This window comes from Canis lupus, chromosome 31 (assembly GCF_003254725.2).
Source record: "Canis lupus dingo isolate Sandy chromosome 31, ASM325472v2, whole genome shotgun sequence".
Classification (NCBI taxonomy): Eukaryota; Metazoa; Chordata; class Mammalia; order Carnivora; family Canidae; genus Canis; species Canis lupus.
Genome location: NC_064273.1, coordinates 21,325,292 through 21,448,714, shown reverse-complemented (window position 1 = coordinate 21,448,714; position 123,423 = coordinate 21,325,292). Strand labels below are relative to the sequence as shown.

The following is a 123,423-nucleotide window of genomic DNA, read 5'->3' as shown; positions in this document are numbered from 1 at the left end:
GAAGAATTGCTATTTTAGTTAAAGTCTGAAGGCAGGAAAATAACAGTACCTTGGGTCAAGGCAATCAGGTGGGAGGCCAGCCCTTTTACTCAAGTCTTCAACTAATTGGATGAGACCCACCCACATTATGGAGAACAATCTACTTTACTTAGTCTACTAATTCAAATGTGAATCTGAATTTAAACCACCCTCACAGACATACCTAGCATAATGTTTGACCAAATATCTGGGCAACCTGTGGCCCAGTCAAGATGAGACATAAAACTAATCACCACAGTGTTTTTACTGTTGAAATAATAAGCTGTTGAACTAAAAAAAAAAAAAAAAATCCTGTTGTAAATCAAAACTTGTCTTTAGAATGTTTATTTTCCTGAGCTTAATAATTCTCCTTTAGGGAATCTGTCATTTCCTCTCAGTTCTAGAATTTACTTTAGGTTTTCTTCAAAATTACAAGTAGTCCTAAAAGTTATTGACCAGTGTCCTGCTTTAGAATCCTCCTAAAGTTTGTTTATTTAACTATTATTAAAATATTTAAATATATATCCTGCCTTAGGAAGGAACAAATGTTACTTCAACTTTCTTAAATTCATCAACATTTTTGAGGACTATGACATATAAGAGAACATTTGTTTTATATTACATATGTCCTCAGTAGATATTTCAAACTTTCCTGTGTGCAGAACTTCCACTGGAATGATGATCTCTATTCAACTGCCATAAAACAACTCCCACACCAGAAAGCTGCCTTGGATTTTTATATATTTTTAAGCAGGTTCATAAAAAATAGGTCCCTTGCCCTTTTGTAGAGAGGAAAGAGCAATAAATATATTTAATATCATTCAAAGAAGTGCGATCATAAAGTGAACTTCATGCATCCTGATTCTAATTGCAAATCATTCTCGCTCTTTTATGGTCACATCACATATAATCAGATTCAGTCAGAGGTTACCTTTAAAAACAAATCCTTGGCCCAACCTACTTGTTTTCTCCCAACTCCTGGTCTCCCATCCTCAGTTCCTCTGGGTCCTTTGTTCTCACTGTTAAATTCTAGTCTTCACATAGGCTCTTGCTGTGGCTCTTGGTTTAGAATCACTCATACTTAAGTATACAGTGATATCTCAAGATGATAGGAAATAACCATGACTCCAACTGAATTATGCCTTCAGTGAGAATGTGTGTTAACCTCTATGCCCTTTCATTTATGCTCTTCAACCAGTTAACAGTGACAAATTTAAATCAGGCAAAAAAAGATTGTTAAAGTTTGCTTTATATTCAAATAGGCAATGAACCATACCCCCCCAAAAAAAAACTTTTTTTTTTTTTTTAATCCTTTGCTTCAAGGCTGGCCCTAACTAGAGCTAGAATAGTTAACTCAATATATGTGGTGTTACTTGGAATGATGTCCCATGTGCTGCTCACCATATTTTTCCTGTGTTCTAACCTGTTAATAATAATAAACACTTACACGGTACTTACCACATGCCAAGAATTGTTCTCCACACCCCTTCTACCAAAAAGCTTTGGTACCCTGGGATAAACCCTCAGTTTTCATGTGGTGCCACTCACCACCCACACCCTGCATTCTCTAGGTGGGAGTGTTTTCATTATCATTTCTCCACTGACTTCTTTTCCCTGGTCAAGTATCTACCATTCAAAAATCCCACCAGAGGTCACAAATTCTATTCTGGAACAAATCTTTCTAAATTTCATTAGAGAATGCTTCCTTTCCCTATGCTTTAGTCCAGTTAACACCTTAATTAATGAATTTTTCATTTCAATTATTAGAAATCTTATATCTTTATTTTATATCTCTAGGGCTTGACCACTAGATTTCCTTCATAAATAAATTCCATCTTCCCACAAGACAGGCATCTAATGGCTTATAGCTAGTTGAATTTTATTTTGAAGGCTATTAGTTAAGACTAGTTTGTGTAGAGTAAAAAATTGATTCCATGAAATCAGATATTAGATTAAAACGCTTTTAGAGCATTTTAATATAATTATAAGATGATTAAACTTAAATTCAGAAACTGAAGGGATAATTTTTTTTAATGGAACACTTATTCTAAGTAAGACTATTAAAAGATTACATTGCGTAAACAGTCTGAAATTTCAAATATAAGTAATAACATAGATTGGAAGTTCTTCCAGTGGAGATTTTTAGACATCCTAATTTTCTGAAACTGGTATATATTATAGAAGTAATTAATTGCAGATTTCTAAAGTTTTAAAAAGAATCCATTTAATCTATCTCTTGTGTATTGTAATGTAGAATGTATTCATGTCCAGATTATTTCTTTAGGTGAACTGCTTGCCTTGAATGAAAGAATATAACCGAATAACTGCATTGACTGAAAAGGTTGAATATTTTTGGCATTTGAAATGACCTTTGGCTTTCTATAACATTTATGATTTTCTTTTTGGTTTTGCAGCAGTACTTGTGTAGTTTTTGTGTATCGCTCATATTAGCTTTCTGGAATTGAGAGATGAGGTAAAGCCTGGAAAACTCCCCCAACAAGGTCAGGTTCCTGTTGACTAATTCTGTGATCACCAAGAACAGTCCCTGAGTCCTTGAGGCCAAAGGCTGTGGCACAGACTCTGCTTGGAGCTGAGTGTGGTTTCTGAGAGGCTTCGGCTCTGTGGATGAGGAGAGGCTCCAGGAAGTCTTCAGTCACACATTCACAAACAAGTGTGAGTAGAGGGTCTGTGGGTGTGATGAATGCCTGAATGACTCATGGGGGAGGGGAGGGGAGGGGAGTGTTAACAGGACTCTCCATCTGATGCCATTTGTTGTAACTTTCCTACGATATGTTTGGAAAGCCCCCCTTACGGAGGAAAGATAGGTCGATGTTTGTCTCTTTCAAAAGTGTCTGGTAGAGACCAGCATTTTCATTTTCAGAAGCCCTGAGAATCCCTTAAAGGCTATTTAACCAGTCAATGTACTGGAGCCTGTTCCCTCACCCAAAATATTGTTTATTCTCCCTCTTGGAGACTTGCACTTCCTCCAACTGCAGCTTAAATCATGGGAGGTCCAAACTGGGGTTGGCTCCTTATTTCTTCTCTCAACTGTGTCCTAGCTACCCAAGGTTAACCTCTCCATCTGGGTTCTTTATTTTAGATTTTAAATATTATTTTAAAAAGTAAATGCAGGACTTGCTTCCCCCAACCCTCTGCCATGATAAAGGTAAAAACTTCTCCTTATAGGAATGCTGGCAAAGTCAAAAGAAAACAAAATTATTTATGGCTCCACTCAACCAAAGTAAACCATCACTAATTGTTACTGTTTATTTTTTAATCCAAATCCCTCAGCTAGTACTCTTTGCCCCATGTACAGCTGTCTTATACCTTTCAGTGTGAGGTTTCATCACATGTTTATAAATCTTTTAAGAGTTATATGCATGTCCACTTTAGATAATTTGGTAAATGAAAAAAATGTATATAGAAGAAAAAATATCCATCACCAACATTAACATTTTAGCATATTTCTCTACCAATCACAGTTCACTGTCAGCGTGAAAGGTTTCCTTTGTAACCAAAAACTTCGTAAACATTACTTTCAAAGGCTGAATAAGAGAGGACATTTTAGGGATCTATCAAAACTTTTTAAAAACAATGTCTTGAGAGTATTTCCAGTATATTCCTTGGTGAGGAAACAAAGCATATGGACCATCATGGAGGAGCCTGCATCCCAGAGTGACTTCCTATGCACAATCCTGCTTCTTCCCCCTTCCTTTCATAGACTTTTGTCCCTGATAAACATCTTGTACCCACCACATCTCCAGGTCTGCTTCTCAACATCCCTATCTATGACACTCGAAAGATACTAGGAAACTTTTGTCTCTTTTTAATCTTTTCCTCCAAAGTCCTGCAAATACAGATGGTTACTGAAAATGTACCAAGATTTACCAGAAGAAATGGTAACTTGTATTCTTTTAGTCTTTTTATGTACTTCTTACCAGCTTTGTTTTATCTGTGTCTTTACAGACATTTTTATTTATTTGTAGTTCACATTGAATATTTCAAAACACAAATATTTCAAAATGATGATTATTTTTTCACCTAATAAAGAATATTGAGTACCTTACTGAAGGCAAGGCACATTTTAGATGCATTTCTTGTTATTGCAAGAAATAAGATTAAATGAATAAATTCTATTTATGTTATAGCAGCATACAGATGAAAAACTCCTAACCCTTCTCTGGAGTATAAGTTTTAAATTCAGAATCCGGAGAAACTCATAATTGTATCATAGAGCACACCTGGAAAGGTTAGGCAAACAAAGATCCCAACTTCTACTAGCGTTTTGGGAGAATTGCAAATGTGCTGAATTTCAAACTTAGGATTTTTGAGTTAGAAAGCTTTGATTTAATGTTCCAAATAACCCTGCATTTGCCCTAGATTTATTAACAAAAATTTACATAAAGGAAAATTCTAGTAGTTTTTCTCTAGCCATGATCAATGCAGACAAAATCATTTGCTGTTTTGATGACACAGGAAAAATTACAAATTATGATTAATTGATTTAATTTTTTATGGGATTAATAAAGCATTCTGCTTAGTATTAATGTGTGATTAGAGATGTGGCTTATTTTTTAATATAGAAAAATCCCCAAGGGGGTGATTTTATATTGTATTTCTACTTTTCTCAGTTGAATATATTTTTATTTATTTATTTATTTATTTATTTATTTATTTATTTATTTATTTATTTATGATAGTCACAGAGAGAGAGAGAGAGGCAGAGACACAGGCAGAGGGAGAAGCAGGCTCCATGCACCAGGAGCCCGACGTGGGATTCGATCCCAGGACTCCAGGATCGCGCCCTGGGCCAAAGGCAGGCGCCAAACCGCTGCGCCACCCAGGGATCCCTGAATATATTTTTGAGACGTCTTTTTGTTGAAGTATCACAGAGGTAAAAATGTGCACAAATCCTAAGGATAGAGTTAGATGAATTTTCACAAAGGGAATACACTCAATGGCTTGATCCAGAATTAGAAACTTGGAGGATGCCTGGGTGGCTCAGTGGTTGGGCATCTGCCTTTAGCTCAGAGTGTGATCCTGGATTCCCGGGATTGAGTCCCACATCGGGTTCCTTGTATGGGGCCTGCTTCTCCCTCTGCCTGTGTCTCTGCCTCTCTCTTTCTCTCTCTCTGTGTCTCTCATGCATAAATAAATCAAATCTTTGGAAAAAAAAAAAAGAATTAGAAACTTGGTTGCACCCCACAAGCTTCTTGTGCCTCTTCTCATTTTGTCCTCTCCTTTCTTCTTCCTCTTCTTTTCCTTCTCCTTCTTCCTCTCCATCATCATCCCCTCCTCTTCCTCCTCTTCCTCCTCCTCCTCCTTCTTTCTTCTTCTTTCTTCTTCTTCTTCTTCTTCTTCTTCTTCTTCTTCTTCTTCTTCTTCTTCTTCTTCTTCTTCTTCTTCTTCTTCTTCTTCTTCTTCTTCTTCTTCTTCTTCTTCTTCTCCTTCTCCTTCTTCTTCTTTCTTTCTTTCTTTCTTTCTTTCTTTCTTTCTTTCTTTCTTTCTTTCTTCCTCTTCCTCTCTCCCTCCTTCTTCTCCTCCTTCATCTTCATCTTTGTCGTCTTTTATTATAATTACCTAGCGCTCATTATGACAGTGTACTCTTTAATTCCTATCCCCCATTTCACTCATCCCCCACCACTCCCCTCTAGAGATGTGAATTTTTATTTTCCTCTCCTTCCTTCCCTCTCACTCCCTACTTCCCTTCTGCCCTTCTTCTCTTTCTCCTTCCCTCTCTCCTTCCCTCTCTCTTTCTTCTCCCATTCTCTATTTTGTTCTACAGAATTTTAAAGAGAACTTTCAAAGTATAATATCAATATATGCAATGAAAGAGTTTTCATTAAATTGTTGAGGTATTACATATTGAATTACCATTTGATGCACCATTTCCCGGATTTAAAAGAGTATGTCCATTGTTTTAACCAGACTTAAATGAGTATGTTCATGTTTTTATATAAGTTTGTTTTCCATTAAATATATCCTTGTGTAATTATTGAATACTGTTTAAAAACTTATTCACAAGAGAGTATATGTAAAAATCAGCAACCTCTCATTCATGCTTATGAGCTTTCTGAGTCCTTATCATTGAACTAGAGGTGTGAGGAAATGGTGTATTGCCAAGATATAAGTTCTGGCAGTTTTAGATATTCTCTCTGAGGAGATGTGATGACTGAGTATTATTTCTCCCAGAACTGAGCTTCTTTTTTTCCAGGTGGGCACTTTGATGAATAACATGATCAACTATATACCCTCTATATTCTCTCCAATTTGATTCTGTTTACACCAGTGAGTAGAGATAAAGACATTAATGAAATGAAGCAATTTGGACTTCGACTAGTGAGCAACGTGAGGGAGAAATACATCGAATGGTTTCAGTTACAGCGTTGGTGTAAAACAGAGAGAGTTTTACAATGAGCAGCTGGAGGGCTTGATCTCAGAATCAATAGCTCTTGCTTAAGGGACACATAGTAGAGGGTCCCACAATTCTTTGCCTGTGAAACACCAATGTTTTTCAGGCAGCTTAAATCTTTGTAGAAAAGAAAAGATGGCAGTTTGCCAATATAGGAATTTGCATCAGGGCCAAAATAGTGTCCAGAGAACAATTTGGTCTCTTTTGTAGCAATCTGGGGCCATTTTTCAGTTTCAATGTCTGACATAAGGAATGGTGAGTTGTCACCTGCTTGTTTAGATTTGCATGGAACAGGGTCATGAATGGGCTTATGAATGTAAGTTAGAACTCCTCTGGTCTGAGAGGTCTGACAATTCAAGGACTTTATATTATTCATGGCCATTCTATCACCTTTGTTAATATGCATTGACACAACTGTGTAAAAGACTGTTTTAGGGTGCGGCAATTCTTACGTACTGCCATTGATTGAAATTGTCCTTTTGAAAATATGAAGCAAAAGGATCAAGAGCTCTAATATCCTCCTTTTGACTTCTTTTTTTTTTTCTTTTTTTTAAAGTAAACTCTTCCCTCAATGTGGGGTCTGAACTCATGATTCCAAGATCAAGAGTTGCATGCTCTACCAACTGAGCCATCCAAATGCCCTGATAACTCCCATTGGGAGTTCTGGAATGTTAGTTATGGGTAGAGAAATATGAAAGATAGGACCCAAAGGTAGTTTTGAGGGAAGATCCTGGAGAAGCTTAATTCAAAGTTAGAGAGTTTTGATTTTATTTCTTGGCGGAGGGGCACCCATAAGAATAAGAAGGGGAGTGACTCTGTATCTAAGAATAAGAAAGGGAGTGACTCTGTATCTATGAAAGAGGACATTTAATCGGACAGAAGTCTACAGGACACAACGGAGACAGAAACTTAGGGAAGGGGCAGTCAAGGTGTTAGCCCAAAGTCCAACTTCCAGAAAACTGTTACCAGCCCTAGAAAAGGCTGGGCCTGAGAGAAATCATTAAACTCTGGAAGCAAATGACATTTACTCAGACCTGGAGGACATGCCCTTAAACTGCATCTTCAGTCCAACTAGAAGATACCAGGAACCATCTTGTACAAATGAGAACAAATCTGTTAGCATAGGACAAAGTACAGCCAAGGGAGACAGAACTGGCAGTGTAGGTACCTGGGCAGGGAAGTGTTGAGGGTCCCCACAAAAAAGCCACAGCCAGCCTCTTCTCAGAGCACTGAGACCCACTAGCAGACACCCCAGTGGTATCTCAGACCAGGATGTGATGCCATCCGGTATAGTCTGGCCACAACACCGGTCACAACTCCTCTTCCGACTGACTTGGTTTTGATTCCGTTTTTTAATCATTTTGACCTACCTGATCCTGTCATGGGTGTTCATGCGTGATCAAGCCACAGCTGCCTTTTTACCAGTGACAGTGGCCCCATTGCTCCCTGACAGAGTCTCTCACTCTCATAGCTAAAGGAATCCAGGAGATATGGATATGCTATAAGTAAGTCAATGGCAGTGGGAAGGCAGAAATAGGTTTGCATTAGAGAGATCTGGAAGGTTGAATGGACAGAATTTGGTAATACATTGGGTGCAGCCATTACAGAAGAGAGAAGAGGCACAGCTGAGCCTAAGTCATGGTGATCAAACTCTTTTGAGTTCTAACGCTCAGCATATTGTCCCCAGAGAAAAGATCCATGTATGAACCTTTTGTCTATAATATCAGGAGGCTAAGAGATGTTAGCTAAAGGTTCAGAGATCTTAGCCAAAGGATAAGAACCCCTTTTGTAGAGGAAAGTCCTGAAGGTAGGACTGGATGACTTAAAGGATTCTCTCTGCTTCCTTAATATTTGAGTAGTTATAGAACTTAAATACTGCTATACTGTTGGGGCCATTGATAGTTATAAGGAAGTCAGGAGGATGAGCTGCTGTTTGCTTATGCGAGACACTAGGGAGTATAAGGGGGCAATGCATTTTGTCTTAGACTTGATCAATCTTTTTTTTTATTGTTTTTTTAAAGATTTTATTTATTTATTCATGAGAGACACAGAGAGAGAGAGGCAGGCAGAGACACAGGCAGAGGGGGAAGCAGGCTCCATGCAGGGAGCCGGACGTGGGACTCGATCCCGGGTCTCCAGGATCATGCCCTGGGCCAAAGGCAGATGCTCAACCGCAGAGCCACCCAGGTGTCTCAGACCTGATCAATCTTAAATGCTGGTAGGACATTCATAAGGGGATATTGAACAGATTATTAAAGACACACTTTGGTAAAGTGTTTAGTGCATTAGATTGGCACTGTCTAATATGGCAGCCATTTACCAAATGTGACCAGTAAGGACTTGAAAGAAGCATTTGCTAAGCTTCATTGAGATGTTCTGTAAGTGGAAAGTAAACATTCATTTTGAAGACAGTCCACAAAATAAGACAAAAGAAGATGAATATCTCACTTTTAAAATATTGATTACACCTGATGTGATGAGCACTGGGTGTTATATGCAACTGATAAATCATTGAACACTACAAAAAATAAAATACTGATTATATGTTGAAATCATAATATTTTGGATATCTTGGGTTCAGTAATATATATGTTATTATTTATTAGTTTCAGAGGTAGAATTTAGTGATTCATCAGTTGTATATAACACCTAGTGGTCATTACATCAAGTGCCCTCCTTAATGCCCATCACCCAATTATCCCCTCCTCTCATTTACCTCCTCTCCAGCAACCCTCAGTTTGTTTCCTAGAGTTCAGAGTCTCTTATGGTTTGCCTCCCTTTCAATTTTCATCTTATCTCTCTAATATATATTATGAAATATATACTCACTTCTTTTAAAATGTGTCTACTAGAAAATTTCACAGTACATATGTGGCTGATATTTGTGGCTTGCATTATATTTCTATTGGACAGTGCTTTTCTAAATAATGCTTGTGGGTAGTTACTGGTGACAATGTGGGAAGGATGGAGGTCTCTGTGGGGAGGGTATAGAAAGGGAAGTGTGAAAGAATGAGGACATAATTGTGGAAAATGTCCACATTCATAGGCCTAAAAAGAGAAGGGGGCTGGGAAGGAGCTGGAGAATGAACAGAAAGGGTGAAGAAGGTGCTGTCACAGGAAGGAGAGGAAGAGGGAGCTCTAGGGAGAGGGTCTAGAGAATAGGATTGCCCTAATTTGGCAATAATTCTCCAGCTGCAATAATTCTATTGTTGTTGGAAAGCATATGGATGTTTTTACACCAGAAAGTGAAATAATAGAATATTAATTTTAGGAAGATGATTTTGGCAACAAAATAAAGCATTGAGTTAAGAGAAAAGTTGAAGTCCAGGTGGTCAGTTAGAAAGTTAGGTAATAAGAGCAACCCTGAAACCCTTAAGCATCTATAAAGCTGAACAGCAAAGAATCATTTTCACTTAGAAAGAACTTTCTATTTTATTTTCTTGCAGTGAAAAATGAGGTGAGTAAGATTTTGGTAATTTAAAGCATGTTTCTTCTGTTTATAGAATCCAGGAAAATGGGTTGCAATGAAAATCGATGCCATAGATGATTAAAGATAGTTTGTGTGAGAAAAATGTAAAGAAACTAAGGACACACAAAATATGGGATTTCTAAGAAACAATGCTTGTCTTTTTGTATAATTGTCCCACGTAGGAAAAAAGAGAAAGGAACATTATTCCCCATCCTTGAGAACATGACAGCAGAAAAGAATGGTTTCCAAAGAGATTTTATGGAGACTCTGGCTCTGTAACTTATGACCATTTCAGATACTTGTGTTTACAAATTGAACCTACTGCATCCTAGGATGTCCATTAAGCAGACATTTTGGTACATGAAATGATTTATTGGGAGCTCCGTTAGGGCAAAGAATAGATGGAAGTCTATAAAAGTACAAAATTCAGGGTTATCAAGTAAAATGGGCTGAACATTCCTATTTCAACTTGCATTATAAAAGGAAAAAAGGAAAAAGTGGTGGTAAAAGAAAATGAGTGGAAGTGGTCATATGAGGAAATGAAACAAAAGAGAAGTGGTGGATCCATTAAAGACATTTGGAAAATAGGTCAAATGGAGCATATGAATCAGACGCTGTGCTAGAGAGTTAGGATAAAAGCCGTATCTGTTGCAGATTATTACTCATAATAATAAATAGCAGTAGTTAACATTTATTAAGCATATATTATTTACCATCTAGTGTTTGTTATAAGTTTTCACCTACTTATTTATCACAATAACCTCACACTATGTATTATCTCAACGTCATAGATGAAGCACTATGAGATTAGGTAATTTGCCCAAGGTCACACATCTAGCTCACTATATCCCACTGCCTCCCGAAATGTCAGGAGGACATAAGTTGTATCAGGAAGCATTGCCAGGGTTATGCTACAGTAACAAATGGCTCCAAAAATCCTGGTGGTATCTAGCAATAAGGATTGTTTCTTTCTTTTTTAACTTCATTATGGGACACTTAGTCTACTTCATTTGTGGCTTTTGTCCCAAGAAGCAATCCCTCCCCAAGGTGCTGTTTCGAGGTCTTTAGGCAGAGGAAATATAAAGCAACGAAAGAAACAACCACGTGATGACTCTTACAGCTCCTCGTGGAAATGGAACATAGCACTTTTTCTCACATTTCTTTGGCTTTAGTAAGTCATGTGACGAGCCTGTCAATGGTGTGAGAAGTACAATATTTTGGAGTTAGAGGGCCTTTCGACTAAGAGGACCCACAAGGAGAGATTTTTGCCTTTTTGTTGTTGTTGTTGTTATATGAATTTTTAGCTTTGTAAGGATGCAAATAAAGGAATAGTTGATCTGACTTTGTTTCGCACCAAGGAGTTAATGTTATTACCCTGAAAATAATTCCTGGCTGTCAGTATTGAATGGGGAGTGACAGAGTACTGGAGAGTGATGCAAATGGAGGGCTATGAAATTGAGAGTAGCTACCTCTCATCAGGACCAGGAAGGGCAGTGAGGCTACAGCCTAAATCCCTGCTGAGCAAGGCACGTGGGAGGGAGACCGAATTTCAACAATATATAAATTCTCACATGACCAAAGGGAAGGACTGACTGGGTTAGGAGCTGGTAGGGAAGGTTAGGTCAAGCAAGGAGATGGCAATCTCAGGATTTGGTGAAGGCTGAAGGCTTAGTTCAAGGGGGAAGGGCATGCCTTGAGTTCCTTTGTCTGAAAACCTCTCCCCTTCATGAATTCCTGGGGAGTGTACTATTAATTAATGGAAATGTATGCAAAAGAGGAACATTTATAGGTAGTTTTATTTATTAAAATGTAGAGAGATAATGGGCCCAACCAAATCTATAAGAACCAAGCAATTAGAACGTGAACCCATGCAGACAGTTAGGTAGAGAGCAGACACATGAGAAAAGGGGAAGGACAATTTAATTCTTGAATTAATGTTAAATTCAGCCTGATTTTTTGGGCAAATTGCTCATTTTTATGCAAATAAATCTGTTTTAAAAGACTAAAAATATTTCCACAAAGATGTAAATTGTTCTTGATGAATACAATAAAAGCAAGTAATGATCACTTTTTAGAACTTAGAATAAATTCACATCAGGTGAGGGTATAACATTTAGAAATAAGACAATTTTCCTTTCCAATGTTAAAGAATTCTAAAGTCTACAGCAGTAAATTGGAACATTTGGGGAATGGAGACAGAAATAAGATTTAATGTCATCACTCATATATGCGAAAAGTTCTAATTTTTGTACATTCTTTATAGCATTTTCCCACATACATAAAAAAGCTGTGTAATTACAGATTCCATTTTCCACAAACAATTTTCCATGTTGAAGCACTGTCTTTATGATTATAATGGTTGCAAAATAGTCCACTGCATAGATTTAACATCATTCACTTAGTTTCTTTCAGTTTCATCCTTATTAATAATACTGAGGGGATCCCTGGGTGGCTCTGTGGTTTAGCACCTGCCTTTGGCCTAGGGCATGATCCTGGAGTCCCGGGATCGAGTCCCATGTCGGGCTCCCTGCATGGAGCCTACTTCTTCTGCCTGTGTCTCTGCCTCTCTCTCGGTGTGTCTTTCATGAATAAATACATAAAAATCTTAAAAAAAAATACTGCAAAATCTCAGGGTTATGAAATCCAGCCCCCAGTTGGGCTCTGTTCTCAGCGTGGAGTCTGCTTACATTTCTCTCTCTCCCACTCCATCTGCCCCTCCACCTGGCTCTGTCTGTCTCTGTCTCTCTCAAATAAATAGATCTTTAAAAAAATTAAAAGTACCACAGTAGATGGCTATGCAGAGTATATGTATTAAATTTCTTTTTGGTGGTTGTTGTGGAAACATTCCAAAACTGGGGTTACCGGGCTAGAGGTTATAAACACTTTATGTCTACGTGTAAATTGATTTAAAAAATTGCTACATCAATTTAACTAAAATGTGAATATAATTTACTACACCCTCTCTGTGTTCAGGAATTATATTGAAAGGCCATATAAATTGAAAAACCAATGGAAAAATATAATACTTCATGTTAATTTGTATGTTTGGATACTTGCGAGGCTGAATAGTATTTCCTGTGTTTATTTAACAGCCTGGATCATCATTCATCCATTCAACCCTCCTTTCACTCAGTCACCGCATGAGTCTTTTTTTGAGCACCCACAATATATGTGTCACAATGTATGTGCCAGGCACTGTCTTCGTTTCTGAGCACAGGACAATGGAGAAAACAGAAATCCCTGTCCTTATGGATTTTGTATTCTAAGATAAAGAAGACAATAAACGTAACAAGTATTAAAATTGTGTAGTATGTTGGGGGTCGTATGTGGCTCGGTGGTTGAGAGTCTGCCTTTGGCTCAGGTCCTGATCCTGGGGTCCTGGGATGGAGCCTGCTTCTCCCTATGCCTATGTCTCTGTGTCTCTCATGAATAAATAAAATCTTTAAAAAAAATTGTGTAGTATGTTGAATATTGTAACTACTAGAGAAAAAATAAAGCAGGATAGTAAGAATAAGAAATGTGTTGTGAAGAAGTTGCATTTGTAAGTAGGGGTAGCAGGGAGAAATAATGTTTGAACAAAGACTTGAAGGAGACTGGGGCAGGTCCCACGGAGGTATTTGGGGAAAATGTTGAACCGGAAGCCTGAGGTTGTCCTAATCTGGGAGGAGAGGCCTGTCTGACGTGTTGGAGAAGCAGGAGGGCCAGTTCCTCACGGGTGGGTGAGACCTTGGCTTTTACTCTCATGATGTTCATTTGTTTGCCCAGTAGAAGGAGAACAAGGAGAGAAAATATAAAGAAACCCAGCGGAAGAAAAAGTTTCAAGAGAGAGGTTGCCAACAAAACCAAAATTAGCCAACATATCCAGGGAGAAGAAAATGGAACTAAGACAACCACGTTCAATAAAGATGAAGGTGGCCAGAGCTCAGTCACATGGTCACACTCCCCTAAAGAGAGGCGCTAAATGGAGTTTAGCGGGGACCCCGGAATGAAGAGAATACTAATTGCTTATAAAAAGCTTGCCAGCTTTGATACATGCAATGTGGAATCAACGGCGTCATTATCAACTGGGATGACTGGGAAACTATACCAGGCCCTTCCCCAAAATGCAAGATCAAAATATCAAGGGATGGGTCCCCTGAATATGTTTTCTGGGTGACTGTGTTGGGCACCCAGATGATTTGGAAACCACTGAATGAGTAATCTATCCTTTGGAACTAAAAATATATCAAAAAACAGTTCTTAAAAAAAAAAAAAAAAAAAAGGAATAAAGTGGCTCTTGCTATAACACAGAACAACCACAAGGTGGCAGAAGAGCTCCATCCGTAAGCCCCTTGGCTGCTTGCTTACTTCACTTCTTTTTTCTCCAGCTCTAACCCCTCTTTTTTTTCTTTTGTAGTCTGTTGGCTTGAAATATACGGAAATTAAGTTCCTTTAAAGGATTGATGCTAATATCCTACATAGATCTCCATATTTAAAAAAATGTATCGAGAAAAGTACTAGAGTATTAAATTAAATTAGTGAACTGTTCAGAATGAATGCCATTTAATATAGCTTTTTGTTTTATGTTGAAGCAAAACATATTAACTGAATAAAACTGGATAATGGGAGGTCAAATAACCATAAGAAACTTTTTTTACTGCTTAGTAGGTAAGTTTTGAGGCACAGATTTTATAGACATTATTAATATGTATTATATATGCCAAATTTATTCTCAAGAAAAACCTAAATTTTTACTTTGTAAAGCTAAAACCTCTAATGGTATTTTTTTTTTTTAAATACTGAATTCCAACAAGAAATGTACTGGATTCTGAAGAGTCAAAGGCTACTGGATTCAAACAGTTACAGATCCTGTATGAATCCAGGTTCTATCTCTTTGGAGATTGACCTTGAGCAAATTTCTTAGCACTGCTCTGCTTCTGTTATAAAATGATGTAATAATGCCCAGACTATAAGGTTGCAGTGAAGAGTCGATGTCACAGGCAAGTGCATCCTATGACATTTATGCATCCCAAATTAGGAAAATAAATTAGAAAATTCCTTCCTCTTTCCAATTTTTCCAAACAGCATTGTTATTTGTGTCTTAAGGAGAGGGAGAAGGCTGAAACACACATAATCTAGTTCAGATGTTCACAAACATCATGCTGCTAAAAGATTTCAGAGGTGAAAACCTGTGTTCACTGTTCTGAAATATCGCTCTACTTCCTGTTAGAAAACACAATATCCTTTGAGATGCATTTTTTTTTTTTTTTTGGCTGTACGTGCTGTAATTATACGTTTGTTATATAAAGGATATAATGACTTATGCTCTACGGTGTTATTCAATATGTCATAGGAAAAGGAGAATGAAGAAGAATGTGTCTTATCAGCAGGCAAGGATTGTCCTCTTTATCCTTTATCCTCTTTATCCTTGCATGTAATTTACTAAAGAGCTGACAAAGTCACAGCACAGGTGACCTCTCACTGGATTATTCTGCAGACAGGGAAGAAACTGAAACTGAGCCCACTGAGCCTATGCTTTCCAACTTGGGTCCACGTAAGAAATTCGATGGGGTTATTCATATTCTTCATTTCCATGCTGTGAAAGAAAAGGGTTGCTTATAAGAAGAAGACGTTAAGGCCAGTGTTCTAGGCAAGGCTACCGGCAAAGATGCCATGAGGATGCTTGGCGACCCAATATGTAAACACTGAAATGGCTTCAGATCCATCTTTCATGTGGCTGTAGGGAAGGAGGTCATTGAAACACAGACAGAAGAACGGTCTGGAAAATAATGAGGCAGTGGGAAAATATAGGGAGTTTGTGTTGCGGAGGAAAGGGCTTTTTATGTGAAATACATCTAGCAATATATATATATTTTTAAAGATTTTACCTATTTATCTGAAAGAGAGAGACACACACACAGAGCATTCATGTGCATGAGGGGTGGGGGCAGGAGAGGAAGTCTCAAACCGATTCCCTGCTGAGCAGAGAGCCTGACTTGGGGCTCCATCCCAGAACCCTGAGACCATGACCTGAGCCAAAGGCAGGTGCTTAACCGATTGAGCCACACAAGTGTCCTTAGTAATATTTTGATATATATGATTTAATTGTAAGTAAATTTTGTAATAACCATCTTTAATTCTAAGGATTGAAAATGTTAAGAGGATTTTAAATTTATAGTTAATTTTGTTACAGTAGCTTGATGGACTTGGACATTATGTTTCTTAAGTCCATTTGGTGACCTTGAGGAGCAGAGGGGAATACTTTAGAAGAACTTGATTGGGAGTAGGGGAGACCCTGGATTTCAAGGAGCACCTCTTTATTCTTAACTATCAAATATTGCCTGTAGTGCCTGATGTCTACTTCTCAGCTAGTTAGCAATCCTAAATATGGAAATTGCCTTAGTAAAGTGTTCAGAGCATGTTCTAAATGTAATTGTGTAAAGAAGATTTTAAGATTCCCAAGGCAGAGGAGCCAATGTCTTGCTTCTTCAATTGGAAAGCCTGGAATAATCTTAGCCTCCACTGTGGAAATTCTTCTTGTTCTCAAGGTCTCTATAATGAGATATTTCCATCCTATTTTTCCAGACTATATGAGTTAAAACACTTTTTCCTTTCTCTGTGTCCACATATTCATTAGTTTATCAAGTGGTATCCAGAAACACAGCTGCTTCTTACAACTTCTGACATTGGCATATAGTTATTTGTCTGGCATTTTTCTCAACTGCTAATACCAAAGAAAATCCAGAATGGTTTCTCTCTCTCTCTCTCTGCTCTTTCTCTCTTTTTGTCTGTCTTTATTGTGGCAAAATAGCATGTAAAATTGATCATTTTCAACATTTAAGTATATGATTCATAACATTAAGTATATTTTTACATTTTTGTACAACCATCACCACTCTAGATTTTTTTGTGTGTGTGTGGATGTTTTACATATAAAATCATATCATCTGTAAATAGAGATAAATTTACTTCTTCATCTCCAATTTGGACGCCTTTTATTTCTTTTTCTTGCCTAATTGCTCTGGCCAGAACTTCCACTACTGTGTTGAATTGAAGCCAGAAACAAAAGAACAAATATTATAAGATTCCATTTATTTGAAGATATAGAATAGTCAAATTCACAGAGATAGAAAGTAGAAGAGTGTCTAGGGGCTCTGGGGAGGAAATAATGAGTTATTATTCAACAAGTATGGAGTATCTGTTGTAGATGATGAAAAGGTTTGGACATGGTATACAAGCTTTTTGCTCAGGCTTTACTTTTAGAGGAAAACAGTCAATATATGATGTCATTTTGTTATGATTATAGAACAGGAATCTGGGGACCAAGCGTTAGAACTAGGATTAGCTCTTTAACCATCACTCCCAATGACTCACTTGGGGAGCAGATTTGTCCTCACAATCTTAGGCTGTTCCAGAATAGGACCCAGTGAGCCTTCCACTGGATGAAGCTGTACTACTCCTAATCACTCTTTGATCCTCATATTGGGGGATCAGCAGGTAAAAACAAGAATTATTATACTGGTGGGGCACTTGAGTCTGATTAACCCAACGAAGCAGCACTGTTGCTATACAATGGGACCAGAGAGGAGTAGCTTTGGATTTTGGGAATTCACTGAGTTGCCGTCGATGCTTCCATGTCCAGTGACAGCTGTGAATAGGCCATTGAGTAATCTTGGCCAAGTCAAAAAAAAAACAAGATTCAGATTTCTAAAGGATATGGGTCTAGATTATCTGACCAGAAAAGCAACCAAGAGCTGCCAAAAGACTGCCCAAGATTGAGGGAACTTGAAAATTGTTGATATAGATTGATGGTGGATATATCAGTCCTAGCCTCAGGCCAACTGCAATACCCAGGATTGTTACGTCAATCCACTGTATTAGGTCTTCTTAGCTTGAAGGGTACTCAAACATTTTGGACGTTAAAGAAGGCACTCCAGGAACCATGTAATGCTAGAGGAGGGCTATATTGGACATAATACCATCTTTTAGTTCATCTACTTCTGTGACCTCTAGTTCTGTGCAGGACTTGACTAGACCTGCACAGATGCCACTCAACAGAATCTTCCCCTTGTGCTTTTGCTATGTTCCTCTAACTTCCTGCTAAGGGTTTCTCCAGTGCCTTGCCTTGAGATTGGGCTTTTTAGAGAACCTGCTTAGAGTCCTTAGAAGGTCCTGGGAGACAGAGCTTTAAGCATCAACTTGATAAAGTACTCTTTTATTAAATTTCCCTCATTCCTTGTTTTATTTCCCTCATCCTTCATTCCTACTCCCTAGGAGAATCACTTCCCAAACAAAGTACTGCACCCAAGACTTTGTCTCAGGATTTCTTTTCAGGGGAACCCAGGGTAAGACATAGTTGAAATGTCCTCTGAGCTAATAGATGGAGGAAAAACCCCACTGGAGATAGGATGGCAGAGGTAATATCCATCATGATGGGCTTACTCAATTAAGTGAGATATGAAAATTAAGAGGCTCTTCTCTTAAGTTTCAATGTTTCCCAACAAACTCCCATAACGCAGTTAATTTCCTTCATTTGGAAATTTCATCATTAGTCCAGGTATTGATTGAGTGGAATTAAGTATAATAATTATACTGAAGAAGTACAGGGTATATTTTGAGTTTATTAATTGGCATCCCAAGAATGAGAGGGTGTAGTTCTGCCTTCTAGAACTTCTTCCTGCTGGATCTCCCTGATAAGGAGAATGACAAACTCAAGGATTAATAGCCAAAGGAGAAGTAGAATACCATTTCATCAAGAGTGAAATGTTGATTTATTAAATCTCTCTGAATACAGGCTTATCAGTTAAGTCAAAGCAAGATTCCTTCTTTTCCCCTGAATTTAATATTGTTCAATTACATGCGGAGAGAATGAGTGAGTGAGTGTGAGTGGCAGGCCATGCCGGGGTCTGCTTACTGTGCAAATCTGGAAAGTAGGAGGAAAAGGCAGAGAGCTTTCACCAATACTCTTTAAGGACAGTTTAATATTTATGGTACCTAGTGCAATGTGCCTATGAACATCTCCATTTCTGACAATTAGCTACTTCTCTCTAGTGAAGAGTTAATAAGTGTGGGTGGAGGAGCAGAAGTGGGGGGGGGGGACTGGAAGGGAGAGGACCAGAATCACACTCTCCACCCCAAGGCACAGTTGTGAGGGTGTATGGAGAGGAGGAGGAGGTGTTTTCCTTGCTTCAAATGTTAGCACTAGCTGCATTCCCCTTTGTGTTTGGGGGATTTTACCTCATTCCCCCAATGCTTGCTGTCCTGCTTAAGCTCTTCGTACCTGGTGTGTTAAGCAATTTTCTGAGTCTGGAAGATGTATGTAAGGCAGCTAATCAAATGTACAGTAAGGGATTCTCAGCTGAGGGCAGAGAAGCCTGTAGTTCACTTATATAAGGACTTTGCTGGACCATAATGAAACAAGGTAAACAAGATCCTCTGAGATTTACCTGAGACTGCAGAGCACATAATTCTTCACTTGAACCTGTTCCTATGTTAGTCACAGAAGTGATGAAGTTTACATGAACTATAAGAAAAAAATGAATCTAATCTGGCTTTTTTTTTTTTTTTTTAGGAAGGAGGGCTATATCTATAGAATCTTTTAACTGTAGATTATTTAAAATTACTTAGAACAAATGCCATTATGTACTAAGTAAAATCTCAACTGTGTGCCACAACTCCTCTGTGAAAATGTCTGTTTCAGACCAAAGTTCAGAACATAGGTCCAGGGCAACTCAACCAAATAGGACTAAAGCATATCCAGATCAGCCCCTGATCCTCCAGAACTGTTTGCCTTGGCAGCTGTCTGATGGAATTGGCTAAATTAAAGCCAGGAGTCAGTGGTGACCATACGAAAAAGAGAATCTCCTGTGGTTAGTGACTGGCAATAAATAATAAGTTCACACCCACAGAGTGCCTTTGAGGTGAATATGGTGAGGGAAGTTTATTCAAATCAGATTATGCAGATTGACTCTGGAAATCTGAATTTGCCTTGGATGTGTCTCTCTTTCTCTTAAGGACTCTGCTAACCCTAGAGTCATATTGCAATGTAGAGAAATACTGCCATTTTGGAAGCAATTTGGGATTTGGAATTAGAAAAATGTTATGGTCTGAATGTCTCTGTCACCTCCAAAATTCTTGTGTTGAAATCCTAATGCCCAATGTGATGGAATTAGGAGGGGGTTTCTGGGAGGTGCTTAGGTTGTGAGAATGGATCCTCAGGGAGGAGATTAATGGCCTTATACAAGGGCCTCAGGGAGCTGGTTTGTCTCTTTCCCCATATGAGGATGCAGTGAGAAGGCACCAACCTTCCTAATCAGGAAGAAAATCCTTACCAGAAACCAACCATGTTCATGCCTTGATCTTGGGTGCCCACCCTTCAGAAATAAGGGAAGCAAATTTCTGTTGTTAATAAGCCACCCGGTCTGTAGTATTGTGTTATAGCAGCTCAGACGGACTAAGACAAAAAAATTGATATCCAGTCCCTGCTATGGGTTGGTCAACTGTGTAACTTTGGGGGACTGATATAACCATATTGTGCTTCTACTTCCTCATCTTTAAAATAAGGATTCTAACAATACCTATGCTATAGTGTAGAATATTGAGTGATGTATTTGAAGTTATTTATAAACAGAAAGGGGCTGTCTACCTCCGAGTCCCAGACTTTCTTCTCTTTTTGGGAAAAGCTTGGGGATGTCCACAACATGAAATGGATGCCACACATTGGAACATGTACCTCTTCTTATGCCCGTCCTTTTGTCTGCCTTATTCTTTGTCCTATTTGGAGGGCATGATGCCATCCAACTGTGTGTGGTTCTACACCTCAATAACAACTCCGCAGAAATTGAACTTAATGTATGCCGCAATACGTGTCTGAAAATAAATGAGCTGTGAGAAGGGAAATGCCAGTTCTGCTTCACTCCCAGTGAAATCAAGATGAGACAGCTGTGCCCATAAATGAAGCCATTTGAAGAGTTAACATGGAAGACAGCCCCGTGTAATTGTGAACTTCTGTGGAACTACTCACAGACCATGCTCTAGAAATTAATAAAAGTACCGAAGAAGATGGGAAGGGTATACAAAATGAGAGCCAAATGGATAAATTAGTTTTCCCGTCTGGTTCAGCAGCACTGAATCCAAAGACTGCCAGACTCTGCTGGTCTATGGCTTAAGTGGTATTTTGAATGATTTACACCAAGGCTATGTAGGAAATCAAAGCAAAGCAGGATAAAAATAAAGGATGATTACACTTGTGTTTCTGGTGGGTAAAAACACACTGGAAAAAAAGAAATAAACTGGTAATTAAAAATAAAGAATCCCTTATGTTTGTCAATAACTTGAAAGAGAACACATCATGCCTGTCAACATTTCCAGCATTTATATAATTTCAAAAGAGCTTCTCATCTACCCAAATGTTTGTTTGTTCAATCACCCATTCATCTAAAAAAAATTTACAGTTCCTTCTATGTACCAGAAAGCAGACTCAGAGCTTAAATATGCTCCTCATTTAATTCTCAAAACCATTATTTTCAACAGGCATTATTATTATTCCAAGTTTTTAGTCAAGGAAATTGAGATACTGAGCTGTTAGTAGTATGTCAATATGATCAATTCAGCCAGAAATGGAACTGAGATTCTAATCCAGTTTTTTCCCTTTAGCATCCAATACCCATTTTACTATAATACCTGTTATGCAATCAATTGGTATGTTAAAGTGAGTTGAAGTTTCTTGAATTAAAAAAATGTAAAGTGTTTTTAGCAATTTCTTAATGGCATCTGAAAATTGGAGGCAATGCAATCAGGCATTTACAGTTACCTAGAGTGCAGCTGGAGTGAGAGAGGGTGGTAAAAGTCTGCCTTCCTGTTTGTGTCACTGAGCTGTATTTTACTGCTTTAATATATCATGGTTCATTCCGCCAGATAGAAGATAATTTCTTATTTATTTCACAGTTACCACCTAAGCCACGATTTTTCATCAGAAACCTACACTGTAATCACCTGGCAAGTTTTAAAAATGCAGATTTGTATGTTTCATCCCTGCATTCTTGAATCAGAATTTCTGTTTTTTTTAATAATAAATTTATTTTTTATTGGTGTTCAATTTTTCTGGGGTTGGGCCAGGGAAGTGCATTTTTAACAAGCAGATCCGTTCATTCTAAAACATGCCGAAGTTTTTGAGAACCACTGTTTAGAAGATCCTCTATCCAGAGCCCCTCCACAATGGTAGGTGGCAAAATGCTGACTCTCTTGGAGTCTGATTCAGCTTGTAACTTCCAGGCCACCTCTTCTGGGCCTACCACTGAGCCAGGCCCTTCTCCCTACACTGCATCACATGAAATGGTGTCATTTCAAAGCCCATATGGCAGGATGATTCCTATTTCACCCAAGTCTGACTGTGATTTCAGAGTTGGCCTCCATAGACACTAGAAGCTCTTGCACATTTCCTATCACAGCCTCAGTCTGGGCTGTGGTCTCCCCTTCCTGCCTTCAATGTCCTGAGCTATGATCCTGATGTGATACCTGAGTGCTTTTCTGGTCAACATAGGCTTTTAGTTCTACAGAAGAAATCTCTCACCACCAAGTAAGTAAAATAATTTTTGTCTGGTTGATTTAGGTATTGAAATTAAAGATGTAAAAATGTTTATTTACACAGTTAATGATAAATTAGCATCTTGTAGGAGTCATGATTAATCAATCATGCTCTACCTGGAAGCAAGTGCCAGAATGACTCTGCTAACAGAATCTATCTACTGCTGAAATAAATGATTGCACCAAAGGCCGTTTTATTGTAAGTTCCTTATTTTATATTCTAGTTGCATATTGACATTCTCTAATAAAAATTGTTTGGATTTCTCTTTGAAACATTTGGGGTGAGTCTCGAGGAGATAATTTGCGTTAGCTAAACACTGAATCATAAAATTATTTCCATTATTCTGGCAAGGCAAAACATCTTTTATTCTAAGAGATTTAAGCACTCATTTAAAATGGGAATTTAAAAAGTACTGAATCACTTACCAAAACATTTCTTTTCTTCTTCCCATACATGAGTAGGTCAATATTTAATGTGATCAATGGCATAGCTGAGGCTAAGTGAAACCTTCTGGATCTCTGCACTATCAATGATTTTCTAGCTCAGAAAGTATTTTTGCTGCCAACTCAACTAACCATCAGAGTAGCGTTGGCAGTCAGAAAAGGTCTTCACAATTATTTCTGTTATGTTGTCAATTGTTTGCTTGGACTTTATGTTGTTCTTAATGGGAACAACAGGACAAGGGAAGCGTGTCCTGTAGAATCAAAGTGGTGAGAGTTGGCTCTAGAAATGCCTGGGTCGAATGGAGAGGCAAGTATATGTCTGTTACCATTTTCAGTACATTTGATGTAAATGTATTAACTGCGATCTTTGCAGTCAAAACTGATTCTGAGTCCTGACTCTTCCTTTTATAAGGAATCTGGAATTAAACTTTGGGCCCTCCTCTTTTTTGTATGTGGAGTGCCTTAGCATGAACTATCCTTGCCACGTTAAAAAATATTTTATGTATTTATTTGACACACAGAGAGAGTGCAAACAGGGGAAGCAGCAGAGAGAAAGGGAGAAACAGGCTCCCCTGCTGAGCAGGGAGCCTGATTCAGGGCTTGATGCCAGGGTGCAGGGATCATGACCTGAGCCAAAGGCAGACACTTAACCCACTGAACCACCTAGGCACCCCATCTTGCCACATTTTTTATAACTGGCTAAATCCAGGTGAAATGAGTCCTTATGCTTCATGAGTCAGCTCAGATATTAATTTCTCTTGGAAAACTACTCTGAGTTCTCAGGCCAGACAGATGATTCTTTATCATTCGTATCACTCATATTTATTTCAATTGCCTGTGTATATCTGTGCCTTTATTTTTATCTTTGAAGGCAGGTAACTTTGTAGTGCATACCCAGGGATATGTGGATAAATATTTGTGGGAAATTTGATCTATAAAATATGGATAGCAACATCTATTTGAGAAGTGGTCACAAAGACTGAATAATAACATTTGTAAAGTTCCTGGCACATAATAGGCACTTTGATAAATTCTAGCTTGCACTCTCCTTCAGTTTCTGGCCATGACAGTAACACAATGGCCTGTCCTTTTTCCCTGCCTTCATCAAAAGTTTTGTGACACAACCTGCATGGTCTTTCCTTAACTTCAGGCCATTGTCATAAATTTCATTTGACATCATTGTCTGTTGAGGTTGGGTCCCCAGGAAGCAGAAGCTGAGATAGGATTTGGAGCACAAAAGGTTTTTGGGAGAAATGTCTGTGAAAGAAATTGAGGAAAATGGGATTGAGCAGACATGACAAATATCTGCCTGTCTGGTGGGGGGCCCAGAATAAAGACTGCCCCCTAGATGAGACCTATATTTGGAAGGACTGATGAGATCTTTTGTAGCCTTGTCTTGCTTGGTCATTGGCTAGGTGTGTTGTGAGTAAAGCATGACTGTGTCTACCATCACCTTGTTGAATGGCTACTGTCACCACATCCTGAGAAGAGTGTGACCCGGTCTCAAATGCTGAGACTGATGATGAAGCAGCTGGATGCCAGAGATGGTAATCGACCATACTCCCCACACCTGAGCAGTGAGTCCTTTCTTGATAGGGGATCTGAGTGGTGCATCTCTGGGTCTGCTTCAGTGGCAATTACCTAGAGTAATTTTTTTTGGAGGGGAGGATGCTGCCTGCTTAGAAAATATTTTAAAGAGTAAGAGGACTTATGAGCCACAAGAATGGTCTTCGTGGCACTGAGACACAAGCAGATCTGGGAGCCTTTATGTACTTTTCAAAAGCTCACCTCACCTACCTGTTGTCAAGGCCCTAAAAATGTGTGTGTGTGTGTGTGTGCTATGTGCTATTCCTTTCTTGCTCTACCCTCCTCAGGCATGCCTCTTGGGAAGCGGATTGTGGGAGTCTAATTGAGCCATGTGGTCTAAATCTTTCCTATGAAAGGAAGAGGGTCATGTAGCCAAACTCACTTGTGGTTACAGAGACCATTGTCTCTTGTACTGAGAGCAACCAAATACCATTAGCATAACAAAAGAGTGGTATATTTTAATATGCATAGTGCATTTTAGAAAAATTATGAATATGAGTAGATGTCACTCTCAATGTTAACATTCAACCAGAGATTTATTTATATTTATTTATTTTTAAATTTTAATTTAAATTCAGTTTGCCAACATATAGTATAATACCCAGTGCTCATCCCATCAAGTGCCCTCCTTAGTGCCCATCACCCAGTCAACAAGAGATTTAAAGTGTGTTCTTATATCAGAGATATAGATCTAGAGCATTTTTCTCTAAAGCTACAAGACACATGATAGGAAGTGGAGACACTAGAATCAGACCACAGAATTGGGGTTATCCCCAGGGCAGGGTGACAGAGCAACAAGAGAGCATTTGGGGAGTGTTGGAATTTGTCTTCCTGAGTGGAGTCTACCCTAGCTCCTCCTTACTAATCAGTTGCTATTCAGATGTCATAAATATGTGTTGTGTTTTGTAAAATATGTGCAATGTTTTGCTAATTAATTTGAGATAAGATTTTCCTACATGTTTTAAAACTCAACTAATTTTCAGAGGATAAGAATACAATAAAATATATATGACATGGGAGTTGTATGGAATGCATTTTCATTCAAGATCTGAAAATTGCTCTAGAATTTTGTAGCATTCCACAATTGTGTAGTTGAGACAGGACATATTGTGAAGACATTGCAGACTGGACAACAGAAGTTGGGCACTCACAGTTGAGTCTACTCAAGGTTAGCTATGAAATGAAAGATAGCCTTTGAGAGGAAGCGAGTTGTTTCCAAGTGAGCAGCTCTCTTACCAGGGCAACTGTGGACTTCATAAGTCTGCTTGTGGGGGAGAAGATCTGGTAATGAAACACTGTGACTGCTGAGATTTGTCTGGAGCTCTTATTTTGGAAGTGGAGTGACCTCTAATCATAGTACATGCTAACGGGGGCAATGAGTTTTACCACATCCTCAGGTTTAATTTGGATCTTGCCTAGGGATGAAAAGTAAAACAAAAACTGGTTTTTGTTTTACTGGATTACATATTCACTCTGACTTGTAGAGATTTGGTGGCAGGGTTTCCATGTGGCCCAGACAATCTCAATTAGCTCTTTTAAGAGAAAGAAAAGAATGGTAGAAATAATCATAGAAAGAAGGTCCTTTTTATACTTCACATTTTGTCAGATTAGTCATTTGTGCTCATGAAACATCCCTACTAACATGACCTAGAATAGATTTATCCCTTATTTGTCTGAATAATTTACAAAACACTCTTTTTATTCTATAAAAGTATAAGATGGAATACAAGGGTACTTGAGACAAAGAAGCTTGTTAAGAGATAATTTTCATTTATTTGATGGACATGAATTGTATTTTAATTTTCAGTTTTTAAAATAAATTTGCTATGTTTTGAACTACTAAAGTGAATGCAACATCTGAAGTGTCCTTGAACTCCCATTCATAATTTATTCTTTTTTCCCTTTCCCTAAATGACATCTTTATTATCTAATAAACATACATCTAATGTATGTTCTTGCAGTCTGTTTTTCATTGTTTTCCACCAGTGAAGTATTCATGAGCAGTATAAAATGTTATTTTGGTATTATCCAAAATTCTTCATAAATTATAGCATATTTTAATATATCTGGAAATATATTAACATATTAATACATTTAATATATCAAATATATTAAATCTGTGTTGATATATATCTTTTTAAAAAAATTGTCCTAAAGAAATCTATTGTATGGTACGCCACATTTTATTTATCCATTTCCCCACGAATGGGACATTTTCAAAAAGTATGTCACCTTATGACATTCATCAATATAGCATTTATTTAAAAAGTACTTTCTGAACTAGTACTATGTACAGGGTGACCCAATAAAATGTGTCAGTTAATGAAGAGCTTCTATCTGTGCTATAGATAGGAATTACCAAGTTTTAGAGGGTTTGAATACAATAAAAGACATAATTTGAAAGGTTTCCTGAATCGATTTCTATTTTATTATATTTCAAATGATTCTCAAAGACAATGTCAAGTTTTATTACCCATGTTGTTGTACTCAAGGAGAATGGTATTGGGGTTTAGGGAATGATAATCCTAGTAATTATGTTGTATTTATTTGACATACACTTCCCCTTTTCTGTGATTCTAGTCTGCTAGAGCAATAGATGTCCAGATGACATGATGACAGGTATAGTATTAATTTTTTTTTTAGCCTCAAGATACAAGGTGTTTGGTAAGTATGTTGGAGAATGTGGATTGGTCCTTGAGGCCAAAATGAAGCTTTCCATTCCTCTTTCACTGGTTCTTCACACCTAGATTGTCCCAATAATTAGAATACTAGCCATGCTGAACTTCTTTTCTTACTCCGGTTTTGAATTTTCACTTATGGAGGCTGTTAAAAGCTGGGTTTGAGGAGATATGGCTTATGAAAATGGCTCTACAAAACACCAGAATTATTAGCAAACTACAGGATAGAACTGGTTATATGATTATTTTAAGTTGAAATACTGTAGGTGCAAGTATTTTGGAATGGACTAGGTATTTTATTCAGTGACAAAATTATATTTTGTCATCATGGCCTTCCGATCGTTAAATCATAGCTTATGGGGACGCCTGGGTGGCTCAGAGGTTGAGCATCTGCCTTTGACTCAGGGCATGATCCCATGATCCCTGGATCTAGTCTCACATTGGGCTCCCCACATGGAGCCTGTTTCTCCCTCTGCCTGTGTTTCTGCCTCTCTCATGAATAAATAAATAAAATCTTTTAAAAAATAAATCATAGCTATACATGACATGCATACATAAACTTTATGAATATTTGAAGTGAATTAGAATGCCTAGTATCTTAACAAAGTACAATATAGAAATCTCTCCCCCCCAAAATTATAATTTTATAAAATTTGTTGCAATTATGAGTAGAGAGGCATTATGAGTAATTATTTTAGTTTTAGAACTGTTCCCATTAGGAACTTATATGAAATAAAATGTTAATATTCTTTCAGAACATAATGAATTTGCAAAGTATGGAGGCACTTTCTATTATTCTTATACACAGGAGACCTAGGTAATGACATTATGTAGATAATTTTACCTCAACAAAAATAATACAACCATAGACACTGATGATGAGAAAAGCTCAAGAGGTACTTTAGTCCATTAGCATGAAACATTGCTGCTTATCTTAAACTTCTTGTGTCAATTCTAATTTGTATGCCTCTAATGATATCACTTTTAACAATTTCTGAGGAAAAGTTTTTGAATTTTTAATTGAGTTATATCTCATTTTACCTAAGGTAATAGTGAGAGACGACATGATAGAAATTAGAAGCAATACAATCTTTAGATAGATGTTGGGTGCCTGGCTTTATGCTTCTTATTTGTTTTTCTAAACACTAGTCTTTCACTCATATTATAAAATCACAAGAATATAACACCAACTGGTGGACTGGGAGATCCTTCATGAATGCATTTGAACTCCTTAATCAGTGCCGAAGAGATAGAGACCCACTACTTATGTGTCCCAAACTCCAAAAGCCACCTCTGTTTACAGTTGAGAGCAGATTTGGCTTCTATACAAATATTTTAACTGATGTTTCATGGGAAGTCCCTGGTACTCACTATTTTTTTTTAGCTTTTAATTTTGAAATAATTAAATTCATAGGAAGTTGAAAAGATAGTGTAGAGAGGTCCCATGTACTCTTTATACCATTTTCCCAATGGCTACATTTTATGTAACTACAGTATGATATCAAACCCAGGAGTTTGACATTGTTACAGTATGTGTATATGGTGCAATGTCATTTTATCATGTATATAAATTTGTGTAAAAACCATTATGATGAAGAAACAGACTATTCTATCACCACAAAGATCTCTTTATGCTATTTCTTTATAGTAGTCGTTACCCTCACCCCATCTCTAACTCCTGAGAACCACTGATTTGTTTTCCATCTCTATATTTTTGTCATTTCAAGAATGTTATATAAGTGGAATTATAAATTATGTGACCACTTTTATCTGATGGTTTTATGGAAAGTCCCCAGTTCGTGCTCCTTTATTTTTAAATTCCCCCTGGCTGCCTTCTTTTTTTTTTTCCCCCCTGGCTGTCTTCTACATTTCACCTGTGTACAGTTATTTTTAGCTCTGACATTTTATAATATTAGTCAAGAATCAAGTGTAAAAATGTAAAGTGACTTAATCACTTTGCTAATTGCTATGAAAATCTGTTTTTTTTTGATAAAGCGTCTATTATAAATGTATAATTACTGCTGGATTTTATTTGTATGGAGGAGTGGAATATGTCTTTTCAAGAACATGCCTTGCTTATGATCACATCTTCAGTGCCTAGTAAGTGTTTGACACATAGCATGTATTTAGTAAATTTTATGGAAAAGGATACATGAATGAGGCCCTTTATTATTTTTAAGACAGGTAAGGTTGATGGTTTATGAGTTTCTGTATCTGCATGAATGGACAACTTGTACTTAATATCCATCGAAAGGAGAATTAGATGATGAAAGTGCTACTGATGATTATCACCTGCTTACTTCATGGAGCATGTTCTCCTTCCCCTAGGTTTTGTCTTCAAGTTAGAATTGAGGACACTCTTCCTGAGGCATTGTCTACCTCTCTGAGTCATGGAGTGTCTCCCTTGCCTATGACCTCAGGAGGTCCTGGTGCTCATCTTTTCTCTTCTCATTGGTCATTAGGTTAGTTCTCCTTGGTTGCCAAATATGAAGTACAACTCCAATTGCCTTAGCTTAATAAGCTTTACAGGAGTATGTATACTATGAAATATACAATATGTGGCAGGAATAAGGAATGGTTACATTGGTGTTGCTTGGTTTTTCTGCTCTGTGATAATCTTTAATCAAATCCTCTGGACATCTTTCCAGGTGCTACTCACTGTGAATGCAGCCAGAACATGGTAGGAAAAAACCTTCAAGACAGAGGAATATTTGTTAAGAAAATGGCCAGTTGTGACATGCATCTCCTCAAGTCCCCTCTGACTTAGCACCATTGATTATGCCCACTCATTGCATCAACAAGCTTGTCAACCTTGAAATACACATGAATGGGGCTATATTGTAGGAATGTAGATTGTTAGATTCAGGAATTTTTAACTCACTTGTTAAGTCATGAAACATCATTAAAAGCTTTGGATTGGTGAATGATATGATCAGAGGAGTATCCCAGGAGAAGCTAATCAATTGGGGGTAATATCTAGGCGGGAAGACTACATACAGGTGGGCTGACAAACCATAATAAAAGCTTGAAATAGCTAGTAACTAGAAATGTGAATTGTTTACAAGTGCAATCTTCTACGTGTATAATGCCTTTTCTTTATAAAATGCTTGTTGTATTAATACATTAAAAATTCTTAATGTCTAAGTGAGTCAGGGTAGGTTTTAAAGTTGAAAAAACAAGGGATAAGAGGGCATGCGACTTGCTGAATGCCATTCATCTAGGAAGAAAATAAGGGTAGGGCTAGAATACAGGTGGTAATTAATACCATTGATTAGTTTTATTTGTATTAGTAAAGCTTCGCCATTGACCAACTAGTGAAGAGCATACTGTGTTTGTCAGTGCAGAAGTGGGACTAGTTGCCTTAGGGTTGCTGAATCTTATAGAATTAGAATGTTCCTGAAAGGCAGAATAGAGGTCTTTTATTCAGAGATATCTTTGACCCAAAAGCTGTAGAGAATATTTCATATATTCAGGTAAAACAATATCAGGTAATATTTCTGAAGTTGCCACGAGCTTGCTGCTATGTCTTATTATACACTCAACCAGGTAAACAAGCATGGTCCTTAGTCCTGTGAAAATTGGCAAATGGCTCTATGGAAACATGAATAAGGTATATTTTGAAAGCTCAGCTGCCTTCTACACAGATTTGTCAATTGAAAATCTACTCAGAGCATGTAATGCATAAAAACCTCATTTCAATTTGTGTCCTATCTCGGTTAATAATAACAGTATCTACTAGGACACTCTTATAAAAGGCTACAATGTTAATATAACCAAATGATTCCAATTGACCCACAGGAGACATTTTTCTGTCTGTTATGTGAATGCTGGCACCGTAATAGATGTGTTAATTTAATGAGCAAATTATACTAATTGAAATAAAGACCTAGGGGTGTAGAAGTAGCAGAGTAACACTTGCTAGTCATCACCAAAATATTAAATTCCTGACACAGAAGATCACCTTAACTATTATAGAATTAAAAGCAAGCTATTCGTTCAAAAGGGAAAAATAGCAACATATGAAAGACCAATAGCAAACAAATGGGATTGGTAAAAATATGATTTTATGATAATGCAGAAATAAAAACCTTTTAAAAAATCAAACATGACTGAAAGAAAAATTTTAGAAAGTTCTATAAAAATAGATAAGTAAATTAATTTTAAAGAGAATAATGTAAGTCTAAGTGTCCAAAACATCTAGTGAATACAATAAATAATGTTAAAATAAAAAATCTGTATCTTAGAATCAGCAGTTTGCTGGGAATGGGGGACTTTGGATGCCATCTAGTTCTATCCTGTCTTGACAAATGTCCATTTAAAAAGTCTTTCTTGAGCACTACTCTGCCAGGGACTCTGCCAAAAATTGGGAATACAATAACAAGAAGACAGGCTCTGCTCCTGCTGTCATGGAGCTTAGAATTTAGCAAACTTTAGTGAAGTCACCATATAACAGTAAATATAAAATATTTAATAAAGTATAAACAAAAAAATTTAAAGCATGAAAAAGAAGGCATGTGATAAAGGGAGCTGATCTGGTTTAGGTCACAGAAGGCCCCCAGAGGCAACAATATTTAGGCAGAAATCTGAAGGCTGAGGAGGGTTAACTAGATAAAATGGGAGGAGAATATTGAGAGCATTTCAGGAAACAGAACCATATCTGTGGCAAAGAGCTTGGCTTTGTTAGAGACCTGAAAGAAATCTACCGAACTGGAATCTGGAGAATGAGAAAGCATGATATGCATATGAAGTTGAGCAATGAAAGGGGACCAAAACACATGAAACCTCCCAGAAGACACTGTCTGGGAGGACACCCAGCAAGGCAGGACACCAAAAGGTTTCAAACATGGGTATAACATTGTCAGACTTATTTTGAAAAGATTATGCTATAAGATGGAGAATGGGTGGGAAAAGAGGGGCAAGAATTCATAATGTCAGACGGATTAAAAGTCTCTTGTTCAAGTGGGAATGTGGTGGCCTCTTGAACCAGGGAGATACTAGAAGAGATACAAAGTGGACAGGTCTGGAAAATAAACGAACTTGATAACTGTAGTTTATGGGATGTGGAAGAGGGAAATATGAATTTGATATTTTGAGTGCTGGCTTGTGCAAAGCTGGATGGACAATGGTAAGGAATACTGAGACAGGAATGCAGGAAAAGGAGTAGATTTCAGAAGAGCTGGAAGATTGGAAAGAGATTGGGGAGCTTGAGTACAGTTTTGAATATGTTGAAGTACTTTTGTCAAGGCCACCGTGTTGTATAATCCCAGAAGATGCCATTTACATACAATTCAATACGAACACTATCCCCTGGAATGATCTCTGAGGTGCTGCTATTCAAGCAGCCAGATGGAGCAGTGGAGATGGTAAGTAGATATCTATGGGTCTGATTTCTCAAGGAAGGAGCAGGGCTGAAAATATTTAATCAAATCTAAGATACCACCAATTTAAGAATATACCATTATTTTATATGCTACTAAGAAAGAGAAAAATATAGTCACTAGTACAGCATGCCATCAACTGCAAGACCCAGTTTCACTTCAAAGATGTTAAAATGTGGAAAAGTGAGTATCTCATAATGGATGAAATATAGCATCATAGAAATAAATTTGGGTGACACAAGCCTATAGGCAGTGATTTTAATTGTATGCTTGGATGCAATGCTTAGGGAGAACATGCCTAATACGCAGTTGGAAGGAAATCTATTCATGGCCAGGACAGAGGAGGATGATTCAAGAAAGCCAAAAAAGAAAGGTCACTGAAGAGGCACAGAAACCGAGGGAGAGAAAAACATATTTAAAAAAGAGATAAATAAATTGTGTTAAACGCCTCCAAAAATACCCATGGAATTTATCAAGATGGAAACATCTATTGGAGGGTGCTGTTTTGTGGAGTAGAGGGGATAGAAGTCATATTGGAGTGGGTGGAGAGTGACAGGTAGGTGAGAAAATGAAATCAGTGTGTGAAGACAAATTTTTGAAGAAGTCTGACTATGAAGGGCAGGGGAGAGACAGAGAAGTAGTTGGGGAAAGCGAGCTTGAGTGAAACTTTCTTTTAAGGTGATAGAGATGTGGGCATGTTTAAAAGTCAATGGGAGAAGCCAAATATGCATGAGGGGGAAGATATAACTAATAGTAGAAATTGATGAGCAGATGTGAAAAGACAGGATTCATAGGTGGGTGGATTAGTCTTTGATACCCTCTTATATTTTTATAGGTACAAACAATGAAAGCAGATGAGACCCACCAGGATTGGGTTTTGTTAAATGGGATGGAATAGGAATATGGCATAGGGAAGATTGTTACTAATATTAAGGCATGTGGAATGTAAGGCAGAGATGGACATGAGGAAAGCATGTAATATGGTGCTAATGTCACAGGACTTGGCATGAGTGGGTTGGCTTTGGACAGGAAGTTTGTGCTGGAATCACAAGGGGAGGGACAGTGGGCATAGCTAAATAGCAGGAAGTGGGGGCACCTGGGTGGCTCAGTCAGTGAAGCATCTGCCTTTGGCTTAGGTCATGATCCCAGCCTCCTGAGATCAAGCACCATGGGGGGCTCCCTGACCCCCTGTCCCTGCCCTGGCCATGCTTTCTGTCCCTAATAAATAAATAAAGTAAAATAAAACATTTAAAAAATGAATAGCAGGAACTGCAAATGGGTGGGTTTTATTTATTAAGATTCAGGGTTCGCAACTTAAAAGATGGAGTGGAATAAATAACACAGGGAGGGTAAGACAGAGGAAGAAAGACAAATATATAAGAAAATCGAAACCTAATAAATTCTATGAAAATCTCTTCTTCTCGCCTAATTTAATAGCAGAGCTTCTACTGTAGCTCTGAAGGATGGAACTAGCTCCTGCAAAGATTTGTCTTGTCACTTGAAAACAGAGTCAAGTGAGGAATGTTCGACCATCGCTGGTGCACAAGGGGGTCCCTTCTGGAGCAGGTGCTTCAGCACCGGAGCCCTTGTTGAGTAGCGAAGGTCTTATGTGAACCCTGAGGATCCTCCTCTGCCAGGGGCTGAAAGAGTAGTGCTGTTAGTAAACCTGTTGGGTCCTGCTTGCCTTCCAGCTACATCATGGGGAAGAAGGAGAAATGAGTGGAGGAAGTAAATTTTGACTCTTGGTCTTTTATAGCCTTCTATCTAACAGGCCAGTGGTAAGCCCTTGACAACTGCCATTTACCTTTGAATACTGAGATGATACCCTGTACTCTGTAGGGATGAGTGATGGCAGAGACTTAAATGGGTGTGCACAGCCTCAAACTCCCCTGGAGAGGTAGAGGGTCACCAAAAAGGATTTGCCAGTCAGTCATATTCATGGTTACTATTTTGAGAAACCAAATTTTCACAAATACTATTTATTCCTCAAGACACAAAATTATTTGGTTCAGACTGACTTTGGGTACATTATTTAGTAATTAATGAGATTTCGTTAATTCTAGCTTTCTTAGCATAGCACTGGGGACAAACACGCATAGTCCTTCCCGCCCCTCCCAGTATAAACATTATAACAGTAAAATGTTTCCTTACCTATCATAAGTGGGCACAATGAGATTGATAGACCCAATTTAACATAAGAGTCATAGATGTCTCCTTGAGATAATATTTGCAGTTGATTTCATTTTTATTTCCTTTTAGGATGAAAACAATTTAATGTTTATACTGTCACAGCACAAATTCAAGTGTGACTATCGTTTCATAATATAAGCTGGCAATTTCATGTATTGTTTTATGTTTCATCCTATTTCAAACAATTTTACTTTTTTTCTTTCCAATGTCAGGTCTTTTGTGTTTGTGTATGCATGTACTCAGAAATTATGGAGAGCAGAGGGTCAGAACGGGCAGCTGATGTGCCCTCATGCCCATACTTTTGTACTGCTTGGTTGCACAGAACTGCAAAAGTGTGATTGCTAAGGGCAGGCTGATGCTTTTTGCCCAGAGACCCAACACATCCAGTCTTGCTTTACCAGTGCAAGCATGGGCTCGCCATTGAGATAATTAGCCTGCAACTCACTAGCTTTCTGACACTGGTCAGACAGGAGGACTTAATTTTTTTGAACCTTATTTTTTATTCCATAAAATGGACATAATTCTACCTTTATTCTACATTTTTTGAAAGTATCACATGAGATATGTACCTTAGACGTTTGCACAGTGTCCAGTACATATTATGTGTTCAAAAGATGTTCTTTCTTTTTCCCCTGTTGAAATAAACATTTAAGAAGCTACAACAGATTATTTTTCACTTTTATGATATACTGGGAAGAGGAAATACTTAAGAGTTTTTTATCAATATTATAATAGGGAGAGAAATTGCTTTGTCATAATCTGATCATTCTATTCCTTTGTTCTTGAAATTTTGGCATGATTTATTTCAGCAGGAATTTTTTTGGGGCACCCTTCATTATGTTTTAACAATAATGGATCTTCAGTGCTGCTAACATTTATTCCGGGAATAAAGTCAAGTGTTTCTTTAGTAACATCAAAAAGGAAACATTTTGGGGAATAGCTTTATTTTAAAAAGTATATTATTTTTTTTTGCAAGAAAAAAGGGCATGCATATGTGCAAATGCATGTATAAGCTCTATAACATTTAAACAGACCTCAGGGATGAATATGTTACTAAAAGTTCTTTTGAAAATGGCACACATATTTAGTTATTTTAGAAAGAGGGTTTTTTTTGGCTAGTTTTTTCTCCCATAATAAAAGCCAAAGTAACATATTTGGAATTTTATTAAAATATCATCTGAAAAGCCTCATTATTAAGAAGTTTGGGGTTGCAAAGTTATCAAAACACTCAGTTGATCGAATGCTTAGATTTTAACTATCTATATATACAGAATCTCAAAATGCAGTTTTTTTGGGGTAAGGATAAGATCAGAAGTTTTTATTGTGTTTTAAGACTCCTTTAAGCACACAATTTTGGTTCATTCTCCCTTCTCCAGGATCATACACGCCTTTAAAATAAAATTGCCCTATTCGTGATTGGCTAGTTTTTTCTCCCCCTCTCATATTCTTGAGTAAACACTAAGAGTTCCTTTGACAAGGCTGACTATTTTTTAACAAGCACACTAATTCAGAGTGAGTTGCGGGTACTTTGTGAATGCATAGAAAAACAGTTACTTTGAATTTCTGTTTTGTTTTTAACTATGTAGTACTTGGAAATGAATCTGTTTCGTTTTTCTACCATGTTGTCTAATCCCAACGTATACTAGAATATTTTAGAGTTTTTCTGAGGCTGTTTGGAGATTATTGGTCAGCTTAAGTTTAAGAGGAAGCAATGAGAAATTTCCTCAACACAGCAGCACACCGAGGATTTCTTAGGGACAGCTAACATGAGGTACGACAGACCTTATTATCTTGTATAATCCTTTCAATGCCACTGTCTGGATCAGGATCTTATCATCACTTCCCTGATAGAAAGAGGACAGCATGTATATGACCAGGGAGGCTATAAACTCTTCGATAGTCCTAGCTTTGTGTTATCCACTGCTAATGATCTTACGTACAATCTTAAGCAACTCTAGAGAGAATGCAAAATCTTGCCTCTGGCCAGATTTTTGTCTAAAACATGTCCAGAGCTCTAGATAGTGGGGGGATGGAGCTACCTTTCAAGAAAACATCAGTTATGGTAAAATGATTGGCTACTTCTTTTCCTGTTCGATGTTTCTTCTTTTTAGGTTTATGTAGACATGTCTCAGGCTATGGCTTTGTTCACTACAGGTGTGCCCAGTATATTTGTCATCTATAAATCAACTGTATTCTAAGTTCTTGCAATTTAACTTGAGGTATAAGGACTAAAAGCATGGAGTTATCGTTAGAAATGCAGAATCTCCACCCTCACCCCAGCCCCATGCAATCAGAAACTACATTAAAGAAAAAATCGTTGGGTAATGGAATACAGTGTTTTCAGCCAATATCTCAAAGTTAAGGTGAACACACACAGGATGGTGCAAAATAACCTATTGTGGTACACTTTAAATTTTATTTATAATATGTGAGAAAGGAATTAGGCTTACAAATAATTACTTGAGGGAGTGACTTTTGTGTCTCCATATGGTCATATAGGTGGAAATCAGGCTATTCAAGGATTTGAGCTCAAGGAGCACACAGGATTCCGCAGAATTGCTTCCACTTGGTCATTTGTTTTCAGTGTATTTCAATAAAGTGTAATTACTCTGTGCCTTTTTAAGTGGAAATTTCTAGTTTTAACTTAATGAATCCTCCCCAAATGGACAAGCTTTAAAGATTCTCCCAAACGAACTGTAGACCCAAGGTCATGCTAAAATGCCAGTAAAGTGAACAATAACATTTTCAGGTTGTTAGCTTCCCTTAGTCCAAGTAGAAACGCTTTGTAAACCCAATTATGACATTAAGAAATCAATATAAAACAAAACACCCCTCTAAAATGTTTTAATTAGATCTTACAATAAATCAGTAAAATGAAGAATCATTATGATATTGAAATATGGAATTATATCCATTAGCATTAGCCATGGATCATCCATCCCTAAGTACATGTTTGCATATTGTAGCTTTATGAAATACCTTTTTCAGTTTTGATGTACATTAAAACCACTATAAAAATAAGCTTAGAATACCTTTAAAAACTGAATCTCAAAGAGTTGAAGCAGGCAAAATTGATCACTTTGCTCTCATTAAAATAATATGAAATTTAAAAAATGAAATCATCGTAAATTATTTTCTTATGGAATAGATTATTAAATATTTTAAACAATTTTTAGTAAAAACAGTGTTTTCTACACTCTTAAATGTGATTCATTAAAATATATATTTCACTGTTACATTATCTAAATTTCTAGGTTTTAAGTTTTATAATTACACATATATTAATTCAGCAACAAAAGTTATATAAATTTCAAATTTTATATATACATAAAACAAAACTCGCACAACTTCCTCTATTTTATCCCAATTTAAGTATGTTTATTACAGAAATCTTATGAGTGGTTAGGAGGAAACCAGGTCAGTGTCTCTTTATTTTTTTATTTTTTATTTTTTTAAAGATTTTATTTATTTATTCGTGAGAGACACAGAGAGAGGGAGAGAGAGGCAGAGACACAGGCAGAGGGAGAAGCAGGCTCCATGCAGGGAGCCTGACATGGGACTCGATCCCGGGGCTCCAGGATCAGGCTCTGGGCTGAAGGCAGCGCTAAACCGCTGAGCCACCCGGGCTGCCCTCAGTATCTCTTTAAAGAAGAGAAACTGGAATATGAGGTGGTTATCACTTAATCTCACATTTTTAACAAAGGGACTTGCATTCAGGTCTTGAGCCATTCATTTTCTCTTCCCTATTTTCCCTTAAGTCTCTGGTTTGTTTCAATTCACACCGATGCCACATTTCGGTGGTGATGACTCAAAATTAGCATCCTGAAACTTGTTACTGCTTGTGTTCTCAAACTAATCATATTTTAATAAGACAGCAAAAATGATTGATTGTAATTATCTTTATACTTTTGTTACTTTGTATAATAATTAACTTAGTTTCCTTCTGATGTGTGTTAAAATATTTTTCCAATTCCAATTGGTTGCAATGTTGTTGGTGTGTGATGACTATTGTACTCTCTTATTTCTGTAAATTTGTTGGGCACCGAATAAATCCCTTCGCCTCTTCTTCTCAGCACTTGGCAAGGCTATGTTTCCCAGCCTCCCTATAGGCAGTGTGGTCTTTTGCTTGAGTTCTTAATGGTATGACAGACAAAAGACTGTGTCTCCAGGCTGAGGTCTTTTTCTGAGTAGATGTGCTTCCCCCATGCCCCCTTCTTTCTGCCATTTGGACATGACGGGATAGCCTATAGGATGTGGACAGTGATGTCAGGATCCTGGATGGAAGGATCTTGGAGCTCTGGGTCCCTGAGTGGAAGAGAGCTGCCTGCCAGCCAGAAACACCTGCCTGGACTATCATGGGAGCAAGAGATAGAGACCCTGTATGGGTTTCTTTATTGCAGGAGTTTATACTGCATTAACAATGTATTTTAATACTTATAGGATTCTTAATGAAATATGCTTAAGGCAGTTTGTTTTAGTTTGCATTATTTTAAGTGGGGTTTTTTTTTCTTCCCCATTTCACAATCTACTGTGTATCTCTGTTGACCTTGCTTGGTATCTTTTTTTGTTTGTTTGTTTGTTTGTTTGTTTCTGGATTGTGATTTCTGGTTCATACGCTGGTGGGCAAACCGATATTTAAATCTTATTTCCCATCACATTTGATAGGAAAGCCTCTTGCAGCTTTTCTGTCTGCCTGCTTATGGTTTTCTGCTAGGCTTGCTTAATGTACTGATTTGCACAGTGGGATAAGCTAGAGAACATATTTTAAATCTGAAAGCTTATATTCTGCTGAACAGAGCAAACATTGTGGAAAAGCACTAAAATGTGCAAAATCTGTCAGTTCTCCACACCCCTGCATTGTAAAGGCTCTTGTTAAAAACTCAAAAATGGCAGAAAGCAGATTGTGTTTATGAAGAGTTGTCTTCCTTTGTAACACACGTAATACATTTGAGGCTTCCGCCTGAAGAACTTATATGCTGAACATCAGATGTTTTAGGAAACAGTCATACACATTTGACCACATTCATACCATCTTTGCAAATCCCTGGTTATGATGAAGGAGCCTGAGAGTGACCATAACGGTTTGGAATGTACACAAGAGTACTCATTCTGGGATACCTACAGCACTGCCAAGTTCCTCAGCTCTTGGGGATATATAATTCAGAACCCATTTCCAAGGTTCGGAGACTTTTCCCTTCATGAATCATGGATTTATTAGGCTGGGAACGTCCTCCAGAGACTATCCGATGCTAATTCCTGTACTTACATTCACCACAGTCTATGGAGCAGAGTACATTTTTCAAAAGTCTTTTGGTGAGTCATTTCCACACTTAGAATCATCCCTATGCTAATTACTTGACAAAGTAGGCAACAGTTCAAGAGAAAAATAGTGAGACCACGAAAAGGAAAAAAAAAATAGCCATAAATCAAATGTTTCAAACACTAGAAGTCAGGAATTGGAAGTCCCTTACCTGGAGCAGAAATAAATATTATACCAAAAACTTCTTAACATTTTGCTGCATATGACTCTTAAAACAAGCTTGCATATGAGACTAATTTGAAGCTTAGGGAAATTCTGTAGCTTATTTTGAGAGAACAACATAGGGATACCGAGGGCTACAATTCAGATTTTTCTTATTCTGCTCCAATGTCATTTCCTCTTTGTGACATGTGTCCCATATCTTCCTCACAATATGATCTGCTCCTTTTCCAATTCTCCCCAATGAAGGGAACTAGAGAGTAGAAGGGACAGTTTCAGTTAGGGGTACTTCTCTGGGTGGGAATGATTTTGCAAAACCAACTGTCTTGGGAACAATTGCTAAGTAGGTGGGAGGTTGCCAATTCCAGGATGGATAGGATGGAGAAACACAGAGTCTGGTAAAGTAGTTTGCTTTGCATTTAATGGCCAAGTGTGGGTGTGCCACTCAGTTAAACCTGCTTTAGAGAAAGTGATCTAAAAAGCCTTTTCTGAAATTATTCTCTCAGTGCTGAGGAATGTGGTTCTTGATACAGTGAAAACCAAAAATAGCATCATATTTAACATTCAAGTAGACATGGACCTTCACTTTCATGAGTAAACTGTTTGAAAAATAGGGAAAGCTACAAAAAGCATTTTGTTTAGCTTCCTCCTTCAATATATAAATTCATTTTTTACTTTTACTTTTGGCTTCTTTTTAAGGACTTTATTTATTCATGAGAGACACAGAGAAAGAGGCAGAGACACAGGCAGAGGGAGAAGCAGGCTCCCTGTGGGAAACCTGATGTGGGACTCCATTCCAGGATCCTGGGATCATGACCTGAGCCAAAGAATCATGACCTGGGCCAAAGGCAGATGCTCAGTCACTGAGCCACCCAGGTGCCCCTTTACTCTTAGCTTTTCAAGATCAACTTTAATTATGTTTATTCCTACTAAATCTTATTGTTCAAAAAAAACCTCTTGGTTTTAAGTAGTTTATTTTCCAGGATTTGTCTTCCATATAAAAACAGTGTTCTGATGTGTATACAGTGGAGGGTCTTGGGAAGTTATAAAGTCTTGATGGCATTCCTAGATTATATAGCTAGGAAATTTTAATATATTGGGAAACTTGAAGCCTAAGCAAATCTTAAATCATTGCCTATGGCACACAATTGATAGATGTACATTGCTTTACCCATTGGGGTACCAGACTGATGGAATCAATGTTGATTGGATCCAACATGATCAAGAGTTTCTTGAAACCTTTAAAAAGGCAACAAAAGGAGTTTGTATCAATTAGGATGCTTTCAAGAACAATTAAAAAAAACCCCTCATTTTAAAGTGGCTCAAAGGTTGAGAAAGTTTATTATCGCCTATAATTGGAAGTCCAGGACTTTAGCAATCCAGTGGCTCTGACTTCCCTTTCTTTGCCTTTTTCTTGGCTCTGTTTATCTACTGGTGCCATTACTAAAAAACATTTTGTAGTTCGGGGACAAGAAATGACAATATTGAGGAAGGTGCTGAGCACTGCGTTCCACTCTTCCAGCAAGAGTCTGTCAGCCTACCTTGAATTTGACCATTTAGGAATATTATTTGAGGCTGGGAGGATGGAGAGAACTGTTTAACTTAAACCAAAAAAGGATCCAATCTAGGGGGTGCCTGCCTGGCTCAATTGGAAGAGCGTGTGGCTCTTGATCTTGGGGTCATGAAATTATTTGGATATAGAGTCTATTTAAATAAATCAACTTAAAAAGGATCCATTTCTGACACTGAGCTGGAGGTGGAGGTAGTCAGCTTCTTCCTGACCACAGGTGCTGTGTGGGAATAAAGGAATGAATCTTGAGTGGACTGCCAACATTGACCATGGCAGATTTATCAAGAATGGCTAAACCAACACTGTGGAATGAAATATACTCACTATATTAGACTGTATACTTAGTCATAGTGTAAGATAAAGATTTACAAATAACTACAGTAATTACTGCAATGCAGCTGTGGAGTGAATCTACTAGTCTTTGCTTCCCAAAGTATTTATTTCTGAAGATTTTACCTATGAATTTTGAGAAAAGCTTTTTTCTTTTATCTCCAATGACTATATCTTCCCCATACCCTAATATATCATTTAATTTTTTTAGAGATTTATTTATTTATTCATGAAAGACACGAAGAGAGAGGCAGAGACATAGAGAGAGAAGAGGAGGGTTTTCGGCGGTTAGCAGTGGTTGTCCAAAATGAATACCAGCAACATCAAGCTCTTTTTGCCTCCACATAGTAGTACTTCCATGACCCATTTCTCTGCATCAAATACAAGTTTGAGAGGATTGCTGTGGCATGCTGTTTTCAGTGCCAACATTTATTATATTTTCCAAGTCTCTTTTGAGGTTGGGACTTGCCACTTAGTTCCCAACCCATCATTCTAAATTAGGGTTCTAGTTGGGTGCCCATCTCCTTACTCCCCAAGCTGACTGCACCTTTTCATTTATTATCCCTCAGTTTAGCTCACATTTTCATATGGTCCTGACAAAAGTTCATGTAGTGGAGATTCCTGAGGCTTCTGGCCTGTGTACATCACCTTTTTTTCTTATTTAAATGTGCTTGATAATATATATTTATACTTATGTTTTCCTTTCATTTCTTTGGTTATTCCATTGAGAATCTGAGGGGTGGAAGAGTTATGAAATAGGGCAGTTATTTTGTCTCTCTCTTTGTCCTAAACTCCTTCTTGATAGTGTTTGGGTCTGAGTCTTTCTGTTTCTGTTCCACAATACTCACTTCTGAGCCCCATCCTGGTTGGTCATTTTCTGAGACCACAACTAGATCTGATTGTCAGTGTTTTGTCTCTTATTTTTGAAGCCATCATTAAAATGGATTCTTTCTTCTTTGCTTACATGGGATCTATCCCCCGTATCCAGAACTCTCTGTCTTACTATTTCCCTGACCATTGCTACTGCACACGTTGGTGCAGAGCAGAATTAAAGGATTTCTTCATGAATTCCCTGAAGTAACTTCTATCTCTGGTGATAGCTGGATTGTATAACTCTTTGTGCTTCCAGGAAAGAAAAGAAAAACCATCTTCTGGATGATTATTGCCTGGAAGACTGTCATTCCTACATTTTTTTTTTCTTCTGCTCCTTACACAAAGCTCTACTTCAAAGAAGCTTCTGCTATTGGTGATGAGATTAGCCTAGTAAGCAGAATCATAGTGTTGCTATTTAATTGCTTTAAGCCCATTACATAAGAGGAGGATGACGTTATTGGGAAAAAAGTCCCAAAGACTTTTTAAAGTACAATAATTCAATAATATTGTTGACAAAACAAACTTTCTCCACAAGAGTAAGAGGTTGTCAAAGAAGTGTCTCCAACAAAGGAGTATTTTAATTTATTCTAACATGTGATTAATTCTTTGAATTATCTTGCGGATAGCATTAACTAAAATCACCTGGAGGGGATCAAGTATTTCATACCTTGAAATAATTCTGAGGTAGGGTATTTTTTTTTTTTCTAGTATGGGCAATGGATGATGATGAGAGATGATGACGTTAATATTTACAGTCCATTCTGTTTCATTACAAGTCAAATCACAATGGAAGCCAGATTCATTATTGGGTTTTACTCTATTCAATGAGCAAAAACAAAGCAAGGTTCCAATTTGGTCTCTTAAATATTTACTTTTTTTGTTTATATAAAGGCTTTAATGTATTTGGTGCTTGGAATGAAAATAGAGATGGAACAATTCCTCCATCTGTTCTTCCTTCAGTGCCATGAAGTAATCCACAACAGAGAATTAGCACATATTCTGGAACAGAATAAGTGATGGTGATGATTATGGTGGTGGTGATAATGGTGATGATAATCATGACCATGATGTCATACTAGAGCCACATCTTCTCTCAGGTGTCCAGCCTGCTGTTTGAGAAGCATCCCAACATAGTAGAAGTATTTTAGGAAACAGAATGATCTTATCTTTGCACTTACTGTATTTATGAAGATGAACTTCAGAAATATCTTCCACCTTAATGTCTTCCCTTCCTCCATATTCTAGTTTGATCTAGTTGTTTTTCATATATGTTCCTCAGGAGTGAAGTAGTTTTAATCTAAACCCCTAAGTACATTCAATAGAGTGGAGTTTTGTATAAGAAAATTTTGCAAACCACCAGAGATTTCTGCACTTTTCTTAGGATGGTGGCTATGGATATTAGTTGTGGCAGCACATTATTTGGATGGTTTTTCAAAAAAAAAAAAATCTGGTAGCTGGGAGAGATTTCCTTGCTTATCTCTGTTTTCTCTACAAAACAGGGATAAGGTTCCTGGAAAGTATCAATATATTTTGCCTTTGTATCCTTTTATTTTGTTGTAAAGCAATAGAGTTTCAAGCTTAAAATGCTAGTTTGAGATTTTATTCTTTGTAAATAGTTATCTACCAACTGTGTTAACTCTTCTTTACTTTTTGAAATTTTGCAGTACTCTACCACTCTTGTCAATCTGAATTGTGGAGGTTTCGTAATACAAGACCTTTGACTTTTTTCCTTGTTCTGTCCCCTCATTTATTGCTCATAGAGCTGCTCTATTTTCACAGACTGAGTGTTCACCATATTTTTTGTGCTTCTTTCTTTCTTTCTTTCTTTCTTTCTTTCTTTCTTTCTTTCTTTCTTTCAGATTTTATTTATTTATTCATGAGAGACAGAGAGAGAGAGAGAGAGAGAGGCAGAGACACAGGCAGAGGGAGAAGCAGGCTCCATGCAGGGAGCGGGACGTGGGACTCAATCTCGGGTCTCCAGGATCTCACCCTGGGCTGAAGGCGGAGCTAAACTGCTGAGCCCCCTGAGCTGCCCTTGTGCCTCTTTCTTATTGTCTGTGCTCACTTATGATTATCACAATGGTAATAATCATTGCAAGGTTTGGCCACTACCCATAAAGGTACTTTCATACTCTTCTCTTCCAAATCAATAATCTCATCCCAATTCTGTATTGTATCAATGGCTAATATGTTGAAATCTTATCTTTTTCAAAGAAGGTATATTCTCTGAGGTTAAAAGTCTATCATTACATTATTTTCATTTCTTCCAGGTCCTTGCTACTCAAAGCATGGTCCACGGACTAAAAGCATTGATGTCACCGAGGAGCTTGTGAGAAATGCAGTATCTTGGGCCCAACTCCAGATTTTCTGAATTGGAATCTGCATTTTAACAAGATCCCCAGATGAAAGCATCATGTCTAAAACTTCAATGTGGGGATCCCTGGGTGGCGCAGCGGTTTGGCGCCTGCCTTTGGCCCAGGGCGCGATCCTGGAGACCCGGGATCGAATCCCACATCGGGCTCCCAGTGCATGGAGCCTGCTTCTCCCTCTGCCTGTGTCTCTGCCTCTCTCTCTCTCTCTCTCTCTCTCTGTGACTATCATAAATAAAAATTAAAAAATTAAAAAAAAATTAAAAAAAAATAAAACTTCAATGTGAATACAAACCAGCCCATATATTGTTTTAACAATATCAACAAGATTTTAGCATGCACCTGGGTTAGGTGGATGTTACTGAATTTCAGATCACATTTTGAGCAGCAAGAATGTGGAGCAGTTTTGTCCAATAGAACTAGCTATGATGATGGCAGCATTCTAAATCTGTTCCCCAGTAAAGTAGGCCACATGTGGCTAATAGGCACTTTAATCAATATAAATTTAAATTTAAATGGCCACATGTGGCTGGTAGCTACCCTATTGGACAGTACAGCAAATCCTGGGCATTTGGTGGAAATTTAGAAAATACTAGGTAAGTGACATACAACAAAGCAAAACACAACAATAACAACAACAACAACAAAACCCCTTAGAGTCTTAAAATAAAAATTCATTTCAGCGTCTCTGCACATATGTGTAAAACAAGGAAAGTGAATTGGAGTATGTGTAGAGTCGGCAAATTGAACTCCAATTAAAAAAAATAAAAAAAAGAATATGTGTAGAGTTTCTAATAGCCACACCTATTGCCTGATAACAAATCGTCTTCAGTTATAACCAATAGAATGTGCTATATTCAAATCACTTGTGCTATCTGTTAAAGGGGATTATTCATTTGCACCAAGAAGCTGACATGACTTTTTCAAAGCCCTGATTGGCACAGATGTGGGCATTATCAGAAACAGCCCAATGCCCCTATTCAGTTACCATAGAAAACTCCATATGTTATAAAGGAACTGATAAAACTTGCTTTTCTGATAACATTTTTAAGTTGGGTAGGATGCACAGAACAATAAGAGATTTTGAACAACACATTTTAAGGGATTATGATGCTTTGGTTATAATGTGACTCAATTATTTTAAATACGACTATTAATATGATTTTTAAAAATGTATAATTTTAAAAATAAAATATTGATTTGTTAAAATGTTAGTTTATTTTAAAAGTACACTTATATTTATAATAACTGTCATATGTGCTTTGATGTAAATAATGTGATTTTGGTTTTCACCAATGAGAATATTTTCCAGTATATAAAATATAGTCACTCAACAGATATTAATCTGATTGGAAATCCTATGAGAATGAAAGAGGCGATAATCAAAGACGAGATGTAGGCACTAATGTGAGAGGAATAAATGGGTCTAAGGGAGGGCAGGGGCTGTGCCTGAAGGCTCCCTGGGTTGCCTGGCTGGACCCAGCTTGGAGGAATAGCTGCCTCTTTTATTCTCATGGATTGTCCATCTCCTAGTGTCCATCCATGGAACAGAGAGGTGAACGTTTTTTTTTATTTCTTTTTGGATAATCTCTGACTTAGAGCAGGGTCCAGACTTGCTATTTAAAACCATTGCCAATGTCATATCTTTCCTTTTTCTTCTTCTTTTGATTAAGTAGCTCCTTAATTTACAATCTCAGGGACAGCACAGGCTCCATAAGCTTATTTCGTCTTATCAAAAGGAATAGTGGAAGATATGAGTACCAGATCTTAAGCAGATTAAAGCACAGTTGTTAAGTCCACACGCGGACGAGATCTGTGAGTATTAAAGATACCCTGGAGCTGAATGGGAGCTTACTTTAGAAGTGTCATTGCTTTTGTACTTTGAGGATTTGTTGTGAGTTTTAATTTTTTTTTCTAAACTTCCCATTTAGAAAGTGGGTCGTTAAGGATTGTCATTTGCTAAAAAATTAACCCTAAGTGTGAGAAGTGCCTTGAAAGGAAATGAAGTAGATTTTTAAAAGTTAGGGTATGCAAGCACTTTAGAAAGTGATTAGAAAAGAATGAAAAGGGTTTACATTTCATACATTTTAGAAGAGACATGATGGAAGTTTACCTGCTGCAAGCAATGCAGCAAGCAGTGCATGTATACTCCTGCCCTTGCTCAGAAAAAATTCTCTTGTCAAATTTCTTTTATATAAATGAAGCCTCCCTCCCTGCAGTGCTGCCATTGATTTACCCTTCCAGGTAAGACAGATTTTACAATAGGTCAAATCTGATATTAATATCGTGGCTAGTCTGTTCTTTTTGTTTTTAACCGTCTTCTCTACATTTAGTAGAGATACCAGGTAGATGATAGTATAGCAAGGGCAAAGCTTCATGTTTTTTGTTTTTGCTTCATCTTTACTGCAGAATCCTGGTGTAACTGTAAATAATGATTGTGTTGTCTAGCTGGTCAATATTAAATTAGGACCTTAAAAAAATAAATTAGGACCTTATAGTTAGAGGTTACTAACATTCTTCATGGCAAGATCATGTTTGTTTAATAAATGATCATATTGTTTTTGTTTAGAATTATTTCTAGCACTTAGTGGACATGGTACCTATTTATTTCGTTAAATAAATGGATACATAAAGAATGAGAAAATTATAAGACTGAGAGTCAAGGACAACCAGTTATTAGGGAAAAGAAGGAAATTTTATAAATAGGGGTTATTTTAACCTTTTGGTAGAGATGAGAAATATTTTTTATTCTCCATAACTTTAATCAGCATTCATTACAGTTGAATAAAGACAAAATGATTTATTGGAAAGTTTGTATCTTACATATCCTTGAGCCTTTGGATGGACAATATAATTTAAATCTTATCTATTTTCCAACACTGTTTAAATCAGCTACACTTCTTCCTCTGGAAGATCTCTTCTGATGCTTAGCATTTAACATAAGAGTCCAATGACCTTGCTCACTGGCTTCACTGAATTCATTGCCAAAAGAAACCTTTATTTTACATACAGAAATATTCTTCCCTTAAGGTAAGTAGAAAGAACAATCAGGCTTGAATTTGGGAACTTTGTAAAAATTCAACACAGTTCAATCCTACTACATAATTTTAAGCATTACATTTTGCATCGTATTTCTTTCAGACCATATCCTCCTATTTGGTGAACATTATTAAAGTTTCCCCACTTGTGGCTAATTCCAAGGGAAGTTGATAAGCTTCCATTTCATCAGCTGTTGATTTTGATGCGATGATCAGCAAAATAACTAAAATCCAGTGACCAAAACTTTTGTGAAATGAAGAGTGAGGCTTGAAATAAGTACCTCAATACTGATTGCTTCTACTGATCAAGATCATCAGATTATAGCTCAAACCTTCACTGCAGTTTGTCCATGTAAACATAAAATTTATAATTTTGGAAGCAATTCTAGGAGAAAGAATTGCTAGAACCTTGGAGAATAATATACACGTGTAATCTTTGTTGATACAAAACCTGAACGTTGATTAAATGTCTCCCTATTTCTATCTTACAATGAAAATACCGGAAACTGCAGCTAAGTAGTTTTGGGAGAAATGTCATGGTTTTATCAAATGTACAGTATATACTCAGATTTGATGTTTTATTTTACAAATTTTCAGTATATCTCCTTTTTAGGCAAAGAAACAAGAATTTAATGCTCTATGGCAAGCAATGATTTTGGTGCAATAAATTTAACCATCCTATTTGTCTTTTTTTTTTTTTTTTGGTAAACACTTCGTTTTTCAGTTAATTGTTGCCTCCTTTCTGTTTATATACTTTATCAAGAGGTTACTTCAGAGACCAAACCTAATTTTACACTGTTATGTTCCCTTGATCGTTTCATATTTTTCATAGGAATTTCACCTTTTCTTAACTTATTCAGAGTGCCCTGGTTAGTATCACTCATATATTCAGGATAAGTCATTCTGCATTTTCACGTGGAGAGGATGAAGCAGAGAATCAAGCATTCTATTTGAACACATTCAAGTTGTCCTGTCTCATTGTCACCAATCTACCTCTTGGCCTGACCACTATTGGACACTGGCCAAAAGGGTGAAAGAGAGGACGATTCATTGCAACTCTGATACTCTCAATGCAATATTCAAATGTATTGAGGAAGCCATTCTGTCTAAAGAGGGTAATCATAATGAAGATTAGCCTATACAAAGTGTTACCATGTTCACTGTGTCATTGTCCAAGCATCATATGTTTTAGAATTAAACTCCAAATCCTTACTCCATTGTGGCTTTTATAGAAGAGTACAGTTAACCATTAGGTACTTAACAGGAGGGCGCAGCTGGGAAAATAAACACCTCTACCCTTTCTCCCCTACCCTTCTCCCTGCCTGCTAGTGCCCTATACTGACCTAGCCCAACTGAAAAGGATCCTTTTTTGGAGTAGAAGGCAGCCTCCTAGGCACAAAGCAGAATGGAGAAAAGTGAAGGGGGACTCGAAGAGGAAATTGGAAGGCAAACTGCTTAGTCTGTAAGCACAATTTTTATCCAGCCCGGTCTCTATCGCCCATGTCAAGCCCTCGGGTAACTTCACCTACAATTTGTTTCCTCGAAGACTTTGTTCTGGCCTTTGAATTCTTTCTAAAATTCAAGCTCCCTCAAGCCTGGGAGCCTTTGTACCTGCTGATCCACATGCTTGGAATGCTCTCCTCTAGAGTCTGAACTTAGGTTCCTCAATTCATTTATATCAGGTCTCAATTGTCACCTCCTTGTAGATTCCTTCTCTGACCAGGCCATCTACAATGTGCCCCTCAGGAGTCACTCTTATACATCATTCCCTTTATTTCACTCATAACACATATAATATCATGATGATTCCCTTGTTTATGTTTTTGTTTGAGTTTGTAGGCAAAGACTTGTGTATTTTTTTGATCACTATATTTTCTAGTAGTTAGAACCACTCTTGGCTTATAGAAACAATTCACTATTTTAAAATGAATCTGTATATATTTATGTCCTTATAACAATGTTCCTGATCTTACAAATGAAAACCTGAGGGATAAGTGTATCTAAGACTCTACAGCTCATAGGACTAAAATGCAAACACAGCTGTCCTTAAGGCCAATGTGAGAGATCTGAACCACTGAGTTACTCTGCCTCGTAAGAGATGGACAGGAAAGATATATGTCTTTGTTTATGACCCGGCAACATTAGTGAAGCTTTGAAGGATGATTACCCTTTAAACAAGTGAATAGGTTAGCAGTGTGGAAGATTCTGAGTTAATTTTGTAGCAGAGTTAGACAGGAAATTTAGAATTCTTAATTCTAGCTTAAGTAAATCTACAAAATAGTAGTTTCAAAATATGCTTCTGGACTGAAACATTTTTATATCTATCATATATTATATGGAAAGCAAATTCTGCTCTGCACGGCTTTTCATGATGGTTGGGCAAAACCAGAAACAGCTTGTTTGCCAAAATGCTAGCTCTTTTGATTAAAAAATACAAAAAAATATGCAAATTCAGCTCCCGTGGATAAGAGAAGGGTACAGTTTATATTGTCTCCTCATTTTATATTTCAATTAAGCTCATTTATCCCCCTTTTCTGCCTTCGGAGTCAGATTCAGTTGGAATGTGAAGAGTGATGTCACTGCTGGTCAAAAATGGACATTTTTGCATTTCTGTAGTCCTTTGCACTGTTCTTCCCTGGCTTTTGTTACACGAAATGAAAACAAAAGGTGATAAAGATGTTGGCAGGAGGGATGGAAGTGGGAGACAGTGGGAATGGAAAGAGAAAAATGGAAAATGAGTATGTTTTAGAGATTCACAATGGTTATTTTCACAGTTTCTTTCTGTGTGTAATTCCTCAGGGAGCAACCCCTCTCCTCCTATACAGTACACATTTCTTATTCACATCCACCACTCTTTGTTTGATGAAAAGTTATGTGCAGAAGGGGAGATAAACACTACCTTAACTATCAGAATTTCCTGCCTTGACATTTACTCTCACAATTTATAAATTTGTTTTTGGTTGGCAGTGGGAGATAAAGCATTTTATCTCTATAATTATTCCATTTTACTTATTTTTGCTTCCTAAACTTTCAACCCTATTCTACTTACCGGTGTTGTGTTTTGGTGCAAGCTATTTCCCAGTTAAGCTCCCGGCGAATAGATGTTTAATACTCAATGGTAGGATATAATGTTGCCCAAAATTCTATTCTAATCACTCATCATGTTGAGGGCTCTAAATATGTGCCTGGAGAACACCACTCTCTAACCGAGTAGCTGACTGATTTTGTAGTATGATTGTCTTCCAAGATTTTAGCAACTCTTAATCTGTTTCTTAGTGTCCTTCAACATAGGATACTTAACACAACATATTTATTGTTTTCAAACATCACAGAGATGTTGAAAAGAATATTGGACCAAAATATAGGACAGCTTGAAATCAACCCTTTGAATTTTTAGATGCGAATAAATAAACCTTGTCTCTGAAAGGAATACACAGAGGAGATCCTCTTTGCTCCACTATGGCATCACTGATTAGCATAACTGTAATTTTCAAAAGGTCATATGAAATTTTTTGTGCTTGTATAGTAAATGTAACTGCTTATGGTCTTGTTTTGTTGAAGTAAAATCTGGTACAAAGCAAATTATTGCCAATCTTGTCTTCTGGGACAAGTTAATGGTAACTCTTGAGATTACCGTAAGATGTCCATTTATTTGGTTGTTATATTTTTTTAAAATTTCAAGTGGGATTGAGAATTAAGCAGAAAATCATGAATTTGGAAGTTTAAGAAAAGCTGAATTGTTTAAATGTCATCTCAAGGAAAGGGAGTCAAATGAGTCTTGGGAAAAGGAGCTGCCATGAACATTCTACAAATTTAAGGCTTTGTTATTACTACGCCAACCGAGTCACTTATTGCTGGATTGTGGGACCAGAGCCATTCTACAGAGTTTTCAAGGATGATGTCTTTGGATGTGAGGTAGTTTGCTTTTGGCCTAACTGATTAGGTGCATTTGTTTTTTGAGGCTATTTTTGCCATATACCCTTTATTGTTTCTCCACTTGAAACAGTCCACATGACTAGTGGGATAGAACTTTCTCTACTTATCCCATGATTCACTGGGGGCCATAGCTCATGGCTGTCCTGACAAGCACTATTTCCAAACCTGAGTGGACTGCTGGTGTTTAAAGGATAAATTGCATGGTCTAAATCAAATGCTGCCCCATCCTCCTGGTAGATTTTAGAGTTAGCTTCACAAGACCCTTGAAGCTGTGAAGTCAGAGGCTGCTGAACCACTTGAGGTGTTCAGAGCCCTTTGCTGCTGAACTTGAGCTACAAGCCTAGCTTGTAGCCTAGAGCCTGACACACAATCAATATAGTCTTAATTGAATTTATTTCGTAAATGCATACTAATTTTTTAAAGCAAGTTGTAGTAGGTTTATGTGGGAAAACAGTGAATCAGAGGTGAAAATTGGAGAAAGCACAACAATAGAGCTGTGGGAGCAGACAAATTCAGCAAATGTCATGTCAGCCCACTTCTGAATTTTTAAATTCTGAGGATAAGGGAGGGTTTCAGTGCTGAGGGGATAGGTTATACGTTCTCTCTCCCTATTCCACTCTATTTCCATTCCTATCATTTATTATCTTGCAACCTGTCAGAGTTTGAAGCAGACTACAGGGGATGAATGGCTGGGATATGTGATAGGGTGGTCTCTCAGAAGGTGTTGGATTATTCCACCCTCTCTTGGCCCTGGGATTCCTCAGTGAACAAAATAAGTGATATGCACAAGAAGCTCCCAGTCCATAACCCTGTCAGGTAGGGCACTGGCCGTCACCACAGTTTCAGGAAATTTGGGGTTTTAAGCCCCTTGAAGCTGAATCTCCCCTCTTGCATGCAGTATGCCTCTCTTCAATTCTTCAAGTGACAGGAGAGTATCAGTGGTACACTGCGAACTCCTCCCCATCTACCTCTGGTTGCTTGGTTGATTTTTGTTTGCCACTCTCTTCAACTTCATTACTTTTTTCTTTTTGTCTTGTTACTTTTTTTTCTATTGAGTAGTCATTTGGTCAGAAGGCCTTATCAACTCATGAGCACTTCTTAATGATTCTTATTTCTCTGGCTGTAATTTATGGAAAGCATGGTGTTCTCTTGATTTGAAGTGCCTCCTATCTCACTTTTTGGTTGGTATTACATGAAATTGGTATGAAATGAGGGGCTTCTTGTGGCAAACATCTGATTGGATCCACTATCTAAGAAGTCCATGGGTATGTTTTGGTCTCAGAGAGGGAACTGTAACTGATACTTTTAAATCAGAATAATCTTGGGTCATGTAACCTATGACTTTTTTTTTTTTTTTTTTTTTTTTTACAATTTTCCCTTCTGTTTTCTGTTTCTCCATTATTTCTCCATTCATTATTCTCATGTCTGTTTCTCTCAGTCGACTTCTTGACACATTGATGTCTTCTTCAAAACTTTTAACCTGCTTCCTATCCAGTCATACAGATTGTCATACTCTGCTCTCTAGTCAGTATTATAGTTATTATAGTATTATATAGTAATACTTTAGTATTATCATAATAGAGATTGTAATAATTAATCATGGTAATAATGGCTAACATTTTTTGAGCATTTACTATATGTCAAATATATAGTTAACATACTTGCCACAAATCTCATAGTTAATAATTGATAGAAAGTCTTCCAAGATTTGTCTAAATTTAGAGCCTATATTCACTTTTTAAACAGTTTCTTTACTTATTTTTAGTTATACAATGCAGTGTTGCTAACTATAGTCTCATGTTGTCCATGAGATCTTCAGACCTTATTCATCTTATAAGTGAAAGTTTGTACCCTTTAACTAACTCCCTGTTATTCCCTACTTCTATTTTCCCTAATTCCTGTGCTCCTCCAGCTCCTGGTGTCCACTTTCCTACTCTCACCAATATTTTTAGCCATGACATTGTATTGTCAGTCCCACTAATGAAGTACTTATTAATTTTTTTATTTTCTAAGATTTTATTTATTTATTCATGAGAGACACACACAGAGAGAGGCAGAGACACAGGCAGAGGGAGAAAGCAGGCTTCCTGCAGGGAGCCTGTTGTGGGACTCTATCCTAGGACTCCAGGATCACGCCCTGAGCCGAAGGCAGATGCTTAACCACTGAGCCTTCTGGGCGTCCCTGAAGTATCTATTACCATATCTTGGTTACTGTCCCAAGCTTAAGGGGAAGTAAATGAAAAGTATGAACGTATTTATCTTTTTATTTTATTTTTAAATTCTGAATTTAAAAAATTCTATTCTAGCAGAAATGAGCTCAAATAATGGAAGAGTATCTTCTCACATGGCTTCAGCCTCATCAAAGTGGGGCAGGGAAGACACTAGACAGGGACCAGGACCCAAGGAAACACCTGGAGAGCCATGCAATGGGAGTGAGTCAAAATCACTGTTGGGGCCCATAATCTGGCTGGTCACTTTGAAGTTTTCAGAGAAGCATACAGGTCAGTATGTGATCTGCTGCCTACTCAAAGCTCCTCATTTCTTTAAGAAAAAAATGTGATCGAATAGATTCTTGCTTGAATTCCCATTTGGACCACTGTTGAATAAAATGATGATTGAGGAATGGGTTTCATGTAGTAAGTTCTGCTTGGAAAAGTCACTCATATTGAATACTTGATTCACCCATAGCTCTTAAAATTTCCAGAAGTAATTTTCTAACAATTATCGTGTTACTATATGGTGAGAAACATAAACTATTTAATGAGAAGGATATCATGAGACTATAGTTATAGGAAAGTTAAATGCTTCAGTGAATTTGGTATGTGATTTAGTCATATTTCTACCAATTGTCTTTCAATTCTAAATTCATTATAGCCAATTATAGATTTCTGGTAGGGGAAGAGATATGGAGGTTGTGATTTTTTTTCAGTTCTTTGATTTCTGTGTTGAGAGTCCTCAGCTTTGATGCATTCTTGAAACAACTCTAATAAAGCAATGTATTTTATTCCCTGTTTAATAAGATAAAACCAGCAGGATGTCCTATTTTCAGAAATGTTTGATAAAGTATCCCTCTCACAGAGCTGAGAGAAAAGGCAATGGGTGTTTCTTTTTTTCATTTTATGAGCTCTAGGATGCAAAGCCCTTCAGTATAATACACTGTTCTTTATGTGAGTTTCTCACAACATCCTGTTTTCTCTCTTCTAGTTCTTTTGAATAATTCTCACAGTTCTTGGTGAGCTGCTAATCAGTTTAGCCTGTGAAATCTAGGATGGAACAAAGTATATTACTGCCAGAAGATGAGCTTTTTCTGAGTAATATAGCATAGCTATTTGACATGGTTTTTCATTTAATAAGAACTGTGATTTAATAAAATTCTCAGCAAACTACAATTTTTCTTTGCTTTCTTAAATTAATATATTTATACCAATGAACAAAAATTAATATATACTACACACTGAAACTAAATACAAATCCTTTTCCATTTATAAGAGCAGGTTTCACTATTTAGGTCTTTTATTAATATATGTGAGCCACTATTAGAAAAAGCTTAGGTTTTTTTTTTTTTTTTTTTTAGAAAAAGCTTAGTCTTAACTTTGCAAATATCCATTGCAATATCTGGGCAATACCTTGCAGGATTTTATAATAGCAAATCTTGAATAAATGACAGCCAGAAGCACACTATCTTCACTTATGTGGTTTCTGTAATCACCTACAGCATTTTGAGGCTATGCATATGTCCATCTACATTTCATTATTGGCTTTCATTTTATTGATTGTGGTTTAGCTGCTATGGTTTTAGAATGTAGTACATGTCAAATGGTAAATAATTTTGAAATCATTTATAGAAAAAAAGGTGAGCTTTTACGTAGTCTTCAAACTCTGCTGGTATAAGTGAAGCTGACCCTCCATATTCAACATTACCTTTTCCCTGATGGCTAATATGGAACATGTTTGGTGTTGGAACACAAGGAGTATTTTTGCTGTAATTTTAAGACAATTTTTCTTACATTTCTACATATCAGGGGAAGCTCTTATGCTCGACTTTCCTTAATGACATCTGATTTCCAAACCACAATACTCTTCATTTTTTACTTTATTTTGGGATTTCACAAATTATTATTATTATTTTAAAAGTTTGTACCCTGATTTTATTAAAGATATGAAAATATTCATAAATATTTAAAAATATTGGATATACGCTTTTTTAAACTTGATGATGGCTGAAAATTTAGGCTTCGACTTATTGAACAAATTATAAAACCTTTGTCTTCCATTATGAGAGTAAGGGCTTTATGAACTTCCAAGCTCCTTTCCAAGATCCCCCAAATCTCCTTGAATAGCAGTACCCAACCTTTGGTTTGCATAGGCATGATCCGAGGATATTGGTAAAAATATATAGACTCCTGGCACCTCTTCCTAGAAATTCCTGTTTGGAAGAATTGGGATAGGTCCCATGACTCTGTATTTTTAACAAGTCTCCCAAATAATTCTGGAACTAGTAGTCCACCTTTGCACGTTGAGAAACACTGGCCTGTGTCATGACCATTAACAAGGAATGGGAAACTTATGGCTTTACAAGCAGCCTCGGCAGTCTCAAATTATGAAAGAGCAATGCTGTATATCCTTCATAAACATTCTTTTAGTACGAACACTCCTATTTTATAAAGTGAACAATTGATTTTCTGGCTTTGAAATTTTGTTAAATAAGTTAATTTGAGATGAGAAACGGTATTTGTAGAGTTTATCTTTTTCATCTTGCTTTGAAAGCAATTTTAAGAGGCTTTATTGACCAAAAAAAAAAAAAAAAAAAGTGAGAATATTCCATTATTCTTTTTTTAATCCCTGAAGTTGAATATTTTTCTTTGGAACATTTATCAAACTAAAATACCACTGGAAAAGAAAATAATTCTCAGTTTATCTCATTTAAGATGACTCTCCTGATGAGTATCAATGGCAGCCTTACTCAATCTTGTCAGTTTGGGAAAACTTAGTGAAAACAATCAAAGATTCTTGGGTAAATCATTTAAAACCTGAACTGTTCTTGATTGAAAGGTCAACCTAAAGGGAAAAAAAAAAAAAAAAAGCCCCTTCAGTTTCATCAGGAGGCAGGTGGTCTCAATTTGGGTCATTTTAGTATCTCTTGCTGGCTATAGATTATTTGTTTATTTTTTTAGTGTCAGGAAAGCAAACTGCTTAAATGACATTTTAAAGCTGACACTATCAAGAAGAAAAAAAAAAACGTAAATTCCTCTGACCTCTCTCACTCCCAAAATCAATATTCTTTGTCAACCTGGGGAAGGAAATAAGAAACATTTGGGTGCAATGGAAAGGAAACTACCAGTTTCAAAAAAGAAACAAATTGAAAACTCTACTCAGGCGTACATATTTCCAGGCAAAGACTCTTGAACTGTAGGGGGTTTAGCTTTGGTGTAAAGATTTGAACTTTTCAGATCTGATCTCAGTAGCTTTGCTGGATAAACCTCCAGTGACTTCAATGGTTTTAAAAGGCTCCCTGTGATCGTCACAAGTTGGATTCATCCGCATTTTCAAAGACAAGTTTCATTTATTTACTGAAATGCAACGCAAATTAGCTCCTGTTCTTGAGAATCATACAATGACAGCTGTAACACGTTGATATTAATATCTTGTTTACCTCTATGAGACATGTGGTTATCATTCTGTTTTGGGAGGAGAATGTGAAGGATCCTGAGATAGGAAATAGTACACTCCCACCCATTAACCAGGAAGAGGCAGAGTTGGGGTTTTATTTAAGTCCATCTGACTTTCCAGCCCACCTTCTTTTTTTTTTTTTTTTTTTTTTAATTGGAGTTCGATTTGCCAACATATAGTATAACACCTAGGGCTCATCCCGTCAAGTGCCCCCCTCAGTGCCCATCACCCAGTCACCCCATCCCCTTGCCCACCTCCCTTTCCACCACCCCTTGTTCGTTTCCCAGAGTTAGGAGTCTCTCATGCTTTGTCTTCCTCTCTATTTTTTCCCACTCCTTTTCCTTATAATCCCTTTCACTATTTCTTACATTTCCCATATGAGTGAAGCCATATCATGATTGTCCTTCTCCGACTGACTTACTTCACTTAGCTTAATACCCTCCAGTTCCATCCACATCGTCAAAGCAAATGGTGGGTATTTGTCCTTTCTAATTCCAGCCCACCTTCTTTACTGCCCTGTAATATGTGCAATGATGCTGAGTTATGGGGATTAGCTATGTTTAATTCATTATAGTGGAAAATCTTTAATTTTTTAATAAGCCTTGAATGCTTTTTGAAATATTTGGATAGAAATATGTACTCTAATGATATATTTAGAAATAAGCTATTGCAATATTAATATGACTATCATTAACACATGATTCTGATTGAGGGTCTCGTGACTCAGTTGGTGAAGCTCTGACTTGGGCTCAGGTTATGATCTCAGAGTCCCAGCATCCAGCTCTGCCTTGGGGATCCAGTCCCAGTGTGGAGTCTTTCTCTCCTTCTCCCTCTGCCTTCTCCTCATTGGTGCTCTCTCTCACTCTCTCAAAGAAAAAAAAAAAAAAGATGTGATTCTGAATATCATCCTTTATGTTAAAAATGTAAATTAGCCACAAATATTCTGGTGAGTTTGATAATCTTACTCATATCTTTTATATCCTTGCTGATTTATTGTCTAGTTGACCTATTAATTGCTAAAAAAATAATTTTTAAAATCTTCGACTCTAATTGTAGATTTGTCCATTTTTCCCTTTTATTCTGTTAATTTTTGCTTTTTTATTTTGATGATCTGGTATTAAAAACATACATAGTTTTATTATCCTGCCTTTTTTTGTCATAAAATAGTTGCCCCCCTTTTTGTCATAAAATAGCTCCTATATCACTGGTAATAACTTCAGACTCACGATCTCTGTTGTATGGCATTAATTCAGTTATTGCATTTTTTATGATTACTGTTTGTGTAGAATAACTTCTTTCATCCATATATTTTCTTTCTTCCTTTTTTTTAAGAGAGAGTGAGGAGGGGGAGGGGCAAAGGGAGAGAATATCAAGCAGTCTCCCAGCCCAGCATGGACCACTCCCCATGCATGGCTCTATCCTACCACCCCCAGAACATAAACTGTACCAAAATCAAGACTGCTACACTTAACCAACTGAGTGACCCAGGTGCCCTTCATCCATATATTTTAAACCTAGCTGCATCTGTATATTTAAGTATTTCTTATAGACTGAATATAGTTGAGTCTCACTTTTTTCCCACTCCAGCAACCTGTATCTTTTCATTGAATTGTTATTCCTTTAATGTCTAATCTAATTATTGATATGATTGGGTTCGTGTCTATCATTTCATTACTTGATTTTAAAAATTAATCTCCTTTGCAAATCATTCTTTCTTTCCTTCCCCTTTTTAGTTATTTAAACATGTTAAAAATCCTTTTTATTTTTCCTACTGACATTTTAGGTAGATGCCTTGTGCCATTTTCTTAATGATTGAACTAGGGATTACGATATATATCCTTAACTTTTAATGGTTCATTTGAGTTAATACAACTTTATGTATGTAAACCACATAGGTCTATATCCTTTCAGCTTTTCACTACATTTGTTGCATATATTGGATCTCCATATATGTGAACACCAGAAGAGAATATTGTAATGTATGGTCTAAAAAACTGTATGTATTAAAAACAAATTGAGAGAAATAATGCAAAACAAACTTAAAAAAATTAAACCAGTAATTTACCAATTCTCATGCTGTTCATTTCTTTATCAGCATTTGAATTCCCATTTGGGATCATTTCCTTTAAGCCTGGAAAACTTTCTTTATCCTTTCTTGTGTTATAGATCTTCTGGTGACAATTTTTGACTTTTTTTATATGATAATGTTTCCTCCTCCTCCTCCTCCTCCTTCTTCTTCTTTCTTCTTCTTCTCCTTCTTCTTCTTCTTCTTTCTTCTTCTTCTTCTTCTTCTTCTTCTTCTTCTTCTTCTTCTTCTTCTTCTTCTTCTTCTTCTTCTTCTTCTTCTTCTTCTTCTTCTTCTTCTTCTTCTTCTTCTTCTCCTTCAATGTGTATGTCCCAGAAGAATCTACCCCTACTCTCCTGTTCTGGATTTTATGATTTTATAGTTGTTATCTTCTGAAAGTTAGACTACTAGGATTTTACACATTATCAGAAGGGAAAAGTCAATCAGATATATTCTTAACAAAAACCTTGATGAAGAAAACTCCCCGATTATTATTTTAGTGAGGTGTCTCTTGATAAATCTTTGAGGCTGCTTTTTTTTTTTTTGTATTCAAGAGATATTTAGTACTGTGGCATTTTTGGAATCTGCATTAAATGATTTTCTAATATAACTTTTATTGGCCTTGGGAACGGAATAATATTCTGCATTTACTACCATATGCATGTTAGTTCATTGTTTTCAAGTGATGCAAAGTTAGGCAGTATATGCAAAATATATCCACTCACCATGTGGATTTTGTAGTAATTTCTTTAGTATAAGTTCTTTCAATCTACATATGTCCATGTTACTATGTGCTACTTGATGACTCAATTCTCCCAATGAACTACTGTGAATCCTTCCTTTCTACAGCATAATATGACATCATTTGACGTTAACTTAGATGTACACAATTGTAAATATGTCTCAACACAGGTGAGACATTGAAATGAAGTGGTAGAGTTTTTTTTTAAACATATTCATTCAGATGATCCGGAAGATGTTTATTTCTGCGTTGTAAAATTTTATTTAAAATAAAATACAGTTACAGAGTATTATGAACTCATTCCTCTAAGATCACACTTATAGTTCCTTCTGGTCCAATATTTCAAGTTTATACAATTGTTAATACAATACAAGATATGTGTTATTACTTTTTAGTTAATTAAACTCCATTTGACTAGTATGGAAGGGAAGGAGGGCAGAAGAACATGCATTTTGAGGCTAAGGAGTGACAAAAATTTTGAAAAGTAGAAGAGACATGAATAAGGCAGAAAAAGAAAGTCTTCAAAGAATTAGAAAAAGGGAAGAAACAAAGATGTGAAGAAGAGAAAAAGAAGGAAAGTACTTGACAGAACAATTCTTTGCTAGAAGAAAAGATGAGAACACTGGAACTAGAGATGATGCTAAGTGAAAGAAGTCAGTCAGAGAAGGACAAATACCATGTGATTCACTCATATGTGGAATTTAAGGGAAAAAAACAGATGAACATAGAGGAAAGGAAGGAAAAATAAAATAAGATAACAGAGAGGGAGGCAAGCCATAAGAGACTCTTAACTATAGGAAACAAATTGAGGGTAGCTGCAGGGGAGGAGGGTGAAGAGAGTGGGGTAACTGGGTGATGGGCATTAGGAGGGCACGTGAGGTAATGAGCACTATTATAGGCAGCTGATGAATCAGATTTATACCCCTTAAATGAATAATACACTATATGTTAATTAAATTGAATTTAAATAAAAAATTCAAAAAAATAAATATATATGTATTATATAACTCAGCAATCCCACTCATAGGTATTTACTCAAGAAAAATAAAAACATGTTTTTACAATTTTTTCCATGAATATCCTTAGCAATTGATTCATAATAGCCCAAACTGGAAGGAACTCAAGTGTTTATCAACAGGTGAATAGACCATTCTATATCCATTCAATGGAATACTACTCAGCAATAAAAAGGAATAAACTACTGGTGCTCACAACAATATGGATGAATCTCATGTAACTTATGCCAAGTGAAAGAAGATGGAGAAAAAAGACTATGTATTCTCTGATTTCATTCACTTGAAAATCTAGAAAAGGCAAAATACAATGAAGGAAAAAACAGTGAATGTCTAGTATTTGGGCTAGGGATAGAGGAAAAGATTGCACGTAATGGGCAATGAAGGAACTTTTGGGGTGCTATTTTGTCGAGATTGGGGTGGTGATTACATAATGATATAAATTTATCATGAATCATTGATTTGCACAATGACAAGGGATAAATTTTACTAAATGTAAATGATACCTCATTAAAGGTGACTAAAACTTTTAGAAAAAAAAGAAAAGAAAAAATGCGAACAAAGAGTCAAATAGAGAATGTAGAAGAAACAACGTGGAGCAAGGACAGCTTGTCAAATGTTGGTGGGGGAATGTCTAGGGAAAATAGCAGTGAAGTGTTTAACACTTGCTCCTAGTCTCTGTTTTGGCAATAGAAATGGCAAGTGATAAAGAGTTATTTCCCCCCAAATTCCCTTTATACCTGTCCTCAGTTTCTGCTTCTCCTTTCTTCTCTTCTACCACTTAGAGAATTCTGGCCTTTCCTCTGACTTCTCCTTCTAGGTCTCATTATTTTAGAGAAAGTGGAGGTAAAAGTGGATGAACCATGGGAACACAGCCCCAGTCTCAAGCCAGTAGGGGGATCCCAACTTCACTGGCCAGCAGATTTATTTTCTTTTTTCTTAATGTTTAATTTTAATTTTTAAAGATTTTATTTATTTATTCATGAGACACACACACACACACACACACACACACACACACACACACAGAGGCAGAGTCACAGGCAGAGGGAGAAGCAGGCTCCATACAGGGAGCCTGACATGGGACTCAATTCTGGGTCTCCAGGATCAGGCCCTGGGCTGAAGGCGGCGCTAAACCATCAAGCCACCCGGGCTGCCTGCAGATTTATTTTCTAACCTGAATAGTGTTTGCCCTGTCCGTGTAATAAGCGCTTAAGTGTAATAACAGTTTTTGGGAAGCATTTGTCTAGAAATTTGCCCCTCCAGGTGCCTTTCTCTCCAAAGTGAATGATTTGTATTTAGTTGAGCAGAGAAATATTGGAATATTTTATGGAGAAGAGAAGCCCAAGTTGCTTAAAACATATGGAAAGACTTTAAAAAATATAAATGTATATAAGAAATGAATATATATTTATCTCTTTGGCACTTCCTTGGGATGATATTCAGGAAACTTGTTTTACCAGTGCAAATAATACTCTGAAAAATAATGTAGCTTCTCAAAGTACCTTAGTTGATAGAAAATTTCACATGGTTTTAGAGTAGAGATTCTTGTTCTTAAGACCCTTGCATACTATTAAAAATTATTAAGCATCCCAGAGGATTTCTTCTTTTTCTTCCTTTTTTTTGTTATATTGATTATATCTATTGGTACTTACAAAACTAGGGATTTAAACTAAGAAATTAAACATATATATTTATTAATAATTTAAAAATAAACACATTACATGTTAATATAAATAAAATATTCTTATGAAAAATAGCAATTTTCCAAGACAAAATTTTAGCAGTAAGAGTGAATGCCTTCTTAATACTGCCTTCATTAAGCTCATCTGGAAGGGTCTTGGACAATGATCTGCTTGGATGGAGAAGAGCTCTAAATCAGATTTTTAAAAGTCAGGTATAAGAAACCATTTGCCTTCTAAACTCTTGAAGTGTCTTCATTGACTCAACTAGTTGGAATTTGTAAAAAAGGCATTCTGAGTGTATGATTGGTTTTATTAAACTGATTTTTTAAATTTAAATTGCTTTAATAATAACAGTCTTGCACAAAAGGGAGCATGTAGTATTGTTCTTCTGTTTAAGCCAAAGGAAATTTCACAACCAACATTGATGGAATTTTCTGAGGCCAGCTTTAAGTTCATGACATTTTGGCAAGTAGAACAATATGATAGTCACTGTTCTAGAGATATATACTAAGATGGATGTCGCCAAACCACCAATATTCCCTCAAGTCAGAACCCTTTTTAACACTCTGTGTGACAGCAAGTTGTCATTTTTGTGTTTCAGTTGAAAGGTTCCACCTTCACTGAACCAAGTTACAAGTTTTCAAAGTTAAAGAAAAAAAAGACCTCATAAAATATTTGCAGGTGATGTGCAGCAATAGCAGTCTGAATCCTGATAAATAAATTATGTTTTTCTTTAAAAATGAATTATTCTCTTAGGAAATAGCGTTGACAAAAAGAATGTTTCCATGTCTAGTGGGTCCAGGGAAACCTAATATGCCAAAAGGCGACGACAATCACCATAAGAAGAGTTCAGAAAGATTATAATGGATTAAATATAAGCCTTTTCCAAATAGTCTGAAATAGGAACACTACTTTCTCCAAAATAATGGTGCTCTGAGCTGTTTGTTACAAGGAAATGTTATTTCAAATTAGAACAATAGATATAATGAAAACATTTTGATATTTTCAAAGTGGCTCTATATGACCTTACTGGTTTCTGGGCCTACTTAATGAAACTTAATTATCCTCTTTTTCTGTCTTCCATAATATTTTCCTTTTATTTCCATATCCACCCATTATGAAGACTTCAAATGCAGTTTGAGATTCAGTGGGCCTTGTTGAGAGAAGGGATGAGTTAGTGAAGCAAATAGCCATGCTATCTTGTCTTTTCTACTTTGGAAGTTCATCTGATTCTAGGTAATCCCAGAAATTTCCTGGGAGTAAAAATGTCCACAGATGTGGTCTAGAGGAGCCCCATAACACTCCATTTTTAAAATTGACTAATTAAATTATTATATTATAATTAATAATTATTTATTTTTGGAAACCTGTGGGGGTTAGGCTTCTGGGTTTAGCCTTTTTCTTGCTTAGAACAGAACCACGTCCTGATGAAACTACAGAAGGAATTCAGGTTCTCTGGAAGCTTTTGGACTACAGTTGCCAGATAAAATATAGATAAATCTTTATTTCACTGTAAAATATAATTAAATTAGCATTTCTGATAAATAATGAGCATTTTTTATAAGTACAAATATTGAAATACTTACACTAAACTTTATCTGTTGTTTATCTGAAATTAAAATTTCATTGGATATCTCCCTTTTTCTGCATTCAATCCAGCTAACCTACTCTGGACAGAGGGTATTCAGTTCTGGATTGGATCTTACTATTGGAATATACTATCTGGGAAAGTGATAAGACCTAGTGAGTATAGACACTACCTTAGTGTTATGTAGGGGTATGGAAAAATAATGCATAGGGACACTGGAGGGTGATTATTACCTACACCCATTAAATTTGACATTTGCTGAAAATTAAATTTGAGTTTTATACAGAAAATCATCTCAAACTTCACTCAATATTATTATTAAAAATAGGATGACCAATCACCAGTGCCAAATTTTAATCGAAATGCAGGAATTACCTCTATTACAACAACTTTGGCTGAAGATCTTGAGACTTTTGTGGCTGTGTTGGGGCTTAATGAGAAGAACATGACATGTACAGGCAGAACAAGGTTTGAAACATGATATCAAACTGTTCAACATCCTTGTGTCTTGATTTGCACATCTATAAAGTGAAGATAATTTAAGCCAATGATAGAGGAATGGTATGTATTAAATTAGGTAACATAGACAGAAAGCTTGTATGGTGACTTTTTCCGCCTTGGAAATCGGAACTCTGATAATAGTATCAAAACCTTATTGAACCAAATTGGTTTCTTGGCCAAATGGAAAATGGGATCTCTCAGTCTTTCCCTTCTTATATGTTTTCCTATAACATCTCAGCCTGATTGAGTTCACAGTATCTTTTATCTTCAAAACCATCATAATTAAAGTCTGACCATTTTTTGGAGGGGACTGCTTGGGCTCATGGCTCAGGGGTTGTGCAGCAGTTGATGGTCTAGGGAAATGACACTTTTACACCCAGGAATGTCAATGAACCCATTTAATGAGTGAAATAACTGGCACTCATTTTTACTTAATAAAAGGCTTAGTCTTTAGATAAAAAAATACTTTGTGCTTCACTGATCTCATAATTTAGCATTTAGATTATTAAGGCATACTTATTTTATTCAATTCTATCTTCCCATTGAAATGTGATGGAAAGGGCCTGTATGCAGTTACTGTGGGGTAGTATTTTAATAGATTTTATTATTTATGTAAAATAAGGGTAACAGATCAGTAGATGACTGCCATTAAAAAGATGGTTATACTCACAGATCAGAGAGAAGGGAACATGGCATGCGGAGGCAGGGATGGGGGGTACACATAGGGAAGCACCAGTGTTGGTCAGGAGATGTATGGAGAGGGGATAAGAGCCTTTATTGTGGTTTTTAAGGGGAAGATGGATGAGGCAGGGCAAACAGGCTTAGGATTGATAGTTTAAATAATTTTAGTGGGCTCTGGGGCATAGGGGCTGCCCCTTGTTGTCTGGTACCTGGCCCTGGCATGATTAGGGAAGGTGGAGGAGTGGCTCAGAGTGTGAGATGGCTACACAAAAGGTGTTTGGAGGTGTGGGCTGTGGGTTGTTTGGTTTGCATTTGAGACGTGCATTCCTGGGTGAGTTATTTACTCTCTAGGAATTCACTAAACCAGGTAGGGGCAGTCCCTGTAGTGTCAGTAAGGCCCCAGATGCTAAAAGCATTAGGGTAAAGAAAATAAAAGATATGGTCAATATAGAGACAGCCTGGGGGCACCTGAGTGGCTCAGTGGTTGAGCACCTGCCTTTGGCTTTGGGCATGATCCTGGGGTCCTGGGATCGAGTTCCATATCAGGCTCCTCACAAGGAGTCTGCTTTTTCCTCTGCCTATGTCTCTGCCTCTCTCTGTGTGTCTCTCATGCACAAATAAATAAAATCTTTAAAAACAAAACAACACAAAAAATATGGAGACAGCTTGGATATTGACAGCATGGTTACATATCTTGGTTCTGCTTGATTTTAAATTTTTGTTTTTTTAAGAGAGGGCTTATCTTTAGAGATAAATACTTCAATTTTTATAGATGTCTGTGATTTGCTTTGAAATAATCCTACATTGGAGTGCAGGGTAAGTGTCAAAACTGTATTTATAATCCATTTTGTCCTAAAAATAGTCAAGGATGATTCTCTGCCATTAAGTGGTGGTACAGTGTTTTAATCAGTTACAATAACTTTATGAGTCTCATTTTCCTCACCTCTCAGATAGGAATAGCAATATTTCTCTCACAGGTAATATACTAGACAAGACTAAAATATGGACAAAATTCATATTATTAATAATGTGTGGCCCTGGGCAGCATATTGTCTTAATGTCTGATGTGCCTGTGCCTGGTTATGACATAATATGAACCTAAACAATCCACTTCAACAGGCGTCCAACTCAGAAGTGGTACTATTGTCTTGGCCACCAATAATCTCATTATGTAGTTGCACTTTTGTCACTGGCTGCTTTCCTAAGTGGTGATGACTTTATGGTTTTTTTTTTTTTTTTTTTAACTAAGAACTGCAACTGGTTCAGTTATGACATCGGGCAGTAATTTCCAATTCTTTGCCCTCTATTTTAACACCGATAAATATACATTTTGATTAATTACTCAGTTTTCTTTCTTTTTTTTTTTTTTAATTACTCAGTTTTCTATGAGAAGCCACAGATACTAACGTGATAGTGGTGTTGAGGTGGAGTCTTACATGGGAAAGATTCTCTATCCACTGCAAAAGAAATGCTATAATAGAAAAATGCCTCTCTAAAAAGGAAGCCAGGAAGCCTGGTGACCGTAAAACACTTTTGGAGGATCAGCAGGGGGCACTAAGATTCCACAGCAGAAACACATCCCTGCAGCGTTCATAAATTATTTTTCTTTTGCCTTAACTCTGAACTGATAACACCATAAACTCTACGCTTTTTTTTTAATCTTCACTACAGCTGATAGTGTATCTTTTCTTTTTAACCCTCAAAGTGTAGGTGCACTTAGCAAATTTCTTTATCAACCAATTAAAAAAAATCCTTCTGATGAACTCATCTGCATTCTGGCTTACTTCTCATTCAGCATTCAAATGCAATGCTATTTTCTTCCCTTTGACAAACACAGAGTAATTAGGATTTTTCACAGACAAGTGATTACCTAATAAATGACCTTCCGAAGGCAGCTCTATTAAAATGGAGCAAAAAGATGTTTACTACAAGTGGTGGCCAAGAAGGAAGGTACAGGGACAAGACAAGTTCTGCATAACCAACAGCTTCTTCAGCTCCAAGAATAATGAAGGCACTTACTGGACTAGCAGATCTGCTTTAAAAATAATTATAGGCCTGACAAGATACTAAACTATAAACACAAATTATGATTGGCTATTGTAACAGTTCATTAATTCCACGGGAAGTCCAAGGATAAGGTAATAACACTTCTCTTCACCTGACATCGGTAAGTAAGGAAAAAAAGCAAAATATATAAACTAGGGAAGGATGAAAAGAATACCGATCAATTTTCATATGTTTCCTCTGATTCTAGCACATTTAAAGGATGAGAAAAAGTAGGAAGTCTAAGTGGGATATCTTTGAAGTGTATTTTTGCAAATATGTAATTATTTTTTTATAAAACAAATTGTTGCAAAATCCTCCATTGAAATATTGGATATGGCCACATATTTTTGCCTATACCCTCATTTGTAAACCCTCATAAATTACTTAAAAATACAGCCTTTGCTTTGGGTCATACTGGCCATGGCTTTAGGTAACTTGCAGTTTCATATTGAATGATCTCAGATCATAGAATTTTAGAGCTTAGAGGAACTTTGTCAATTATCTCAGCCAATCCTTTGATTTTATAAATGAGAACTCTGCAGATAGAGAAAGATCACTCAGAAAGCTTTATAAACTCAAGTTACTATCCACCACGGTAACTGAGCTGGTAGTAACGTTCCAAGTCTCTTGACTCTAATGTAATCTTTGCCATGTTGCTTATTACCCATTTAATGTGTGTCCCATATACATAACAGTTATATATATGTAAAAGAGCTATATATACAATATAGACAACTTATTGTATATGTTATTATATAACAGTTGTGTAACATGTATGTGTATATACACACACTATACACATGAATAATATTCTATAGATACACAATGTATAGGTGATGTATGTAATATAGAGATAGAATTTCATTTTTAACAATTCTAATAACATGATATCTAAGGAAAACAGGTGAGGGTTGACTTCACTTGCATATGGTAATTTCCCTGGACCTTATAAGTAGAGTATGCTTTAGACTAATTCACAAGAGTATATATCCCGGACCATTAAGGAGTGTCCAAAGAAATGAGCATATCACTTTTTGTTTTCCCTGTTGGTACAATTGAGGTTCTGTTCCAGAGAAATCATAGGAAGAATGGGGAAGACATCGAGCAGGAGAGAGCTGCTTTTCAGTAAAACTGGCATTGCTACCAGTCCAGATACCTGAGAAGAGCAGAGTGAAAGATGAACACCTCAGTGCTACACTTAAAGCATGGCACTTCTCTACCAGCAGCATAATTCAGAGTTGGGTGCCTTGTTTGTACTTGGCTGGTTCAGCCCATCCCCTCCCCTCTTCATTATAATTGAATCAATTTTATTAGGCAGGGTCTGTGATGACTCAGTGTGGCTGTTAGCTGCTAGTGCAAATGGTTTGTGCATTACATTTCATGCTGGTTCTCTTTCTATTAACAAAAATGGAATTTTTCAGGCTTCATTACAAGATTAAACTCCTGATAGAATTAAAGATTGTTGATCCTTTCTAGGCAATTTTTCTCCTGGGGACCACCACCCTGAAAACTAGAGCTCCATACCTTGGTTACTCCAGGGATGCATTGTTTTCTGCTTACAGGAAAAAAACATCACAGTGCATCTCTGAACTTGGCAGAGGAGATAGACAATGCACAAATTAATTCTTTGAAATAAATGAAAGAGCCTTACAGAATAGAGTATATAACTACCTCAAAATACCCAAGAGCAACACAATATTAACTGCGACTCCAGGGACATGGATAGTTGAGATTTCTTATGAAATGGTAAAAGATGCCTTCTAACTTTGTAAAACAATGATTTGTTTTTCCTTTTGGGAATTGAAGATGCAAGCAAACTTTCTTCTTAGTGGCCTAGGGATTGGTTTTCTTATTCCTTGTAGCAAAAAAAATTCTTTCAGAAACACTAAAGCATTGCTTGTTTGTTTATTCTTGCCACATGTGTTGCGGTGTTAATACATTTTTGTCATGGCTCATCAAGGGATTCGGGAGCCCATGGTCAACAGATATAGACCTAATGAAAGCAAAAGTGCCGACTATTCATTTATCAGACAGGTTTGATTGAAATACTGTATTTATTTTGACATACTCTTTATGGTGGATTAAAGATGATGGTTCAATCTGAGAAAATGCTTCAAATGTTTACGCATGAAAACTTGTTTGAAGAAGGTATATTATTTAATGCAACTTGTTAAATGTAAGGTTGGTAATCTCAATGAAGAATATTAATTCAAACATTTTATTTTTAATGAAATATTTTTTCTCAAAGAGCTTAGATGTGGTCCTATGAATCTCTGTTAGATTGAGGAACTCTTGGCTGAATCTCCCAGGACAGGTTGGACAGGCTCCAACCTGTCCCTCTTGTTCTACTTCTGTCAAAGTGTGAACTAATACATTGCAAAAAGGGAAGACTGATTGATAATATTGATTGGTATGTATGTTCATTTTTCCCATAATCCCATGTGTGGGGTTGGAGTGACCAAGCGATTTGGCCAAAGTCACAAGGTAGTAAGTTGCAGAAGTGAAATTTGAATTCAAGTCTATCTGATGTCAAAATCCATGCTCTATTTCCCCCTTTACATTATAATTCTTTTTATGTTCAGTTCTGTGGGTCAATAATTCTTTTAAAAGAAGAAAAGATTTTACAAAACAAAAATTGCCCCCATTAAAAAATATCTATACATTATCTTTCTAAAAACTCCCCAAGAGCCAGGGTCATATCCCAAACTATCAATGGGAGGATATGGACTCACTTCAAAGTTAGCAGCAGGGAAAGAAAGGCTTTAATTATTTGTTTGTGTGTGTGTGTGTGTGTGTTTTTTTTTTTTTTTTTTGTTTTTTTGTTTTGTATTGAAGACATACATGTAATAAACTGACGGTGTGACAATCTTTCTCTTGCCTTTTGGCTTTGCTCCCTGATTGGTTTCTAGTCTGGCTTTCTCTGTCTGTTGTAAGTTAGTCAACAAAATCCTTTTGGTTTTATAGGAATATGGACATTGAGAAGATGTTGTAAGTGTATTAGATAAGGGTAGAGAGATGCTATTGGGTAATTGCAAAAATATTTTTAATTCTTTACCTCTTGTATAATGTGCCTTGCAGCGTAATACTGCAGCTTCTGCCATCCAGACACCTCTGGTGTCTAAGTCCCCTCCTCTTGGGTCTAAGGTAGCCTTTGATTTGCTTTTGCCAAAAGAATGTAGCAGAATTGAACCTGGCCAGGTTCTAGGCTTAAGGTTCGGAAGATCTTGCAAGCTTTGTTTTCTTCCTGCCCAGCTGCTATGATTGCAAGCCCAGACCAGCCTGCTGGATGATGAGAGGCAAGTGGCCACTCACTCCTCATGTTCCAACCAACATCCAGCCACATGTGCTAGTCATATGAGAAGATGTTGCCACAGCTGACCTGCACATATATACATAAGCCTGGTTGAGAACAAATGAGCATGGTCCAGGTCAGTAGAAGCACCCAGTCCACCTGTAGATTCATGGGCAATAAGTGGCTATCATTTTAGGCCACTTGTTTCTGAGATTGTTTGTTACACAGCTATAGCTAACTGATAAAGAATGCTAAAGAGTAGAGAAGTGGAACATTGGGGAAGCAGAAGGGCATGGGCCATCTTTCAGGAAGCATAATGGAAAATCAGGGGGAAGAGACAGAGAATTTAGGCCTGGAAACTAAGGATAAGGTGAGTTGCAAATATAGCTCAATTAATTTGTGTGCATTGCTAATTATGAAGACAAGATAGCTAAAAATAAGTGTACATACTTAAAATGGTAAACAACAAATATCTAATATTCAGTAAAAAAATGTCAACAAATATTAGCATTAGACAAAAAATGTTTGGCTTTCCCTGTGATTGAACAAAAATTTCACTCCTTTCATGTTATTGGAATTTAAGTGGTGGTCTGGTCTTAAGTTTTTTGCTATTTCCTGCCATCAGTTGTTTGAAATGGCTGAATAGAGTAAATCATTTTGTTTTAGCATATAAGATTTATGTTAGTATTCTCTTTGTAGTTAAAATGAGCATTAGAAAATAGCCTTTCTGTGAAGTTGGTCTTTTAAAATACGTACCGCTGTTCCAAACAGCCGGCTAATTTTCAAGTTCATCAGATGCGTATTTATATGGTGAATGTATCTGTCACATAAACATTTTGTCAATCACCGCCTTCCTTCTGTTCTGACACAGAATGCTAGAGCACCATCTAAATGTGATGAATGTTGTGCTTGTTCCAAGTGAGAATTAATTATGGCAACAACAAGTGTGTTACCAAAGCCACCCATACTCTATAACAATACTTCATTAGCAGAAGCACTCATTGAAATTTCGCATTAAAAAAGTCCACAATTAATTTAGCAAACACTTTAGTTTAGACCTTAAATTAGTTTATCCTTTAAGTGAAATTTTTGTCTAAACCAACTCAACCATGAGTCAAAGGTCTGAAACTGATAGAATAAAGGAAATGATAAGTTCAATGAGGAAATCACTCCATTTTGCTTCTCTGCATCTTTTGAGACTGATTTTTTTAAAAAATGTAATGATTAAAGATAGGTTAAGAACATAAGGGTAATTCAAAAGGGATTTAAGGAAGATTTTTCTTGCTGATGTGATCCATGTAAATTTGAACAGAAATAATGATAAACTAACATATTTGATATGTTTTCAGTATGAAATTGTAAAATACCTAATATATCTGGATCTTTACATTTTCTCTAGACTTATTTTCTTAAGAACTTATATGCTCCTAGAGGGTTATTGTAAAGAGGATAACATTAGTTTGTGAACATGACTGGATATAAATATAATAAATAAAACAAGTAGCCTGAAGATGACAAATGTACAAACGTAGCAATTTAAAAATAAGTTTGGAATGACTATAAAATGTTAAATCATATCCCCAGAGGTCTCAATATAAAATGGCTATTCAAGCATTGCACACACAGCCTTGAGATGAACAGCTGAGATTCTATATAAGACTCTTTTTATAGATAGCACCGAAATGGCTTCAATGAAAGTGATAATAATAATAATAATAATAATAGTAATAAATAGCATGTAAAAAAGCCTTTGTGTTTCAAGCACTTGGCCTACCTACATTTGTCTTGATGATTTTTCAATATTTATTTTGAATATACATAACAGATTATAGATAAGCTATCATAAATTGCCAACATTTTACCTAAGAAAAATGACCATTTCATGTGGTTCAATCTAATAGAAGTATGAGCCAACAAATATAAAGGTGAACAGAATCTTCTACTTTTCCCAGACAGAAAGTAATTGGATCCCTGAAAAACTGCTATGTCTACTAGGTTAAAAGGAAGAGAAGAAAATCAAATGGAAAAAGGATAAGAAGCCAGACCCAGTGAAAGTGTGGAATGGGGAGGGAATAGCTTTCTGATCTGGGAGTGGCTACAGAATGAAGTTGGTGAGATTCATATACAAATTACCAAATACACTGAAGTATAAATCAACAATCTGCAAATAAGACAGTATAATAGGTAATATGGAGGCAGAGATGCCCAGCATAATGCCCTAAATATTCTAAAGAACATTTACAAATAATTTATAAATCTGTCTCATGGCTCTATAAAACATGCTCATCACCAAGGCTTTTTTCTATATTGCAAATTTTAATTTAATTTTACTTTGGGGGCAGACAAAAGTATTTTATTATTAATTCTTGATAATGAAATCAATGATAATAATATGAAGCATCTGAAAAGTTGTTAATTTAACCACTTCGGAGTGAGGTGCCATTTTCTTTTAAATTAATAAGTAATATATTCACATATCTTCATTACTTTTTAATAAAAGGAAAATGAGGGGAAGCAAAAGGATAGCAAAAAGCTATTCTCCAAACTTACGTCCACTGTTTCTTCCCTCATGTACTTTGTTGGAGGAGCCTGAGAAAAGCCTACTGTGGACCTGGAGATCTCCTGAAGCCAAGTTTCCTGGGAAAGAAATGGGAGAGTTAACTATTGCTTATTTTTTCTAAACAGAATGGATCAAATTCTTTACGTTCTTTTTAAAAACAGGAGGGTAACGTATACTGTCTACTGGCTCTTGTTAACACAATGTTTAGAAATTGTGTCTCTTTGCTTTCTGTTTTTATATAGAATAGAATGAAATCTGCCCTCCCTGCTCCTTAGAGACCCAAGGTAGGTGAGTCATCGTGACCCATAACTTCTGCTTGGAGTACAGCAAAAAGAATATCAAGACCAGATTTTCCTTTGATGGGAATTACAGATAAAACCCTCTGCTCCTCATTCACCCCCATCTTCAGTATGAGCAAAGCTATCTCTGCCCCTTAAACCAAATACCATCTCTGACTCTATCTGCCTTCAGATGACATCCAGGCATTGGCTCAGCAATCTATTTAGTTAATTATGTAAAAGTTGAATTGAATGCATGCCTTTTTATGTCCTGAAGTTTTGTCTCATTCTGAAAATAATAAGTATAATCTGGTCTGCACAGGTAAAAAAGCCAAGTGTCACAGATCTGTGGTACATGAATCACTTTAGTATTCCTGCCAAAAACTGGAAAGAAAGTGAATTTTTTTTGTGTGCATGTACTATATTTGTTTTCCTAATAAAAGAGCTATAATATTATTATATCTTAAAGGATATTTGAGATATAAGTAAATAAGTCCAAAAATAAATTAACAATGACTGATGTAATGAAAATGGTAGGCCATTTACAGAAGAAGCCCAACATCGCCACCAGTAAAGAGACAAAGAGGTACAGCATAAACACACTTGACTGGAAAATATCGGTAAAAACCAAGCCAAACCACAAAAATAATTTAAAAATCCCCCAAATTACAATCCATTGTGTATTCCTTATGTGAAAGAAATAGAAAAACTGGCCTTTCATGAAGAGTGAAAAACATAACTTTTCAGTGTATATCTCTAATATTTTAGTTAGAAAGAATACTGACTCCATAACTCAAAATCTGTTTAAACAGCGATCATTGCTTGATGATACCAACATAAAGATCATCCAACTCATTCTCCCTTCTCTGTATCCATACTTCCCAAAAAACCCTCTGATACCAATTTGCCTTTCAGTGTAGACATTTACACCCACAGGTAGGTACTATACTACTTAGTAGATATGAGTATCTGTTTTCCTTGGTAGCTGAACTTCTCATTGTAAATTAGTAAATCAACATCTGGCTTATACATCCTTCCATGAATTCGGTTAGTTTCAATCAATTGTGTTCTATCTCAGCCCACTCTACCTGAAATACAAGTAGAATGGTCAAGGTCTAATAATTTGTGTTGGTAAAACTTACCTAAAATTTTTTCTGCTTTCTGAAGAGGGATGTAGTCATGGAACAATGTGAGCCAAGAAAGTCTTGTAACTAGTTTCTTTAAAGTTTAAAAGATATGTATATATAATTCACAATTAGTCAGCTACTCAGATTTTGAGGGGGCCTCAGAAATTGAAGATGGTTTAGTAGATTAACTCCTTGGATTAAAATTTAGGAACCATTCTTAATGTATACTGAATTTTCTTGTAATTCAACAGAAACCATTTAGGGTGATTTGTTAGTTATCTAAGAGTCTCCAAAACCATGAATATATAGAAAATACTATTTCAGTTGAATGCTCTGATATTCCAGGAAGTGCCCTTTATCTGAAAAAAAGTTTTCTAGGTTATTGGATGTTAGTGACTAATGTGGTTCTATATCCGAGATACGTGAAGTAGCAAGGAAGGAGTAGGCACAGGGTAAGTGAGCCTGATGTGGGAGCAGACATCCGGGCATTATGGCACCTGTACTACACACCAGAAGGATTCAAGGCCACATCATACAGGCTTTTACATGTGATACACATTGGTTGTGGTCAATATACCATTTAAAAAATACTTTCTTACAGGGGCACTTGGTTGGTTCAGTAGGTTAACTGACCAACTATTGATTTTGGCTCAGGTTATGATCTTGGGGTTCTGGGATTGAGCCTTGTGTTGGGCTCTGCACTCAGAATTGTCTCTCCCTCTGCTCCTTCTCCACCTCTTGGTCTCTCAAATAAATAAATCCTTAAAAAAATACTCTCTTACATTCAAAGAACAGGTACAATATAATAATGTAAAGAGGTTCAAATGAGAAATAAAGAAAGTGGTAATTCATGATTAATAAAACTAATAAAATATTTATTCTATTCATGTGCATGTTTTTACACCCTGATTCAATTCTTCATATACATCAGCAATGTTATTTTACCATGAGAGGAAAGGTTCTAAGATTAATGCCAACTTGATACCACTAGACTTGAGATGAATCATAAAAGTGTTAAAATTTTTTAAATAGGAAGATTTACGGCAAATGTAAGTAGCCATTCCAATACTGTTAAACCTGTTTCACAGTCTCATAATGCCTGTCTCATATGTACCCGAGAATTGTCTACTTGGCCCCCGGGGGTGATTACTTTGTCTATGTGAATTCCACTAAAGATGAGAAAAAAAAATTGATTGTCTAACATCTTGCCTTAAAAACAGACTTGTTAATGTTTTTGTGCATAAATAATCTGTCAGTTTCTCCGGAGCGTCATGGGAGAGAAATTTTCTGCATTGTATACATATAAGTAGGGTGGTGTGGCTATACTGAAGTGGGAAAGTTTGTTATTTTTATGCCCATAACTAGTAATTTCCTGATTGCCTGCTTCATTCTGAAATTGTGTTCCATTTCATGCTTTAGAGCCAGTGACACCAAGGGCATCGTGGGTGGTTGGGGAATGATGATTTCCCATACATAGGACAAGTAAATATAACAAGTCCTGGGGAAATCACGGGCCAGGGGATTAATGTCTCCTGGAGTAAAGAGATAAACAATAGATGACTTAAATATAATTAGAAAGATCAGATGAAGCCAAATTAAAACAGTGCTATTGTCTAACTTATCCCACATTCACAAATACTCAGCCAGACACCTCAGTTTAAAGCAGAGAGGGTATTGTTTTGACACGTGGTTTCTTAATAGCCTGCAGAAAATCCTTGTTTGAAAAAGAGTAAAAAGATGGGAATAGATATGCCAAAAAAAGTAAAAAACCAGATGATTGATTAATCAATCATTCATTTATTTATATGGATATTGTATGAATATTGACTTGATATCTGAACCTTTGTTTTATACACTAGTCCAGAATATTCACTCACTTACTCCACAAATGCATATTGAGTTGTTGCTATGTGGTGTGGTTGCAGAGCCTGGGTTATAAACTAGAAGGAAGAGTCTAAGGACACCTTCATAATGCAGTGCCGATCACATCAGCACATGTAGTTTTGTGTTATAAGATGATGATAATCATGATGATTCTGATGACAATGTCTAAAAATCCTCTTAAAATACAATGTTGAAAAAAGACACAGGAAATAAAGTGAAAAATGAAGCAGCATGTTTAGTTTTATGTTTTACTTCAGGAAAGGAAATGATTACTTTTGAGGCAAGATCATGCGGTCCAAACATACTTTGCATCATTATGAAAAATTTGTTGGTACAATTTCAAATGTTATATAACAACCCCTTTATGGCTAAACCATAATTTACTTAGTCATTTCCTTAGTGATCATCATATAACATATATCTTGTTATATATAAATCTTTACTAGGGTAAGCTTTAACTCAGCATGGATTCTCAGAAGTAAATTTTGACTCAAAGGGCATGGTTAATTTTATGGCAATTTGGGTAGACCAACAAGCTGATTTCTAGAAATTTGCACCATTTGATACTCAAACCAGCAGCGTATGGTGAAGGCCAACCCAGACTTAAATGAGTAAGAAGGGAAAAGAAAAGTTACACCTAGTATATACCTACTGCTCTAGGCACAGTGCTTTCACACATACTGCGTTATTTAAATATCACAGCTACTCTGTGGAAAGTTTTGTGGTTGAACTCAAGGCTTTAAAAAGAGCTTGAATGATGCATAGCTTAGGAAAAGGAGAAAAAGAATGAGGAAGTGCCTTCCAGATGGCAGAAGCTCCTGGAACGTGAAGTTATGAACAAATACAGATCTGTGGTCTTTGTGGTAACTCTGAAATAGCATCCTGACTCGCTGTATGTGTTCTGAACCAATTAAAAAATAAGAAGGTAATAAGGCAGCAGGACACAAAAGGCTCCTTCTGTGGTCAAAGGTTTTCTAAAACTAAAATCCCCAAATTAATCAGCAAAAATAAGCCTCTCCATTCCACCCACTCCACTACCACTCCCCTGGGGCAGGACCTTTGAAAGTTTAAGGCATGAATAAAGAAGAAACAGGTGTGTTTCCTACAAGCTGGCTCATTCACAAGGGAGGAAAAGGGATTCAGACTGTGGGTGCCTCATTGCTCCTTCCAATCTCATCAATGGGCAAATTATTCCTCACTGGGAAAGGGATGAGCGAGAGATTGAGGAAAAGGCAAGATTCCTCTAGCTAGAAGAGTTCCCTCAACATCGAAGACACAATCAGTGGTAGAGAATAAGTAGTTGATCTCTGACCACAGGGTGAGTTGAGAATATCTACAGACTCACCCTAAAGTTTACATTGGGAATTACTAGAAGGCTGAATGTGGACCATCTGAAACATTATGCTGAGGTATCAGCTTTTGCCTTCAGAGATCTCTGATGATTTCTGAGCAGCAGAAACATAGCATAACCCTTCCATCTCTGGCAAAGAAATAATCCCATTATGGAAATCATTCAAAAATATGGCTCAGAATTATTATAGTTAGTGGCCACAGACAAGGTAATAAAATTACTATTTTAATCTCTTTAATGCAAGGTGGCAGCCTTTTGTGCCAAATCATTACTATTTTGCTTATCACCAAACTTCTTCTCTGAGAAAAGATAATTCCATGGACAGCTCAGTGTGCCCAGCATGTACAGCTCATAGATCAGAAGTATGGTTGATACCCTCACATGTGGGTCCCTTACAGAGTCAAATGCAGGTTCTGTTTCAATCAATGACTGTAATAGCAGTAAAATGTCAAGTCATAGTCTTTACAGCCACAGAGGATTATGTGGGCTTTAAGGCCCTGCTGCTATTGCAACATTCATCCAAGCTTTGGGCATTCCTGAAAACAATCAGGGCAATGCATTCATTAGAGGCCCTGGAACAGTCCAAATCAGGCAACCGAGTATTTTTACCCCATAGATTTAAAAATACTGTTGAGTGTATTTGAACATAGTATTTTCCCAGAAGATTAAAAAACTTAATACTTAATACCAGGAAAGCCATGGCACTACTGCATGGAGTTGTGCTTCAGGGTCCTGGGTGATGCAGATGGCTCTGCAGACTGGCCAGCTGGGAGGGGGACAAGTCTGCACATTCATTTCTTTGCTTCGCTGTGCTCAAATGATGTTCCCTATGTCTTGGCCCCACGAATGTTCTTCAGTAGAAGATAGGTTTGCCCACATTTGTCATGGTCCTTTTGTCATTCATATTCTTCCTGCAGTCCTAGCCCTCATTCTGCTGCTTTTCCAACCCTTTCCAAAAGCCCACTCTTGGTATTCAGCCTATCTTCCCAGAGATCCCTGAACTAACATCTACCTTCTATCACAGAACAGAAAATGGCTTGTGGTTTGCAAATAAAATGTACGTAATTTGCTACAGAATGTAGCATTTTCCTCCTGTTCCTCCTTCCTTCTTCTGATGAAAGAATAAAACCACATTCCTTTTAATCATGGTACATTGTTAGAAATAATTTTGGGGACTACAGGAAAGTGGCAGAGTTTGGGTGCACCATTTTGATATGAGAAGTTAAAATGTAAATTTTCGTTAAAAAAACTCAAAATATTTTTTTCTCTTTTTTTCAGACATGCACAGATTTACAGAAACTATGTTGCATGGTAAAGAATCCTGGTTTATACCCTTCACCTGGTTTAGAACAGCCAATAATCCAAAATGTTTTTAGTTGGGTTTCACATAATGTCAAGGAGACAAGACCAACCCCTGATCTTCACACCCCATCACACAAGAGAATTTGAAGGCCATTGAGCACTGAATGTTGCCGTTGTACTGCAATTATAGGAACACCTGTGCTACCTAGCTGTGCACGGAGCCCCATGAAATGCAATGTTCCAGAGCTGTCAAAATGTCTCATTTCTTGCCTTTAATTCAGGGCCGTAATTGTAGTCGATCTGGTTATTATGTTATACTATGCTTCATTTATAAGCATACAGCAGAAGGGCTAATCATTTTAGATGAAATCCAGAGGGCTCTTGTAAACATTCACCGAGATCTGTGTACCTTTCTTTAAATAAGACTTATGGTATACTTGCAAAAGAAAAATGAGGTATTCTGTAGGGTGAAAAATAATCCTTAAATCATGAGGATGCTAGAGCAGAACTGTTTATCAGGACTCAAATATATATATATATATATATATATATATATATAATATTTTATATAATTTACATATATTATATATATATATTTATTTACCTCTTCAGCCCTAAGATCTGAGTTATACAGTTTAAACTCTGTAAATATACAGAGTTTAAATATAGGTAGCCCTTCATATAATTGGACTTCATTCCCTGGCTGAGGTGGGGTAGTTGCAACAACTGATCTATATACAAGTGGCCACTGAGAAAAATCTCAAATCAGATCAAATATCTGGAAAGTATATAGTCTGATGGGTGAAATTATTTGACTGATTTAAGACAGTATAGAGATTTAAGTTGTGTATTTAATCAATTAGTTTGACTGAAATGAATACAACACTTAAGAATCTAACACTCTGCTAGAAACTCCCTGAGAAGAGACAGTATGTGTGATTTCTACATATAATAGCTCTCAAGAAGATGGCATCAGCTGGTAAATATGGCAATAAAGGCAGATTCCAAAAAGATCAATGTTCTATGATACAGGTTGTACTAGGTAAAAGACTGAGCTTTTGTTGTAAACGTTTTCTAACACATACTTTGTCTTACATATATTCTTCTGTTTAGTATAAAATTCTACTGGGCTAGGGGTGCCTGGGTGGCTTAGGCAGTTAAGTGTCTGCCTTCAGCTGGGATCATGATCTAGGGGTCCTCAGATTGAGCCCACATCCCATCAGGCTCCCTGCTCTGTAGGGAATGTACTTTTTTCTTTCTCTCTGCCCCTCCCCACCACTCCTGTGCTGTCTCTCTTTTTCTCAAATAAATAAATAAAATCTAAAAAAAAAAATTCTACTGGACTATGGGCTCTTTGAGGTTGGGTTATGTTTGCTTTACATTCTCAGCACTCAGAAGATCATATGACACCCAGTAGGCCCTAAAATATGAGAGACATTTGGCGAATTAAAATAAGACTCACATTTGGTTATTGTGTATTTTTAGTGAATCTTTATATCTAAAGATTCTCTGACACTTGACTTTTAGCATTTCATGGGTTTCCAACTGACCTGTTGGAATTGGCATTTGGTGAAAGTTGAGACTGTGGTACATAAATCACTGTTGTACAGTGCAGGCATGTGCCTCTTGCTTACCTTTGATTGTGAGGCCACATGTTTCTGTGACTGTGTTTATGCATCTGTTGCTTAACTAACTGAAGGGCAGATGCTAAGTCTTTCTCACTTTTCATATTTTTTGTCTGGCACTACTTACTTTGCAAATAGTGGGTTTTTGGGCTTAATTAACTAATGTTTAACATTTTGGTAATGGTAGGTAGAGCCGCTGGGATAAAATGTTTATTTTGTTCACTGATGTAGCTATCAGAGAACTGATTAATCCTAAAGCTTTTATTTATTTATCTTTAAAATATTTTATTTATTTTTTCATGAGATGCACATGAAAGGCAGAGACATAGGCAGAAGGAGAAGCAAGTTCCCTGTGGGGAGCCCAATGTGGGACTTGATCCTATGATCCTAGGATCACACCCTGAGCCAAAGGCAGATGCTCAACCACTGAGCCACCCAGGTGACTCTAATCATAGAGCTTTTAGAAGATGCATCATAGCAATGCTTATTTATTTATTTATTTATTTAATTTTTTGGATTTAAATATGTTTAACTTTTTTGTGTATGGCTTTTCAATATTGTAGAAATGAATGCCATAAGATTCTTAGGAATGTTAGTCTGTAGATTTAATAAGTTACTTTGCAAAATCACCATTGTATTCAACAAGAGTTAGACTCTGTTACTTAGCCTTATTAGATCTTGTGTTATTTCTATTCTTAGGTCTAGTTCCAAACCTACTTATAAAGGTGTCAGTTAACACAAAGGCATCAGTGCCCTGTACTTTATATAAATAATGGGCTTTTCCTGTTGCTTTCCCACCAGGGAAAGTTGACACTTGATTAGAAATTGAACTTAAATTAAGCTATTGATTTTCTTCGTTTTTTTTTTTTTTTTTTTTTCCCCTTTTTTGAAGCTTGAAGCTATTGGTGTAGTTACGGTGCTAGGTCAAATTCTCTTTGTAATTCAGAGGAAATGAATTGATTCATATAGAGATGGAACCTGTGATATTAGCCTTATTTATGCCATTTATTGATCAACAAATTCAACTCTCTAAATGAGTGAAATGAAAAATTGAGTAAATGGAAAATCATTTTTGTGAACACTGTGTGTTTACCTTAGACTTCCTAATGTTGTGGCAAATTTCAGCTGCATGCTTGGTACAAAGATCAATTTTGAAAGTAGCTCCTGTAACATGATCATGTCATTATGTTCATGTGGGAGTAAAATCTTGTTATGCTGTAATGAAAGAGGAATACCAAATATCCTCTAATTAAAGGACATGATTTGGCCAGAAATACAAGTAAATCCATGAAATGGAGAAATGATGACAACGTTTAGACATACATTTTATGTAATTAAATAAAAATATTTGTAAAATACTTTTAAGTTCAAATGAAAAGACCCTTGCTGTGTCTATGGAGTTAATATGTTATGTTGGATCAACCCTTCCCACTAAGTATGCCATCTTCTTCCCCCTCATTAGGCAAATGTTGTCGTTCGTGCCATTTCTAATTTTCAAGTGTATAGTAAGAATGAAGATCATTCTAGAGTCATTCTCAAAGCCATATGTCCTGTGAAAACAAAGGGCTCTCAGATTTATGAAATGGTTATTTGAGTTCAAAGGCAAATGAAACTAAGCCACTGTCATTTAAACATTTAGGGGTTCCCCACAGCCCTCTGGATAAGCTTCAGGCATCATGTTGGTAAAATCCTTCCCACCTCCCCAACTTGTGCCTTTCTCTTCTACTTCCTGTTTTACCAACCATCTTTCTTTGAGCTTCAGCCAGACTGATCTATTTCCCAGTTACCCAAATGTCTTCCACTCGCTTTTTCCCCTAGGTATTTGTACACGCTTGGCTTACCTAAAGCAATTCTGTTCTATTTTTGCCTGGTTGATTTCTCATCCTTGAGGTCTCAAGCTAGAAGGCATATTGTTCCAAGAGTAGCCTCTCATCCCTAAAGTTGTGATTGGTGCTCCCATGATGGACCTTCCTCGGTGTACAGTACTTCCACTTGCAAACCTAACTGCACAGTGGAATATTGATTGTCTCTTTACTCCTCTTTCTCCCTTGATTTCATGCTCTGGGAGAGCAAGAACTATGTCTTCGCTAATTCTATTGTATCCCCAGTAACAAACACACTACTCAGTGCCTGGCAATTAGAAGGCTCTCAGTAAATGCTTCTTAAATGAATGAATGATTGAAATGCATGGAACCCATAGAAAACTATGTTTTCTCCTGAAAAAGTTTCCATTACAGTTACAAGAGTAACCAGTTTAGCTTGTCAAGATACTTAATAATTGCTAAAAGTATGCTTAATTTTGAAGGGTTAAGAGCAAAGTTACTTATCTCTTTAGTAGACATTAGCTTTTTTGGAGGGAGGGCTAGAGGGAGAGACAGAATTTTAAGCAGAGTCCCTACCCAGTGCAGGGCTTGGTCCTACAACCCCGAGATCATGACCTGAGCCAAAATCCAGAGTCAGTTACTCAACCAACTGAGCCACCCAGGCAACCTGGCATTAATCTTCTTTCAATGGATTGCCGATGCTGTTTTTTTGAAGTTAGAAAGAAAAAAAAAAAACTGGACAACTCAGTCCCACTCTGCCATTTGCTTAATATTAGTGCTCAATATTAAATGAGTAAAATGTGGTCACACTTCACCTAATTTGCTTGCTTTTGTAGTTTGACATCAAAAGTCTATTTACTTAAATATACCTGAAGGAATTCATTACCCAAAGTAGTCCCTCCCATGGAGGATTCTTGGGCTCTAATTCCCTAGGCACTGTGATAGTGTAAAGCCTTATTACAGTTAATTTTGGAGCTTACAATAGGTGAATAAGTTATATTTTTAAAACAAGAATTTTATTACAATTTCCATTCTATGAATTTTTTTGGAATAAAAGGAATGGACATTTTAATGTAGATTTTAAAAAGAAGTTGCTGAGTCCCATGGCACAGTAGAAAAGGGTATTAAAGGCCACTGGGATTCCCAGACCATAATTTTGCATTAATGGATTTCTTCTGACATAATGTTGTTTATATTAATTTTCTACTTCTAATGCCAAAACATGTTAGTTTCTCAAGTGCTTTGATTTCATGAAAAAGTGCATTAGATTGAAAATTCCTAACCCTTACCTGCCTTTGTCTTTTGGGAAAAATAGGAATAAAAGGTATAAAAATAATTCACCTAGTTATAAAGTAATTTCACACTTCTTTTTCTTTGCTGCTGGAAATCTGTACCCCGGAAGCAGCATTTGCTCAGCACACCAGGGGGCTCTGTCCATTTCCACCTGATCCACATTGCATGACATCAGTGTCCTCAGTGTACACTGGGCTCACTCACCTCTCCCGGGGTCTCTGTCCATTGTTCTCCCCTCCACTACATGGTATAATATACTCAGATTACGCTGGGATTCCCTTGCCACTAAGTGTACTGTGTCTCAGCCTGGGCACTGTGGTGCACAGGGAAGGGCAGCCTGAATCCTGCATTCCCTGAAAGTTTACTTCAACACTTGTCCTCTTTGTCTTGGATGATGATACATTATGACAAAGCATAATTAATGCGAACAAGTAGTGTAAGTTAAGGGAACTTTTTTTATAGCCACTGTTTTTCACAGTATACCACAAAACTATGCTTTAAAACTATTATAAAGTTTACTGAGATTATAAAGTCTTATAAACTTATAATTATAAACTATTATAAAGTCTTACTGAGATTGTAACTTTGTTGACTTTGATTTTGTATTCTCCTATTAAAGCATAGACTCATTGTTCTTGTGAAAAGAATTGTCCTATTTTAGTGATCAGGAGATATTGCCAACAAACCAGTAAATGAAATTTTATTTCTGAATGAAGGCAAGGCCTATAGCATAAGAACTGGAATATTCTTGGCTGAAATAAAACTTCTTATTGGCAATCACGGGTGTTTAAAATTGTCTGAACTGAGTGTTTAGTATGTTAAGTCACTATTACTATATATACATTTTTTAAAGGACCCAGGATGCCAGTTTTTTACTTTGATATATTAAATAAGTAGCTTTTTTAGAGCTATGCTTCAGAGAACACTAGTGTCCTAAGAGTTGTTAATAGGTGTTTTGGGAAAAAAGATTCCTTTGGCCAAATTAGATTGTTAAATGTTGCAAGCTAAATCACCATTCTAACTACTCACGATATGCATTGGCATTTTAAAGGCAGGCTCTAAGAGCTTCCAAAGTAAAAAAATAAAAATAAAAACAAAACAAAAAAAGTCCCGTTTAACCATGTTTAACCTAGTATTTCTTAAACTTTTTCTAAGATTCCTAAACTTAATAGTCAAATACTATTTTTATTTTTAAATAAAGATTTTATTTATTTATTTGAGAGAGAGTAAGAGGCTCCTCGCTGAGCAGGGAGCTAAACTCAGGGGAATCCCTGGGCCCTAGGATCATGACCTGAGCTGGAGGCAGACACTTAACTGACTGAGCTACTCAGAAACCCCTTAATGGTCAAATAGTATATAAATTCAGAAAACCACACAATTGTACAGCTTCTAGAATTTTTCCCCTCACCACATCAAACCTCACCACTACCACCCCCACCAAAGAGACTAGTATCCTGACTTCTTTGGTAATCTATTTCTTGTATTTCTTTCCCACACAAATGCCACAGTGATTTAGTTTTGTCTTTATATGTAGGTCTCTAAGCATTTAAAAATCTCTCTCCATACAAATATAGTATAATACACAATATGTTTAAGATTTATAGATATAAATAATCTTTCCCATTCCCCCCATAAAAGCTCCGAGTCCACCTCCTATCATGGAGACATTAGTGGGTTTCTACCTAAATCTACATACCCAAAATGAAGTTCTTTGATTCCCCCCAAAATGCTTGGCCTCTTGAACTGGTTTCTTGTTTTTAGTTGATATCTGTTTGCTCTTTTCCTCTGATAATGTCTGTTACCTGGTTTGTCTCACTTTATTTGTTTCTATCTTTTAAAACCTTTAACCTCTTATTTCCTCTTGATTTTCAGAAACTTTCTCCATTTAATCTTTTATTTCTCTTAAGGTATTATCTTGTACTTATTTGCTCTTTTATGTTTATTTCTGTCTTTTGTATTGTTTTTATTTCTGAAATATATTTTTTCTTTTTAAAATTTTTATTTAAGTTGTAGTTAGTTAACTAACATACAGTCCAAACTCTTCTGAGTTTCTCTTTACCCCTGGATTTTTTTTTCTAACTTATTTCATTTCTTAATGTCCCTTTAGTCTGTCTTTTGCTCATTTAAAAATGGCTGTTTACAGTTATCTCTTTTGTAGCCTTTTGTTTCTTATGTGCCTTTATTTTGTACAGAGATTGTATTCTGCTCATTATTTTCTATTACCTTTTTTTTTTTAATGAAATGAGTTTGCTAAACTTTTAGGATGGGAGTGGGGGGCTGAGGATCTTTTCCAATTTCATTGCACTAAATCTTTGCTTCTGATATTTCTATACGATCTTCAAAACTGGGTACAAACTTCATGAGAACTCCCAAATTTCTCTCTTCTTCCACTGTCAACTGCACATTTCATTCTTTGTCATTTGTGTCTATTATTCCTATTCTGCTCAGTTCATGTTTCATTCCCAGGTTTGGTTCTTGGTGTGGGCTTTGTGTTGGAAGGGAACTTTGACTGGTTAACTTTGAGAGTTTATAGGTCCCAGCCTGTTTCCATGCTTTCCCATTTTGCCCTGAGCCCCTCATTCCTGCCTACTGTAACTATTTTGTGAGCTGCACAGAACTAAGCAAATGTAACAAAATATTAGTATTGTAGTTGTTGGAAAGCACACCAACACATGGTTACCTTTTGGAGGACAAGGAGTAGGTCCGGTTTGAATTTTGTTCATCCATGATGTAGGGGAGAAGGTGATTTTCCTTTCATCCTTCTAGGTTCTTGGCAGAAACCCCTGTGTTAAAAGACAGATTAAGAGGTTAAAACCAAACAGAAGTTTAACAATATGTCTACCTCCTGTAAACGTGAAAGATACCCAGGAAAACTGAGTAACCCTTGATGGGGCCAAAACCATTACCTTAAATACCATCTTCAGTTAACAGCAACAAAAAGAGATGTTGGAGGGAGGGTGGGAGAAGATCTGTTGATGGGGGTTTATCAGGAAAAGCACAATTGGAAGTAACAAGGGTAAGATTTTTATGCAGATCTAAATCACTGCGTTTGATAAGAATTTGATAAGAATTTTACACATTTAGTAGTCTCTTCTTGGTATGGAGGGTGAGATATCCTTACAAATGGAGATTCTTTTAATAAATGTAAAGGTCTCTTACAAAAACATCTATTTTCAGCACTTCTCCAGTGTCTGCAGCCTCTCAAAAATAATAAGCCCCAGATAATCAAAGTTTGGGGGTGGCAAATTTTTCTCCCCTTCAGTAGTGACCAAGACCAATAGTGACCCCTCAGATTCAGTAAACTTTAGGCAGAATTCTTCACTCTAGGCCCCAACTTCCCTTTACTTAGAGCATTTACTTTAGAACACTTGTACAATCGGCCCTCGAACAATGCAGGTTTGAACTGCTTGGAACCACTTACATGTGGATTTTTTTTAAGATAAATACTGTACAGCACTGTAAATGTGTTTTCCTTTCTTCATTCTTTTCTTTTTTTTCTCTAGCTCATTTTATTGTAAGACTACAGTGTATAATACACATAACATACCAAATATGTGTTGATCAACTGTTTATGTTATCCCTAGGACTTCAGTCAACAGCTGGCTATTAGCAGTTAAGTTTTGGGAGAATCAAAAGTTATATGCAACTTTCAGTGGGGAGGAGGAGGGGGGCATCCCCCAACCTGGTACAAGTTGACCATTGTACAAGGGTCAACTACAGTTGTAAATTTTTTCTATGCTCCTTTGAGATGTAAATCTTCTAAAAAGCCTCTTACTAGTTTTACAATCTAAGATTGTTTCCAAGGAAGCCATGCCTTTGAAGTAGGATCATCAAGGAAGATAGCATCCCCATCTGTAGTCTCTGTGGGAAGGTAAAAGCCTAATTTCTTTGGGCACCTTACTGTAAGTTGTCAAAGTACTTCTTGTCACATAGATAGTGGCAAGCTTACATTTCCTTCGGGTAAAGAAAATTAGGAGACACAGGTGGACTTGAATCCTGCTCCTCTCCCCTGCACTTCAGTTCTTAAAATCTCCCCCTGCTTACCCGCCCTCCCTCCCACCTTTGAGTAGAGCTGTCAGGATTTGATTGTACTTTCTCCTCTGTTGCTGCCAAGAGCATTGTGATAAAGCAATTTGGTTTGCTTATTTTGTTCAGTGTGAGTTTTCTTTAACAATAATTTTTGATGATTATAGGAACAATGCTAAAGTAGTTGGTAGTGTTATAAATTAACATTGAAAAACTTGGTTGAACATGTGTCTAAAACTTGTATTTTAGAGTCTGCATGTTTGCTGTTAGTAAATGTGTAGGGATTGTGTTCACATGTAGAAAGGGATATGGATATGAAAAATAAGCCTTTGATTAAATGGTATATTTGCCCCTAGATGAAAGTAAGAAATAGATCTGATGTTAGGGTTGAAAAAATGAAAACTCATGGGCAAAGAATGCTAATTTGAAATAGCAATAAGCAAACAACTTTGTTTCTACTTGCAGGAAAGTATTTAACCTGCACTCTTTAGACAGTTAAGTAACTGTGTATTGTTTTCACACAACACCTTTTCTTCTGGGAATTCCATAGCTCTCTGAACTAGCAAGGATTATTACTGCCATCTGGCAGGTGAGGAAAGTGAACATAGTTAAGTGTGACCTTCCAAAGTCACATTATCAATTGATGGTAGTTTGGTGCTATTTTCCATCATCTGTAGACTTATTCAACGACAAAGCTCATTTTGAAAGCAATATTTCAGTGTTATGGTCTGGGAAAAAATTATTTGAACCATTAAGGAAATATCTTTTTAATAAAAGGTGTAGGAAAAAAATCAGTGACAAAGATTTCAAACAAGCCAAAATTGCCTGTCTTTGGGTATTAGAAGTAAATTTTCTAGCTTATCACTCCTCATTTTTTTAAAAAAAAGATTTATTTATTTATTTATTTATTTGAGAGAGATAGGGAGAGTGCTTGCACATGGTAGGGAGGGGGAGGGCCACAGGAGAGAGAGAATCCTAAAGCAGATTCCCCACTGAGCACAGAGCCCTAGGCAAGGTTCAGTCTACCACCCTGAGATCATGACCTCAGTCAAAACCAAGAGTTGTCCCCTGACTGACTGAGCCACCCAGGTGCCCCATACTTCTCATTTTTATATCACTATTCTGATTGTTTATCCCCCTGTAGCATCTCCCTGATATGCTGATTACTTAATGGATGTTTATCTTTGTGTGCACAACTTGAGCATGTTTGCATTGTTGAATGGTTCTTCTGTAGTTTGGCTTTTAATTGAGCTACAGATGTTACACTTAGGAAAGTAATAATCATCTCATTAGATTCCACGAATGTGTTTGCAATGTAAAAACCTAAGAATTGAGGACATAAAGTTTTTACAGAAAAGGAGATATTATTGGAGAAGCAAATGAACAGATATTCAGGTGTCTTACAATATTTGTAAAAATTTTGTGGCAGCCAATGTTGCTCAGAAATTAAATTAGAAGGTGCTTTACAACTTTATTTGATTTCAAATTCTGGGAGGATTCATTATTATTGACTGATTTATTGCCTATATTCATGAGGTTTTAAAAAGTGTTCTTTTATTTTTAAGAATCTCACTAGCTTTGCAATATATTTTGTTTCTTCTTCACTTATATGATAGTTAACTATTACGCAAAACCTCCTAACTTCACTCCTTTTCTCCAGAAGCTGCTATAGCCACCAGTTCGGAGTAGGCTCTGAAGATCTAGGGCAGGTGTAATTAGGACAGCACCTCCCTGCAGACCCTAAACACATACATTTCACTATGTCTTCCATGATCCTCTGACACTACAGAGTGGACTGGAAAACTCACTCTGTACTCACACATGCCAATTCTGGAAATATGAGGGATATGATACCTGTGAGGCCACCCTAGACCATTGGGGTCTGGAGTGAAGTCTGGAAGATGAATGATGGCTCCTTAAGTCTCTTCTAAATTCATAAGCCATTTCCTAACCATTTCAGAAGATGCCAGGGAAACCTACACAAGTTGTGTATACCCATGACAAATTTGTAATAAAGGCTTTCATTATTTTTTTTTTTTCTCCTCTGATCTCTTATACATGTTCTCCAAGATTCAAGCTCTGCTTTTGGGCAGAATGGAGGATGAGATGTGTGTGTTAGATACTTTAGCAGATGTTATCATATCTTCCTCAGTCAATTCATAAAGTGTATTTATCATACTGGAGGTTCTGAGAAGTCCTGCTGTAATAACTTGTTTAGCTTTGTGAATTTTAGAATTTCTCAAAATTAGTGTGCCACAAACCCCACTTTCATCACATGACACCTATTTCTATCTTAATACTTTGAGAAAAGTTGACCTAAAGATGAACAACGAAATTCTGGGTTAAAAGCATGGATAACATCAGGCAAGCTTTGCTCCCATTTCAGTTTATTATCAATAACACCAAAATGTGGAAAAGGCTTGTCCTGTTTCTTACTCTGTTGTAAAGAAACAATCTGCCCTTATAGCCTAGACATCGTTTTCAAGGTCATTATCCCAAGGGCTGATGGTTCTTATTTCAGCTGTTATTGCCTGGCTCTAACAACTCATAAAAATGGAAATGTTTTAGATTAAATATTAATTAATCAATAAAAATAATACTTAAGTGATTATGCTGTGTAAGGCAGGTATAATGGAGAATTCTCTAAAAAAAGGAGATCATTTTTGCCCTCAAGAAGCTTAAAAATAAATATATATATATATACCATAAAAGTTGTGGTAGCCTTTTATTACTATCTATAAATATCTTTTTCCTCTACTTCCAGCCACAGAAGATTGCACTTCTGTATAGCTCAACATTAGCTGTGGCCAGGGAGCTTCCTTTGACCAATGAAGATGAGAGGAAGTGACATGTGACACCCACGGGGGAAAGCATTTAATTTCAGACCCTCAACTCCCCAGGCAGCTATTTCTCAAAAATTGTGGCAGCAGCAGCTTGTCTGAAGGAAACAAAAGACTGAGCAATCAGAATATGGGGATTACATGTGGAGGAGAGGTTCCCTGAAGATTCACCTGGAACCACTGCAGACTTAGCCTGAATGAAAAACTGCATTGAAATGTTACTTGGCTCTGCATCTTGACTTAGTCTGTACTGGCTCATGTAATCAGGAGGCTAACAGAAGGAAGCAACTAGATAGTTTTTGTTGAGAACTGTGTAGGTCTGAGATCTTATCTTACAGTCAAGCTAACAAGTTAGATAACTGAGTCTAGTGGATGCGGGCAGAAGACACAAAATTCACGGGTTGGAGACAAAAGCATTTATAAGGGAATCAGCATTTGCACCAACTCCCTGTGCCCCAGTTCCCACAGAGCAGCACAAAGAGTGGATATCTGTGCACACCGTGAGTGGTGTTTATAGGACAGGAGCTCTGTGTTTAGGGAGCCTCAATTTTTTTACAATGCTCAGCAGGCCTGCTTAACCTTTGTCTTGGAGGGAGACATTATTATACCAGAGAATGAGTATGTCTGATTGGTCCCCAAAGGGAGTCATTATCTCCCACTTCCAAGGCTAGCAATAGACTCACCCACCCTTGGCTCCAGAGAGAGATACTGGGTCTGTTTTTCCAAGACTTGCTAAGAGATAGTCTAGCACAAAGAAAGTCAGTGCCTCCACTTTAAAGATGTCTACAAACATGGGACATCCAAGGAAAATTGTCTCCTGATAGTACTTGAGGTAATTTCCAAATAAGTTATTCATTTATTTATTCATAGTCATTGGGTATTTAGTGTGGAATAGGTGCTCTTCCAGACTCTGAAGATTGAATAAACAAGATAAAAAAGGTATTTTCTCTCAGGTTGCTTATATTCTAGGGTGAAGACAAGGCAATTATAAATAGTGATAATCATTTAAAAAAAACCCCACAGAATAACAAAATGTAGAGTGAGTTGAATGCAAGAACGGGCCATATTAAATGGCCAGGGAAGGTGTCTCTAAGGAGGAGGCAATACTAAGCCAAGATCTGAATAACAAGAAAGATCCAACTAGATGAAGATCTAGGGTAAGGTCTTGTCAAACCACAGTAGAATGAGCTTGGCTTTTATGAGGATTAGGAGTTCCGTTACTGTTACCACTACTACTACCTATTACTATGATTACTCTAATGGCAACAATTAGATGGATTGAGGGCAACAATTAGGTGGATCTCATCTAATCATGGGAAGCTAATGCTCAGGGAAGAAAGAAGATACTGAAGTCTAAGCAAAGGGAGTAGGAGAAGAAAGGGGCATGAAAATAGGATCAAAATAATAGTCATGACAGTTTTCAAGTTGTAGTGATGTCAAAGCTCTTGAGAAAAGGTGGGTTCTGAGCAATGATTGAACTGACAGAGAGAAGGGGTTGAGGCTTATGATGGTTCTGGAATCTTATAAGCAGAAATGACAGGCAGAGGGAAGAACCAGAGCAGTTCAAGGAACGACTAGGGAAAAGTTAATTGTGTATTTATTATTTCATTTCTAATTTAGGTTTATGATTGTATAGGTTGATTGTGGAAGACTGGGCTGGAAAGGGGATTTAAATGGATTTAGGAGGGAAGAAAAATCTTTCTGAGTAATAGGCGCAGGATTCAAAAGGCATAGATGAATCTACTGGTGACAGACTTTGTTAGATGACATTGGTTTGATGTGGGGTATCAAGAAGGCCTGGAAATTTTGTTGAAATATCATTTGGAAGGCATATATATTCAATTCTGAATTATTTAAAAAGCTAATTAATAAAGACAAGGTACAACTCAGGACACTGTTCTGATTTGTTATCTTTCTGGAAGAGTAAGCAATTTATGAATTGTCCTGAGTAAGCTTGCTCTAGAGCTAGGTGAAGACAAATTTTGGAAAGTCACAAATTGATATGTCATAAATTTTGGCTAAGGTTTGATCTGGTTATAATTCAAGCAGGAATGTATATTACTGTTGACCAAATGGTCAATAGCATGCTGACACAATTTTTCCATAGATATTTCATGAAAAAAAGTCAGGTACTCTACTTCTCTGGTCACTGTAAGACTTTCTTAAAGAGAAGTCTGTCTTCAGGGATGGAGGCAAAGACAAAACCCTATACCATCTGTACATCTTCCTTGGAGATATGTCTAGAAAGTGATTTTTGTTTTCTTGTCCCTCCAGCTCCACATTGGCTGATGAGAAATATAGTAATTTGAATAACACTGAACGTAAATCAATGGTTGTACCCAAGAATGACCATTTGGAAGTTCATGAATTCTAGTATTGTTTATGGCTTATGTAATAGATTTGTAGTAAATTAGGGATGGCTATATTTACTTATTATTTTCTGTTTAATATTTTTCTTTACCTTGACATAATAACATTAATGAATATCTCATATTCTCCAAGTCATTTGGACTCAAAGTATTAGACTGGAACCTCTCATTTGCATCATTCCACAAATCCAATTTGTCAAAACATTCTGCCAATTTTTTCCTTCTTTTTATCCATCCTGGTATCCTAACTCATGGCCTAATAACCTCTCTGCAATTACTGTAATTGTCTCCAAAAAGGGTTTTCTGCTCAAATCAATCCTTTTTTTTCTTTGTAACTTACAGCACCATCATTTTTTCCTATAATGCTTCCTATCTCACTGTACCTGCCAATTCCATCTTTATATCTATATATGAAGAGGCTTATTACAAGGAATTGACTCATGCAATCATGTAGGCTGAAAAGTCCAAGATACACACTTGGCAAGCTGGAGTCTCAGGAGAGCCATTGGTATAGTTCCAGTCTGAGTCCCTGTTTGAGCTGGAAAACAGAAGAATCATGTTCCAGCTCAAAGACAATCAGGTAGAGAGAAAGATTTCTAGCTTGTCCCTTATTTCTACCTTGTCTTCAGTCAATAGATTGGATGAGACTCACCCACATTGGGAATGGCAATCTACTTTATTCACTCTACCCATTTAAATACTAATCTCTTCCAGAAACACTCTCACAGACACATCCAGAATAATATTTAACCAAACATCTGGGAACCTGCGGCCCAGTCATACTGACACATAAAACTAATCATCAGACTTCTATGGAAACTTCCCTGCTCTTTCCATAAGTGCTGCCTCACTTCTGTGAACATCCACAACCTGCAGAATATGAGTCCTATTTATCTTTGTTCCCAGTCAGTGTTTTAATGTGAGTTACGTACATGACCCATACTATCTGGCTGATAATAAGTACTCAATATATGTTATTATTATTACCCTTGAGTGTGAATATTAATTATGAAATTCCAGATCCTCTCTCCCTCTCAGCTCAGAATGCTGTGAAAGTTCAGCTTTGGTGAAAAGCTGCTAGAAAACAGATTGACCTTCTCTGTTTTTGAACATTAGCCTAAGTGCATATAAATATGCATACATAGTTTCTAGACCTATGGGTCACAGACTGGGCTTCTACTGTAGGAAGAAGAGATATTGCCTTGCCTCTAGCCTATGGGCAAAATTCTTCTACTTTAAAATCCATGCAGGTTTATTATCATTAATTTTTAATCTTTAGGTCTATTTAAACCAGTATGACATAACTAGATAGAAAATAGTTCAAGTAGAATAAAAGAAAAATGATATAAGATTTTTTTATTGAATTATTTTGATGATAATAGTCTTCTGTTCACTTGAGACACCATTTTCATGGAGAAGTGCAGTTAAAAAAATTTAAATAGTAAAGGACAAATCTAAAAATAAGAGAAATCTAAAGTTTTTTGCTGAATGTAGGCCACCAGAATACCCAAAAATTAAATCTTTAAATTACATTGCCCAGGGGATAATTTTATGTAGAAGAAGATTCTAAATTAGGTTTCTGGACTGTTGGGATTCAAACTTATTGGCATCCCTAGTGTTCTGTAACCATATTTTCCATCTGCTTAGGTTTTGAATTTTGACAAAGCAGGTGTGATCACTTTTAAGGAATCATATGGCAATTGGTATTTAAGTGACACAATGGTGGTATCAACCAACAGCTTCACGATACAACAACCATCAACATGATCCTAGCTTTGTTTTGCCATTTTTGTAATGTAGACAAATTTTAACTCTCCTTGACCCTGTGATATGTGTAGCTTTTTTTTTTTGCCATCATTTAAGCTCAAGTCTTAAATAATTTTGTCTATTCTTACACTGCAATCTGCAACCTTTGCTATAATGCAAGGGATTCTGAAGCTCTCCTTTTTTTTTCTTGTATATTTTTTACTGGAGTTCGATTTGCCAACATATATATATATGGGTGTATAACACCCAGTGCTCATCCCATCAAGTGCCCCCCTCCTGAAGCTCTCTTAACTAAATCAAACTCCATATAAAGTAAGACCTGCAAAGAAGTCAATATTTTATTGATTAAATGAACATATAGTTATCTAATGATTTGTAGACACATTGTTCTGTTCTTATAATAATCTTGGGGACAAGAAAGTGTTAAGACTTCAAAAACATATTTATCTTCCATGCTGGTTTTATAAAATGAGGGACAGTATATATACCAGCCTTTATATGTGAATACCCTGTTGCTGTTAGGGATTTTCTTTCTTTTAGACATTCTTTTCAGGAATCCACTTCAAGGATTCTCCTTGAAACTTTCTTTCTTTCTTTCTTTTTTTTTTTTAAGATTTTATTTATTTATTCATGAGAGACAGAGAGAGAGAGAGAGGCAGAGACACAGACAGAGGGAGAAATAGGCTCTATGCAGGGAGCATGATGTGGGTCTCGATCCTGGCATGCCAGGATCACACCCTGGGTCGAAGGCAGGCGCTAAACCGCTGAGACACCCAGGGATTCCCTCCTTGAAACTTTCAATCCAATTCTTTAAGAGCTCAGATTTCTAGTGAACTATAAATGTATGTTTTAATGACAAATTTTACTGAGTGTAAACAAAATTTGACTTACAATCTTAGATGTTAATTAAAAAAATTTGAGAATTGGAATTCAAGTATTTTTATATTTACACCAATGATGCACAGCAAATACGGCATTTGTAATTCCATGATATTTATAGTCTTATTCAATATGAACCAGAAAGTCTCCTTCTTTGAGTATGAGGCATTTTTAAGTTAGTGTAACCACCTATTTTATAATGAAAAACTAAGGAGTGCAATGCACAGCATCTTCTCCTTGACATGGGAATGTTATAGTTCAATTCACTGTAACCCCAGGTGGGCAGGCCCAGCACTGTGTGATCTGTAAGCTTCCTATCTACAAATACAGAAGAAATTCTCAGCTGCTGCACTGTAGGTGGCATTAAAAATTATACTTTCAGATCACACGTCTGCTGGAGAGGAATAAGAAGTTAGATCCTGAAGACTTATAATTATTTGATACCTTCTTGTGCCCACTCATTACGATCCATTCACAGCAGGGGAAAGACAGCAAAACAGACTATATTGAACAGATTTTGCACCTAGGTGTCTTTCAGCAGGATACTTAAAAGTGGTGCATGACTCAGAAACCTATTCATGTGGCCTCTTATATTAGTCCAGGGAGACAAATACTTGCAGTCCTCCTTTAAAACTTTTTTAAAAAAGATTCACACATGCAAAGTTTCCAATTTCCTAGTTATTTTGCTGTAACATTTTCCCATGTTCAAATTGGAAAAAGGAAAATAGAATATTGCCTATATTTTTGTGTCTAGTTTGGATGGGAGCCTATTCTCACATCTAAATATGAATCTTGTTTTTTCTTCTTCATCCAATTTACAACAGTAACTGTAACTGTAGTCATGATTAGAGGAATAGTAGAGCTAACATTTACTGATCATTTGCTATGTGACAAGCACTGGTTACTGCTTCATATACATTTTCTCACTAAAACCTTACAGTTCTCCTACACTTAAGGTTCTATATTTTATAGGAGTGAAATTGAGACTTAGAAAAATGAAGCACTTGGCTGAGATTCTAAAATCAGGAAGCGGTGGTGGTATCTTGAACCCATGATAACATGTCAAAGCTTATGCTTTTAAACTATTTTGCTTCTTTAATAGGAATCCTTACATAGATGGAAGTTGTGAATGCAAAAGCTAATGATATCACATTCATAAAAAATGCAAAAGATTGGGGTGCCTGTTTGGCTCAGTCAGTTAAAATGTCTGCTTTCAGCTCAGGTCATGATCTCAGGGTCCCAGAATCAAGCCCCATATTGGGCTCCCTGCTCAGTGGGGAGCCTGCTTCTCCCTCTCCCTCAGGCTCTCCCTCAGGTTGTGCTGGCTCTCTCTCTCTCTCTAATAAATACATCTTAAAAAATCTTAAAAAATGCAGTGGATGAAAGTAGAAAAGAATGGAGAATATTTGTCTCCTGAGCTTGACTTTAGGCACCTCTGTAAAAGGAGGATTGTAAAATTGGAAGCATGGGAGAAAACATGGTACTGATTCAGTACTATCCATATTGAAGCAACATAAACTTATATCTTACAGAATTATTGGAGAATAGTACAGAATTATATTTTGCAAAAATAGAGGAACAAACATGTAATTAAAACCATTATATTATGTTAACTGTGGTTAAAGAAGTTGTTTAAAGAGATGACATTAAATGTCTTTTGTATCTAACCCTCAGGTTCTTAAAAATATTTTTTTAAAAGAGATTTTATTTATTATTAATGAGAGACACACAGAGAGAGGCAGTGACACAGGCAGAAGGAAAAGCAGGCTCCATGCAGGGAGCTTGATGTGGGACTCGATCCCAGGACCCCGGGTTCATGCCCTGAGCCTAATGGAGATGCACAACCACTGAGCAACATGGGCATCCCAGATTTTATTTTTTTTATTTAAATGAGAGAGCAAGAGAACATGAGAGGTGGAGTGGCAGAGGGAGAGGGAGAAGCAGGCTCCCCACTGAGCAGGGAGCCTGACATGGAGCTGGATCTCAGGGCCCTGAGATCATGACCTGAGCTGAAGGCAGATGCTTAACAGACTGAGCCATCCAGGTGCTCCTCAGCCTCAGTTTTTCAATCACTACTAGGCTCAGTTTATTTTTATGTGAGAAATCAGAAATAATTCCTCCCTGAAGAGTATAAGTTATATATTCTACCATCATTATTGCATTGAAAATTAACAGTTGTATTTTTCATGAGTGGATAACACTATTTCAGTTTCTTACAAAAAAAAAAAAGTTGAAAGAAGCGCAGATGGGGGGTGGGGTGGGGAAAATGCCAAGAAGTCCTGGTACTGACAGTAATAATAGGATGTCAGGATGAGTGACATCTAGGGTTCTGTTGGCAGGTACAGTTATCTCAAATTGCCAACCTAAGAAACTGAATTACTACCTAGGCTGCAAACATATTACTTAAGTCTTAGAAACCCCACAGTAGTTCTGTATGTATTGAGTATTAGAAAAGGGGAGCCACACAATTTGTTATAATGTGGGGAATCTCTCAATCTCTCTCTCCTACACACACACACACACACACACACATACCCTCACTTCATAATATAGATGTAGGATCCCGTATTATAATAAAAAAAACAGAGGAGGAAACTTGGAAGTTCAATGAAAAAACTCTAAATTTTGCATAAGGGTAAAACCATATTTTTCTGGAACCCCTATGTTTTGGGTCAAGATCATAGAAGGACAAGCATTTGTCTGGGAATGGGGGCAAGAAGTGGGGAGACATTACAAAAGGACATGAAGAAATTTTGGAGGATGATGGATACATACATTGTCCTGATGGCTTCATGGGTATATACATGTGTCCAACCTTCTCAAAAATTTACATTTTAAGCATCTGTAGATCACTGTACGTCAATTACGCTTCAACAAAGCTGTCTTTGAAAACATCATAAGAACGATGGCAGATAAACTGACTGTGCTTCTCGCTCCGGCCTAATTTTCCTCTGAATGCAAGACATGGTTCATATGTGCATTGCTCCTGCCTGTGTTCCCCAATGACATTTGAGTTTGTCATTCATATGCGTGTCTCCCCAGCTGGTCGAGTGGGCATTTTGAAGTCTTAAAACTCTAGCACTTGGCTAAATGAAATACAGCAGGAACAGTCTTTCATGTATTGTAACTGATAACACCAGTCCCTTGTGTTTATATGGTATTTCACATTTTCTCAAGTGCTTTTACATCTGTTAGTTCATTTGGCACCTGCATGATATTGCTTTGAGGAAGTTTATCATATCCATTTTACAAGCAAAGCAACAGAAATTCAAGGGATTTAAGAGACTTCCCAAAGTCATACTGCTTGTTTTTTTCCTACAGAGTTTTACCTACAATTACGTTTATACAGATGAGTTTTCTCTGTCTTCTACCCTCAACCAAACATTGAGCTCTAGTCTAATCAATAAAATTGGATTCATTAGTATTATGATCCTTTTGCATCTGTGTCCTCAAATACTATTTTCCATACTTTTTTTATCACAGCCGAGTGATGACAACCAATTAACAGATGGAGAAAGTTCTGTTATTCCACTTGAAGAGCTTGTCATTGTGATAGGATGCTATAATGGAACTCTTGGTGCCTTTTTTTTAAGCAATGAAGGTGAATTTTTTGTGTTATGAAGATGGGAATCCAGGAGACTGCACTTGATTCAAATAATTTCAGCAGAGTGGATCTGCCCCTGTATTTCTTTTTCTTTGATCTGCTTGCTTTTATAGTCACAGGATGGGGGTCTGCATGGGAAGATGGTAGTATCTCTACATCTATGATTCCAAAGAGAAAAAGATTTCTCTTTGCTTCACCATATCATTATTCCCCCCCAAGTACCAAATAGACACTTCTCACTTGGTCTTTAAGTAGTATGTCCTCTTTCAGTGATGCTATGGGAGTATGAAAGAGGCTGCATCTTATTTTTAAACTTTTCATTTTGGAATAATTTTAGATTTATAGAAGATTTTCAAAAATAAAACAGGGTTCCCAAATACTCTTTGTCTATCTTCCTATAATGTTATTATCACACAATAGCAAGATCAGGAAATTAATATTGATACAATATTATTACCAATACAATGTATTACCAATAATACAATATTATTACAATATTGATACAATATTATTATTGTAATTATACAATAATTATTACAATATTATTAATATTGATACAATATATTACAAATAATATTGATACAATATTATTAATATTGATACAATAATATTACAATATTATAGAGTTTAGACTTTACAATTCTTTCCATTTTGTTCCGTAATTCTTTCTAAGATCCCGCTTTGTATTCAATCATTATGTTTTCTCAATCGCCCCCAGTCTGTGGGTTTCTCCGTATTTCCTTGTCTTTTATGACCTTGACAGTTTTGGAGATTACTGGTTATGGATTTTGGGGAACGATAGCAGAGAGGTGATGTGTGCTTCTCTTTGTATCATATCAGAGTGTTTGTGATATCAACCCGAATTATTGCTGGTGATGCTAACCTTGATTACTTGGGTAAGGTGGTATCTGCGAGGATTGTCCTTTGAAAAGTTACTGTTTTCCTCTTTCCATGACCTTTTCCAATTTCCATGCAAACTTTTGCTGTAAAAAGCCAGATAGTAAATATTTTAGGCTTTGTGGACCATATGGTCCCTGTCACAATGACTTAACTCTACTGTGTAGCAGGAAAGCAGACACAGCACACAAACATGTCCCAAAGCATGTTCTAACAAAACTAGCTGACCCAGCTGTTTTCATTAGAAGTGATCACTAAGTCAATGTACATATAAGGGGAAATAAATTAAATTATATCTCCTGGAGGGAGTGATAACAAAGAACCTGTCCACATAATTTAAAACTATCACAGTAATTACCAAATATTTTGAAGGAGATACTTTGAGGCTATCCTCTTCTTTAGAGTTTCTCCCACTAATTTTCACATCCACCATGGATATTGCCTGAGCAGTTACTATGTTTTAGTGGGGAGTTTCTATTTCCCTTATTCTTTCTATGTTTATTAATTGGAATTCTTTTGTAAGGAAGAGTTGTCTCTTCCTCTCTCTTTACTTATTATGCCAACTATTTCTTTATATCAATATGTCATTTTGAATATTTATTTTATTCCTTGAGAAATGATCCATTACTTATTTACTTTATTGTTTACATTGTTACAGCTTTTGCCATTGGGCGCTCTTCCAAGTTGACTCCCACGTCTCCTTGACACATGCTTATCCTTTGTGTTTTGAGCCCTTCTTTGGTTTCTGATCCTATAAAATCCTCCAGGTGGATCCTGTCTTTCCCCTGCCCCAGGAAAGGAGTCAACCATGTTTCTAAGGAGCACAGGCTCCTTTTGCTTGAGAATACTTTTTAAAAACCAATACCAGGAACTAGGTGTGCTCATTGCCATGCTCATTGGAGTATCACCGCTCCTGGGTCCTTTTGGTGGATAAATCTAGGAATTTATGTATGTTTACTAATTCATGCATAAGCATATACCTGTATTTATTTTTATATCAATAATCTATTTACCAAAATAGACATGGCTTCATATTGGTATATACAATTTTGAACTGGAATCATGATTTTATTCTAGCTCTTTCATTTTTTTTATTATTTGTAACTTCTCCTACAATGAGAAAAACATTGTATATGGACCCTGGGAAGTGGTTTTAGAATTGTTAATGGGTAGTCCTATGAGAAATGATTTACCATATAGAGTACAGTGTTTGTGACAGTTCTTTTTGTCTTTAGACAGAATATTAAGTCAAAACACTATTTTTCAAAGTAACTTAGGAAATGTATTCTTTAGCCCTTCCGTGAAGTTATGTTGTGCACATAGTTATATTGATCTGTCACAGTCTGCATTCTTTCTCATGTTCCTGTGATATCCTGATTGATTGATATTTTTCAAATCTGTATACCGTAAATTCACTATCTATGATGTACAGTTTGTGGGTTTCATGAATGCATAGCCATGTCTCCACCACTCCAGTGCCATACAGGACTGCTACATCACTTTAATAAGAAAGCTCTAAATGACCCCTTTTCTACAATCTCCATCCCTGGCAACCACTAATCTGCTTTCTGTTCAGATAGTTTTATGTTTTCTAGAATGTCACATAAACAGAGTCATACCCATATGTAAACATTTTTCATCTGGCTTCTTTTCCTAAGTAAAACACATTAAAATTCATCCATATTTTACGTGACTCTAGTTTGTTCCTTTTTATTTCTAAACAGTATTACCTTGTGAGCTGTTCCACAATTTGTCTATTTATTCACCTGCTGAAGGAAGGCTAGGTTGTTTCCAGTTTTAGGTGACTGTGAATGATGTTGCTATAAGCATCTGTGTACAAATTTTACACGAACATAAGTTTTTAATTCACTTGGGTGACTATGCAGGAGTGGGATTGCTGGGGTGGGTAAAGAAGTAAAAAGCAACTAGTAAGCTTCACATGGAAATAAGGAGTAGAAGAAATATAAGAAATAGAGAAAAAACCTATAGCAGCTTCCAGACTGAAGCAGGTCTGAACTTGGTGAGGAGAAAAAACAAGAAATCAAGATCAGATTTCCAATTACTATTTTGGGCTGGACATAACTGCATTGAGAATGTTTCTGTGACTCTTTAGATTGAGTGAGCAGAAAAGCTTGAGACATGCCAAACTCTTACCCTAGGGGCGAATACATTTTAAAGGGGCAGAACGAAATACAAAATGTGCACTTAAAATCATTATACATCATGTCTTTCAACAGCCACTTGCATTTTTCAAAATCACTCCAAACCAAATTAGGTTCACTTTTTGGTGATTAATTTACTATTCAGTCATCAGATATGATAGATTTGAATTAATTTCTGATGACTTCACTATTATAAAAACACTAGGAATGATTTCAGGTGAGGCAATGATAAAAAGAAATATAATACTAATTCTGAGAAAAAGATTAAGTTAAACTTTGTTTTGAAATCAGTGAAATGAGTACTAACATTTCAAGTTCTTTAGGTAAAAAATCTTAAGGAGAACCGTGATGTATATATCTTTTCACCCACTGTAGTATAGAATATTAGCTTATGCAAAATCACCTGAAATTGATATTTATTGAATGATGAATAAATAAAAACATATAAAGATGATACTCAGTGAACACTAACATTATTCATAAACATAAACCATTTACACAAATATCTTAAATTATGCTATTTCTTTATATATTTATTTACAAAAAAATATTATAGTGTCAAACTATTCTGTTTAAGGAATAGTTAATGGTTCATGATGTGGCAATTAACAGTATTTAAGAGTTCAGACTTTGGATAGAGAGGTCAGAGTTTGATTTCCGGATTTACTTCTCACGGGGAACCCTTGGGGCACATAGCTTCTCTCAGTCTTCTTTCCTGTGTCTACAATATAGGGATTCTCACAATACTAATCTCAAGGGTTATCGAGAGAATAAAAGGGGCTATAGATGTAAATAATGCCAGAGTCCTGGTGACTCCATAAATATTAGTTGTTACAGCTCATGTTATGTTGCTAGTTCAACCTTTATCTGCTTTGGTGTACTATGCACGTGAGCAAAAAATCACCTTTCCTATGGGATTTTCATTTTGGCTACATGGATCCCAGAACACTTGCTTGCAATCTACCTATTTATTATTGACTGAGATCCTATGCAGTTCACCAGTCATACAGAGATACACATAAAGGCCGAACATATTAATTAACTAGTAGTTGTAAATTTTGACTGAAATGATCTCTTTGATATAGTAGAAAAGATCATTTTGAAGCAAATGCTTTATTAAAACATTTTATTTTATTAGACATTTTATTAAAACATTTCCTTAGGCAGATCTGGTTCCCTTGTGAAGAAAAAAAACTGCCCATATATAAATAGCTATGATAGGCACATTTTGAATAGAGAAACTCTCTTTAAAAGACATTTTTCTTCTGCTTAAGTAAGGAAAATAAGACCATATACATTTTTTAAGGCAAATTTGTTCTTAGAGTAAAATATATGTATGTATATTACTTAAAATGTAAAAATAACACAAAACATGGGCTGTATATATTTTTTATTCATTTTTAGAACTCTTTGTTTCAAACATATGCAAAAGTAAACCAAACAATATAATGGCCTTTCTACCCCCCTCACTAACTACTCTGCTCCCCATTCTCCCTCAACTCTCCACCATGTGAGTTCACCATCTGACATTAAAAATAATCTGCTTCTGGTTAGTTTTATGTCATTTCTTACCTTTCACTCAGTCTCCTACTCCTGGATTTTTTGAAGCTAATTCCAGACACTATATCCAGTCTGTGTTCTTTTTCTTTTTAATCTCACGGAAATGTGATGTTTTAAAAAATATTTTATTTATTTATTCATGAGAGACACACACACAGAGAGGCAGAGACACAGACAGAGGGAGAAACAGGCTCCATGCAGGCAGCTGGACGTGGGACTGGATTCCAGGACCCTAGGACCGCAACTTAAGCCGAAGACAGACACTCAACCACTGAGCCATGCAGGCATCCCAGAAATGTGATTTTATAAATTCTTACAGTTATAAGAGGTACCTTGTGTCATTCATTTCATCTTGGTCAAACAGACAACACTTTAAAAGTTATGTTTGTATTTTAAAGAAATGCAATATGTCATTTGATAATATCACTAAAGTCTATTATGAGTTATTTTTTTAACCAAATTATCACAGTTGGGATCCCTGGGTGGCTCAGCGGTTTAGTGCCTGCCATCCGCCCAGGGCATGATCCTGGAGTCCCGGGATTGAGTCCCAGATCAGGCTCCCTGCATGGAGCCTGCTTCTCCCTCTGTCTGTGTCTCTGCCTCTCTCTCTCTCTCTCTCTGTGCTCTCATGAATAAATAAATAAAATCTTTAAAACAAAAAACAAAAAAATCACAGTTGAAAAGCTTTGAAAAAAGTATACAGATAAAATACTGGTTTACAAATCAGCACATCATCTTTTAAAATGAGTCTCTAATGACAATCTAAAGACTTTATTATGACATACGTAGTTTCACATAAAAATATGATGTATAAGTGTTTTGAAGTTGTTACATTTTTAAAAACCTAAATATTAATATTTATTAGAAACATTAAAAACAAATCCAAATGTGATTATCTTTTTGTCCTTAATTGGAGTACATTCTTTTTTCTAAAAAATCACATAACTATGTAGAAGATCAAGTGGTTTAACCTTTCAATTCTCATGATTCTGAGATTTTCCTGGTTGTAAGTCATTTTGGGAATCATTTTCTTGGCAGTAATTAGATTTCCTTTGGAATCTTACAAAATGAATGTTGGCAATATTAGTAACTAGGAGATTTCAGGGTTCAGAAATGCGTCAGGCTTTGAGCTAAATATTTGGCTAGGCTAAATCATGGCATTTGAGTTTTAGAGTATCATGTATTGTCATAGAAAATGAATGTTGTCCAAATAACAATCATTTCATATAGTTGTGATCTAATGCAGTAAAGAATTATTTTGAAGGGCGTAAAAGATTTACTCTGCTTTGATATGGTAAATAATGAACACATACATTATGAATTAGTTCACTTAAAGCACATATTTCAAGAGATATTAAATCATTTTTCTTAAATAGGCAGTATTCAATGAGATATTAGAAAGCAGAAGCTTCACATTTGAATTAGCATTTATTTATATTCATCTTTCTTATAACCGATTTCTCATTTTTGAGAAAATTTCCATACATATTTCCAATTCCAAATTTCACATGAATTGTAAAAGACTTTCATTTTTTAAAGATACTAAGTAATGCCTTAATGCGGAATCACATTTTTATTTTATCCTAAACCCTTGAGAACTGTGTGTGTGTATAATTTTGATGATAAAGTATTCAATAAGAGTACAGTTTTGATTTTGACAGAATGAGAAAAGCAAAAATTTGAAATCAGAGTAAGAGAATGCAAGTATTTGCTAATTTAACCACATTATTTTAAAATCTTTTCTTAAAAAGTCTACATTTGTTGAAAACAGTAAAAATAGTAAAATAATTTTAGATTTCTCATCAGGTTAAGTCTTTAAATGAATATTGGGATCACTACTAAACTACTCCAAGTTTCTATTTATCCTTAAAATTAACACTTTTATAAATTAGATCAGCTAAATAGAACCATTTGAATTAATAAAATAAACATTTGAAACACCTGCCAATGAATAATTGCCTAATTAAAAATTCTTGATGTTGATCATTGGAACTGAGGGGTGAAGAAGAGATTCATTTTGTGATTCTATGCATTTATTTGGCTGGGTTAAAATAGGAAATGGGAGGCAACATTTTTAATACCATTTATGTAAACTACTTTCTAGATAGTTAAATAATCTTTCATTGTGATTGTATTATGTTCATGTGATTGTAGCAACTATTATGGGGGTCTAGAGATGAAGAACACAGGGCACTGCCATCAGAAATTATGATATTTTAGGGTGCCTGGGTGGTTCAGTCGGTTGAGTGTCTGACTCTTGGTTCTGGCTCAGGTCATAATCTCAGGGTCATGAGGTCAAGCCCCACGAAGGGCAAACCACCTCCCTGCTCAGTGCGGAGTCTGCTTGTTCCTCTCCCTCTGCTCCTCCCATCCACTCTCTCCCTCTCTTATAAATTAAAAAATAATAATAATTTTAAAAAATCTTAAAAAAAAGAAATTAAGATACTTCAACTTACCTTTACTTTACTTCTTACTTCTCATTATTAATACTGAAAATTAAATGCCTAAAATCAACAATATTTGCTATGATCCTTTCACAAACTGGTCATTTATCAGATTTCCTCACCTGGTAAACTGCAGTTGGTTTGCTGGCTTTAGGTTTTCAGAATATGTTTACTCATTTACTATTTACGATGTTATATATTGAAGATCTCTGTGGTACATTGTCTCTGTCATATGCTGCATGTTCATTCAGCTTGTTATGGGAGGGTTACAGGGAATTAAATTGGGTCAATGGGATGGTTATTTAAAAGGACCAGAGGAGAAAAGTGCCACAGGAGGAGGATAGGAATGTTGTATGGAACACCATGAGTCAGGAAATCCATGTCTGTCTTGATGTCTTAGGTATGAACTCACAGCACGAAATATGAGATGAACACACAAGGTTCAGACACGGGTGGGATACTGAGACAGACTGAGCAAACCCTACGTAGCATTGTAGGTCTACCACAGTGTTGAATGGATGGGGCCTCAGGCTCATTTTAGGTACATACCTTCTCACACTATTTCTTGTCTGCTAAACAGAAATAATTCATTTTCTAAGTGGTCAGCTAGCTCTTAAAAGAACAGAAATCAAAGGTTAACAATCATTCTGAGCAATTCACCGTGGGCCACTTTCTTTCTGCCCTGTTTGTTTCTGACTTATTCTTGTCTTCTAGGCCATGACTCCCAGATTCTAATATATAACCCATTGTGGAGCCCCCTGCCTTGGGACATACTACATTATTATTATGTATTATCATACATACTTCTCTGTGTCTCCAGAGCCGCACAAGAGTTGCCCTGACCCTGACTCTGTCCCATAGTTTTTGCCACTTCTAGTTGCTGTAAGGACTGCCAGCTATAGCTTCAATCCTGCAGAATCTTGTCTCCAGCCAGCACCTGTCAGGGCCATCTTCATCCATGGAGAAGTGGGCAGAAGCCCAGTGAAGATGTGAGAATGGCAAAGTGGAAAAGTGAAATGAGTTTGAATTTTCCTGTAAGATATAGTGTTTATCTGTAAGACATTTCGATTTCAAAATAGCTTTGGGTAAAACCATATATGCTGATTCTGTGTATGTGTGTGTCTGCGTTGTCAACATTAATTAAACTGAACCATTAAGATTTGTGCTTTTTTTTATTATTTGTGCTTCTCACCTCAATAAAACAATAAATTAAAAAGCAAGTCTACAGCAGTATGTATCCTGTAAACTCATTCATGCATAATGATAATATGCATATATTCATTTACAGAGAAGAAAGTAAAATCTCTGCATTCTCACCCTCCAAAGGTAACCGCTACACTCATTTTGGTGAACTTTCCTTCGGGTACCATTTCTTGTGTAGACGTGCATACAGATCACTGGTTTGCAACCAGGTAAGTCCTCTACCCCCTACACTCTGCCAGGGGATATTTGGCAATGTCTGAAGGAATTCTTGGTTGTCACAACTGAGGCATGCTACTGACATCTAGTGGGTAGGGGTCAGAGATGTTTCTAAGTATCCTGCAATGCACAGGCTAGCCATTTTCTTCCTCTTCTCCCCAGCAAAGACTTACATAGCCCAAAATATCATTAGCATGAGGGTAGAGAAACTCTGATGTAAGTGGATGAATATGTATATATTATCATTGTGAATGAATGAGTTCATGGTATAAATGTTTTTGCAGATATATTTTTTATTTTTTACTGTAAAAAGCATAAATAATAAAAAGCACCAATCTTAAACTTTGTTTCATTAACTTTGGAAATTGGATACATTTATTTAACTACCACCAAAAATAACATAGGGAACATTTTCAGCTCTTTGAAAAAATCTCTTATGTGTCCTTCCAATCAATTTCTTCCATGCACAAAAGTATCAGTTCCGACTTCCATGCTCATATTCTTCGAAGTCCTATGAATTCCATCATACAGAGCGTGTGTGTGTGTTTGTGTGTGTGTATTCTTTCAGCAAATAGCATTTCATTAAATGTTTCTGAAATTCATCCATGTTCTTGTGTCAATTGATAGACCATTCCTTTTTTATTAAATCATTGAATAGTATTTTGTCATATGGCTATAAACAATTTGTTTATTAATTTTTTTGTTTATGGACATTAAGACGGTGTTGCACAAAGCCATATAACAAGTAGAAAATACAATTTAAAGGAAAATATTAACAAATAGTATAAATTAAACTGCCTTAACATAAAACAGGATTGTAACTTCAATTACATTTTTTACAGCATTATCAATCATAATACAGGATCATATCTACGTGAAACAAGCTATGCAAATATTCTAAACATTATAAACATAAAACAACTTTTTGACATAAAAACTGCTTCCATAAAATATTTTTCAGGGTGGTTAGTGGGTGGTAGTAACAAATAGCAAATTAAGGATTAACGAGATAGTCGTTAATCACACTTAGCCTCATGAGTGTGTTTATTTGGAGGGGTTTGAACATCATTTCTTCTGATAGACCATTAAAAGCCAAGTAAAATCCAACAGTGATCTGCACAAATAAAAAAAAAAATGCCACTAAATCAGCCAGCAAGTTTTGGAGAGGATTCTCACTCTACTACTCATTGGAATGCATCTGCAAAGCAGTTTCTTAAGCCGGCACTTTTTCTCAATTGATCTTAATAGGCACAAGGAGCTCAGACTACTTGCTTTGAAGAGTATTTATTTAGAAATGACCAAACGGGGATCCCTGGGTGGCTCAGTGGTATAGCATCTGCCTTTGGGCCAGGGTGTGATCCTGGAGTCCTGGGATCGAGTCCCACATCAGGCTCCCTGCATGGAGCCTGCTTCTCCCTCTGCCTGTGTCTCTGCCTCTCTCTCTCTCTCTCTCTCTCTCTCTCATTCTCTGTGTGTGTCTCATGAATAAATAAATAAAATCTTAAAAAAATAGAAATGACCAAGCTTAAAAGTGGCCCTAGGCTCTCAAAAGTCACTTCCAGAGCAAATATTTCATATAAACCCATTAATGCATTGACACAGATACAAAGTAAAAGGTACTATCATGAGGTGAGTTCAAGCAGAGTCTTGTCTGCCCCATCTGGGTTTGAATTCTAACTTCACCATCTATTAGCCCTGTGATCTTGGGCATTTTAACTTTATCTCTAAGTGGCTTAATTTCTTCAAGAGTGAAGTGGAAGCTTGAAATCAGTTTTGTGAGTTTTAAATAGGAAAATGTTAGTGAAGCACTTAAAGCAATGACTGACACCTAGGAAACATTGATAAACATTAGTTTTAATTAAAATACAATAGACCTTTGATAGAGAAACTAGGCTCAGTTTTTCAAAGAAGTTGGATGTGTTTCGAGTTGGGAATAAAATTCAGGTCAGGATTAGTATGTACTTGCTAAACTATAAGTAACTTTCCCAAACCGACAATGTTCTTGAGTGCCAAGGATGATAATCAAACCAAGATTTGTTTGGCCCAAATCCTTGCTCTTGAGCAATACGCTGCATGAGACTGGGTTGCCAGTTTTAAAAGATAAATTAAGGCATATTAAAACTTTTAACAGTTTATTTGAGTGAAAAATGATTTGAATTGGGTGGCATCCAATCTAGGAGATAAGAAGGAGCTCTGAGCATACAAATTGAAAGACTTTCATATGCAGAAGAGAGCAGGAACAAGAAAGTTATACTAGGCCAAAAAGTAAGTTGATAGTTGCTTCCGCCTAGGGGAAGGTAGAGGTCTAGCAGGTAGATTACCTAACTAGTACTGATCAGGAGATTCCTGATTGATTGGTTTAAGATTTTATTTCTGGGAGAGCAGAAACTGTAAATCTCAGTTTGGTGACATGGGGTTTAACATAAGCAATTCCATTTTGAGCTTGTTTCGTTTTTAACACAAGCTCCTGTGCTATGTGCATAGTTTTTACCAGCCCAGGTAAAAAGATTGAAAAGGGAAATGCCCTATTCAATCAGCCTAGGAATTTCAGATATATAGATTTAAATGCATTTTAAGTGATATTTTATAATAGCAGCATTATAGAAGCCTGATGGTTTTCTCTTCCCATTTTCTACTCCTACTTTTCCCTTTAAGCTTTGGCTTATTTCTGTTGTTTTTGTTTTGGGGTATTGTAATAATTTATTTTCTTGTCCGTCTTCCCTTCTAGACTATGAACTTCTTAACTGAACAATCTGCCTCTTGGTGATCTCTATATCCAGGGCTCCCAATGTAATAAAAGGAAGCTAGTTTTGAATGAAAAAAAAAGTACATTTGAGATTGATAAATCTCAAGAAGCATAAAAAATGGATCAGTTTGAATTTCAGCCTCAGGAACAGGGATCTCTCTCTCTCTCTATCGCATCTATCTGTCTATCCGTCTATCTATCCATTTTGTTTTATTGGTCCTATTGATGCATCAATAAAACTTTTTCTATGTTAGAGGCACTCTAGTTAAGCTTTGACTCTCTGAAGCAAGATGGTAGGGATTTGAGTCCATGTTCTGCCTCTTACTGTGTAACAGAGATTTACCTAACTTCTTTTTTTCTCCTCATCAATAAAATAAGGAAATGATAATACCTATCTCATAGTCTTATTGTGAATACTAAATGAGTTAATACATTTTTACTTTTAAGAAGAGTGGGAGGGGAATGTGCTCAATAAATGTTGATTGTCACTTTTATTTGGTGCTTCTTGGAGTTAACCTTCAGCTATTCAGATAGTCCTAGAGTAACTGAGTTCATGCTTCTTGTTGTATTTTATCAATTTAGTCACGGAAAAGTTTTCTATGTAATATAATAAAACTTTCCTAAAAGTCCATATAGAAAATCTGTCATTTCCAGGAATCACCATTACCCTATTAAATTCTTCTTCTATATTGAAAATTATAACACTAATTTAGAACTAAATACTGGAAGTATCTGACCTAGGTATCTACAACACAAATTGAGCAAATAAAAAAAAAAAGTGTTAAAGACATTTATTTAACTGACATCTGTCAGAAACTCCCAGTCATTTTATTACCTAATATGCTTTAGAACAGTCTGAGAGAGCAGTGATTACAGGCGTAGAACAGCTACACAGGAAACCTGAGAGTGAATGGACACTCCCTGGTCCTACCACATAGTTCAGCTCCACCCTGCACCTTGCTGTAGATAGACTTTGGCATAAATGAGAGCATACATTCTGCACATGTATGGGGGCTTGGCAAGTAGTGAAATCGAAGCACATTTTATTTATTTTTTATTATTTTTTATTTTTTTTTAATTTTTTATAGAAGTTCAATTTGCCAACATACAGCATAACACCCAGTGCTCATCCAGCCAAGTGTGCCCCTCAGTACCCATCACCCAGTCACCCCAACCCCCTGCCCACTTCCCCTTCCACTACCCCATTTTCATTTCCCAGAGTTAGGTGTCTCTCATGTTTTGTCACCCTCACTGATATTTTCACTCACTTTCTCTCCTTTCCCTTTATTCCCTTTCATTAATATTTATATTCCCCAAATGAATGAGACCATATAATGTTTGTCCTTTTCCGATTGACTTATTTCATTCAGCACAATACCCTCCAGGTCCCTCCACGTTGAAGCAAATACTGGGTATTTGTCATTTCTAATGGCTGAGGAATATTCCATTGTATACATAGACCACATCTTCTTTATCCATTCATCTTTCAATGGACACAGAGGCTCCTTCCACAGTTTGGCTGTTATGGACATTGAGAAACACATTTTCTTGTAAATTGGCCCCTTAGCTGTAGAACAAAGATACAAAGTAAAAATTGGTTTAAGATCAGACACATTTTTTTTTCAGGAATAGGTAGGAGGTGGGATGTCTGAGAAAGTAAACAGAGGAATGTAGAATGAATGCTCCAGTCTTCCTGTGGATAAGTAAACCTTTACATCCATTTGAGTATAATAGATTGCTCTACGAATTTACAGCAGGGACATAGCCCTTGGTGACATGGTATCTGACCCACATCAATGAATGAAACATTCTATGAAGAAAACAACCAGAAAACAGAAAAAAAAATAGAGGAAGTGGACCCCTTGTGAATAGGTAGGTATTTTTAAGTTATTGCCAGATGCATTTGCTAACACTTCATTGTTGATGTTTCACTGGAATCCTTCTGAGTGCTGTTCACTCATAGTCCAGAAGAAACTCATTCTTTCTTGACTTTAATAATGCTAAGGAAGTTGTTATTCCTTCTATCAGAAACAACAATTATTTTTACCTGGAAAATTTAATTGTGAAAATATCGAATTATACCATGGGATCCAATAATGGGATTAGAAAAAAAAATTACTCCACCTTGGTAATCAGGAAATAAATTTCTCCATGTGAAATGCAAAATGTGTAAAATGATTTCTGAGAGCTCATATTACTACCAGTTATAATATTTGTTTCAGAGTACATATACATCTTCCCCCCTGTTAGGCAAAATGGTCTTGCTTTCTCAATAAGATGGCTACATGACGTTTTTTTCCCTCTAGAAATTTATGTAAACTATTTAAGAAAAGTTTCAAATTAAAACAAACAATTATGTTTTAATTCCTGGAATCTCTCACTTGGCTTGTAGATCTTGTTATGGATGTAAGACTTAGGCATGAAACTTGCCTAAATATTACTGCTTAGTATTACCCCTTTTTTGCCTTTTTTAAAAAATGGAAGACACGATAACAGTTATTTTCAATAAACCTTAGAATATTCTTATGAATGAGAGCAGGGTGGTTTGGAAGCTGCCTTTTCACATGGGGATGGAAAGAATCCATGGGTTTACTCCTGACAAAGAAAGAAAGAAAAGATCATGAAATAATTATGAAAGTTTATGTGAAAGGAAAGATTATCTGGTGACTGGCAAGGAAGGAGGGAAAGGCAAGGCAAGGGGGTGCGGATGTGCCATTCAATCCTCTACCATTGCCTGCCTTGCCTTGAAGCCTGTGGATACTCCTTATCCCATCTGGAAAATAAACTAGTCCTATGCAGGTCACTACTGTGTTTTTCCTCTTTTCTATTCTTATAAACCTATATGAGGTTTATAAACCTCTATTCTTATAAACCTTTCTAAGCTCCTTGTCAGTTCAAGGAGATCATTCTACCTCCCACCAGCCCCATACTGGCCTTCAGGACCCTCTGTGACATGATTTAAAGTCTGCATCCGTTTCATGCTGTGAGATGTAAGGGAAACCTTTGTTTTTGCGGGTCTGCTGAGATCTGGGGAATTTTCTGAGGCTCTCTCAGAAGTCTGATCTGCCCTGATACATCCCTCTGGCAGCTCCACTCTGGGGCTTGATCTCTTCTTAGCGGTCTACCCAGGAAAGAGGGCAAATAGAGAAAGGTGCTCTATTTGTGCTCACTTCCAAATACCCAAACCCTTTCTGCCTCACCTCCTTTCTTGCTCAGACTGGAAGCATGGCAGGGCAGGTGTGCTTTCTCAAGGACACACAACATCTACTCATCTTTTACTTCTCCTCTCTCTTTCCTCAGTTCCAGGCCAAGGAATGTTCATCACGTCCTAATATCATTTAATATTTGAAATTTTATACTACTGTATCACTCAGAGTATGTATTTGAAGCTGCTTGCTTCTCTGACACTAGGCTGGTGTAGGAGGAAAAGAGCGGTGGTAGTAAATTGGGACTTAGTGTGAAATGCGAGAATAAGTTGTTCTTTCTTGCAAAAGCCTGCAATTCTGAAACACTTAAAGCATTGATTTTCACTTTCCTTCTTTAAATCCCCACACTTCTTTTTAGTCACTGGAAAGAACTGCTTAAGAGTATTAAAATGAGATGTTACCGATTTCTGAGATTTTCAGCCAGAAGATGTTCTTCTGGAGGAAAGGGTAAGCTTTTTACACAGATATATGTGATGAAAGTAATTCTTTCACTGAACATTATCAATTATTAACAATCAGCATGGGAAGTTTAAAACTTCACTGGATGTTTGAAACCATCTAAGAATTGCCTGGGTAGGGTTAGTTTTTCTTTTTTTAAAAAAATATGTTGGAGACTTAAGAAAGAATCATTTAAGTTAATCTTCATACACCGACAATTTCATCATGCCTTTGCAGAAATAGGCTGGGCCTCCCCCTCCTATAAATTTAATGGGATGTAAGGGCTCTCCCTCAATGTTTAGCTCAAGATCACATGCGTTTTTAGATCCCGATAGTAAATACCTAGTTTTGCCTTCTACAAAAATCATCATTTGCAATGTGTATTCATTCAATGGTGTTGATTTTTTATGATGCGACTGTTGTACAAATCTCTTGTATAGTGAATGTTGAATGGCCATTACCATTATTTTGACAAATTTTCTAAGGTATTTGGCACAGGTTTGACAAATGGTCACGATGAAGCTGATTCAGATGGATGACAGGCAGCTGTAGTGCATTTGGACCAATTGATTTTTCGTCATGGAATGATTCAAAAAGGCTAAGGAAAGCGTTAATCCGATTTGACAGTGGGAGATCTGTTTGCACTGGGAACTGTAGGTGATTGTTAATGGGCTGAAAATACTTGGGAGAGGCTAACTTCTCTGGAGCAAATCAACTAATTGCCATTGTTAACCCCCAACATAGTTAAAATACTATTTGCAAACTCTGGCCTGGACGATTATGCTTAAAAGTTTAAGTATCTGTATAAAAGCAAAAGTAAACTTTAGATGGGCCATGTAAAGTTGACTGGATGCATGGCTGTGTGTGTGTGTGTGTGTGCATACACATGTGTGCATGTGTGTATCCATAAAAACTCAATCAGAAAATCTGTGTCCAGATTTCATTTCTGTAACTACACAATTCATTTAATGCAGTGTCTTCCAACCTTTTTCATTGCTGACTTTCTAAGGAGACTTTTTAGCATTTTTTCCTAATTAGCCCATTCCCATTGGAATTTTATTTTAACAGATATATTGTAAATATGCTTATGCACTCCAATACATCCATAATTATATATTGTGCGTTAAATATACAAGATTTTGTTTGATCTCTTCCCCAACAGCCAATTTTTGTCTTCTTGGCGATGATACCACTCTTACTGAGAATGCATAATTTAATACTTTGCTCAGTAATGTAAGAGTCATTTATTAAGTACCTCCTCTATATCAGATATTGTAATATGTGCAGAGGATATAGAATAATACTCTTGCCTAATAGAAGTTTACAGTCAGTGAAGAAGATTCCACTAAGCAAAAGCAATTATGATACTATGAAAAGCTCTAACAGGCCTCTGGGCATGCAGATGATGGGAGAGATTAATTTTGCAAAAGTCAGGGGACAAATCAAGAGAAAGAAAGAGTAAATCTGGGTTTTGAAGCCTGAGTAAGAATTTGTTGGGTAAAGATGGGGTTCAGGGCTTTCCAGGTAAACAAATAAAATGTATGAATCGTGTAAGTATGACAGTCTTTGAGTTTTGTTCTCACCTATAAATAAACTTAAAATAATGTCTACATTATAGGACTATTGGAGGCTCAGAAAAATACTACGTATGAAAAACCTTTTGAGTTGAATACTAGGTACGTAGATACATTTAAAGAATTATTAATATTACCAATCTTTTGGTGATTAAACAATGTATTATTTGAAATACTAACTTAATCAGATGTTCTGTTTGTAGCAAGTTCAGGTAGACTTAAAATCAAATATAAAGTCTTTTTGGTTTCAGCTAGTCTTGAAAATATAATCTTAATAAATTAGAAAGGAAATGTATATGCTATCAGGGTAAGCAAAATACATGGGTCATGATTCATTTGTATATTTATGTGTAAATACTTACAAGCTTTATTTCTCGGTAGCAAATCACCCCAACACATTGCAGCTTAAAAAAACATTTGTGGTTTCATAATTTCTGTGGGTTGGGAATCCAAGTGTGGCTTAGATGGACACCTGTCACCCAAGGTCCTTCATGGAATTGCAGTCAGGGTGCAGGATGGAGCTGTGGTCTCCTCTGAGGGCTCTACATGTGGGCTGTTGGTGGGGCAGCAAAATTTGCTTCTAACTTCACTCACTGGGTTGCTGGTAGCATTTAGGTACTCACAGGCTATGGATGAGAAGGCCTCAGTTCCTTGCTTACCCTTAGCCAGAGGCCATCCTTACTTCCTTATCATGTAGGTCTCTCCTTGAGTGAGCAAGAGAGCAAGAGAGAGCCCAAGATGGAAGTCCCATTTTTTGGTAACCTAATCTCTGACTGATATTCCATCACTTTTGTCATCTTATTCTTCAGAAGAAGTTTATTGGTCTACCCACATTATATAAAGAAAGGGAGGAATACCAGGAAGCAGGAAACACTGGGGCCATTTTTGACATTGCCTATCATATAAAGTATTAATTCACTTTCCAATCCAGTTGAGATGACTATTGGAAATGAGAAATATTTTTAAAAATATTTTATTTATTTATTTTAGGGGGAGATAGAACAAGTTGGAGCACACGTGGGAGGGAGGAGCAGAAGAAGAGGAAGAGAATCCTGAAGCTGATGTCACACTGAGCACGGAGCCAAGAGTAGGGAGGCTCGATCTCATGACCCTGAGATCACTACCTGAGTTGAAACCAAGGGTGGATGCTTAACAGACTGTACCACCCAGGAGTCCCAGGAATGAGTAATATTTATGTTGTCTTACAGAAGCATTTAGTTCTAAAGTATAGCTAACATTTGATTATTGCTTGAAGATATCTAGTAACAGAGCTCATTAGTAACGAAGGCATTTCCATTTCTGGAACAGCAGTGATTATAGAGATATCTTTCTCTATAATTTCTCAAAAGGATGTTCAAAGACTGGGCCTATTTGTGTATATCAATACTTACAAGCAGATATTTGAGGTCATTGATTCGGTTCTAGAAGACAAGGGGTATAAGTTAGAAGACTAAGTCAAACCCTTTTGTTTCTGTGAGGGAGTCATTCTTATATTCCAATATTTACTGAGAATATAGTAAAAGTACTACAGTACTCATAGTTCCAAGTACTGAAAATACAACAACAACAACAAAAATTTAACTTTTGTGCTGCCATTTCCAAGTGGGGGAAGGGTGTGAGGGCAGCAATGTTGAGAACCCGGATCACAAAGCCTTTTTGAAAGACAGTGTGATAACTGTGGTTTATTTAATAGTCAAAAATATGAAAAACTGCTTGTTAAAAAAGAAAGAAAACACCCTTGGATAATTTCCAGCAGTTTAAGGTTGTGATTTCTTTTACTTAACATTTGCTTTATAGTAACGTAGAAGAAGGCATAAAATTTTGTCTCAGAAATCTCTCAAATCATTGAAATTTCTAATGTTTTTGAATGTTTTAACTCTATTATAACTGTGAACAGACAAGATGTTTATCTCATTTTTTTCAAATCCTGTCACTGTCACCTACCAGTGAAGTGCTAACAGATTTGAGAAGCTGCATGTCTACAGTATAATCATGTTTAATTAATTAATTAATTTAGCTTTTGATCCTTGGAATGTTGGATAAAATATTGGCTATAAATATTTTGCTGCTTGGAATATTGGCTATAAAGAATGCATGTAGGGCAGCCTGGGTATCTCAGTGGTTAGAGCCACTTTTAGCTCAGGGCATAATCCTGGAGACCCCAGATCGAGTCCCATGTGGGGTTCCCAGCATGGAGTCTCCTTCTCCCTCTGCCTGTGTCTCTGCCTCTCTCATTCTTTCTGTCTCTCATGAATAAATAAATAAAATCTTTAAAAAAAGAATGCATGTAAAATGCATTCTTATTTTTTAGACCATCAAAAAAAATATAATCAGATAAATTAAAAAAAGAGAGAGAGAGAGATAGAGAGAGAGAACCCGTGTTACAGAGCAAACTGATACTAGGCAGGGGAGGGTTACTGGAAAGAAGGAGGCTGTGGTATGTATTACCTCATTAAAATGGAGTTTTTAGTATCTCAGTTTCCCTAGAGCAAGAAAGGGAACAACAATACAATAAGTGCAGAGCATTCACTTATAAACAGAGGCTAGTTAGTGTTAAGGATTACCAACCACCAGCATTAAAAGCATTAAGAGTCTTTAGTAATAGAATTGTTTGCAGAGTTATTGAAATTCTATGTGCCCTTCCCTATTGAGGCCCTTCTTCCTTCTCTCCTCACAACATGGAGGAAAAATAAAGAGACATTTCCTCTTTATCTGAGACTAAGAAGAAAAACACTAGGATGGGGATCCCTGGTTGGTTCAGTGATTTAATGCCTGCCTTTGGCCCAGGGCATGGTCCTGGAGTCCCAGGATCAAGTCCCACATCAGGCTTCCTGCATGGAGCCTGCTTCTCCCTCTGCCTGTGTCTCTGCCTCTCTCTCTCTCTCTCTCTCTTCTCTCTGTCTCTCATGAATAAATAAATAAAATCTTAAAAAAAGAAAAAAAAAAAAGAAAAGCACTAGGAGAGTGGGAGTTCATACATGTCACCTGGATTAGGTCAACCTAAGATGCTGCACAGGAAGGTGTCCCTAGATCTTCCAGAGAGACAGACGGAAGAGCAAGAAACAGGCTGTATTGTGTTAGAGATGACTTCTACCAGTGGTGAAGGTGAAGCGAACGTCTGTGTTTTGCACTCACACTGAGTCCAAAAACACTATCCAGGAAAGCAAGCAACCAAGGGCTGCACCAGAAGCCCAGGGGCTGAGATAGAAGGAGAGAATGGCCAGTAAGAGGGCACTCTACTGAGTTGTGAGAATTGCAATTGGAGACTCCCAGCGGGAGAATCAGAAATTCTCTCAGATACTTGAGAAAGATGGGCACTTGAGTGTCTGCTCAACCCAGAGGACACTCTCATAGAGCCCAAGGCACCAGTCCCCTAATTCTCTCACTTCTTATGTTCTGACCCGTCCAGGGTCAGAACCTGAGCTGATAAATGAAAGAAGCAGAGGAGAAAACTCAACTGGGGAAGGAGAAGATGCTCAGATGCCTTTTCCCCAAGAATCTTTTGAGCCCAAAACCACTTCAGGCCTGAGGAAGGAAAGAGTTTTCACTTTAAGTTAAGATGCTCAGTGATGATTTGCTGGAGGAGTGAGTGAGTGGACACTCTTTTGAGGGTACAGTGTAGGCATGAGAGATATTGCAGGAAAGACTGGATGCATCTGATGCATAAGCAAGAGAAATGGCAGAGAAACATTAAGGAAAGGAAGGGAATTTTAATTCAAGACTCCAGCAGTGGGTCAGGCTGACTTGGATTGGACTCCCAGTCCTCTACTCTCCTCCTGCACATTCCTGGACAAATTACTAAATGTCTCAAAGACCACGTTTTTTCATAAATGAATTGGGAATAATAATAGACTCACCTCTCAGGGCTGGTTTGAGGATTAAATGTGAGAATGGTTGCAAAGTGCCAGGCACAGAGGAAGACTCAAAAATTATTTCTTGTTAAGTAATTGAAGTGTTTGAAATTGTGGCTTAATAAAGGTTACATAGAAATAGCAGCTAATATCTCATGTGGGCTGTATTTTGCCTCAACTATTACTGAATTGACATTTTGGGATTCAGGCTTTCTGGGTTACCTTTTGCTTTCTCTAAAACATTACAACTTTTTCCTAATGAGATGTAAACCTTCTGCTTTCCTGAAAAAAAAAAAAATACCATTTGAGTTGAGAAAGCTCAGCCAGAAAAATTTCATGCTGCACATTTCACAAATCAAAGGTATGCAAAATGATGAAATCCATAAAATTAAAAATAAATGAGTTCTTACAGGATTAAATAGCACTAATACATGAAAGCTAACACCTATGAGAGGATGTGAATGAGTCTATTGAAAAAAAATACATACATTTTCTGGCAAGTCATTTAAAATCTACCATCTGGGAAATACATATTGATCAATGTCCTTTCTTGTTCAAAAGATGTTACAACAAACATAGCCAGTTAAAAGTAATAAAAATACTTTTTGGTCCAAAATCCTAATAACACTTTTTTTTCTGTGTAACACCACATATTTTTCCATACTTTCCATATTTTTACAAACTTCAGATTATATTTTTAGTTTAATATTAAATAATACTATACTCATGTTTCAATGTCTGTATAATCATTGTTTTAACACTATGAAAATATTAAAGCAATTTAAAGAACATGTGTGAAACTAAAATAGAAAAAACCCTCTTAATTCCAAAAATAATCATTATAACCACTTGATATATTCCCTTTGATCAAATCCAATCTTGTCTTCATTGTATATAGATGTGCTTGAACACTAGGATTATTTTCCTTAAAGTAGATGCTATATAGTTTGCTGCCTTTTCTACTTAGTTGTCTACAAAATGTACTAATTTCCCAAAAGTATAGTGGTTTTATTTTATTCTCATTGGCATTTGACTTTCTGCCCAGAGTTTTGACTATTCCTAAATATGTTAGTAAAATATAATATCTTAATTGCTTGCATTTCCATTTGTATGACTACTAATGATACTAAATATGAACACATATTTAACTATATTTCTTACTTTGTATCAATTTTTTGCCCATTTATATATGGAGATTTTTAGGTATTGTTAATTTTTGTGAAATTTTTATATGATAAAAAATTAGCCTATTTGGTAACATTTTTAAATATAAATATTTCCTCCATGGAAAACTTCTCAGTTGTTATTTCAAGAATAACAAATTTTATAAAATATTTATGATAGCAAGATTTTTAAATTAATATATACCCTATAATGGATATTTTTTAATCTTTATCTGTTACCTCCATCTCTCCCAAATGAAGATTGGTTAAATTAGTATCTTCAAATGAGTGGTGAAGATTTTCTGTGAATCTGTTTAATCTGATTAATAATGTTCATTCTTTTTAAGTGGGCTATTTTAAACGACAAATTTATAAAGATAATTTAAAAGATTTCGCCAGTTGAATCTTACATAGGACATAGTGGCACAATGGGAGCTAGGTTAGACAGTTTCTATCTAGGTTTGAAATTCTTATGACATTTCAAGTCCATTTTTAACTTAAAGAGAATGAGAAAATGCAAGGACTTCAAATTCACAATGTGCCTGAGGCAGAGATGGAAGTGAATTCAGCTGGTACTATTATTCATGGTAGACAAAGCTAAAAATTGAAGTTGCATTCTTTAAATAGTATATTAAATGTGTCTTGAGAAAAAGTTCATTTAATGAGGAAAGAAGTTTTCTGATTTTCGGCTTTCTAAATGACTAACATCATTATAAAGTGCAAATAATCTGAATTAAAATTAATGTGTTTTGTCTTCAGTTTTGAAGGAAACTTTATATGTATTTTTATTTTTAAGAAACATCATGGGTATAGGTAGTAAAATCCAATCTGTAAATTTCCATAGTTTCAAGTTAAAAGAATGCATAGGTATTTTAAAAATTTTTAATGTGAATTTCTTAAATGTGGCTTTAAAATGCTAATAAAAATTTAAAATGACTAACATATCATCAAGTGAAAAAATATATTTCATTATAAACTTGAAGTCTTAGAACATGTGGGTCATCAAGGAAACGACATTTTACAAGTTTTGATGGTTAATTGATGAGTCCACTTGACTGATGCCCAAATAGCTGGTGAAACATTAACTTTGGGCGTGTCTGCGAGGGTATTTCCAACAGAGATTAGTCCCTCAATCTGTAGACTAAATTAAGATTCCCTCAGTGATGCAGGTGGGCAGTATGCAATTTTTTGAGGACATATATAGAACAAAAGGCAGGGGAAGGGAAAAATCAGTTCTTTGCTTGAGCTGAGACATTCATCTTCTCCTGGCCACAGACACCAGTGACCCCAGTTCTCTGGTTCTTGGACTTGGACTGGAATTTACACCATTGGCTCTGCTGGTACTCAGGCTTTGAGTTTCAACTGGAACTGTAACACCAGTTTTCCTGGTTCTCCACCTTGCAGATGGCAGATCATTGGACAGACTTCTAAGCCTCCATCATTGTATGAATCAATTTCTATTTTATACACACATACACACACACACACACACACACACACACACACACATTCTGTTTCTCTGGAGAATGCTGAATAATACACAAGTTAAGGATTGGCTAAGTATATAAAGAAGTGTGTACAGGAGAATGAAATATGTCAATAAATTTATTTACTTAT

At 36.5% G+C, this 123,423-nt stretch overlaps 1 long non-coding RNA gene across 1 annotated transcript; it reads left to right on the top strand.

The window, feature by feature from the left end:
• The first annotated feature begins 2,475 nt into the window (after positions 1-2,475).
• LOC118353035 (uncharacterized) lies at positions 2,476-45,585 on the top strand. Its single transcript, XR_004811163.2, has 3 exons — positions 2,476-2,691; positions 4,719-4,912; positions 45,263-45,585. It is a non-coding gene; the product is annotated as an uncharacterized LOC118353035 (long non-coding RNA).
• Positions 45,586-123,423: the final 77,838 nt, after the last annotated feature.